This window comes from Podarcis cretensis, assembly GCF_951804945.1.
Source record: "Podarcis cretensis genome assembly, chromosome: 13".
NCBI lineage: Eukaryota > Metazoa > Chordata > Lepidosauria > Squamata > Lacertidae > Podarcis > Podarcis cretensis.
The window spans coordinates 37891300-37998463 of record NC_137182.1 but is presented as its reverse complement, the minus strand read 5'-3'; the positions used below and the strand labels follow the sequence as shown (position 1 = coordinate 37998463).

The window sequence follows — 107164 nt, the reverse complement described above, 5'->3', positions numbered from 1 at the left end:
TTTATTCCCTCCCTGGTTCCATTGCATAACTTTATCTCGCCCCTTATTAGCTCTCTATTTATAGGCTTTGGGAGGAGTAAGAGCAGGAAAACGTTCAATACGAAGCAAGGAAGATGCTTTGCTTTGGTTTCTAGCCTGGTCAATTGTCAATAATGCGCTCAGAGAGACCCACTTCCAGAACTCCCTACTGCTGCCTTGCTTCTTAGTGCCCCCTATGTAATCTGATTGCTTCCCCAAATTCTTACCCCCCCCCCGCCTCCGAGTTTGATTGAAGACATCACACAATATCATGCCTTGGGAGTCTTGATCTGGTGGATTGCCATGACACTGGGGAATCATGTGAGCATCCTATGATATTTGTAGGCCACCATGGACCAATAGGCAGAGGAAACTGGACATGGGTCAAAATGGGATATCCGATGCGACCGCTCTATGATGAGAGTAGGTCATCATGGATCAAGAGCATGAGGTTTGGAAAGCCCTAGCCAATCAGGGGAGGGGGGATCTGGACATGTTGCAGACTGGCTTTTTCTTTTCTTTTCTTTTTTGGCATGCATAGTCATGCTGTGAGGAGTGGAGGTGGCAGCAAAACCAGTCATGGTTCCTGTGGGTTTTACCTACTTTCCTGCCAATATGAAAAAAAGCTTCAGTAGTGTAGCAAGAAAGCGATCAGTACTAAGGAGCTAATCATTTCCCCCAAGAGCCATGAACATTAAGCCTAAAAGGGGAGAGTCAGGAAAGTTTTAGACAATCTGTTAAAAGCTTAACAAAACAAGTATTTCTGAGCCTCCTCATTTTGCCCATGAAGCAGTTCCGGCCAAGCCTACCTGTCTTCCCCTTGACTGTCAGGTGCAGGAGAGGTAAAGCTACAGCGCAGCCAAATTCAAAAGGAGGAATCTGGGGTGTGCTCTAACTGTGCATGCGCACTATGCCTTGAAAGCACGTCGGAAGCAGATCCCCCACTTGAGCCCACCATTATTGTTGCCTTCTTGGTGTTCCGGATAGAGCTTAGAAATAAGTTCATCAGCTTTAACTCCAGAATCTTCAGCCAGGGCTCAGAATATGCCTCGGCATATTTTTGGATATCATACGGATCAGGACCTTGACAAGACTAAAGAGAGATTTGAATTGTTTTTAAGTTGTGTTGTATGGAAACCTAAATCGAGTGGAGCAGGGGTGCCAACTTGAATAAAATATTGTGGGGGGCCCAGGTAAGTCCTGCCCTATACAATTGATCACATGATGAAGTACACACACTCAATTTGAATGGCAATGCCTATCAACCTGAGAGCCAGTGTGGTGTAGTGGTTAAGAGCGGTGGACTCATAATCTGGTGAACCGGGTTCACTTCCCCACTCCTCCACATGCAGCTGCTGGGTGACCTTGGGCCAGTCACACTTCTCTGAAGTCTCCCAGCCCCACTCACCTCACAGAGTGTTTGTTGTGGTGGAGGAAGGGAAAGGAGAATGTTAGCCGCTTTGAGACTCCTTAGGGTAGTGATAAAGCAGGATATCAAATCCAAATCCAAACTTTGTGGGAGCCCAGCCCCCACAAATATTTCATTGTGGGGGCCAAAGCCCCCACGGCCCCTAGGAGTTGGCTCCTGTGTAATGAAGCCAGTAGGTTTGCAGCTAACCTTGGCATATGAAGTGATGTGCTTCGCCAACTCTGTCTCTGTTGCACCACAACAAGAAAATCTGAAGGCAATTTAAAGCTCTTCCTCTCTGCTCATTGTATGGTATTGGGTACATATCTTTGTTACATTTTCAGTGAAATGATATCCATCTTGACATAATAATAAAAATAATTTATTATTTATACCTCGCAAATCTGGCTGGGTTTCCCCAGCCACTCTGGGCGACTCACAACAGAATATTAAAAATACAATAAAACATCAAACGTTAAAAACTTCCCTAAACAAGGCTGCCTTCAGATGTCTTCTAAAAGTCAGATAGGTGTTTATTTCCTTGACATCTGATGGGAGGGCGTTCCCATCACATCAGGGTGCCTGGAAATATGAAATAGTATAAAACACTTTGAAAAATCTAAAATGTTATTACACAAAGTAGGACGGTGCAACAGATAGTTCTGATAGAACTTAGTGAATAGAGACTATATGTCATACAGGAGTATAGATCGCCCTCTGCCGGCAACCCTTGTTCCAGCAAGTTTGCCCCTGGAGACAGCCACACATGGGATTTGATGATGACCTGCATGTAAAGTCCAATTATCTGGACAGCCTGGTGGCGCCCCAGATTCTTTCTTCTTTGGTTTTTAGACCAGGCTCCCTTCCCTCCACGATTCCAAACACATACTTTCCGAAATTCAAAATCAGGTTCAGGCTATCTGAAATAGGCTTTTGTTATTAACATTCTTTATCAGTATTACCAGACCAGCCAAAGACATTTTCGCACTTCAGGCAAACCACAAAACGGCATCTCCCCTGCCAGGGGGGAAAAGAATGATCAAAGATCTACGTTGGGAACAAAGGAGGAGTGAATATCTATTATCAGAAACAAAGTGATGGATCGAATCAACTTTATGCAGTGGTTGAAGTGGAAATCAAAATCAAGGTGGGGGGATGGCATACCCTCCAACATTTCTCTGAGGAAAACAGGGTTGTCCCATTCCACAATGATAATGTTACTATTTATACCCCACACATCTTACTGGGTTGCCCCAGCTACTCTGGGCAGTTTCCAAAATATGTAAAAACATAATAAAACATTAAACATAAAAAACGCTTCCCTATACAGGATTGCCTTCAGACGGCTCCGGGCAGGTCAGATACCCTCCAACATTTATCCAATGAAAACAGGGACATCCTAAGGAAAAGTGGGACATTCCGGGATCAAATCAGAAACTGGGACGGCTTCTCTAAATTAGGGATGTCCCTGGAAAATAGGGACACTTGGAGGGTTTGGGATGGGCTACTCTGAATCATGTCAGGGAGGTGCAGACTCCAGAAGACCCTAGAGAACGGCTCCAACTGTTTCCTCTCTAGGGATGGGAGGAAACTAGCAGCACATCCTATTTGCTGAGAGGCTGCAGTGCAGTCACCATGGGGGTCGGCTGCTGAGGAGGCTACAAATCCGGCCTCCAAGGAGAGTGCTGAAGCCGTTCCTGTCTCTGTGATGACAGCAGCAGGTGCTGATGCGTTTCTTGTAGGCTGGATCTACTGCCCCCTGTGTATCCTGCCACACAAGGTGGCCGCCTCTCCTTGCCTCATGGGTGGTTCAGCTCTGTGGGCATGTTTTGTAAGTAGGTAGATAGAAATACATCATGCTATGAATTTCCTTCACCCTTATTGTTTCATTAATACAAGTGCATAAAAGTACTTTTCGTGCAATATCTGGTTTCAGTGGATGAAATCCACCAGTTTTGTTGAATTAATTAAACTAAATAGTTTCCATTGGATTGTGATTAAATGTGCAATTAACTGCTTTTTTATAGATTTATTGTGTTGTTATCTTCCTGGGGAAACCCAGCAAGGTGGGCAGGGTAATAATAATAATAATAATAATAATAATAATAATAATATATTATTCCTTTGCGGGTTGTGCAAACTACTATTCTGAATCATCCTTTTTAAAGGACAGGGTAGGGGGGCACTGTGGATGAGTTTCTGGAACCAGGGGGTGGGTGATGGGGCAGATGTGGCCTGAAAGATTTGGGAACCATTGTTATATACTATGGCTCAGTTGCATTCAAAACAAAACTGGGGAGGAGCAACCTGCATAACCAAGTCAGCTGGGCAGCAGCTCCAGGAAAATACAAATATATTTATCAAAAGATATTTTTGCCAGGAAAGAGATGGGGGGACACACCTGCCCAGAGTGATATACATTTGGATTGAGAGTGAGTGGTGCGGAATGACAATACATCCTTTAAAAATAAATAAATGGGATAGTGGTTCTGTGCCTTTAACAACTAAGGACATGCTGCTTTTTAAGGGACCAAGTGGCAGTGAGTCGAATATAGTGAAAGCAGTTGAAGGTGGGATGCAGGAATGTCTAGAGCAGGTGTTGCCAACATTCCAACTCCCATCAGCTCTGACCAGCGTAGCCAATGGCCAAGGATGATGGGACTTGCAGTCTGAGAACATCTGGAAGCCAACATATTGGCTACCCTGTTCTGGACCTTGGGGTATCATGGTGAGGAAAGAGTTCAGATGGGGGGGGGGCAAGCTACACTTGTATTTCCCACTCTGCCTTTTCCACAGAGCCCCATCACTGTCCATCATTCTTAATACTAGAGCAAATATTTTGCAGGAAGAAATTCCAACATTCAAGCCATTGCATTCCCAGTTGAAACATATCTGGGATTAGGGCTAAAGCAAACTTTTCTCTGACCTGAAATGTTGCAGACCCACTGGCAGGCAGAGTAGATGCTCAATAAGCCCACTTACAGAGCTAAAGTTCCCAAAGTTCTTTAGTATGAAAGGAAGCCTCTTCAAAGTGCAGTTATGTCCATGGTGCCTGTGTCCATATTACTACTAAGTACTTGATGGTGGAAGGGCTTAGAATATGGTTATGTCCCAACCTCTTCACCATACTGCAAAGTGAGGTCTAAAAGAGGTGGAATCAATGTGTTTGACCAAGCTAGGTCTTTGAGCGCCCTGTCAGGAGTGCTAGTGACCACTCTCACATACATGCTTCATGGAATCAGTGCCCAGGCAAGTCCTTCCAACAGTATCTAATTTGACCTGAATCAGCAACTATTTGGTCAAGCTTCTGGCTTCTGGACTTGGGAAGAATTCTTGGGCAGCAGAGGGGAGAGGTCTGCTGGAATCCCAATCCATTCAGGCAAAAAGGCTGCCCAGGGCTTGAAGACCTTAAGGAAGGGAGAGTCTGGGAGGGTGTAGTTGGCCAAGTAGACGGTCTCCCCACCAGCCAGGTAACCCGCCCAGATGCCAAAAGTGCCAATTGTCATTATTGTGTGGTTGCAATGAGCAAGGAGAGCAAAATCCCTCCCTGGAGAGGATTCTCGCCCATCCCCAGAAAAATAAACATCCCCTCTGGAGGCATTGATGTTTTTCTTGCACCACTCCATCCCATTGCTGGTCACCACAAAGATGGGATTGGGGTACTTCTCTCTGAAATAGTTCATGGCTTTCTCCAAATAGCCTCTGTCAGCCACCACACCTTTCCAGATCTTGGGCATCACATAGACATAATCCCCTCTGCGGACATGCACTCCAACATATGTCACCTCCTGGCGCTGCCCCCGTAGCTCCTGAAGATATTGATTGGCTTCTCCCTTGATGTGGTCATGGAAGGAGAACTGCTGAAGTATCTCTTGGCGGATATGGTGATAAAAGGTGTAAGAACATGGGTAGCCCGTCAGCTGGACGTACTTGCCTTTGATGTGTTTATAATCCTCTGACATCCAATCATGCAGACCAAAGTTCCTCCAGCGGATCTTTTTAGCCACTTCAGCACGGAGCACTGGTAAAGTGATTTGGAACATTGGTGAGAGGTACTGGTGCATGGCGGGACAGATGTAGGCTTGATGTCCATTCATCTTGGCTAAGGCGTAGAGGGTGGCATATTGCCCCATCTGGTTTCCCAAACGGCCAATGGAGTTCACCGTCCATATACCACTATCCATTGTCCTAGAGGATGACCTGGAAGAAGTGGTGGTTGTGTTATAGTATAACCGAGAAGAAGTGGTGGTGGTGGTGAGGGAAGCAGGAGCTCCCATCCCTGGGAAATTAGATGAATTCTTGAAGCTGATCCTCCACTGCTGATATGGCATCTTCTCATACAGGTGCAAGATTGTAGAGAGGGACAGGAGGCCAAAGAAGTACAAAAAGAATAAGAGGGTAGGTTGGCTGAAGGAACATCTTTGGGGGAGACCCATAGCTGCACAATAGGAACACCTAAAGGAAGAGCAAAGTAAGATGAAAAGACAGGTAAGATCAACATGCAGAACACAACCACTGTTGTACATCAGAGGTGACTTAGATGGCACTGTGACCCTTTATGCCATACATGTCCATAACTTCAATGTATATTACTCCCAGGTAAATGTGTATCAAGTTCCAGATTGAATTAATAAGCCTGAAAGCCACCACACAAATGCCTAGAAGAATACTTAAAGTAAACCCACCCTTTACACTATGCAAATCCTTCTCCCATTTCCTCACATATGTAGTCTGTGTTTTTGGAAATTTGTGGGTTTTTACATCAACTTTGTCCCTAAATTGATTGTTGCTAATTTCTTGAAATTAGTCTTTCTGTCTAAATTTTTTCAATGTCTTTGCATAACCAAAGACATTATTAACTCTAAATGCCAAAAGGGGAGGTCTCCTGTCTTCTCATTTCCTTGTTCTTAAGAAAGTATTCTGCCACTTTTGACCACATTCAGGTATATAGCAACACAGTTCAATTCCCAGGAGTCACAATTTCCTAGATGTCCATCTAAGTTAAAGTCCTCTTCTTTGGTCTCTGAAGCAATGGGAGATTCATAAGGAGCCAGAAACTCTTTATGATTATCCCGGGATGTAACACTGTCATTGTTCTGTGAGCGATCATTTCCCCTGTTTCTTTTTCTTTCTCCATAATAGTCATTTCTACTTCTGTGATGTTGGCAGCTCCTGGAAATAAATGAAGAGATCCACTCTGTTTCTGTAGGAACAGCTGCCTAATCCACAAATGTTTGTTTGCTTCCTAGTACCTTGATATCTGTCCATCCAGCTCCCAGCAAAGAATCCAACTTTCCCATGTTCTGTTGCTCGTGGCGGGGAGAAGGGAGTGACCTTTGCTTCTCCATCCCCTCCACTGTTCCATCTCTCCACCACCTAGTCTTGCTTCTTGCATGTGTTTTGGTGGGCCCCCCCCCACCATGCACACACCCACACCGAGAGAGAGAGAGAGAGAGAGAGAGAGAGAGAGAGAGAGAGAGAGAGCAAAGAGATACCCCAGCATTGCTTCTCACCTGGTCTCAGGGAAGAATTGACCTGGAGCTCTAAGTTGCAACCAGTCTCCAAGGGTGTTCTGAGAAATGTGGGCAGGACTCTAGAAAAAAGTGAATCCGGTTTTATCTGCCTCCCTGCAGCGTTGCACCCCTCCTGTGGGACTTGCCCCACCTGAGTAAGAATAAGGAAAAGCCACAGGTATTAAAATGCTGACATGTTAACAAGATTTTTACAAGGAAGTTACTGCTTTTCTCCGGACCTGTCATAAAACCTGTGCAGAAACCCTTGCAGATCATAATTTAGCAATCATAAATTGCCATTTTGCACACTAGATACATGCATCCGACTTCAGAACTGCCCGAGGCCCTTTGGCCACTTGTTTTCTGCCTGCACTTGGAGCAAAAACAAGAAGTCCTCCTGTTCAAATAGTATATCTTACAATCTGAACACAGGAGTTATATAATTGCTTAGGACTGTTTGTTAAGATGTCTAGTAGCCCTCCACAAACACGTTAAATAGGCCATAGAGTGTTTAATCAGCCAAAGGGCTGCTTATAGAGAAAGTTTTTGCCTAGTGCCTAAAGATATGTAATGAAGGTGACAGGTGAGCCTCCCTGGGTAGAGCATCCCACGAATGGGGAGCCACCACAGAAAAGATCTATTCTAGGGAGAAAGGAATCTGCCACATACTGAGTCATTCCTCTGTTGTCTACCCTGGCTGGCAGTGATTTTCAGTGGTACACAGTGGTACAGTGGCAGTGGTACACAGCACTTCCTGGAGATACCAGGTACTGAAAGACCTTCTGCATGCAAAGCAGTCCTTCTTAAAGGCAGAGAGGAAAAATGAGGAGCGTAATGAGATAGAATGGAAGAAGTGGAAACTAATAGGGTTGGGTCCATACACCCAGTGTCATTACACCCAAAGCTACCCAGTCATATTATCCTGAGGAACATAGAGATGCGGAAGAAATACATGCTGCTGTACTCATAGGGGAATCCTAATCATCTCTTCCTGAGCACTCCCAGTGTAAGAATATGACCTTTCCCACCTTCCTCAGACTCAGCACAGTCAGCTTCTTCAAGGGGTGGGGTGGGGGCAATTACAGCACAGGCCTTGTCAGTCTATATCCTATCATGCATAGGAGTCAACTCCTAGGGGGCAACGATAAAATATCCTAGGGGCCTCCCAAAGTTAATGGACATTGCCACTCAAATGGTGAGCATGCACCGTGTCATGTGATCAATTATGTGGGGCAGGCTTACCTGGGTCCCCCCCCCCAATATTTTATTCAAATTGGCACCCCTGCTGAGGCATCACCTCTCTGCAAGTTAGATAGCCAGCTGAAGGGGAGCTGTCCATGGTCCTGAATTCCACAACCTCTGATGAAAGATACCTGCCGAGAAGAGATTCCTCTTGCCCGCTTCCACTTACCACATGAGCCCCAAGCTCTAGTAGAACAGGATGCCCATGTGTGGGATACCTGGTGAAGAGGTACCAAAGCAGAAGCTAGCTGGGCTAGAGCCAAGAACAAGTGCTGAATAAAGAGAGAGTGATAGGCAGACAAACAGACTGGAGGGATACTGCAGCCAGGAAAGTTGCCCAGCTGTGTGACAAAGAAAACAGTTTGGCTTGAAGGGGAGTTGAAAGAGGGGCACACGATCCAACCAGATGGGGTGCAGTTTGCCACTTCCTATAAACTTGCAGCTCTAAATAATAAGCTGAGTCTAGATGTTTGGTGCAACAGATTGGGGAAGGGCCACAGCTCAGTGGTACAGCATCTGCATTGCCTACAGGAGGTCCTAGTTTGATCCCAGGCATCTCCAGGTAGGGCTGGGAATGTTCCCTGCCATAAACCCTGGAGAGCCCTGCCAATCAATATAGGTCATGCTGAGCTGGATGGACCAATGGTTTGTCTCGGGTTAACACAGTTTCCTATGCTGCTGACACTCTTTCTATTGCAGGTGTGGGAGAGCCTGTAGCACTCCAAATATGCCAGGCTAACAACTTCTATTATCCCTGACCATCTCCCCTGCTGGCTGGGGCTGATAGGAGTTGTAGTCCACAACATCTAGTGAGCCCCATGTCCCCCAAGTTGGAATGAAACCGCGAAAGGTCATGGAATCTTTTGATGTACAGTTTATCTCCAACAAGCCCCAACTAGACACTCTTTCTTTAGATACAGACAGGCCCGGCCCGCCCATAAGCCAGAGTGAAGTAGCCCACCTTACCCGCAGCCTCCGCTGCTGGCAGCCCCATCATCGGCACTGGTTTCCAGAGCAATCTCACGGGAAATTGATGCTGGTGGTGGTGTCACTTCTCTGCTGGTGGTGGAGCCAGTGGGGTGGGTGGTGAGGCAATGGCAGGGTGGGGCAGCAAAATGGGACATGTCACCCCTCAAAATGGACCACAAAGAGCAAAGCTCAGGGTTCAATACATAAAGAATTTAAAATACACTTAGCTTCCCTGCAAATCTCAGACCCTCCAAGTGGCTCTATTTTCCAGGGACAGTCCCAGATTTACAGAAGCCATCCCGGTTTCTGATTTGATCCCGGAATGAGCCACCCTGCCTTAGGACATCCCTGTTTTCATCAGAGAAATGTTGGAGGGTATGCAATCTCTCTATGTGGCTCAGGATATTAGGGGTAGAATGCAGCAATATATAGCATTGGTAAACCTACCCAGACATGTCATGTAGTCACCTACAGTTGTTTTAATTTTTTTGTGGGTTTAATGTTTGTTTTTACTTGTGATAGTGTTAGGTTCACTTATGTACATATTGTTGTTACATGCCATTCCAATCTCCGATCAGTGAAAGACTCCACTGGTTCCAGCATTTACCCAGGGTTCAGTTTCCTTGGAATGAAGGTTGGTGGAGACTGTGGTGTCTTTAAGATGTATGGTTTCATTTACACATGTATAAATGTGTGGGTGGCACTATGGTCTAAACCACTGAGCCTCTTGGGCTTGCTGATCAGAAGGTTGATGGTTCGAATTCACAAGACGGGGTGAGCTCCTGTTGCTCTGTCCCAGCTTCTGCCAACCTAGCAGTTTGAAAGCACGCCAGTGTAAGTAAACAGTGTTTCCATGCACTCCATCACAGTGTCCCATTGTGCCAGAAGCGGTTTAGTCATGCTGGCCACATGACCCGGAAAGCTGTCTGTGGACAAATGCCGGCTCCCTCGGCCTGAAACAAGATGAGCACCACAACACCATAGTTGCCTTTGACTGGACTTAACCATCCAGGGGTCCTTTACCTTTTACCTTATAGACAACCTCAGCTTAATATGTAGGGGCTTACAGCATTAATTACAGCTTAATATGTAGGGGCTTACAGCATTAATGATGGAGAAAATAATTCCATAGAACATTATTATTATTATTATTATTATTATTATTATTATTATTATTTTATTAGCCCATGGCCTGGCTAAATTGAAAAGGGCTTTTACCTGGAACAATTTGTAGAAGGGGCACAGGAAGAGCCCATCGCTACGCCTTTGGTTTGCAGATAAAACTGTTCTATCTGCAAATCAAAGGCGTAGCGATGGGCTCTTCCTGTGCCCCTTCTATTGTGAATATTTACATGATACACTTTGAAAAAACTTTCATCCTTCATGATAACAATCCTTTCAGATCTAAAATAATCAAGTACTATCGGTTTATAGATGATTTATTCTTCGTTATACAGGATCAAGACATAGCAGTACAATTCCTCCAATGGATCAATGACCAAGATCCAAATATACGACTGTCTGGGACCATTCATGACACATCAGTTAATTTTCTGGATGTTACAGTCTTTAAAGATCACTCTCAACAACTTAAGATCCGCCCATATCACAAACCGACCGATCGAAATTCATTACTACACGCTTCATCTTTTCACGCTCCACATTTATTGAACAACTTACCGTATGGACAATATTTAAGACTAAAAAGAAATGCATCGTTCCAACATGACTATAAAATAGCGGCCTATCAACTCACACAGTCTTTATTACAACGAGGATACACATCACGGACTCTTGCTGCAGCTCAAGATAGAGCAGAAGTGAAAAACAGGAAAGACCTTCTAGCTCTAAAACCCTCGGATAAACCCAGAGAAGATCGTATCTACACATCACTGCAATTTACACCATATACTTCTAGCATTAAGAAACTTATATATAAACATTGGCATTTGTTATCCAACATCCCAGGGTGTCAAAAACCACCTATAATTGGTCTAAAAAAAACCAAATCACTGAGAAATTACTTGGTGAAATCGGACCAACTTACATACCCGGAAACATCAACTAAAGGTCACTACAAATGTGGTAGATGCGATGTATGCAAATACGCACTACAAGTAAAGGAGTTTGTCAACATACAGACCTGCTTCAACTTTCAGATTGAACATTTTAGTAACTGTAACACCAAGAATAGCGTGTACGCATGGATGTGCCCATGCCACAAGATATATATAGGCAAAAGCACCAGATCAATTAAACTACGCATAAACGAACATCGATCACGGATCCGCAACAGAGTGCTAGAAGCCCCAATGGTGGAACATTATATACAGCAAAAACATACGGAGGATGATTTTGTCTTCTTCATTATCTGGAAACCAAAAGTAGATTTATATACTAGGAGAAACATTGATAGACTATTGTTACAACAGGAAGCACGATATATTCATTTGTTTGAAACGATGTCTCCCAAGGGCTTGAATGAACATCAAGACTACAATTCTTTTCTTTAAAAAACCACTACAGATGACCTTGGACTTTATATCTCTTCTCTGTTTACACCTTTAAGAAGGGAGAGCCTATCCTCCTCCCCCACAGACACACATATAAGACAATGATCTCACTCCCTAATAGAAAACGCACAGAGAAACGCTAGAAAATTTGGATTCATTTATCTAAGGTGAGAAAACACTCATCTGATGTCCGTTTTTCATAAACAATATGACTGGAAATAATAACTCTTGCAAATTCTCATTTCTAGATGCATGTTGAAAAAGAAACACAAAAGAATTGAATAATACAGACTACCAACAGATTTATATTCCTTAAAAAACCGAGGTATGGAACCAAATATCATGATATGCGTTAATACATTTCAGAATGTATATACTTCATTATATTTATGATTTATGGCACTGGAGAACCTTGATCTATTTTGACATATTATTTGATATTACCAGCTGAAGAAGGCATTTACTCCGAAACAGGGCCCTGTCCAGGTCACCACTACTGAAGTCGTACATCTAATTCATACTCCGGATACTTCTTTTTGGCCCTATTTGATTCTTTATTCTGACTTTATATAATATGGACTCTTTTTGATTACCATTGAGACTTGTATAAAACAATTGTTGTGTACTGGTATTTTATGTACCTTTATACTATATTACTGCATATTTGGAACTACATTATTTCTGCACTTAAACGTTCTGTTTAAAACTGTTTAAAACTGTCGCACTTATACGTTGTGTTTAAATTTACTATTAGTTTAAAACTGTTATTCTTAGCAGAATATACACGTTTTTCTTTTCAACTCTCGAGTAGGAATTATTCCTTGCATTGAAACTTTTGGCCAGAGCTCTTGGTATAACTAGTAACCATAGCAGTGACTAGGAGAAAAGACTACTGGGAGGAGTGCGGAGAGAAGAAATATCATGGTGCATTTGTAACAACGCAACTGGATGCCTTCATCTGCCCCAGATGCAACAAAACATGTCTCTCCCGCGCTGGTCTCTATAGGCACAACAGGAGCTACAACCACCCAACAACTTGACCTCACCTGCAAAGGCATACTCTTCCATTGTCTCCTGAGACAGATGGATGCCAACCAACCATGAATGGTTGAGAGGAAAGAGGGCAGGAGCAGCTAGAGAGAGAAGCCAGGTGGGCAGCTAGGCTCGGAGTTTGTGGCCACAGTGCCCTACAGAAAAGGGAGTAGCAAGGGGGGTGCAGTAGGTGCGGTCCGCCCCAGGTGTCCCCACTGAGGGGGGTGACAAAATGGTGGGCGGCACTCACTGTGGGGCCTGCAGCACACCTGAGCCGCACATCTCTCCTGGGAGTGACATGGTGGCTTGAGTGCTCACAGGCTCCACACTGCCTCAAACAATCCGCCCGTTACCTCCCCCTCAGCTGTAGGGTGGCTAAGTGGGAGGAGGCAGGCAGACTCCTTGGAGGCCCTGCGGTGCCCCCACGGGCGGCTGGCCCTGCCCCCCCCCCGGGTACAGGGCATGCGTGCCGCCCTGGGCTTCCGATCAGCTTGCTCCGACGCTGCCTACAGGAGTCCATTGTGTGAGTGAAACAACACTCAAAAGCGTCCTATTCAGCAGACCCCCTCCCCCATCATCGCCCCCATAACATATGGCCTTCACTCTATCTTTTGCCCTCACTCTATCCTCCACACAATGATCACATGCACTTTTAAGACCTCTGCAAAGGGCTGCCAGCTTTTTTAAAAAACAAATCTTTATTGAAAGTTCAAAAAGTACATAATTATATGTGCACTAAACATGGTGAGACGTAAATAAGAGAGAGAGAAAGAAAAAGAGAAACAGAACCCAGGTAGAAGGGAAAATAAAGGGGGGGGGACCCAAAACTGTATACTTTACAAGGTAGTTAGTATCAGTATCAGTCTTTTTGCTGTGGTAAGAGTCCACTCGTATTGTCCTTTTGTAAGGTTCCATGCACTGGGCATATAATTCAAGAGGCTATATAGCTCTGAAAATGTAAGGTTGTTCCCTACAGTTCTGTTGATAGTTTCAGTTACTTTCTGCCAAAAATCTTTCAATAAAGGACAATGAAAAAACATGTTTTAGAGAAACATCATCCCTATTGCATTTCCAACAGTTAGATACCTTAGATAGCCCTTTTTAAAATATACGTAATGGGATCCATTATATTCTAAATATTATTTTTGGTTGTGTAGGCCTTAATTTAAGATCCAGAGACACCCTCGTTATAGCAGTTAAAACAGTTTTCCACTGTGTGGTCAAAATTGAGATCTCTAATTCTTTACAGTGGTACCTCTGGTTACGAACGGAGGTCCGTTCTTAAGCTGAAACCGTTCTTATCCTGAGGCGCACTATCACTAAGGGGGCCTCCCGCTGCGCGTACATCTCTGGCGTGCAATTTCCATTTGCATCCAGGGCCAAAGTTCGCAGCCAGGAGCACTACTTCTGGGTTAGTGGAGCTCGTAAACTGAAGCATTCGTAACCAGAAGCGTTCGTAACTAGAAGCGTTCGTAACCAGAAGCGTTCGTAACAAGCGGTACCACTGTATTCCAATCCTCCCTCAGTACCTATATATCCAATTGGTTTGCTAATAACAAAGATTTATATAAAAGGGCTGCCAGCTTGGCACTTGAAGTGACACACATGTTCAGGTATTGCTTCACTCTTGCCCCTTCTATCAGAGCTAACTAATCTGCAGTTTACCACAGTGCACATTTCCTTTCCACACTGCAAAGCAAGACAGCTACCAAAGTAAACGATAAAGCAATCACATTGACCAAGTGACTCACATTCTGACTTGGAAGGAAAGAATGAAAAGGAGGTTATGAACGCACAAACGTGGGGTTATCACCTGTGCTTTCCAAACATATGTAAGCCACTCTAAATTACCTGGAACTGTGCCTGTCTAAATAAGGAGCTGAGGTTCCAGGCTTACAAAGTTCTCTTTGGAAAGGAAAAGTCTCAGAAAGCAAAGGTGGCCTTCACAGGAATGGCTGATGGTTCAAAGGCATGTTTTCTGTTCACGTCCTCCCCACATGGGTATAATTATCAGCACACAAGCACCCTGCATCTGCAAGGGTAGGAATTAGAGGGGTACAGTTGCATATATCTGATATGATAGTGATATGATAGCCATGTTCAAATATAAAAGGGTGCTCATCAATGGTTCCTCTTCATCCTGGAGAAGAGTGACTAGTGGGGTTCCACAGGGTTCTGTCTTGGGCCCGGTCTTATTCAACATCTTTATCAACGACTTGGATGATGGACTCAAGGGCATCCTGATCAAATTTGCAGATGACACCAAACTGGGAGGGGTGGCTGGCTAACACCCCAGAGGACAGGATCACACTTCAAAACGACCTTGACAGATTAGAGAACTGGGCCAAAACAAACAAGATGAATTTTAACAGGGAGAAATGTAAAGTATTGCACTTGGGCAAAAAAAATGAGAGGTACAAATACAAGATGGGTGACACCTGGCTTGAGAGCAGTACATGTGAAAAGGATCTAGGAGTCTTGGTTGACCACAAACTTGACATGAGCCAACAGTGTGACGCAGCAGCTAAAAAAGCCAATGCAATTCTGGGCTGCATCAATAGGAGTATAGCATCTAGATCAAGGGAAGTAATAATGCCACTGTATTCTGCTCTGGTCAGACCTCACCTGGAGTACTGTGTCCAGTTCTGGGCACCACAGTTCAAGAAGGACACTGACAAACTGGTACCTGTCCAGAGGAGGGCAACCAAAATGGTCAAAGGCCTGGAAACAATGCCTTATGAGGAACGGCTAAGGGACCTGGGCATGTTCAGCCTGGAGAAGAGGAGGTTAAGGGGTGATATGATAGCCATGTTCAAATATATAAAAGGATGTCACATAGAGGAGGGAGAAAGGTTGTTTTCTGCTGCTCCAGAGAAGCGGACACGGAGCAATGGTTCCAAACTACAAGAAAAAAGATTCCACCTAAACATTAGGAAGAACTTCCTGACAGTAAGAGCTGTTCGACAGTGGAATTTGCTGCCAAGGAGTGTGGTGGAGTCTCCTTCTTTGGAGGTCTTTAAGCAGAGGCTTGACAACCATATGTCAGGAGTGCTCTGATGGTGTTTCCTGCTCGGCAGGGGGTTGGACTCGATGGCCCTTGTGGTCTCTTCCAACTCTATGATTCTATGATTCTATGATCTCCTATACCAATCTAGAGTTCGCCAGATGTTTTGGACTACAATGCATTAGCTCCTACTCTCCTTTTCCTGCGTTGGCTTGAGGAAGCTTTTGAGATCACTTGCTGATTATTGTCAAGCAGAACAACTATCAATAAATTACAGCAAATCTAAAATTATGGTGTTTTCAAAAAAAAGAAGGAAACACAAATGGAGAATTAATGGTCAACCTATTGACCAGGTAGCAACTTTCAAATACCTGGGAATAACTTTTCAGGAAAGGGTCTCGTGGCACCAACAGATGAAAAACGCCATTGCCAACGCAGGAAGGGGCAATAAAGCCCTTACAAGTTTTTTCACGGGAAAGGGGGTAAATACGTTCCGGCGGCCTTCCAGGTTTTTGCTGCAAAAATACTCCCACAACTCACTTATGGATCCCAGGTTTGCAGTTTTAAAAATTTTGCGCCTATGGAGGCATTTCAAGCAAAATTCTATCGGTGTTTATTGGGGATTCCCCCCCCCCCCCCCCGTGTATCTAATATAGCTGTCCGCTTAGAAGTTGGACAACCACCCGTTAACGCGCGGTTGTGGATCCTAAAGATACACTACTGGTTAAAACTTATTTTTTTCCTGGCCGGTTTGGCTCCCTTAACACTCTTAGACACCTTTCATTCTACCTGGAAGGCTTCCCTGTTTGAAAAGATAAGAAGCTTGGGATTCTCCCCGCAGATCTTGATAGCGGCAGGATATGAGAGAGCCAGAAGTCAAGTGCTCCAACGCATTAGGGACATAGAGCTGCAATGTCATATGGGCAAAATGGATAAATATACCACAATTAGAGACTTTGGGAGAGGGTTCTCACCTGCAAATTATCTGGCTGATTTACAAATACCTAAGTACTCCTTTACCCTGGCCAGATTTAACGTTCTGCCCTCTGCCCTGCTGTTAGGCAGATATGAGGGCAAACCATATGAGTCACGTGTTTGCCCATGTGGCTCATCGGAAGTGGAAACAAGTTTGCATGTACTGCTGCACTGTAGTTACTACGAGGATCTACACCTGACCTTTATTGTCCCAGTTCTACAAAAGCTTAAAAATGAGCCAGAACTCCAATGTATGAGAGCCTTGGTAGAAGATAAGGTTCCTGAAATTACGATCAATGTTGCTAAATTTTGTGTAGCTGCTATTAGGCGCAGGAAACAAGAGCTTTCCAATGTCAACATGCAGGCGAAGGCAAATACTTAATTTTATTCATGCTGTCTAATTTTAAATTGCTGTTATGGCCTAATCTGTATTGAAATTGTCCTTTGTTTTTTCCGATGTGATGCTTCGCTGACTAGCTGTACGAGTTAATCTGGTCTGTGACTGTTTAATAAAATGAATGAATGAACAATGCATTAGCCAGGGTTGAAGGGAGTTTCAGTCCAAACATCTGGTTGACTCCAGGTTGATGTTGACTGTCCCATACCTTTATGGAAGTCAGAAACTCATTAAACTATTTGCTTTTTAAATGACTGCTTGGGAACAGTGTCGTTACATCCAGTAGCAGCAATAAGCTTGCAGGAACAAGCTGTTTGGAGGAGGGTTTTGTTTATTAAAGGCGTGTGTCAGAGCTGCCCAAGGCTCACAAAGGACCAACGCCAGTTCTTGCTATATACAAAAGTCTTTATTAAGGTTCAGTTTCCATTTCAAAGCCGCGGCGCGCAGCTCTACGTCTCAACCCTAGACCGCTGAAGCTCCATCTGAATCTCCTCCCCCTCGACACCAGTTCAATACCCTAGCCTTGCTCCACCTCCTCCTTTGCTCCTTTCTCCTCTGGGTCCTTCTGCCCGCTGGAGTGTCGCCTTTCTGGACTCTTCTGATGCTGATTCCCCGGATTCTTCCCCCTGCTTCCAGCGTGCTTTAGGACCTGGCTCCCAATCCGACCTCCCTGCTGTCCCGCGCTCCTGTATATTTGAACTTGGCGCGCGCGCCCAGCCAGCCACCTTCCTCCGGACCATTACACTGCTCCTGTCACTGCTTCCCCCTTCGGGGGGGTTAGCTGGGTCTGACTTCCCCTCCGTTCCCTCACTCAGCGATAGAGGCGTGGTCAGCCCTGCCTCATCTTCTCTCCCCACTGGAGTGGAAGCCAGCCCTGACACATGGGACTCTTCCCCCCCGCTACGCCCTGGTGGGGAAGCTGGTCCCGATCTCCAGCTGCTGCTTTGGGAGTCGCCGCTGGCCCCTTGCTTCTGGTGCGTCCTTCCCGGGACCCCCCTTGCCCTGGCCATCGGTGCCCCCTTCTGGGAATCTTCCGAATCGCTGGAGAAGCTCATGGAATCTCTCGGCCCACTGTCATACTCCCCTACGCTGCCCTCGGATTGTTCCCCTTCGCTCTCCGCTTCCTCTCTCCCCTGTGCCTCTGCTCCTGAACCCCTGACATCCATCCCCCCCTCGAAGCCCCCCCTTCCCCCCTCCCCCTCTTCGGATGCGGGTTCCGGGTGCTCCAGTGTTGTGGGGGTGAGTGCGGGATACAGTTCTTCCCCTCTGGTGTGCAGCTGGCCGGCTGGGTCCGGCCAGTCCGGAATGGGCTCGTCGACGTCGATCTCCTCTGCTTCCATCTCTCTGCAGCTGTGCTCGAACCCAGGATCCTCCCCCAACACGTCCATGTCCGTCTCCCCCCCGGTCGCCTCGGGGGATGCTGCCTGCCAAGGCCCCTTCAGCAGTTCCCTGCTCCACCCCACCTCCGGTTGATCGTCCCACCAATAAGAGCGGTCTGTAACAGACCCCGAGAGTGATCCCTCCGGGGAGCGTGTGTCGGGTGCTGGTTCCTCATCTGATGAGAACCCCTGGAACGTGCTGGCTGAAAGTGTGGGTGTGAAAAGATATTCGTCGAAATAATCTGCCGGCATAGGTCTGTGTGGGAAGAGTGCATGGAACTTGTCTTTGAGGTAGTGCTCCTCCACCGCGTAGTACGGTACCCAGCTGTTGGCGCTGGCCGGGGTACCTTCCCTGGCGAGGAGATATTCAACCCCCTCTTCCCCCCATCTCGAGTCCAAAATCTCCGTGACCTCGTTGAGTGGCCCTGCTCCCGGTGACCCCCCCTGTTGGCGATTTGCGGGGTGGGTCTGGTGCGTTCCCTGGTGCCTGGAACCTGTGGGGTTCCTTGTAGGGTATGAGCACTGATCTATGAAAGACCGGGTGCATTCTGGAGCCCTCCGGGAGTGTCAACCGGAAGGCTACTGGATTGATTTGTGCCTCGACTTGGTAAGGCCCTAGCTGTTTGTGTCTGAGCTTCTTCTTAGCTAACGTCCTGGCCAGCACTGCCTGGGCTGCTAACCAGACCCAGTCCCCCACCTGGATGTCTTCCCCGACTCTCCTGTGCCTGTCTGCCTGCACCTTGTATGCTTGCTTTGCTAGTTCTAAATTCCTTCGGAGCTGCTCGTGGACCTCCCGCAATTCCTCTGCCCAAGCCTCTGCTCCCTGTGTGTCCCCCTCCCCCACTTTTTCTAATCCCGGGAAGGTTCTGGGATGCCGTCCATTGTTGGCGAAGAACGGTGTCACCCCCGTGGACACGTGCTTCGTGTTGTTGTAGGCAAACTCGGCCAGCGGTAGGTAGTCCACCCAGGTCGCTGGCTGTTGATTCGCGTAGCATCTCAGGTACTGCTGCATGATGGCGTTGACCCTCTCCGCTTGTCCGTTGGTCTGCGGGTGGCGAGCCGACGCTAAGTTGATCTTGACGTTCAGGATGCCCAGCAGCTTCTGCCAAAAGCTCGAGATGAATTGACGACCCCGGTCGAACAGGATGGACCGCGGTAAGCCGTGAACCTTGAAGACGTGGTCTATGAACAGCTTGGCTGTCTGTTCCGCTGTGGCCACCTTCGCGCAAGGAATGAAATGCGCCATCTTGGTGAACAGGTCTACGACCACGAGTACCGCTGTTTTGCCTCGCGAACTGGGCAGATCTGTGACAAAGTCCAGGGCCACTTTCTCCCACGGTCCGAGCGGCATCTGTAGCGGTTCCAACAGTCCCGCCGGCGGCCTGTGTACTGGTTTGGCCCTTTGGCATGTGTCACACCTAGTGACGTAATCCGCGACTTCTCCCCTCATCTTGGGCCACCAAAAGTCTCTGGCTACTAATTCCGCCGTCTTGTCCTTGCCGAAATGCCCAGCGCTGGGCGCGTCGTGTAACTGCCGCAGCATTTTCACGCGGAGGTCGTCTCCCGGCACGTAGAGGGCCCCTTTGCGGATGAGCAGTCCGTCGCGTATCTGGAACTCGTCGTCCTTCGCAGTGCCTCTTCGCACCTCCTCCATCTTGGATTGTGCGAATGAATCCACCTGCAGCGCGCGACGTACCGCGTCCAGGTCCACGATAGCTGAAGCGCACGCCCACGCCTTCGGTACGAAAATGTGCTTGGCCGCCACCGGTGCCGCTTCCTCGAGATACTGCGGCTTCCTGGATAGCGCATCCGCCATGACGTTGCTGTCTCCCGGGATGTATTCTATCCTGAAGTCGAAATCCGCAAAGAACTCCGCCCAGCGGATGTGTCTCTGGTTCAGGAACCGCGCCGTGCGCCAGTACTCCAGGTTCTTATGGTCCGTGCGGACCTGCACCGTGCGTTTGGCTCCGATGACGAAGTGCCGCCATGCTTTGAAGGCTGCATGAATGGCCAGCAACTCCCTGTCCCAGATGGTGTAGTTCTGTTCCGACTTGCTGAGTTTTCTGGAGTAGAATGCGCACGGCCTCCAGTCCCCTCGCGGATCTTGCTGCAGCAGGACCGCCCCCACTGCTCTGTCCGAGGCGTCCGTCTCAACCCTCATTGGTTTGCTGGGGTTGACGTGTAGCAGCTGTTCTTCGGACGCGAAGAGACGCTTGAGTCTCTGAAAGGACTGCTCCGCCTGGTCCGTCCAGGTGAATTTCTTCTTCTTGGAGCTGAGGGTGTCCGTGATGGCTGCCGTCTCCATTGCGAACCCCTTGATGAACTTGCGATAAAAGTTGGCGAAGCCGACGAACTTCTGGACCTCCTTCCGATTGCGCGGGCTCTTCCAGTCCAACACCGATCGGACCTTGGCGCTGTCCATGGCGAGTCCCTTGTCGGACAGCTTGTAGCCCAGGAAATCCACCTCCGTCATGTCGAACTGGCATTTCTCCAGTTTGGCGTAAAGTCTGTGCTCCCGTAGTCTCTGCAGGACTTCCTTGACGTCTCTCTCATGAGCCTCCTGCGATTCCGAGAAAATCAGGATGTCGTCTAGGAAGCAGACGCACTTCTTGTAGAGGAGTCCCACTAGCACGTGGTGCATGAAGGCTTGGAAACAATGGGAGCCATTTTGTAAACCAAATGGCATAACTCGGTATTCATAGGTGCCCAAAGGCGTAAACATGGCTGTCTTCCACTCATCGCCCTCCCGCACACGTATGAGGTTGTACGCTCCTCGAAGATCCAGCTTGGTGAAGATGCGTCCCTTCCTCACCGTCGCGAGTAGGTCGTCGATCTTGGGCATGGGGAATGCCGTGGGCTTCGTCCTCGAATTTATGACCCTGTAATCAACTACAAGCCTCTTTTGGGGCGTGTCTTTTTTCTTCACGAAAAACACGGGACTGCCCCCCACTGCTTTGGATTCTTGGATGAATCCCCGCTTCAAGTTGTGATCTATGAACTCCCTGAGTTCTTGCAGTTCGTCCTCAGACATGGAATACAGTTTCCCAGTCGGCAGCGTCGCCCCCGGCAGGAGGTCAATCTTGCAGTCGTAGGGCCTGTGGGGAGGCAGTTTGTCCGCTTCCTTTTCACAGAAGACCTCTAAAAATGCCTTATACTTGTGGGGTACCGCTTGCAGCATGCCTAAGTGTAGCTGCGGGTCTTCCTCCTGCCCCTCATCCTCCTGGCTAGTCAGGATGCAGTGTTCTGTGCAGTAGGAGGAGCAGAAGGTCAATTGACGCTGGTACCATGCTAATGCCGGGCTGTGCCTGTGCAGCCAACTCATGCCTAATGCTATGGGCGTGTCTGACAGGTGGGTGACATTGAAGCTGATGACTTCCCGGTGATTTCCAATTCGCATCACCATTGGCGGCGTTTGCTGTACCACCTGTCCTCCCAGCAATTCTCTTCCATCGACCGTGACGACTTTCAGGGGCATCGTGGCTGGCAGGAGCGCTATGCTATGTTGCTTGATGAAATCTACTCCTATAAAGTCTGCATTACTACCAGAGTCAATGGTAATGGGCACTTCCATAGTGAGTCCATTGGGTAGCTGGATCGATGCAGTGAGTTGCACCACCGGTTTGGGCGGGAGTGGGTCTGTGGGCTGTAAAATCTCTGGGGACTGCTTCACTGACTCGCCTGGCTGGGCCCCAGTGCCTCTGCCTCCAGCCAGGCTTCGTCGTTTCCCTGTAGCTGTTGCTCCTGCTGAATTGTTCCTTTTACTGTTGCTGAGGCTGCAGTGTGCTTTTGGAGCCTCTGGGGGCACTCCTTGGCCATGTGCTGTGCACTGTCGCAGATGTAACACTTCCTGCTCCCTCTAGGAGGCTTCGCCTTTACTGCTCCTGGTGTTTGGGCTCTGGTCGCTGTCTGAGCCCTGGCACCACCTATCTCCATCGGCTCTTCTCCCCCTCCCAGTGGAGGCGTGGACTGGGCGCGCGCTGTCTCTCTGGGTAGGAAAGGAGTTGATCTGGCTGGTGTGCGTCCCAAACGTCCGTCATCCTTGCTCCAAGGGCGTTCTTCCAGACGCACCCCTATCGCCAGCGCTCTTTGGACGACTTCCGTGGTGCTGGTGGGTCTCTCCCCCCTCGCAATTTCATCCTTCACAGCCCCATTCAGCCCCTCCCAGAACAGGTCTCGGACGGCAGCTGAGTCTTTCTCCCAGCCCAGCGCATTTACCAACGCAAAAAAGCGGGAGTGATATTGTCTCACAGTGGCTTTCCCCTGCTTCAACCCATGCATTTCCCTCCTGGCCACATCCACATCAACCGTTGATTTAAAACAAGCGTCCATAGCCTTGATAAAAGCTGTAGAATCTTTGAGGGCGGGGTCATCTTCGCGCCATAAATTGCGCAGCCACGATTTAGCTTCTCCATGCAGATGAGTTATTATGAACCCCACTTTCTCCTCCTCATCTCTAAAGTCTTTCCGAAGCAAATTGAGCGCGAAAACTATGTCTGCCCTGAAGTTAGGATACTGCTGCAGGTTCCCGTCGAAATGGGATACGATGCTCCCCCCCCCCCTCTTTCCGAGGCCAATCCCCTCCGGCTTGGGAGCTGGCAGCCCCTCCTTGCTCAAAAGTTCCCACCTGGTTTGCAGATCCTTGCAGAACGCTACTGCTTCCTCCTCTCTCTTTCTGGATGATGCTACTTCCATGGAAAGCCTCGTGACTGCTTCTTGCAGGGCTGTCACTTTCTCCTCTGTAGCCATCCTTGCCGATCTTCGTGAGCTCGCAAAACACCAAGTTTTGCCCCTCGCTGCGCCAACTCACGCTGCGAAGGTTTTTTAGGAGATGGAGCTTACTGTCAGAGCTGCCCAAGGTCCCAGCTCACAAAGGACCAACGCCAGTTCTTGCTATATACAAAAGTCTTTATTAAGGTTCAGTTTCCATTTCAAAGCCGCGGCGCGCAGCTCTACGTCTCAACCCTAGACCGCTGAAGCTCCATCTGAATCTCCTCCCCCTCGACACCAGTTCAAGACCCTAGCCTTGCTCCACCTCCTCCTTTGCTCCTTTCTCCTCTGGGTCCTTCTGCCCGCTGGGGTGTCGCCCTTTCTGGACTCTTCTGATACTGATTCCCCGGATTTTCCCCCTGCTTCCGGCGTGCTTTAGGACCTGGCTCCCAATCCGACCTCCCTGCTGTCCCGCGCTCCTGTACATTTGAACTTGGCGCGCGCGCCCAGCTGGCAACCTTCCTCCTGACCGTTACACTGCTCCTGTCACTGCTTCCCCCTTCGGGGGGGTTAGCTGGGTCTGACTTCCCCTCCGTTCCCTCACTCAGCGATAGGGGCGTGGTCAGCCCTGCCTCATCTTCTCTCCCCACTGGAGTGTGGAAGCCGGCCCTGACACATGGGACTCTTCCCCCCCGCTACGCCCTGGTGGGGAAGCTGGTCCCGATCTCCAGCTGCTGCTTTGGGAGTCGCCGCTGGCCCCTTGCTTCTGGTGCGTCCTTCCCGGGACCCCCCTTGCCCTGGCCATCGGTGCCCCCTTCTGGGAATCTTCCGAATCGCTGGAGAAGCTCATGGAATCTCTCAGCCCACTGTCATACTCCCCTACGCTGCCCTCGGATTGTTCCCCTTCGCTCTCCGCTTCCTCTCTCCCCTGTGCCTCTGCTCCTGAACCCCTGACAGCGTGTGATCTATTTCAAGGTTTTTGAGAACCACTGGATAGCATCCAAGATTTCCTCCAAAATTTGTCTGAAATGGTGCTCTTGCTTCGCTCCCATATCCCCCAGCTCATGGCTCCCTTGTTCTCCAATGACTTGTTGGGTCTTGACAATACACTACAATCCAACATTGCTTGCTGGGTCTGATGGGAGTTGTAGTCCAAAAACTCATCGTGTTGGCAAAGGCTTATCTTTGGGATGAATCAAGGCCAAACAACATGTTATATTCAGGGTGTGCTTTTCCCCAGCTGGAACTCACCAGAACTCAGTTCCTGCACCTCTCAGGTGGGCGCCACTGCAATGGTAAGAGAACAAGGGAGGTGCTCATGGTGAGTTACGGCACCTCTTTTTCTAGAAAAATACCACTGACTATATTATTCATGAGGGACGCGGGTGGCGCTGTGGGTTAAACCACAGAGCCTAGGACTTGCCAATCAGAAGGTCGGCGGTTCGAATCCCCACAATGGGGTGAGCTCCCGTTGCTTGGTCCCTGTTCCTGCCAACCTAGCAGTTCGAAAGCACGTCAAAGTGCAAGTAGATAAATAGGTACCGCTCCGGTGGGAAGGTAAATGGTGTTTCCGTGCGCTGCTCTGGTTCGCCAGAAGCGGCTTAGTCATGCTGGTCACATGACCCGGCAGCTGTACACCGGCTCCCTCGGCCAATAAAGCGAGATGAGTGCCGCAACCCCAGAGTCGGTCACGACTGGACCTAATGGTCAGGGGCCCGTTTACCTTTACCTATATTATTCACAGTTTTAGAGAAGTGTGCTTAAGCAGGCTACTTTTATTCAGAAGGAAAAGCAGCATGGTCATACTGCTCTTTACCCTTGACAACAAAATCATTTTTGTACCAAAAGGATACACAAAGCAATATGAGCCATAGACTTTTCAGCAGAAAATTGGTGCAAGATCCAGATCAGATGCATGTTCTAGACTGGGGCCCCTTGGCTTCTTTTTCTTTAAAATAAAAATGCCTAGTTTATGGATTTTCTTTTTAAGCATGGATAATGTAAGACACGGTCTGTCCCTCAGTCTCCTAAAGCAGATATCATGTCCTCTAATCGGGCATCTCTCTTTGGTAGCTCTCTTTCAACAAAGTTAGGGCTGTGCCCATGCACTCTGTCTTTCCAAATTCAAAGTGCCCAAGTGCCTTCCCACTGCCTTTCCATTTCATCACCAGTTTATGCTGGGCATCTCACTCCAAAGGCTATGCATCAGGGGTTGGGAGCCTCAGGCCAGCAGGGCAAACGTGGCCCTCCAAGCCTTTCAATCCTGCCCTTAAAATTCTCCCAATACCACACCCCATCCTACTTTGCCATATGTGCTTCGCACCCTCCTCAAATGTTTTGGCCTGGCTGGAATGTGTCCTTGAATTCTTCTGGTGCATTTTGCTAGCCTGGGCGGAGACAGAGAAGTATGTGTGAAGACACCAGCCACCTGTATACAAGTGAAATTGGCGATGGTTGCTCCACCACCAGCAGCATGTGGCCCCAGAAAGTTGCCCAGAAGGAAATGTGGCCCTCAAACTGAAAAAAAAGACTCCCCACCCCTGCAACAGAGAGACATTGGGGATCACTGTCTCTTTTGTTCAGCCCCTGACCATCAACACCCACCAGTCAAGCAAAATCCTAGTGCAATAGGCCCATCTACACTCATCCAGAAGAAAGCCAAGTCTCGCCACACTTTCTCAACGTGTTGATTGTTCCTCTGAGATCTCAGTCCTCCCCAGCAGCCTGCCCCCCACCCAGAGAGATTACAGACCCATACTGCCTTTTGCCTTTCCATCTCAAACCCCCAGGCTAAGTTTATCTTCCTCCTAACAGCTGGGAGGGCTCTTGTTACACCGACATTCCAGCCTGGGAACAATGGAGGGGTGGGGAACGGGGTCCGCACTTGGCTGTTTCTATTCTCTGCTTGGATGATGCTGCCAGTTCCTCTCATTCTTCTAAGGGCCTCCAAATAGAAAGCTCTCTTGGTACGCAGCAGGGCATTGTCACACAAGGACACTGCAGTGGGCAAGCTTGTTTTGCCGGTATCCATAACTAAAGGCCCCACCAGCAGGGGCAGGGGCCATATATGGAAGGTTAGGGAGAGGGCAGCATTTCTCTTCCCCCACCCCACCCGCTCTCCCACCCACACCGACGTCAGATCATATGAGATTGTTCTTCAGACATTCCTATAGCACCAGCCAGCTCCCTGCTTCTACACACTGATGTGCTCTCCAGCTATTAACCAGAGACAGTCCGTATTTTGTGGTTCCTTCTCCTAGTGACGTGGGTGGCGCTGTGGGTTAAACCACAGAGCCTAGGACTTGCCAATCAGAAGGTCGGCGGTTCGAATCCCCGCGACGGGGTGAGCTCCCGTTGCTCGGTCCCTGCTCCTGCCAACCTAGCAGTTCGAAAGCATATCAAAGTGCAATTAGATAAATAGGTACCACTGCGGCAGGAAGGTAATCGGCATTTCTGTGCGCTGCTCTGGTCCTGCTGGCCACATGACCCGGACGCTGTACACTGACTCCCTTGGCCAATAAAACGAGATGAGCGCCGCGACCCCAGAGTCGGTCACGACTGGACCTAATGGTCAGGGGTCCCTTTACCCCTTTACCTTTACTTCTGCTAGTGAATCTGTGTACAGCCGGATGCGAAAGAGGGCAGGACTCTTGCACCTTTAACAGTTGTGTTGTTGTTGTTGTTGTTAGAATTTATATAATGCCCTATACCCGGGGGTCTCAGGGCAGTTCACAGAATAAAATCAAGATAAAAAGGTAAAGGTAAAGGTACCCCTGCCCGTACGGGCCAGTCGTGTCCGCTTCTGGGGTGGCGCGCCCATCTCGCTTAAGAGGCCGGGGGCCAGCGCTGTCCGAAGACTCTTCCGGGTCACGTGGCCAGCATGACAAGCTGCATCTGGCAAGCCAGCACAGCACACGGAATACCGTTTACCTTCCCGCTAGTAAGCGGTCCCTATTTATCTACTTGCACCCGAGGGTGCTTTCGAACTGCTAGGTTGGCAGGCGCTGGGACCGAACAATGGGAGCGCACCCCGCCGCGGGGATTTGAACCGCCGACCTGACGATCGGCAAGTCCTAGGCGCTGAGGTTTTACCCACAGCGCCACCCGCGTCCCAAAAAAATCAAGATATAAAACCACAAAATACCTAATAAAAATAAGACAGCAACCCAATACCAGGGCTTTTTTCCCCCAGCTGGAACTCACCAGAACTCAGTTCCAGAACCTCTCAGGTGGGCGTCATTGCTATTATAAGAGAACAAGGGAGGTGTTCATTGTGAGTTCCAGCACCTCTTTTTCCAGAAAAATAGCACGGTATAGAACGAGGAAAATCTGCAGGTGTGGCTTGCGTGAAAAGCTACCTTTGCTAATATTCTCTTTTCCACATAACTATTAAAGGTATATGAGCCCTGTCCCGTTTTGTAACTGGGCCAATGGAGGCTGGTCCATTTGCGCAAAAGGGGCACTGCCCCAGTCATCTCCCCTCATACTTGCCTTCCTCTTTATTCTCAATGAGAGCTCTTTGGCACCCACCTTACAAGTCCCAATGGTTACCACCTACCACTTACTTGGGTGCCCTATGACTTCCAATATGTTGTTTCTAATTTGCTTTGGGGTAAGGCCTTAAAAATAGATTGGATGCTTTCCTTTTGCTGCATTAGGAAATTGACTATAAACAAGAAAAAAACTATCAGAGTCCGTTAACTTACTTAGCACAAGCTGCTTCAGAAGCTGAAAGCAAGACAAGCTACTGCAGAGGAAATCAGTACTTTCAACAACAACTTTTTACCAACTGGCAACAATAGCTGTGCCTTTCATAAATATTCAATCTTTATATGAAAATGTTCAGCTACGTTCCGGGAACGTAGCCGCAGCTATAAAGCACACAGTCTGGTTTAACAGCTGGCAACCCTATTCATGAACTCTCAGGACTTTGTAACAGCGGAAGTGTTGGTCGGCTTACAGCGGTATGGAAAGTACACAAGACTGAGCCTCTTTTCATCTGCAAAGTGTTGGAGGGATTATCTGAATGACAGTCAGACAGAAACAAGTAAATAGGCTTATTTATCTAGAATGAATTCCAAAAGATCCATGTAAAAACCTATTGTGCGTTTCTTTTGTTATTAAATGATTTTACTTTAAGGTTGCCAAGTATCCAGAAGACTACCCAGTTTAGGGCTCATCTGCACTTAACGTTTGCTCCCCATTTCTAGACACAGGTCTGGGCTTTCTGGTCTGTGTCTGTTTGTTTTTCTTTATGTCCCAGTACTTTCCCCGGGAAAACCCGTGTTTTACCACCGAATTGGAGCAAATGGCAATCAGATTTTCCATGGATTACCATTCCCTCCAATTCAGTGGTAAAACGTGAGTTTTCCTGGGGAAAATGCCAGGACAAAAAAAACTGCTGGAGCACCGAAAGACACAGGGGGAAGCTTTTCACAGCATGGCAATAAACAGAATCCCCAGTTAAAGTTTGCATATCACACTGCTGCTAAAGTCACAGCTGCACAAACTGGCTAAAGAAGTTGGCCACTTTAAATACTCATGGCTTTCCCTCAAGAATTATGGGAGCTGTAGTTTGTTTAGGGGACATGAGTGGTGCTGTGGGTTAAACCACAGAGCCTAGGGCTTGCCGATCAGAAGGTCAGCGGTTCGAATCCCCGCGATGGGGTGAGCTCCCATTGCTCAGTCCCTGCTCCTGCCAACCTAGCAGTTTAAAAGCACGTCAAAGTGCAAGAAGATAAATAGGTACCACTCTGGCAGGAAGGTAAACAGTGTTTCTGTGCACTGCTCTGGTTCGCCAGCAGTGGCTTAGTCATGCTGGCCACATGACCTGGAAGCTGTATGCCGGCTCCCTTGGCCAGTAAAGCGAGATGAGCGCCACAACCCCAGAGTTGTCCGCGACTAGACCTAACGGTCAGGGGTCCCTTTACCTTTCCCTTAGTTGTTGAAGGTGCTGGGAGTTGATAGGAGAAGCCCTATTTCCCTCCCAGGGCTACAATTCCCAGAATTCCCTGGGAAGAGGTAGTGACTGTCAAACCACTCTGGGCAGGTTACAGCATGTTATGTTTAGGGAAGTTTTTAATATTTTAATATTTAATGCTGTTTTGTTTTTAACACTCGATTGGGAGCCACCCAGAGTGGCTGGGGAAACTCAGCCAGATGGGCTGGGTATGAATAATAAATTATTATTGCAAATTATTACAGGCAGCAACAGTATAAGGTGAGTGTCTTGTCTTTTTTAGGTTGCATTTAAATGAAATATTCATTTTGAATATTTAATCATTTAAATGAATATTCAAATATTAAATCATTTAAATGAATATTCAAATATTCATTTTGTTTTGTTTTGATGTTCTCTCTTGCTCTGTGAAGTTAAGAGGCTCTCCGGCCTCTTAAGTGAGATGGACGCACAACCCTAGAGTCGGACACGACTGGCCCGTACGGGCAGGGGTACCTTTACCTTTACCTTGTTCTGTGATGGTGTGAACAATGAAGAGAAGGCAATAAATAATTTGAAATAAATAACAATAGTAAAATTGCAGGAAGCTAAGAGTGAAACATCAAAATAGCAAATAGACATTAAAACAGTCTTAGTAACATCACAGATAGGAAGTCCATTGATTCGCAGTTGGCCTCCTGGGATCCATCCACTGAAAAGGCCCAAACAGAGAGCTATGTCAACCGCTGGCACTGAAAAGTGCATAATGTCAGCAGTAGTACCATGAGGGAGGAGTGAGAAATCCAATCCAATTTGCATCTCAAGACAAACATTCATAATTCATATCGTTTCCAAAACAATACATCAACCAAAGCACAGCCATCCTCCCAAATTTGTGCTTCTCCGAATTTTGCAATGTAGTTCTCCAGCGAAGTAATGTGTGCAAAAATGGATGCCCTAGGATGAAATGTGCATAAAAATATGTGCATTAGTGAAAATAATATACAGAATTGCATTACTTTAGAGAAAATGACCCCCCCCCCAAAAAAATGTCCCCTTTTCTGGGCTTATGCTGGCTTAAGCACAACTGGGCTGGGTTCAGCCAGCAGGGTTCAGCCAGATACTCTAGCATATTTCTGGCTGAACTGAGGATGGGGAATTATGCTGGGGTAGCCCAGCTGTGCCCAGAACCTCCCAGCGCAGTGGGAGATCCTCTGGATCTCAGCCCTGTGAGGTGGGCTAAGCTGAGAGGTAACAACTGGCCCAAGGTCATTTGGTGAGCTTCATGGCCAAGTGAGGATTTGAGCTCGGAAACTCCCAGATCCTGGTCCAACACTCTGAACCACTACACCATGGGTAGGCAAAGGGCCGGATCCGGCCCAATCACCTTCTAAATCCGGCCCATGGACGATCCTGGAATCAGCATGTTTTTACATGAGTAGTATGTGTGCTTTTATTTAAAATGTATTTCTGAGTTATTTGTGGGGCACAGGAATTCTTTTCTTTTTTCCCCAAAATATAGTCCAGCCCAGTGGACCGGCCCCCTGCTGAAAAAGTTTTCAGACCCCTGCACGACACCAAACTGGCTCTCATTTGGTTAGTTCTCTACCTGAAAACTGAAAAACAGTGTGCCCAAAAAAAATCTCCCTGAGGAACATTGCTTTTCAAAAATTGTGTGTATTAGGCAAAATTGTATGCAGAATGTCTGGAGAAGCACACACACAAATGCATACACATTTCTGTGCGGACGTTTAAAATAGAATTCGTGAAATGTTGTGGAAACAGAGCCTGTTGAACTTAATATCTGAAAGATGAGAAATGGAGAGAAAGCAGAATTGACCATCCATCACCAGCTTGACTTGCCCTTTTCATGTTTTCATGTAGGGGTGAGGGACATGATCTGCCTCCAACTTCTTCATGTTCCTTAGAACAGAGGGACCTTCCAAGGACATGTGGGTGCTCCTTACGGGTGTCCTGCGGAAAGCAGGACGTTCAGCGGCAGAGTGACATTCTGCTTTGGTGACGTCCTCTGTTTCTCACACACGTTACTTTTGCCCCCACATGAATGTCTGAAAAGGGTTTCCAGCTTGCAACGAAAGAAAATGCTGCTCACACAAGACTCCTCTGCTCATTTGTGACCGTGAACGTTCTGCCCCAGGAATGCAGAGATGAACTCACACGCCAGTCTCGTTTTCCTCTCAGCAAACTGCATCCTCCAAAAGTGAGAGGTGGGGTGATGGTGTCTGGTTACCTCATTATAAGGCCACACACGCTTCGGCTCCTGCAGTAGCCAGTGCCTGTGGAGGGGAAGAGAGATCTCTGGACTCCCCATCTCCAGGTGAGGTCAGTGTGTGTGTGTGTGTGTGTGTAGCCAGCCATGTTTGCTAGGTTTGGTGCTTGATCTGTATAACCGGGGTGCAGGAAGGGCTGCTGAGATGGTCTGTATTCTTATCCGACTCCTTTGTGAGAAACTAACAAATGTGATTGTTGGTGAGGTTGTTCAGTAGCAAGTCTGTGCTTGGAAGACTCATGCGCACATGTAGAGGAACATAAGAAGCTGACCAGATGGCGCATATCAACCATCTAGTCTACTCTGACTGGTAATGGTGCTCCAGGTTCTCTGGTAGAAAAAGCCCTGCTAGCCAAGATTCCTTCCAGATACAGAATGCCTGGGACTGAACCCAGAACGTTTCCTATGCAAAACATGTGGTCTTCCACTGAGGAAATGGCCCCAAGCCCCCGCTCCTTACAATTCATATCTTAATCTGTTTCTTTCCAAACTATGTCCCTCTTTCCCCCGATAATCTAACTCTTTCCCTCAAAGCTCATTGGGAATCATTTCCCAGTCCTTTGCCCATGGGACCTGCTACCAGTGGGAAGGTCCAACCAATCATAAAAGATTAGAACACTGCTGAACATGTGCAGAGTGCCTTTTTCAGAGTGCTCCATAACCACAAAGTCCACATGCCACTAGGAGTAGGAGGCAGGGCTTCTGGTTCACAGAAAGTGGTTTCTGAGCAAAGCATGAGCCCCACACAAACCTCTTCTGTGTAATTAAATGCAGCCTAAAGGGTTAGGGACGCAGGTGGCGCTGTGGGTTAAAGCCTCAGCGCCTAGGACTTGCCGATCGAAAGGTCAGCGGTTCGAATCCCTGCGGCGGGGTGCGCTCCCGCTGCTCGGTCCCAGCGCCTGCCAACCTAGCAGTTCGAAAGCACCTCCGGGTGCAAGTAGATAAATAGGGACCGCTTACCAGCGGGAAGGTAAACGGCGTTTCCGTGTGCGGCTCTGGCTCTGGCCAGAGCAGCGATGTCACGCTGGCCACGTGACCCGGAAGTGTCTCCGGACAGCGCTGGCCCCTGGCCTCTTAAGTGAGATGCGCGCACAAACCCAGAGTCTGTCAAGACTGGCCCGTACGGGCAGGGGTACCTTTACCTTTACCTTTAAGGGGTTATTGGGTTCGTAAGCTCAGCCTCAAATACTTTCAGCCACAAACAATTGAACCTTCTTCCTCAAGCCAACAAGCAACCAGCCCATTTCATGGAAGGATAACAGAGCGCATGGAACTGCATCAATGGGAAAAGGCAACATGTTTGCTAATATTCTGCCATTATTCAGTGGGAGAGATTCAAGCAGAACCTTAGGTTTGTGCAATTAAAAAAAGAGTAAGACTTTGGTGGTTAGAAAAGTGATGGGAAATGCACTGAAAAGTATAGGTTGTAGGAATGAGTAATGGTTTGGGATGGGGAAGATATTGGATTATATGTTCATTTAAAGGTGAAGCTACCTGATTTTCATTTTCAAAAACAATACGTGAATCAAAACGCAGCCACATTGTGAAATTCGCCCTCCTCCAAATTTTGCAATGCAGTTCCCCAGCCAAGTAACATGTACGAAAATGCAAATACCAGGGTAAAGTGGGCATAAAAATGCATGTAAGTGAAAATAACAAAGAAAGACGCATTCCGATAGGGGAAATCGCTTGCGGAAAATGTATATAATTGGGCAAAATTACATACAAATGTGAATATTAGGAGAAATCCATACTAAAATGTTGGTGAATTTTTCATCACACAAAAATCACAAAATGCTGTGGTAATGTGGATAACAGAATTTAAGAGTAGAAAAATGAGAAACTAGGAGAAGTTGAAATGTAAACACCCTACAAGCAGATCAGGATGAACGGAGAGTGAGTGCTCATTGTAGTATCATCTCCCTGCAAACAAATCAAACCAAATACTTAGTAAAGACCAGGTATAATCAGCATTAAGCTTCATGCAAACAAATCAGGATGAGTGCTCAGTAAATACGTCATCTGGGGGAGCCATGGGCAAACATTTCTCCCATTCCTGATTTCATCACTTACAAGTCTTGAATTCTGAAATCCCTGTTTTAGTTTGACGCCTTGTTCAGTCGAGGAATGAGTGGAGTGCCCAATTTGAGCTCCCTGCATCTTACAGCAGGGTTAGCCAACATGGTGTCCCCAGGTGTTGTTGACTTACAGCTCCCAGCATACCTGACCCTGACTCTGGCCATGTTGGCTGGGGTGAGGGAAACTGGAGTCTAACAATATCTGGACGGCACCATGTTGGATACCCCTTGGCTCATAGTATCCTAAAGGAAAGCAGAGTTTGCTGGCTGGAACCATGAACAGGAGCACTGCGATAAGGAGGTGAAGTTACACCGCAACATTTTGCTGCAGATCACCTTTCCCCCTCTTTACTGTTCCAATTTATGCATGTAATAATAATAATATATTATTTATAGCCCGCCCATCTGGCTGGGTTTCCCCAGCCACTCTGGGCAGCTTCCAACAGAATATTAAAATACAATAACCTATTAAACATTAAAAGCTTCTCTAAACAGGCTGCCTGTTATCTAGGGGGTTGAGCTGGATACATTCTAACCGCTGCATTTTGGCAGCTCCAGTCTAGTCAGAGGCTTAGTGTCTGGTTCAGTTACCTTGTGCGTTTTGCCCACAGGGAAGCTTGCCAGAGGTGTAGTTTGATATGTTTGCCTTTAGAGATGTAAGCAAACAAATTATAAAACAATTCATATACTTTTGCACAGCAAGCATATGGTAAGTCGGATCTGCTTCCCGGATGCGGAAAGAAAGATATCATTCAAAACCATATCAGGGCTTTTAAAAAGGTGGCATGACCGTAAAGGTTTTTTTCTGGTTTGTTTGTTCTTGAAGTTTTCCATTAGGTAGATGAACTTGCTTGGCACAGCAGTGAATCCTGTGAGGGAAGGTGAGGGAAGGTGGTGACTTTGGGTTGGCAGGATACAGGGATGCCAGCCCAAGCTGGTCAAGGTTATTTAAAGATATAGTAGGAAGGGACTCAAATGGGACAGTGAGAAACAATGGAAGGAGACTTCCAAAATATCTGTGACCTTTCACAACAGCTGCTCAGGACAAATGCTCCCACTGCCATCACCTCAACTGTGTCAAACAAAGCCACAGCGGGCACAAGAAGGGCAGGGAAATTGTGCCCTAGAATACCCATCTGCGCAAGCCCAAACCCTGTAGGTTTATCACGGGACTGGCCCAAGACATTTTGCCACCTCAGGGAGAGCAGAAAACAAGACCCAACAGGTCAAGGCAGTGGCAGCTGGTGCCCATTGGGACTAGTGGGGCAAAAGGTAAGGAGGCCAACAGCAGGTGGCACCAGAGCCAATGAGAGGCAGAGCTGCCAGGTGAGGACTAGCTGAGGACAGAGTGAGGTTGGTGGGGCAGCGTCCCATTAGCCATCATGAATCAGCAGCCACCGAGTCAAGTGCTTGGTATCCAAGGCTGGCCAAGATGTTTTGGCACATTGGCCACTGTAAGAAGAGGATGTTGGATTAGTTGGGCCACTGGCCTGATACAATGAGACTGTTCTTATGTTGCTGTGTCAAACAGAGCTCCTTGGAGGTGGGGCAGAATAAAATGCCATGCTATAAACCAACCAACCAACCAACCAACCAACCAACCAACCAGAAAAGCAACTTGTTTCCATTCCAAATTGATCACCATCCTATCCTAAGTAATCCTCTCAGCACCATCTCCTGTTGACGGACATATTGGGCCCTGCCCTGCCATGTAGCTGTCTCGGGGGAGCGGGGGGAGTATGTGAGGTACTTTTGAAGGGCCACTAATTTCTAAATACTTGTGCTTTTGTATTTTTGAATGTTGTATTTTTGTTTTGTTGGTCATATGAAATTAATTCAACACATACACACGATTCAAAGCACCATGTGGATTTTTCTCCCTCAGGTGCCAAAATGTCTTGGGTTCAGGTTGTCTGTCACCCACCTGCCCCCTCAGAAGTAGTAAATAGCTTTTCAAACCTTACACGTGTTTGCTCTCACAACAACCCTGTGAAATATGTCACTGTTGACATACCTTTTACAAGTAAGGGAACTTGAGGTTGAGGTGGTAACTTGAGCCAGTTTACACAAAGGAGCTCTTGGTGTGGCCTGTAAACATGAAGTAGTTTAATTGCCATGCCTTCTGTGAAAAGAAACCCTAGAACTGAGACTTTGGGAAGGCATGGGGCATGCATACCTAAGATACCCACATGGACCAGCTATTCCTTGGCACATAAAAACACACAAATAATTTGTCTCATTGGATGATGCCAAGGCCAGTCTAATCCAGAGTTCTGCTTTCAATGGCTGCCTGCTAAGTGTCTCTGGGCACTCCCAAGCACCACACATAGGAGTTGGCATTCCTCATTTGTGCCCGGCTATCTGCTGTACAGGTGGCGCTGTGGGTTAAAGCCTCAGCGCCTAGGACTTGCCGATCGAAAGGTCGGCGGTTCGAATCCCTGCGGCGGGGTGCGCTCCCGCTGCTCGGTCCCAGCGCCTGCCAACCTAGCAGTTCGAAAGCACCTCCGGGTGCAAGTAGATAAATAGGGACCGCTTACCAGCGGGAAGGTAAACGGCGTTTCCGTGTGCGGCTCTGGCTCTGGCTCTGGCTCTGGCTCTGGCTCTGGCTCTGGCTCTGGCCAGAGCAGCGATGTCACGCTGGCCACGTGACCCGGAAGTGTCTTCGGACAGCGCTGGCCCCTGGCCTCTTAAGTGAGATGGGCGCACAACCCCAAAGTCTGTCAAGACTGGCCCGTACGGGCAGGGGTACCTTTACCTTTACCTTATCTGCTGTACAGGCTGACACCGCCTCTTTACATGGAGCTTCCGTTTGGGATGAACCATGAACCCAATCCTCTTTTTTCTTTTTAAGACACCTGAACTAATGGCTATTCCTGCATCTTGTGAATTAAATAAATAAATTGTCTGCTGTACACCCCCCCCCCAAAAAAAGGATTTTCTTTTGTCTGAAGCTAACTGCAAATATACCTCAATGGTGAGTTCATATTCTAGTAAGCAGGGTAGGGGAACCTGTGGCCCTTCAGATCAACTCCAGTTCCCATCATCGCTGACCATTGAGGCTTGCTTCTGAGTAATCCTGCTTAGGATTGGTTTGTGCACCTGCCTTTTTCACTAGCTAAAGGCACACTGGTGAGTTTGTGGCCTCTGCCATGACCCAGCCATCTCTTTCCTAGAAGGCCGAGGTGAATGCAGACCTAATCAGCATCTATATTTCTTAGATGCCCTGCTCTAGTCATTATCCAGATCAGGGTCAGCGACCTTTTTCAGCTGTGAGCCGGTCCACCGTCCCTCAGACCTTGTGGAGGCTGGACTATATTTGGGGGGGGGGGAATGAACAAATTCCTATGCCCCACAAATAACCCAGAGATGCATTTTAAATAAAAGGGCACATTCTACTCATGTAAAAACACACTGATTCCTGGACCGTCCACAAGCCAGATTGAGAAGGCGATTGGGCCGCATCCAGCTCCCAGGCCTTAGATTGCCTACCCCTGATCCAGATGGTTTAAGAGTGATCCAAGGCTATATTGCCTTCCTCAGCCTCCCCAACTTCCAGCAACTGCAGCCAGCATGGTCAGTGTTCGGGGATGATGGGAGTTGTAGTCTAAGAAGAACACTGCACAGAATCACAGAGGGTTGTAATGCTCTGCTGGGTGATTGGCACATTCATTTTGTGTGGCAAAAACCAGGGAGACAGGCAAGGCACTACTGATCTTAAACATACAGCAGGGGAATTAGCATCCACTGCACAAACCCAACAAGAAGAGGATCCTCTTTGTACAAGGTGTTTTCTGTTTCACTTGCTGGTTTCCCATGACAGTCGTAGGGGAATCCAAAGTCTAGAAGCCTCATTAACAGTCAGCCGAAGGATGGCAATTCTTCACCAGCCATTATACGTTTGGAACCAGGCCAAGGGTGGAGAGCTGTTGGCCTTCCAGATATTGTTGTCCTCCAGTGCCCATCAGCCTCTGCTAGCATGGCCAGTGGTTTGGGATAATGGGAAGAGCAGTTCAGCAGCATCTGTAGGACCACAAAATTCCCCCATCCCTGAACTATGTAGTTGCTTGAGCTTCAGACACCTCAGGCCAGCCTGGTTTTGAAAATGTCAGTAATATCAAAGGCAACACGATGACCAGGTACAACAATGCGATATCAATATACACTCTTTATATAAACTGTACGGAACATTGAACAATATGAAATATACACTCTCTGCAAATCATATGCATATCTCATATTGTTCAATGTTCCGTACAGTTTATATAAAGAGTGTATACTGATATCACACTGTTGTACTTGGTCATCGTGTTGCCTTTGATATTACTGATAATTGTTTGCAACACAGGGGTTTAACTGTTTGGTTTTGAATATGTGGCACGAAAGTCCCTTATCACACCAACGGGTTTACTTTGGAGTGAAGCCATTGGGGTTAAACAGTTACGTACCTTTAGGCATGGATGTGTGCGGTGATATCTTTGCATCAGATCACTTCCTGCTGGTACAATGTTTCCCCATTGGCTAGAAAGCGAGATTATAGCACTGTACTCACATCAATGCTTGTGGTGGCTTTGCAGCTGGAAAGGCGCTAACTAGGCTTTGGGAAAGAGGGAGGAGGATATCACGTCAGGGCCTCACGTCTCCTTCCCAAGACCCAGCACCTTGCCTACCGGGCTCTAAGACGGAGCCCCCTCAGCTCAGAACCCACTTGCACAGCCCTAAATCTACCCCCACCAGGATCCCTGATGGGAGCCACTGCTTCCTACAAGGGGAATACCTTCTGTTCCCTTCCACACTGAGCCGTGCAATGACAATGGTTATAAATAGATAGTGATGGAAGGCTTGGAACTATTCTCGCCCCTAACCTTGCCCCCGCATACCCCGCCTGCTCCAGCCTTTGATCACAATCCTTCTTTGTCTCTCCACTGCCCCTGCCTGCAGTTCGTACCATAAAAGGGAAAGGGATTCCAGATGGAATTAGGATGGGTTCTCAGGAGAACTGCCGGGGAAGGGGCTGGAATGAATGGCGATGACCTTTGCTCTGTGCCATCATCTCCTGTTTAATTTTTGCCCTGATTGGGTACCCCTGAAGATAAGCCAGTGTGTTGAGAAGGGGGACGGAACCTCCAGCTGACCCAATCAAAGATAGCCACATTTAGCTCTTTATTCACAAGGCCCCCTGCTGTCATTGCTGAAGAGTTTCTGAATTTTAACTCCACAATGCATCCCCCGCCCTGGCCAAACCTTGAGATTCTTTCTTCTCTTCCAGGTGAAACCCAATAACCACCACCATGTCTGATGAGGAAGCCGAGTATGAGGAGTAAGTAATATCCAGACTGTGATTACCCATGTGTAATTAAGAATGCACACAAGTTGGGGTTAGGGGTGGGTAAGAATTTCATTTGGACTTCATTGTTAATTCATTGACGGTTTGGAAACTTCAGCTAGTGCAGAATTCAGCAGCCAGGTTGCTCATCGGAGCAAGACTGGGCTGACTGCACTGGCTACCAATTAGTTTCCAGACCCAATTCAAAGTGCTGATTTTGATTTATAAAGCCTTTAATGGCCCAGGACCGCAATACCTCAAGGACACCTCTTTCCATATGAACCTACCCAGACCCTGAGATAATCTTCTGAGGCCCTCCTTCGTGTGCCTCCTCCCCAAGACGTTAGTCTGAATAACATCCAAAAGTACATTTCAAAATTGTTTCAAGACTATTTAACTGTATGGTGTTGAGATGTGCCCACAGTTCAACATCAAGGACACATTAATATATATCTCCATTGCTTTTTCTCCTTCTCTTTCCCTGCCACCCCGTTTCCACACACCAGGGAGCAGCAAGAAGGTAAGAGATTCCTAAGTCATCCATTAATACTCATGATCAGTTGTGATCTTTTCCACAATCTTTTCTGGCTGTGGATGTTTTGTTTTTGTGTTTTTTTAAAAAAGGCACTACATGTTTTTTATATACTGGCATCTGCTTATCAACAGATTTGTTTGTCTTTCCTGATGGCATTCCTAGGGTGCATCCAGGCAGGCAGGTCTTAATGCTAACCATTCAGTCTTCTTCCCTTGTAAGCCACACATGGCATTCCACAGCTATGTGGGTGGGGACGGCGAGGGTATAATTCATCTGGGTAGCATCTCCCCCCACCCCCGCTTTTCCCAATTCATTCTTTTTTTAAAAAAAATAAACAAACGACAAAGTTTTATCTCAACTCCTCCAGGTTCCTCTCTGCCTGCCTCTGCCATGACCAGCAACCAAAATTGAAACCCACACCAGCTGAGGTGCAATGTCATCTAAGCTTCCCACACAAAAAAAATCAGAATGAATGAAACAGTCAACTTCATCTAATCTCCCTCCAAACAAATTATGATGAATGCTGGGTAAACAGGTTGTCTGGAAGTGCCCTTAGACTGATATTTTTTTCTTGCAGAGCAAGAAGTGAACACCTCATTCTTTCCAGTCCTGAACTTGTGTGTGTGTGTGTGTGTGTGTGTGTGTGTGTGTATTTGCTTGTTTGTAAGAACTTTTTCCTCCAGCAGAATGTCTTACAGGGCAGGCCATTCTCCCACTCAGACCTTGTTCCCAAAGCATTCCCCTAACTTGTGGTAATCAGCAACCAATATCCCATATCTGTTGACACCACCCTTGCCAAACTGATAACCTCCCTCTGTCTCATTCTCTTTTTCTTTGGTATCTCTCTCCCTCTCCCTCTCTCTCTCTTTCTCTCTCTCTTTTTCTTGAAGAAGAGGAACAAGCTGAAGAAGAAGGTGAGGTGATATCACACGTCTATTCCCTCCCTACTCTTCCTGCTGAGCATCCTTTGTTTTGTTTTGTTTCAGGCCTAAGGCACTCTCACAGAGTTACTTAGTGGAGAACCAAGAATGCTTGGGGAGAACCCCACGGTGGCTCCAAATCTTCCTAAGATTCAGAAAAGTTGGGGTCAGGGCTCCATTTCTCTGAGAGGAGAATGGGATTGTTTCAATTGGGAAAGGGGGCCTGTGTGAACACAGGATGTCTGGTTTCTCCCCCCCCCCCATGCCTGAAAGGTTTGCCTGCTGTCATTCACAAATTTTCTCCCTTCTGCTTTTCAGCCTGGGATGACTCAGCCTCCCTTTATTGTTATGAAATTCACAAGCCTCTTTTTTGAGCATCACATATTGTCAGGAAGCTGTCAGCAGCTCCCGGCTGGTTGCCCAGGAAAGTATAAAGACAAGGAAAAGTTTCTTCCAGCCCTTTTTTATTTCAAGCTTTACAGAGAGAGGCTATAGAACCCAGCCTCTTGGATAATGGCATTGTCACGATTGAATCTGCACCCCCCCTTCTCTCCCACTTCCTTATTTGTCACCAGGTGCCGCTAAGTGCCCTCTGTCTTTGAGCTCTTTGCTCTCCTACTTTTAAGGCTCGCCGGGTTCTGGGAGGTGGTGGGTCTGGAATGCTTTCTAGTGACAACGTGTCAGCCAGCTGCTGCTCTGGCTCTGCCTCCTCCTCCTCTGCCATTATTTCCCAACTTTTCTCCTCATCTGCCTCTGAGCTGTGACCTCCCGCAAACCCCTGTTGTAAATCTAGACTGTCTTCCTCTTCCTCCTTCTACCTGGAAGGGTCTGGATGGGGAGGCAGTCTCCACCATTCTCCCTCCTCCTCCTCTGCCCCTGACATCTGTGCAATAACTCTGTCTCATAACTGGGTCCAAAGCTCTTTTCTTTTACAACCTGCATTCCACCTCCTAGATGCTTGAAGCCGGTCCCTTTATTTACGCTCATAACTTCTTTCTTTCCTTTTCAGCCCGTTTGCTTAACCAGGCAACAATGCTTGATGACGGCGGCTACTTTTGCCTTCCAGTTATAACCAAGCGTTATTTTTCCCCTTCAAATTTTTGTCCTCTGGTACCAATCACTGGGCCCCTGGAAACAGTTCTGAGGACTGTGTATTATTCTAAATGGAAGCTGAGCCATGAAGTGTAAATGGTTCAATATTTTTGTGCCTCCTGGGAAATGGCTCCTATTCTTCTTCTTGCCGTTTTTTGTTATTAGAAGGCATCCATTGCGGGGAAGAAACAGAGAAAGAATGATGGCATCACTGTACCAATCAGGGATCACATAAAGTGCAAAATGTGAAGGTGGCACCGTGTCGCCGTTCAGATTTTGCTACATGGAGACATCGCTAAGGCCAAATAAACAATATTGCTCTCAATTTGAATGGAGAGAAGTGGCCTACATATCTCCGCTTTCCCCCTTGGCGAATGTCTTTTTTATTTTAATGACATTTCCCTCTCATTTTTATCCACAACCTGTAGATCAGGGGTTGGGAACCTTTGGCCTGGCAGAAATTGATGGACTTCAAAGCCTATCAGCCATAGTCAGCATGGCCAAGGATGATGGGAACTGGAGTCCAACAATGTCTGGAAGACTAGAGCTTCCTCACCTCTGCTGTAGATGGATTGATCTGCCTTTTCATTTCTCTCATTAATTGGGTCTCTACCCTACAACTTCCCTCTCTCTCCTTGCTCCACCTCATCCTTGCTCCATCTGTGTTCCCCGTCCTCCTGACCCCTGTGATATATGTTGTTTGCAGTGGCTGACGAACCTGAGCAGGCTGCTGAGCAAGGTATCTTTCTTCTTCACTCCATTCTTCCTTTTTGGGGTGGGGGTGGGGACACATAACCAGGAGGGGGCAAGTCAAAACGTTACTTCCCCTCCTCTCCAGCAAAATCTGGCATGTCACAGCCTGGTGATGGGCAGAGCTAGGCCACACAACCTCAGGCAAATGGCTGGAAAGAGATCATAAACACACGGTCACTGATGATGCCCTGCTCTACACATGATGAGGTGATAGAACAGACTATATCTTAGAGACTAGGAAACCTGTGACTCTCCTGATGATGTTGGAGTACAACTCCCATCATCCCTGGCTATTGACTGATTGGCTGGCTGGGGCTGATGGATGTTGTAGTCCAACGACATAGATTCCTCATTCCTGATGTGGGTGAAGGGTTGCTTTTGAGTGCTCCCCTACAGAAACACTTATCTGCCATTATGCATCTAAGACACCAGGCCTGAAGAGGTCCAGTTGCACTAGCTGTTAGTTAGTTAGTTAGTTAGTTAGTTAGTTAGTTAGTCGGTCATTCTGTCTGTCTATCTGTCTTACATGTAAAGAGTTGTTAATGTAGGGGAGCATTCATAAATGAGATTTGCTCTCTGCCATATGACACCCACAGAGGCAGCTATTGGGGTTTTTTTACCCAAGAATATCTGAGGACATTATTCTCATGGGTGTTCTGGTCCAGGAAACACTGTCAGGAGAATGTGGAGAGCTCTGGTGCTTTTACAAGTTGCCACAAGGTTTTACAAAAGAGAATGGAAAAGACCTTGGCCGCTATGTCTAAATTAAGGCTAGCCAACCTTCTGCCCTCAGTCTTTGAGGGGGTTTTCTTTTTGCCCTTCTCGCATGAAATACTAGGCCAAAAGCTCTGCCTCATTCTGATGCATAGTGGGCTTGGCTTGAGTGTGGTGCCGAGTGCACCACCTTTCTGAATTAAATTTAACGGCTTACTTTATTTACATACGCACACACCTCGGGCAGCTCCCGTGAGGTATTTCTGACTTCCAAGAAGTTATCTCCCCAGCCATCCACACCCCTCAAAGCAGGAGGATGTGCACAGGTTCCTAACAGAATATGCCTTGTTGATATATTTTGTGGAAATATATCTACAGGCCTCTGGTGTTGTCCGTGTGCCACACATGTTCTGGATACATGCAAGTCATGTGTTTTCTCTATGTATCTGTGTTGAGAACATGTGCACCCCCATCATGTCTATAAGGGAAGCAACATATCTAAGCCCAGATGTGGGTAAAAGATATTTTCCAGTACCTATGGACATGCCTGTGACCATGATCATGAAAACCGTCTTCTGTCTGGTGTCTGTCTGGACTCACCTGTCAACAGCCCTGAAATTTTGGTTGGATTCCTCTAGGCCGACCCTGGAATATTTACCTGCTGTACGGCCAAGCGTTCTGCTTTCAGCTAGGGTTGAGCCAAAATATCTCAAAAGACAAAGTTTGTGGCAGTTGACTTTCTTTTTTTAGCACCTCCCAAAAAGAGAGCATCCTGAATAAATGAATAGATTCAATAATGAATAAATGAATAGATAAATAAATAATCACCCCCTGGATGAGAATAGTCCCCAGTTTTGGGTTGTATGAAAAATTTCACCATTCCTGAATTTTGGGTGCAACTTTGGATCTAGTTTAGGGTTGCCATATTTCAAAAAGTGAAAATCCGGACACAAAAGTTGTTGAGAATTTTTATTATTATTATTATTATTATTAGCCAGATGTGTATGCCAACATGGGTTGCCTACATGTCTGGATTTTCCTGCTTCCGACTGCAGTATTCTGGGTATGTCCAGATGTACGGCAACCCTAATCTAGTTTTATTATGGTTTGATATCATTTTAATATCTTTGAAGAAAGCGATGGACTTCACACTCTTAGCCCCTTGCTCCCTCCACCCAACCATATGGACTAACAGCAGAGTTTCATTCAAAATTAAATGAGACGGACGTGTCTCAGAAGAGAGTTTTCTGAGAACTGTTGGAGAATTTCACCTTACTCCTCCCTCCCCAAAAAAACCCCACAACCATTGCCCCCACCTCCATTTCACCCCCACCAAACATCATGAATAATTTGAGGAGGCTGTTTTAGACCAGTCTCATGCTGGGTGAGGCTGATGAGAGTCCTAGTGCAAAATGTTGGGAGGGCACCAGGATGGGGAAAGTTGACATGAGCCTCTGTGGACTATAGTCCACCAGCTACATCAAGTGTCCTCCTCAGAGTTGCAGATGGATCGATAGGCAGAGAGACCCAGTAACCTCACTGCCATGCATCAACTCCTTCATCACAACACAATTTCGGTATTAGATTCTTCATTTCCTCCAGTTCAACAATCTATAACTTTCAAATTGACCTGCAGTCAGATACCGGTATACCGTATTTTTTCGTGTATAACACGCCCCTATGTTTTTTTGGGGGGGACTCCAAATTAAGAAAATGGGGGGAGATTGCCCAGACATCTTGAACTTTTTGGGGGTAGTGGCCCAAAGTTGTTCAGCTTTTTTTAGGGGGGATTGGCGAAAATCGCTCACCCACCACTCACACACGTCACAAAATCCACCTATCGTCTGTCCCCTCGCTGGCAGAAGCCGCCAATCACCCGCCCAATTGCCTCAGCGACAGCCAATCAACACCAGCCCTTGCCGCGGCCACCAATAACACGCCCATTAGCCACTGACAATCTCCGGCTTGCAGCAGCAACCAATACCACGTCCCCCCATGCACTATTCGTGTGTAAGACAGCCCCTGATTTTTTACACAATTTTAAAATTAAAAATAAACCTTGTCTTATACGCGGAAAAGTACGGTATATCTCTGTGAGAATGCAACAGTTTGTGCTTCAAGAATGGTAGGTGAAACCCCACTTCCGCAGCTAGCTCTGGAGGGCAGCAAAGAGAGCCATTTCCTAATCCTGGCCAAGAGCCCACGAGCCCTGCAGGGGAGCTGTTCTCACTTTGCAGAGGGGGAACGCAGGACAGCTGGAGGCAGAACGAAAGAATTCTCAATGTGGGCATCTAATTCTTGGAAGCTGGGAAGGCCCCAGAGACAGTGCCTTGCTGACAGCCACAGGGATGTAAGAAGCTCCCTTATACCAAGTCAGCCTATTGGTCTCTCTAGCTCTGTACTGTGTACACTTGTTGACAGGCAGCATCTCTGCAGGGTCTCATGCAGAAGCCTTTCTCAGCTCTACCTACGGACACCAGCTCCCCAACCCTCCTCCTGCCCTCCAGAGTTTTTGGAGCTGGCTATCTTTGTACAGCCAGTTGATGATGGTTTGTTCTGCGTCTATTAATGACCATTCTTTGCCTTCTGTTTCTCACAGAAGAAGAACGCCCCAGGCCCAGGTAAGCAACAGGTATAAGGTGCTTCTTCCACAGAAGTTCATTGACCACAGGAGGATTGGATGCTGACTTTCTCGCTGGAGGGTGGAAGAAGCAGTGTTGCTGCCATCCCCCCCTCCCCATCAAAATCTCCTGTGTCTTTGTAAGTGACCTGACAGGCTGAAAGTCACCAGGGTTTTCTGCCCAGGATGTTATCATCACAGTGAGGGAAGGCAGTAATTACTGAAGCACTGCCTAGAATGTCTAGTTTTCAAAAGGCCCCGAAACCTTTTGAGTGTTTCCCACCACCACCACCCCCTATAATTTTTATTAAATTTTCTGTTTTACATTTTAGAATATTCATTCAAACAACCCAATGACATCCCTTCTTCTCTTTCCATGGTTCATTTTGCTTAACATAAATCCCTGCATATTTTATATAAACTAAACCATTGAGTACTCCATTATTACATCCATCAAATCTTATTTCCGCTGCTGAATTTATCTTAATGCTGCCCACGTTTTCAAATGTACACAATTTCCCCCCATATATTCAATAAACATTTTCCAATCTTCTTTAAACATATATTCTTCTTGTTCTCTTATTCTATATGTTAGGTCCACAAGCTGCGCATATTCCATCAGTTAAAGTTGCCATTCTTCTTTAGCTGAGACCTCGCTAGTTCCACCACACGGGCCGCAGTAGTGGCATATATAAATAACCTTTTTTGACACCTGGGAATTTCTGCAAAACCTTTTGAGTGTTGATGGGCTTTGATTTTTATTTTTTAACTGTTGATTCTGTGGAGGCATGATTAGATTGGCTGATTAATCTCATAGTGATCATGTTATGTAGTTGGGAGGAGGTGGTTTTTACAAAAAATAAAGATGTTACGACTTTCTGTGTGATCGCTAGAGCAACTTGTTGTGACTGCGCTGATATTTTTACAATTAAATTTTAAATTTTATATGCAGTTGTTTGTCTATTTGATATGCATTTTTTTTTTTACTGTACGGTGCAAAGAGAGAGTTAAGGTGATGAATAAGTTCAATAAGTATTGATCCTTCTATAAGAAAAAAAGGACACCCCAACACAAAATTGGCACTTGGAGATTCCGCTTTTTGATACGCAAGTTTAAAAATTCTCTCTCCCCCTCCCCCAAAACAAAACACACTCACAGCAATTCATTTTAGCTCTGACATGTCTAATTCAAGGGAAGTGGTAGCAGAGATTTGTATTAATTTTTGGCAGGGATTTGTTTTTTTTTGGGGGGGGGGAGAAGGTGAGTAGCATTTTCAGATATTAACTATATTTTTATTTCCTTGTCTGTATTTGCACACAAAGGCCGGTGGTTCCACAGTTGGCTCCTCCAAAAATCCCTGAGGGGGAGAGAGTAGATTTCGATGTGAGTATTCTGTTTTATTAAACTGTCCTAATCCCCGTTTTTCCCCCCCTTTTCTTTTTTGCATCACTTCCCAGACAGCCCCGAGCCTTTCAAACAAACAGCCTCTGCCAAAAGACCAGACATTTAGCCAACTAGCACAGATGCCCTCCTCAGTCAACCTTAGTAATTAAATTGGTTCTCACAAGACAAATTGGGGACCTGGTTCCTGGGGTTGCCTGATCCTCTGCCAGCAACTATAAACACGTGGCGGCAACAGCAGCTACATCTACAGACACTAGCTGGTGATAATACACATCTTTTTTCCCCCTCATGGGTGAAAAACAAGGTGGTTCTTAAGTGGAAAAATAGCTGGAAATGAAAATTTAACCATTAAACAGTCCTTTCTTCCATTTATATTTGCTTTTAATTTTTAAAGACAATGCCCGCAGTGTGTATAACATGTACTTTGGCCTTAACTTATTAGAGATAGTGGGCAAGCAGGCACTAGGAGACTTGTGGTCTGCCTCTCTGCTTCGCGTTGCTTTCGCTGAAGCCTGGAGAGCGAGAGGGGTTGGTGCGCACCGACCCCTCTTGCTCTCCAGGCCTCGGGGATAGCCGCCTGAAGCCTTCGGAGCGCAGCGCAAGTTCCCGCTGCGCTCCGGAGGCTTCAGGTTCCTTTCGCTGAAGCCAGGAGAGTCTTTTTTTTAAAAAAAAAAAATAATATTTATTAAGTTTTTACAAAAAGAAGTTTACAAAACAAAAAACACACAAACAGACAAAGAAAACAAAAACAAAAACAAAAATTTAAAAGGAAAAGTTTAAAAATCACTCTTTCAAATATCGTACCCTTCATTGACTTATTTTCATGACTTCCTCACATCTCCCTTTTTTGTATTCCATTTAGAAATTTGTTCAGCAAATTCATACCCTCTTATTTTGCCCTTAATTTGAAGCCAGGAGAGTCTTGCTTCAGCAGAGAGGGAGAGCTGCACAGCGCCCCTTCAGCCAAGCGGGAGGAGAAATGGAAGGGCCTCCATTTCTCCTGCCGCTTCGCTGAAGGGGCGCTGAGCGGAGAGGGGGAAAATTTTTTTTTCTTGTTCTCCCCCTCTAAAACAAGGTGCGTCTTATGGTCCGGTGAGTCCTATAGAGCGAAAAATACGGTAGTACCTTTCAAGGGTCCGCCCTAGGCCAGCCCACAGAGACATGCACATGACCATCTGGGTGACTACATCTCCTTCAAGCTAACCTCTCCCTCTGCCTGATAAACAGGACATCCACCGCAAGCGTATGGAGAAGGACCTCTTGGAGCTGCAGACCCTCATCGACGTGCACTTTGAGCAGAGGAAGAAAGAAGAGGAGGAGCTCGTTGGTCTCATGTCAAGGATTGTGAGTTCTTTCTCTTTTTTGTATGTAATTTTTATTAGGTTTCTTTTCTAACAACAAATATCAAAACCATTTCCAAACATACATTCTGCATTTCCACACACCCCTTCCCACTGACTTCCTTCAACTTCCCCTCTGGTTTGTTATATTAAATGATACAATCTGCTATTCCTTATCTGTCAAAATGCTATTAATGGATTGTGAGTTCTGGGCAGCAAAGGATTGTGGGTAGCTGGGAACAGAGGGGCGTCTGGTCAGTGTGGGGACATACACACACACTTGTGTATTGTGTGTAGACTGGCCCCCATTCATTTCACAAGGCTGTCCACACCTGAATAAATCTCCCTCCAGTTTCATCTCTAGTCTTCCCCAATCTGATACCCTCCATATGTTTTTGGACCGCATCTCCCATTATCCCTGACTGTTGGCCATGCTGTTGCGACTGATGGGCGTTGGGAGTCCCAGAACATCTGGAGGGCCACAGGTGTCCCTATCCCTGCATTGGGTGGCTCATTTGAAATTGGTCAGTGGTCCAGCAGTTTACCTGCTCACACCACCTACTTCTAAGGGCATTGTGGCAACCACCTAGGGGTTTTTCCTTTGTAGACATGGGAGGCAATGTCCACTTGGCATACATTTAAGGCACTCTTCCACCCCTTTGACAGTCATGGCTTCCCCCACTTGAATCCTGGACCCTGTTGTTTGTTTAAGGATGCTGGGAATTGTAGCTCTATGAAGGGTAAATAAATTTCCCCAGGATTCTTTGGGGAAGACATGACTGTTAAGTGGCACAGATGGGCTTTGAATGTATAACTTAGTTGTGACTTGGGAATGTAGCCCATGAGAGCTTTAATTCTCTCTCTCTCTCTCTCTCTCTCTCTCTCTCTCTCTCTCTCACACACACACACACACACACACACACACACACCCCTGAAATGAAACCAGCACCACCCATCTTGCACTTAGGAAAAACAATTCCACTGATGTTCTTTAACCCTTTCTCCGTGTTACTTTTCCTGTCCCACCACCCACTGCTGTTTGTTCCATTTGAGAAAACATATCGGTACAGATAGCTGCTTTTTTTCAGAAATTTAAAGAGGCTGGCAGTTCAGGGATCTTCATTGTTATGCCCAGTTTGGCCTAAAAGACAAATACTGGGTTGGCAAGGGGTATTGGGGGGGGGTAATGATAAGAAATGCTGGCGGCTAAGAAGCTGCCCAGAGGGAAAAGAAGTTTTTTAGGGTTACACAGAAAGGCAAATTTTTATACGAGAGAGAGGAGACGCAACCTGTTCTTCAAGATTACATCGAAGGGTCTGATCTGCTTGACGCTTTTACATGCAACTTGACTTGCAAGCGTATGTTGATTCCCCTGGCAGTGGTGTAGATAAGGATCTGAGAGGTATTTTTAAGAGACATTTCAAAATGTGGGTAAAATGTATTCATCCAGTTCCAGAGACATATGGGAAATGGCCTTTCAAAATATAAATTGGCACACTTTCCCCAGCAATATTTGAATCTTGTAGCTGCATCCTGTGTTGCAAATCACGTAGCGAGCTGGATGTTGAGCAAAATAACCTCCAAGGTTCGCTTGCAAGCCTATGATTCTAGGGGTCTGTTTCAACGTTTCCGAGCACAATTCAAAGTGTTGTGCTAACCTTCAAAGCCCTAAACGGCCTCGGTCCTGCATACCTGAAGGAGCGTCTCCACCCCATCATTCTGCCCGGACACTGAGGTCCAGCTCCGAGGGCCTTCTGGCGGTTCCCTCACTGCAAGACATGAAGCACAGGGAACGAGGCAGAGGGCCTTCTCAGTAGTCGCACCCACCCGGTGGAACACCCTCCCATCAGGTGTCAAGGAAATAAGTAACTACCGTACTTTTAAAAGACATCTGAAGGCAGTCCTGTTTAGGGAAGTTTTTAATGTTGAATGCTGTATTGTGTTTTTAATATTCAGTTGGGAGCCGCCCAGAGTGGCTGGGGAAACCCAGGCAGATGGGTGGGGTAGAAATAAGTTGTTGTTGTTGTTGTTGTTGTTGTTGTTGTTGTTGTTGTTAACCAAACCCATTGGGTTGGCTTAGAAGAGCCATTCTGGCTGCCAAAAAGCAGGAAGTACAAAACCATACATAGAGTGCCAGACTGTCAGGGACTGTACAGAGAAGGAATGGTGGAAACCACCTCTCCCCCCCCCCCAACCTTCCAGAGAAGAGGAAGACAGTATAGATTTAAAAAGTGGTTTGAGGAAGGTCACGGCTCAGAGGCAGATGAAGAGCAGAGTTGGGCAATAATGGGAGAGGAGGAGGAGGAGGAGCGGGAAGCAGAGCTGAAGCAGCTGGCTGACACATTATCACTAGAAAGCATTCCGGACCCCCCTTCTCCCAGAACCCAGCGAGCATTGAAAGTAGGAGAGCAAAGGGCTCAGAGACAAATGGCCCTAAGCAGCCACCGTAAGGTGGGTGGTACTGTTGACGATTGAGGAGAGAAGGGGAATAGAGTTTACTAAGCATTTCTAAGCCTCTCTCTGTGATTATTGAATAAAAGACTTTGGTAAGAACTCTCCTTGTTTGTCTATTCCTGGTAGCCTACTGTGGGGGTGGGATCAGATTCCCTAAAGCCTGACATAGATGCAGTCAAGAAAGTCACAGCATGGAAGAATCAAGGTCTGGGTCTAATGGACGGGTGGGGGAGCTGGTGCCCCCCCCCAATGCTCTCCTCCAACTCCCACCACAACAGGGAGCGAGGCCAACGCTTAGGGGTGATGAGAGCTGCAGTCCGGTGACATCCGGGTGCAGCGGCGTACCTAGGGGTCGGTACCCCCACCAAGGTCCCAAGCACAGGGGGACACGAAAATCACGCCTCTCCGCTCTGGCTTGGAATGACTAGGAGCCTGTCTGCCCATCTGCACGCTGCCCAGGCCACTCCACTGCTCTGGGGAGCCAGGCAAGGTTTGCAGGCTCCTCTTCCAAGTGCGCAAGGGATACATTGGTGGGCACCGATACATCTCCCTGCCAAGGGTACAAGGGAGCTTAGGTGCACCTCTATTGGGGGAGCCCCTGTTTCCCCATCCTGCTCTCAAGATATGCAGGGCAATAGTGTGAATGAATGAATGAATGAATGAGTTTATTACGGTCATAGACCAGAGAAACATGGAACAACAATAGTTTACAAAGGGAGCAATGGTGTCAATCTAAAAAAAAAAAAAAAAAAAAAAAAAAAAAAAAAAATTGTAAAATTATACATAAAAAGCAACACACATGCACACACACACACACACACACACACATACACACATTTATGCACTGCAATATATGTATAGGCTTAAAAGATAAGGGGGCTTATCCAGGGGTCAAGTCTTTTACTTTTTTACAGCTAATGCCCTCCGCTTGATCGCAGCCGCAGAAAATTTGGCCACTTTCAGTGTTACTTCTGGGTTTTTATCTCCTAGTAGGATTTTCAGCCGCTGAAGTTCAGATCGACCTGGAAATTTCTGAACGATGGGGGAGATAAACAGTGACCTAATATCCCCGTAAAGGTCGCAGTGTAGCAACACATGTGAAGCCGTTTCCACCTCTTTCAGACCACATGGGCAAACTCGTTCAGCATAGGGTTTGCCCTCGTATCTGCCCTTTAGTAAGGCAGATGGCAGTACATCAAATCTGGTAAGGGTAAACGCCCGCCTGTATTTTGCGATTTGTAGATCCAGCAAATATGGTGTTAGATTAAACCCTTTTCCATAATCTTGGATAGCTGGATATTTATCTATCTTGCTCATATGATCCTGAAGCTCTGCATCTCCTATTCGCTGGCTCACCATCCTTTTAGCCTTTTCAAAACCTGAGGCTATAAGTTCTTGTGAGGAAAGCCCCAGGCCCTTCAATTTTTCATAAAGCGACACTCTCCATTTAGACTGAAACGGGTCTAATAGAGTCAATGGAGCCACTCCCACTGGAAAAAATATAAGTTTTAGCCAGAGGTGAATCTTCAAGATCCATATCCTGGCATTAATAGAGAGTTGACCTACCTCCAGCCTAATGGCTGCGTTGGAAACGCAGGTAGGTAACCCTAGTAGGGAGCGGTAAAATTTAGTTTGTACAGATTCCAGGGACTTAAGTTTTTGACAATTAAATATCTGGGTGCCATACATCAGTTGTGGAAGTATTTTTGCGACAAAGACCTGGGAGGCAGCAGGAACATATTGACCTCCTTTTCTGTAGAAGAATCTTATGATAGCTCTAGAAGATCTTTGCGCATTTACAATGGAATTCTTAATCTGATGGCACCAAGATCCCTTCTCATCAAAGATTATTCCAAGGTATCTAAAAGATGTTACTTGCTCAATAGGTTGGTTATTAATTTTCCATTTATGTCGGAGTTTTCTCTTGGAGAACACCATAATTTTTGATTTAGTGTAATTTATTATTAGGTCTTCAGCTTCGCAATACTCTGTAAGAGCTCGTAAAAGTTTTCTTAGGCCCACACAAGAGAAGGAAATAAGTGCCGCATCATCTGCGTACAAAAGGACTGGAATTGGTATATTATTTAGGTTTGGGGGGTGAGTACTTGCTTCCTCCATCTTTCCGACTAAAGAGTTTATATAGAAATTAAATAGAATAGGGGCAAGAACACAGCCTTGCTTGACACCATGGAAACTTTGGATTTCCTTTGATAGGTTCCCATAACGGTCGCATCTAACACGGATCCGAGTATTTTCATGTAATCTACGGATGAGAAGCAAAAGACGTCTGTCGATGTTTGTGGCATTTAATTTTTCCCAAAGTCTGTGCCGGGGTATCAAATCGAAAGCTGATTTGAAGTCTATAAAGGCTACATAGAGGGAGCCTCCTTTCTTTGAGGTGTATTTCTCCACTAGATGTTGCAATACCAGTCCTTGGTCTAGAGTTGATCTATGTGCCCTGAAACCAGCCTGGGCTTCCTTAAGGATGTGCTCCCGTTCCAGCCAGTCCGCAAACTTTTCACGTAAGTGAGTTGCATAGAGTTTGCTGATGATGCTTAAGAGACTGATTGGTCTGTAATTGGCTGGATCAAGTTTACAGCCTTTCTTGAATATGGGAACGATGATTGCCAATCCCCAGTCCTCTGGTATTATTGCTGTTTGATCTATGCTGGTGAATAGGCTGGCAAGGACTGGTGCCCACCAATCAATATTGGCTTTAAGAAGCTCAGGAGAGATATTATCTGCTCCCGGGGCTTTTCTGTGTTTGAGTGCCTGAATAAGCCTCCTGACCTCCGCAACCGACACCGGAGGCCACTCGTCACCTGCCTCACACTGTGTTAGTGGCTGTGTCAAAGGCAGAGCTGAATATGAAGATTGGAAAAATGCCTCCCATGTCCCTGCAGGTATAGTATACTCCACTTCTGAGGAGGTAGATCGCACTCCATTTGCTACCATTCTCCAGAAGGTGGCCGAGTCTCTCTCTCTGGATGCATCTATTAGGCATTTCCATTCTCTTTTCTGTGCCAGGAGTTTTTTGTTTTTGATCAGGATTTTATAATTTCGTTTATCTTCAAACCAGACCGTGGGGAGTTGGGGTAAGTTGGCAGATCTATAATTTTTGTATTTTTTCAGTAAGTTTAGCTTCATGTCCTGACATTCTTGATCAAACCAGGGTTTGGAGTTTTTATATACTGAGGATTGCCTACTTGACCTGTTCCTTTTTTCCTTCAGGGAATCTTGAAGGAGTGAAATTAACTCCTGAAATAAATTTATTTTTAATTCATGGCTTGAGGAAGTTATAAGGTTATCTCTCTTGATGAGGAATTCCTTTGAACACAGCCTACTTGAAATTTCCTTATGCAGTTCATCTGTCCATCTGATACGAGAATATCTGAGCTCCAAAGCTGTAGGGCTCGAATGTTCGATTTTCTCAGCGCAGGATAAATCCTTTCCCGCAACTACGAGTGCACTTAATGGCAGATGGTCACTGTCTAAGCGCTCCTCCACTTTGCATTCCAAAACTTTGTTTTGAAGATCATACGACACGATTATATAATCAATTGTGGAGGCGCCATTATTAGATATAAATGTAAATTCTCCGACCTTCTCCCCCTCAGTACGGCCATTCAGTATAACCAAGTCCAACTTGTTGACCAAGTGTAATAGGCATAAGCCGGCATAATTGCAGCCTTTATCCTTGGAGGTTCTAGCTGGTATTAAGTAGGCTTCCTCTATAATGGGGGCTGTTTCATGGAAATGGGCATACAAGGCCTCATCAGATTGTCCAGTTCTGGCATTTAGGTCGCCTGCCACCACTACAGAGGCATCAGGAAATTGATTTGATAGTTTGTCAAGATACTGTTCTAACTGAGCCCAGGTATTTCTTATCAATCTTTTCTCTCTTTGTGGGGGTAGGTATACGTTAATCAGCAGCAAGCTGTGGGTTCTCCACTGTACTTGCACAGCTGTGGCCAGATGGTCTAGTGGGTCTAGTTTTTTAAATATGGCCCTTAGCCTTGTTGAGATTAAAGTAACTAACCCACCTTTAACTCGCCCCCCTCTAGTACTTAAGAGACCTGGGAGGGAGAACGCAGAAAAGCCATTTAACTCCACTTCACTTGTGCTCCAGGTCTCCTGGAGAAACACAATGTCATGTCTCTGAATATATTTAACAAAGGATTGGTCAGAAGTCCTCTTTTGCCAACCTGCAATATTCCAAGTTAGCAGGGCAAGGTTGCACGTTGTCTTGCCAAAAGTTGATCTTAGTCAATTTGCCTTTAAAAGGTTTTTAGGGCCTATCTTTTTATTTATTGGTTGAATTTTGTTCATTTTGGCAATGTCCATAGATGTATTATCACCCAGATACTCAATGGAATCGATTGAAGGGTGCAGCGTGCTAACATTAGTGATCAGTACTCCTTTTTTTGGCGAATCTACCTTAGGGTGTTCTATTTGTCTGATACCAAGTTCATCCTCATCCAGGTATCTCATGCTAGTCCAAGAGCGCGTTGTAGTTGTCATAGGGATGGTTTCCTTCTTAGATGGTAGTTTGTTGCTGTCCCTTACACACTGTGTTAGATCTGTTGCTGTCAGATTTATCTCTGCAGCTGCAGAGATATTGTAAGGGTAGTCTTTCATGGTTGCCATAGGGATGGTTTCCTTCTTAGATGGTAGTTTGTTGTTGTCCCTTGCGCTCTGTGTTAGATCTATTGTTAACAGGTTTATCTCTGCAGTTACAGAGGTATTATAGGAGTAATCTTTCATGGGGTCTGTCTTGGCTTTTTCAGGGAGGTTCTCTTTCTTTAATTGGTCCGTTGCCGGATCTTTCTCTCTCACTTTTTCCTGAACATTCATCTCTGTTAGCTTATTTCTAAGGGTCTCCAATCTTCCCAAGATCTCAGATTGGGCAAGGAAAGGCAACAATCCAAACTGATTTATTAATGCCTTTTCTTCTGGATAGAAGTTATCAGTCCCCTCATTAGGCAGTCTCATCTCCTGTCTTAGTTTCAGGGACCCTTGCTCAGTATGTTCCAGTTTGTCTTTTGAGTGTCCTCTCTCCTCCTTTGCTTTACAAGTAAATCTTATCTCAGCTGTCGTAAGATCATCAGAAAACAAATTCAAACATGTGCTGTTTTCAAAATATCTTGTTACCGTTATCCTTTTCTTTAACAGCAAATGTCTTGATCTATATATATATTTAGCCAAGTTTTGATCTTTGAAGGAGGCAATCACTCGCAGAGAGTATCCATTGTAGAATATGAAATCTACTGAGATAATGTCATTTAATTTTATTTTCCCTGGCAGCATATCATCTAAAGTATTCACAAAATGCACCAAGCGTTCTTTCTGTGTGAGGAAGCCCTTTGGCTTCGGGTAGTTTAGAAAAGCCAACTTCCTATCTGCCAGTATCAGTTTCCATCCTTTATCCTGGGACAGATCTTGCCCTGCTACTGGCTCATCTTGAGATCTGCCATAATCAATGGTATGGGGTGAGTCTTCTTTAATATTTATGGGTCCTTGAGGTTTCAGCATAGAGCACCCGGGTAGTGATTCCGTTACCTCATTTATTTTGTTGGGCAGCAATGGTGTTTCTTTCAAGGACTTCAGCTGGATCTTTTTTCCTGGATCCACACTGTTGTTCTCTCTGCTGCCGTGTGTAGCAGATTTGTTAGAGTTTATTTTTGATTTTGTTGGAATCAGCTTATATAGTCTTTTCCAGCATACTTTACATGCACGTCGGTTTATGACAGATTTCCTTGTAGTTTTTATGTTCTTACTTTTCTTTTTAGTTTCAGCTTTCTTCTTATGAGATCTCTTACTGATACCTCGCTTCTTTTGATTTACTTGGGTAGGAGATTCAGTTTTAGGGACAGAGACATACAACCCTATGTCCTTTCCTTGGTATAAATGATTTTCCACTGATGATCCTTGTGTGCACTTGCTGGTTGCTAGTTGCTTTGTATATTCTGACTCTTGAGGGATGGTTGGTGGGTCAACACCATGAGATTCTGAGCCTTTAGCTTGGAGGGAATAATTTTCCACTAGTGTCAGGAGCAGCCCATTTGTTATTGTTAAATATTTTTTCATAGCTGCCAGATCCAGATTTATAGAGAGCAGCCAGTCCTGAGGATAGCAGTCATTGTTTTCCGTCTGGGAGCCCATAGATGAAGTCTGGGTTTTCTGGGAGTTTCGGGTTTCTTCCTGTAACTCTGAGGATAATATCTCAGCCAAGACTATTTCATGGGCCAGGCTCATTGTATTTCTATTTTGGTTGTTATTCTCCGAGTCCTGTATTCCTCTAGAGAAGGTTGAGTGATCTTGAGCAGCAGAGGAAAAAAGAAGGGCCTCATCCTGCTTCGACTCAATCATCTCAGCCATCTTTTGCTCGTTTCCATTTCCATTCTCGTTGTCCCTTGTATGTGAAAAGTATTGCGTGATTTTACTCTGTTTCTCATAACACTCCTGGAACAATGGACTTGTCGCTATCCCCAGGTCCTTACGTTTCTTTCTAGTAAGTACCATTTGTAAATCTTTGTTACCAATCAGGGGTTATTCTTCCTGTTTCAGAAACTATGTCTCTTAGGAAGTCAAAAACTCCACCCAGCTGTAGACTAAAGTCCAAATTGAGGCAAGATTTGGGGTGGCTGTTTGTAATTTGATAGCTTATAGTTCAGAGCATAACACGGAGTTGGCAATAAATTAGCTGTCACCCGTTTTCCTTATTATCGGACAGACTTGAGGAGAGTGGCGGCGTGGGGAGTAAACCCTCCGGACATTAAGATAACAAGAAGGGCTTTGCTGGGGCTGGATAGGGAAGGAAGGGAGGAAAGCTTGAGAGTTCTTCCGTCGGCTCCCAGTGTCCTTTTACTGATAGAAGCTGATAGAAGCTGATAGAAGCTGGGGGTTTTTTCAAGCTGCGCCTCTTATCAGCCTAATTTGCTGAAGACGCTCTTACTCATTCCGACAGGACTCGAACGGGGACTTGTTTCAACCCCATTTTACGGTGTTTCCGATCACCCACCTTGAGTTTTTCCTTTCTCAGTGACGGGGTCCCTTCACGGCAGGGGAGTCAGGCCAGACCTCTTTTCCTTCCCCTCTCACTCGTTTCAAGAGACTACCCAGCTCCACAGCACCAAAGCACGGCGGGGGGTGCGGCAAGGCAGCAAGGCTAAAGCTCGAGTCCGGTGATAAAACAATAAAACAATAAAACGCTAATGCTAAGAAAAGCGAAGGCAGTGTTGAGGAGATGACGCAGCCACTAACTCATTACAATTAAAAGATAAGATAAAAGATAAACCCCCAAAGGGTTTAAAAAAACTACTTAAACTACTTAAAACTATATCTAAAAGCAGACGAGGTTAACTAGGCTGCTACCTTCGTCGCCATCTTGTCTCCCTACCCGGCAATAGTGTGCAGATCTGTGCAGTATGAAAAGCCTCTCTCTTAAACCACTACCTTCTTTCCTGTTTTGCTTTCACTCCTTTCATTACCTTTTTGACGTCCCCCCCCCCCACCCTTTATTTTATTTTCCCCTCTTCCAGGCTTAGGTGTTTGGCCACCTCTTTGTTGGGTTCATGGAAATATGAACAGTGCTCAGATCTGCAAAAGGCTCGTTTAAAAAAATATATCTATAGGTTCAATCTTTTACAAACAGGTGGAGTCTGAGACAGATGTTGGCAGCTGGAAAGAAGGAGAAGGAGGGGGAGAGAGAAGAAAAATGAAGTCTATGTTTGGGGTGAATGCACTTTGGAGATCTAGGATCTATCTCTCTTTCTCTAGGGCAGCTTTGCTCAACTTTGCACTCTCCAGATGTTTTTGGACTACAGCTCCCATGAGCCTTAGCCAGCACGGCATGTGCAAAAACACAAAGACAGACCGTGATGCAGGGAATGGTTGTTCTTTGCTCCCACCTAGTGGTTGGTTAGCTGTGTAGGCATAAGATCTTAAATGCTGAATCCGAAACAGCAATGGGGTTGCTCTCTTGCAGAATCTACTGAAGAACATTCAGATGTCGCAGGTTGTGTGACAAAAAAGAGTGCTGGTCCACCAGCACTGGAAAAAGAGAAATAGTCATATACATGGTTATCCCAAGTGACAAGGGTGTTCCACAGGACCATTCAGGGTATGGAGGGAAGAAAGACTTCATGGGTACCATGGCATTCACGCTCTCTGGTTTGGCAGCCCTTGGACTGCAACATCCCAGATAGGTTCCGTGTCTGGCCTCCATCCAGCGAAGGAACGCTTCCCATTTCCCAAGTTCTGTTGTTGAACACCTCTTACTTTTCAGAAGCTTCTCCTGCCTAGTAGTCGGTGTTGTTTACAAAGTCACTTTCACGTTTCTCCTTGAGGACCGCAAAGGTCTGAGCCTTTCTCGTGTCCTTCGGCAGGAACATCGGCGGGCGGAACGTGCTGAGCAGCAGCGAGTCCGCACTGAGAAGGAACGGGAGAGGCAGAACAAACTGGCCGTGAGTATTGCCATCACCTGGCAGCTTCCCATTCCAGCTCACGGGTTGGGGACCTCAGGCTAGGAGCCGAATACGGCCCTCCAGGGTTCTTGGTCTGGCCCTGGGGACTCTCCCCAAGCCACGCTTCACTTCATATGCTGTGTGCCTCTTTTTGCCTGGCTGGAACGTATATACACCTGAGCTCTGGAAGTGCCTCTTGGTTTCCTGGACAGGGCAGACAGGGGTGTGTAAGGCCTGGGCATAGAAATTACATACCGGTGTTGTTTTTCTAGGGGGTACTCAATGGTACACCCCCCTCCCCATCCCCCGCCGCAAATGTTGAAAGCATTGCACTTACTGTAACAACTTCATGGCACCTTTTTCTATTTAAAACAAAAAACATTGGACATACCCATTAACTTAAGGTTACCAGATGTCCCCGTTTCCCGGGGACAGTCCCCGGATTTACAAATCAGTCCCCATACAAAATCCATTGAAGTTCAAAAGTGTCCCCAGATTCATTGAAAAAAAATCTGGTAACCTTCCATTAACTGTCCCACTTTAAGTGGGACATCCTAGATTTACTAGCTCCCCTTTTGGCTCCCACGAGAGCAGGGCCCCAAAAGATGCCTGTTTTTTGGGGGGGGTCATGATCTTGTGCAAGTCATGTGGCTCCCACGGGAGTGCAGCCCTGAAAAATGCACATGCTGATTTGACTTGGCAACATGTTGGAGAGTATGAAATGAGCCCACTCTAGAAAAAGCGAGATTTACATTGGTTGCTTCGCCCACATTCCCCCCCCACACACACACACACTCCACTGTCATGTGATAGCTGGGTGGCGGCCCAGTTGGGGATGTGACCCTCAATCTGAAAAAAAGGTTCCCTGCCCCTGTTCTGTCATTGGATAATGGATTCCACACGGTCACCCTGTGCAGGAAGAGAAGATGAGGAAGGAGGAGGAGGAGGCCAAGAAACGGGCAGAAGATGATGCCAAGAAGAAGAAAGTGCTGTCCAATATGGGGGCTCATTTTGGCGGGTACCTGGTAAAGGTAAGTTGCTGGGTAACAGTAAGGAGGGATTTACTCTTTTGGATAATCACAGTCTTTGCTTTGCTTTGCTTCCTAATATTTCAACCACTTGCCTGCCATCCAATTGGACCTGTTCTAGAGGTGTACAGTGCTAGCTAATTCCTCACTGCAAAACCATAGCTTCATAGTAGAGGATGTGCTTTGCATGGGGCGGGGAGTTTTGCTATAGGATATTTGATGCTTATTTTTTTCTCTTTTTTGATTTTTCCCCTTTTTTTGAAACAATTTTTATTTGATTTTACAACTGTAGAATTATAACAGTAGAAAATACATATCCACACTTAGAGATTTCTCCGAATCTCTGGACTTCCCACCTTCCCCTCCGTGGGTCCAATTGTCAACCTTTTCAACTGCATATTATTCCATAATCCATATTTTATGTCACTCCATTTTGTCCATAGTATCTGCTACATTACAAGTGTTATTGCAATCCTGCTAATTTCATCTGCTTACAGTGGTCTCCCAGATAAATTATATTCCCCCCCCCCCCATTCTTTATTAAAGTTTGGGGGATATTTGGTGTTTCTAACAGGGAAAGGGAGATGTGGGCTGAACAGTCTGGAGACACCAAATTCACCCTAACCCCAAGTAAAACCTGATGTCCACCTTATCTAATCAGGTTCATCCTCTGCAACTATTCTCAAGCCTTTGAGAATCTGCTTCCCACCTGATCTTCTGGAAGGGACTGCATATATAATAGCACCGTGATGCCATCAGGTGGCTCTTTTCACAATTGCAGCCACCATCCCTTTCCTGCGATTCAGTCTGTCGAGGGTAGAGAGAAACCTGTAGCCAATCCAGATGTTTCTGGACTCCCAACTAGGGCTGGAAGAATCTGTGCATCTTGCTTCTCTCCTTTTCCCCATTTCCCCAATCTTCATTTTGGTTCTTCACACTGCAGCAATTTGCAAATTCTTTTTATATATTTAGGGGGGGGGAGGGAAATCCCAGTGAAAATTCTCCAGCATTTTACTGCAAATTTCTCCTAATGAATTTTGTGTTATTTTCACCAATATATTCATCGATGTGCACAGTTTCCAAATACATGCATTTTTGTAAACATTGTTTGGCTGGAGAACTGCAAAATTCAGATGAGTGCCAATTTTTGAAGGGTAGCTGTGTTTTGGTTCACATATTGTTCTGGAAAGTTTGTAAGAAGCTTGCAAACACAGTAAAAATACAAAAATACAAAAAAAAACCACAGTTACAGTAAACACAATCAATAAAAACCTTTTAAAAAAAGCATTTTATGCACATAAAAGACACCTCTCACAGATCCTTCCCCCAGCAAAAGAGGCTGCAAATACTTTAAAAGCCTTCAAATTAAGAGTCAAAATCCTGGTTTAAAAAGTTTTCCCTTGGTGACTCCCTTTTGTACACACTTCCCACCTGGGTTCTCTCTCTTAGGCCGAGCAGAAACGTGGCAAGAGGCAGACAGGCCGTGAAATGAAGATCCGGATCTTATCGGAGCGAAGGAAGCCACTCAATGTAGAGAACTTAAGCGAACAACAGCTGAGGTTGGTACCAGTGCAGCTGCATGGCAAGACTGGCGCCAAGGATCCCCTGCAGGGGTCGCCCATAGAAAAGCCCCCTTGACCCTGCCCTTCCTCACCATTGCAGCTGGCTTATTCATGTGCCTCACACTTTGGCCCTGGCTCTGTCTGGCAGCCAAGTTGAGGCAGAGGAGCACCATCAGTTGACAGCAATGGCAGTGAAGAGGGAGGGGACCAGGGAAGGTGGCTTGGCCAAAGCCCCCAGCATGGCCACCAGCAGTCCTTGGCACTGTTGAGTGTCTGGCCAGGGAGGGGCATGAGGGATGTTTGGGCAGGGAGGGAGGGATTTTTAAAAATCAGATAAGTCCCCCAAACCCCAATACAATTTGCCTCTCTCTGTCCAGGGACACAGCCAAGGAGCTGCATGACTGGATCCATCAACTAGAATCAGAGAAATTTGACCTGATGGAAAAATACAAATGTCAGAAGTATGAGGTAAGGAGGGAGAAAAAGAAATATACTTTTGGATACGGAACTTTCCCTGGTGCCAAAATGATATTAACATCAATTTCCCTCTCTCTGTGTTGCGTGTTTTCCCTTCCTTTCCAGATCAATGTTCTTTACAACCGCATCAGCCACGCCCAGAAATTGTGAGTGACCTTGTGGTTCCGGCAGCAACACACACATACACAAATTACTCTGGCCTCAAATCCCATTACCCACCCACCGCATGTTTTATGGCCACAAAACTTGTGCATTTTCACAACTGGAATCCACAGTGTGGAAACTGCTTGAGGAACAGGTTCTAGTATTCATGTGGAACTGTGCATGAATTCATAAAGTCCACAACTGCCAGGTTTATAAAATGTATTTTAAAAATCCTCTTTTTGGCACTTGCTAAGGACATTTTAATTTTTGTATGTTTTAAAGTACAGCTGTAATTTTTTTCTTGGTTTTCTTGTTATATCTTTATGTAAACTGCTTTGAGGGTTGTTGTTGTTTTTACAATCTAGCGGTATATAAATTTTCTGAAATAAATAGATAAAATACTATTTTGGAGAGCTGGAGTGCAGGTCAACAAAATCTGAAGATCTGCACCACATGGAGCTGAAATTCAGCTGTAGCATTCTCTCAAACTTTAACATTTCATATTTGGAAATTTGCTGTGTCATATTTTGGTCTTGTGACTGCCTAGCTCGAGTTTCCCTCACAAAATATATTTCAGACACATACTGTATATATGCAAGGAGTACACAGAGCTGGGTGTGAGTATTCTTGGATAGATAGATGATAGATAGATAGATAGATAGATAGATAGATAGATAGATGATAGAGAATGTGGATATTTTACAACTTGTACATTTCTTCCTTGCAGCAAGAAAGGTGCTGGAAAAGCCAGACTTGGTGGCCGCTGGAAGTAAAAAAGAAGACACCCACCCGCCTACAATTCATAGGGAGATCTGGGAGCCACTATTGATTGCAGCATCCCATTGCTTCCCCTGCCCTGTTTTATGTTGAAAGTTGACCAGCCTGCCTTTGTCCATTCTTCTTCACCCCTGTCATGTGTGCCTGTAACAAGCTCTTTGTCACAAGCCAGACCCAATAAACCAAACTCTCCCCTCTGTGGTACCTCCCCCGTGAGTACAGCCTCCCTGTGTTTTATTAGTGGAAAGAATGTAGAATCTCTCTTTCTATCTTTCTCCTCGCTTTCCAGAGAAGCTGCCTTATACCGAGTCACACATCTGGTCCATCAAGCTCATTATTGTCTACACTGACTGGCAGCACAATGAAGATTGCTCCAAGCACGTTAAAACTTGGTTAGATTTGCATTTGCCCTCATCCAACTTTAAGCAAATGTTCCCCACAAAAATGCTTAGGCTACAATAAATTGCAGACCCTTAGCTTTGCAAATACAGTGGTACCTCGGGTTACATACGCTTCAGGTTATATACGCTTCAGGTTACAGACTCCGATAACCCAGAAATAGTACCTTGGGTTAAAAACTTTGCTTCAGGATGAGAACAGAAATTGTGCTCCGACGGCGCGGCAGCAGCAGGAGGCCCCATTAGCTAAAGTGGTGCTTCAGGTTAAGAACAGTTTCAGGTTAAGAACAGACCTTCGGAACGAATTAAGTACTTAACCCGAGGTACCACTTTAAGTGAATAGTTTCCAGACCTTACAGCAAACAAATCTCCATCCACTGGAAATATAATGAAGAAAAAACGGGTTCCAAGCAACTTGAAAAGAAAAGTACTTGGCTTCCATACAAAGTGAATCAGGCAATCTTTGTGTTAGCTATAATAAGCAAGCTATAAAGTCTCCCTTTTGGAGAGGTTCTTTTCATTTGCAGGGAGCCATAGATAGCCACATGGCTTCTTGCTTGTTCCAGGAAGCGTGAAGAGAGGAAAGACTGAGAAGGGGGTGCTGAGAAGGACTAAGAAGGGCGCTGAGAGCCTACTAAGTCATACCCACACTGGTAACTTGAACTCAGGGTGCAGGTTAACATTTTCATGTACGCCAGTGTGAGTCAGTAACTGTATATTACAACATGTTTTGTGGCAGCCCCTAAATTGTGACCCTTCCTCCCCAGAGAGGTGTGTCTGGCACCTTCATTATACAGCTTCCACACCTCTTTTGACACTTGAGGTCTATATTTTTGAGGACCTACCTTGTAATGTTGCTTTAAACTGTTTTTAATGTTGTCTTTTAATGCCGTAACTCACACTGGGACATTAGAGTGAAAGGCAGTTAAATAATAATAATAATCAGTGCTTTTTTCTGGGGGTATTCAAGGCCATGCGGTACTGGCAACAAAGCTGTAAGAGGTCAACTGGATGCCTTTAAATTTATAACTTCCCTTGATTATTTTTAAAGAAGGTAAAAATACTCTAAAATAAAGATAGGAACTGTTACGAAACAAAAAAACATTGAAAGCAAAACAAGGCAGTTGCTAGGCTTGATCACATGGTTGCTATACTACTTTGGAGTGATGGGAGTTCTCAGAGTTTAAAAAAAGCAGCAAGGGATGAAGACCAAAGAAACCACAACCTGGGAGACTGGTACGTGGCGATACTCTCCCTTTAAGACTAGCTGTACCACTCCAACAGAGGGCCTACTTATTGCAGATAAGGAGGGAGCGCTGGAGCTCAGGGAGGAGAGAGCTTCCAGTGGGAGCCATTTTGTGTGTGTGTGTTGAACATAGGCCTGCAACTCCACGAGAGAGCCACCCGCATCCCATTTCAGAAGAGGCTTCTTTGGGATACTAGAATTGAGGAGCAGGAGTGCACTGAAAGCAAAGCAGCACGTAAGAGGTAGCTCAGTCTGGGCCCTTTTCATAGACGTTGCTGGGGAAAAGCCTGATAGCAGCAGGCCTGTTGCACTTCTATGCTTTGCAATCCTGCGCAAGCCATACCGCTTGGCAACATTGCAAAGCTGCAGGGCTGCCGGCGGCGGGTGGAGGGGAGGTATGGGGCAACTGGGGCAAATAGCCCCAGGCCTACACAAAACCAGGGATTCCCTGCCTCGGTTCCTCTGGGTGCCGTTGGCCACCAATGGTTGCTTGAGGGATGCCTAAGATTTCCAGGCAAATGCTCCACTGAAAAGTAATTTTCTGTGGCAGTCAATACAGCAAAACAAGGCATTAGTAGTGTGAGACCAGGCCTTAGCAGAGAAATCTTTCCTGAGTGTTGGAGAAGGCCAGCAGCAGACCACAACCGGAAGACCAATGAGACTGAGCCCCAAGAAGCAGAAAGAGTCTGGAATTTGGAGGAGGTGCTTGGGGAAAGGCATGACTACAGGTCTTTGCCAGCCCTACCAGGAGGTGCCGGGTGTCGAATCAGGGTCTTTTTGCATAAAGTTAGAAAAAGACCAGAGTGGCTCACACGTTCTGTATATACCATACATTTAAATCAGATTGTTTCTCCAAAGAATCCTGGGATTGCCTCTCACAGAGGTGCAATTCCCAGTGCCCTTAACAAACTACAGTTCCCAGGATTCTTTGGGGGAAGTCATATGCGTGTATGGCGTATATACAGCCCCACAGGTAAAAATTAAAACTGGCATTGGCTGTGATTCTCTAGAGATGTGGCAGTGCTGTATCTGGCGACATTTCTGTTATTATTTTTATCTGTCTTGGGGAAGTTGAAAGCCAGCTCAAGCTTAAATACTGATTAGGGCTGATATAGTGTGACCCCATTCTTTTCATATTTCTATGGGCACTTGCTGAGTCTTTCCTCTTCCTTGTTGTTGTTGTTTAGTCATTTAGTCGTGTCCGACTCTTCATGACCCCATGGACCAGAGCACACCCACTTCCTTAAAAGGTAAAGGTACCCCTGCCCGTACGGGCCAGTCGTGACCAACTCTGGGCCAGCGCTGTCCGGAGACTTCCAGGTCACGTGGCCAGCGTGACGAAGCTGCTCTGGCGAGCCTGCACCAGCACAGCACACAGAAACGCCGTTTACCTTCCCGCTATAAAGCGGTACCTATTTATCTACTTGCATTTTGATGTGCTTTCGAACTGCTAGGTGGGCAGGAGCTGGGACCGAAGGACGGGAGCTCACCCCGCCGCGGGGATTCAAACCGCCGACCATACGATCGGCAAGTCCTAGGCGCTGAGGTTTTACCCACAGCGCCACCCGCGTCCCTTAGGCCCTCTTCCTTAGGGTTCCATAAAGTCTATAAAGAAGAGGGCTCAGAGACAGGAAATAGGTAGAGAAATACACACACAGCCCACCAGTTCCTGTCAGCATTTGAAAGTGAATCTGTTTTCCACTCTCATTTCCAAGGCAACACATGTAGGGCTTTCACTATGGAGATGTGAGCTAAACAGTACTCCACATCTTCATATATATTATGCTACATATTACATTACAAGGATGAGAAACCTGTGAGCCTTCAGATGTTGTTTGATTGCTGCTCCCATCCTCCCTGACTTTTGGTCCCACCTGCTAAACATTGGACAAGTGTAGTCTCTGCTGCCTTTTCAGCGCCTACTGAAGACCTTCTTCTTCCAGCAAGCCTTTTGAGTAGTGATCTTCCCCAGTCTGGATCTGTATAGGAATTCTTTTTAGATGCTTCTAGATGCTTACTTGTTTATTGCTTGTATGCTGCCCTGGGAGGGGTAGAATGTAAAATAAAATAAACAATAATAGTAATAGTAGCTGGAGTCCAGCAACACCCTTGACAGGAGACCTGCAGTCAGGGTTTTTTATTGTATTCTAATTACTATATTTCTATGGTAATCCCACACAAATCTGCTTCTTCTTTTAAACTGCATCTCCCAGGAGAACTTGTGGGGGGTGGGGACTTCAGGCTCATCTCCTACCATGCCACACACATCTGGTTCGTTTCCCCCAAAGAGATGGAAAGTTTGAGAGTTGCGCGCTATTACATCCGTAATTGGCAACGTAGGGCTAATGATTTGTACTGCAACCTCCGAGACAAAGCAGCCAGGGCTTTTCGCCGCATAGTTGCTGCTCTCCGCCTGCAATCACGACCAGGGTCTGTTTTCTTCTCCTCGTGGTTTTAATGGCATAAACAAGTGCCCCCGCTTTCCATCCCCACCCGCACTTCTTAGGTTGTGCTTTTCGCATTTCCCCCTAGGGATTTGGAGTGTGTGTGGCAATGACCTCCCAGTCGTTGAAACTACAACTCCCACAATTCCGTGCCGTTGGCCGTGCCGTGCGGGGCTGATGGGAATTGCAGAATGTCTGGAAGCCCCCGACGTCTGGAGGACTGCACTTCCCGTCATGCCGCGCGGCAGCCGTTCCCTTTCCCACATCCTCCGCCCTGCTGCTGCTGCCGCCGCCGCCGCCCCCTCCCCTCTTGCTTCCGATACGGAAGCCGAGAGGCGTCGGCGTCGACGCCGCCGCCGCCGCTGCTGCTGCTTTTCAGCCCAGAGCTAGAGCTGGGCCGGGAGGGCCGCCCAGCCGGGCTGGCGGCGGCAGCAGCGGCAGGAGGGGGAAAATGGCGGCGCCGCTGCTGTCCCTCTCCGAGGGGGAAGGAGCCCGGGCGCGGCGGCGGGAGCAGCTCCGAGCCTGGGCGGAGGCCGAGGCAGCGGCGGCGGCGGCGGCAGCAGCAGCGGCTGCTTCTCTGTGCCCGGCCCCGCCTCCTCCGGGGCTGCCGGTGGCGGCCGAGAGCGAGGCTGTGCCCGCGGCGGGGATGGGCTCCGGGTCCGGCGGCGGCAGAGGGCTCCGGCCCCGCGCCGTCCGCTTCGAGGCGGCCGCCGAGTTCCTGGCCTGCTGCGCCGGGGCCGAGCTGGAAGCGGCGCGGGAGATGCTCAGCGCCGACCCGGGCGCCGTGAACGGGACCAACGCGGACGGCATCAGCGCCCTCCACCAGGTACGCGGCGCCCCGGTGGCAGCTCCCTGCCTCCATCTCACTGCTTTTGCCGCCTTCCCATTAAGCTTTTTCCTCTCCTTTTCCCTGGCCGAAATAAGCGACAGGATTTCAAATCTGGAAACGTAGCCCCTCAGCGGAAAAGGGTGCCTCTGAACGTGCGCAGAACGTCCCCCCCCCCCGGTTGAGACGTGTGAAGCAGCCTTCCCCAACTTGGTGCACATCAGGCGTCTTAGACTGCAGCGAGCATCAGTCCTGCCTGGCATGGTTAATGGGAACTGGAGTCCAACAACTGTAGGGCCAAAGTTTGGAGGAGGCTGGTGTAGAAAGTCATCTGCCTGCAACCCCGGCTTTGGTATAACTAATGTCAAGGCTTGGCTTAGGGTTATATGATGAGAGTACTTCTGAGCATCTAAAAAATGCTCCCCAGGGCTTATTTTACTGTTGCCAAGGCCTGGCTGTGAAGTGTATAGGGATAGCCTCTGAGCATCTGCAGAGTATGTATTCTCTGCCACTAAGCAGCTGCAACCAGCTCCACCCTATCTCTCTCTACGCATACACACAGGCTCATGTGAAATTAGAAGGATCTGTTCCCTTTTATCAGCTAATGGTTGGGTTGGTTTGAACCCCAACAGCTCTCTGTAAGATGAATGCTGCTCCAGGTCCATGCGCAAAAATTGCATTATATGAGGCTAGCAGTTGTGAAATTAAAATGAAGGTTTGATGATTCCCCCAGTTTGGCATGTGATTACAGCTAAAGAACGCTTTGTATGATAAATGTTAATGTAGCAGCTACCCAGTAAATGGAACTTGCACTGCCAGCGGAAACATCCTCAAGGAGGTTTGTAAAGCACATCTCAATCACTTCTAGCCTGAGATTGCTCTCGGTCACTGGATTAATTGATTAATTATATGGTGCGCACATACATTCTGCTTTTATGCCAAGTCGCACCAGTGACCATTCACTCTGTCACGATAGTGCCTGTCTTGGCTGGCAGCCATTCTCCCAGGGTTCTCGGGTCCAGTTTATTAAGCTCTATTTTCACAGCAGATGTCAAAAATTCTGTGCCAAATTCCATGTATCAGTAGGATTGTGCTGATGATACAGGTGCTGTAGTGCTTTCCCTGAAAAACATCCCTGGTTCAAACTTCAGCGATTTCAGGTGGAATTGAGAAAGACTGCTGTTTGAAACCTTGAAGAGCAGCTTCCAGTTTAGATATTACTGAGCAGGATGGACCAATTGTCTGAATAGATATTAGGCAGCTTCCTATGTTCCTTCTTAATATAATTCCACCTTTCACCTAGTGATGTAAGTCACTTCCACTGTACAAAGTTAAGCTGCTAGTTCCATCGCCATCATATAGAGATCAAATGCCACCATCTCTTATTCTTTTACTGGATAAATGATAACACAGCTCAGAAACCTTTCTATGTTTGTAAGCATAAATAGAAAGGGTGGAAAAAACCTATTTTCTACCACACTTTAACATCTACCAGTCTGCTTGTAGGGCTTTGGAACCACCCAACTGCAGGCTGTTGTTTTGAGAACAGTATATCCTGTGTGAATAGATAGTATATGGGTAAAAATTGTAGGAGAGGGAAGCAACAGTGAGCTTACTGTAATTGTGTGCTATAAACCTCCAAGCCAGACTGAAGACTTGGATGATGCCTTCCTACAGCAGATTACCAAACATTCAAAAAGGGGAGATATAGTAGTTATAGGAGACTTCAGCTACCCCAATATTGGAACTCAAACTGCCAATAATGTAAGGTCCAACAAATTCCTCTGTTGCCTCATTGACAATTTCATTTCCCAGTAGGTAGGAGAAGCAACAAGGGGGGTCATCTATTTTGGACCCTGTCCTCACCAACAGTGGGGAACTGATCAATGAAGTGGAAGTACAGGAAGCCTAGGGAGGAAGAGATTGTGGCCTCTTGAGTTTCATGATACAGAGGCAAGGGAAAACTGAGTGTAGTCGGACATGCATTTGGGGCTTCAGTAATCTGATTTCAGAAAGTTTAAGGAACTGCTGGGTGCCATACCATGATCAGAAGTTCTTGAAAAGAAGTGAGTCCAAGGTGGATGGGGGTGAAATATTGAATGCACATGTGGAGACAATTCCAGCAAGAAAGAAACTAAAGAAATGGATGTGACTGCATAAGGAGTTTACTGATGAGCTGAGATTTAAGAAGGGCATGTACAGTATAAGAAATGGAAGGAAGGAGAAGTCACAGTGGAGGAGTATACACAAGTAGCCAACAGTTGTAGGGTGAATGTCAGGTGGGCCCAAGCTCAGAATCAGCTCCAACTTTCATGAGAGATTGAAAATAATAATAAAAATGTTTCTTCAGCTGTGTTCAAAACAAGAGGAAGAACAAGCAAGTGTCCTTTGCATGAGAACTGCTGTTGAGTGGCAAAGAGAAGATGGAACTGCTCAACACCTACTTTGCTTCTGTCTTCACCCAAAAATAAAGTAGTGCCCAACCTGGTAATGGCAGAATAAATAGTTACAGGTATCCAGGGGGACGACTGCATGCAAGCCTGTCTCCTGTGTTTGACAGCGTAAATCAGCCCTTGCCAAATGTTGTGCCCAATATATGTTTTTGGAAGGCACCAGGTTATGCCTCTGAATACCAATTGCTGGGAATTGCAGCTGGACTGAGTGCTGCTGTGCTTCATGTCCAGCTTGCAGGCTTCCCATGGAGGCATATGGTTGGCCACTGTGAGAACAGGATGCTGGACTAAGACCATTGGCCTGATTCACCAGGCTCATACTATGTTGAGGTTAGCAGAATATCCTGTATGAACGCTTCGTGGTTTATGAATGGTTTGGTCACACCCAAACCATGGTGTGGCCATCCAGATGTTGCTTTGGTGTCATCCTTACCCTCCTTCCCCTTGTAGTTCTCTCCATCGCTACTTGGTCCAGCGGAAATGTATTTGCCGTTTTCAGATGAAATGGCAAGCCATGCTGTGCCTGAACCAGGAAGTGAGGGAGGGAATTTTAACTGCGGGGAGACAGTGCGAGTCCAAGGCACAGTTCCAGTGTGTTAACTGAGCCTTGTATATGCTCAGAAGTAAATCCCACTGTGCTCATTGGGACTTACTCCCTAGTAAGCGTGTTTCAAGATTGCAGCCTTAGTCTTGATGTTATTCTGTTGGCTGCGTGGATGCATTATGCCCCCCTTCTTTTCAGTTCCCACTGGATTTATCATCCACAAAGTGTGCACAGTATAGCTATGTGTGGAAGATCAGTTATGCCTGAAACACATTTCCCTTTCCTGGGTTTCTCATTAGGAGGCTCTGGGACTGCTGTCCCCTTCCATGCTCTTCTCCCGCCCCACATATACACTCCTGGATAATTTTCCATTACTTCATTCTCTTGATGCTGCTTGGCTCTTTGCCCTGGTCCCCATCCTCCCGCCATCTCCAAACACCAGTCTGTCAAACTCTGGCAGAGTGAGTGGTGGTGAAAGGAATGAGTCCTGATCTAGGGAGAAGATGCAGCTTCTGCCCATGTGATGGGTTCTACCTTAGGATTTAGAACTAATCAGGGGGCGGGGAGGTAAAGGTAAAGGACCTCTGACAGTTAAGTCCAGTTGCAGACGACTCTGGGGTTGCGGTGCTCATCTCACTTTACAGGCTGAGGGAGCCGGCGTTTGTCCGCAGACAGTTTTTCTGGGTGTTGTGGCCAGCATGACTAAGCCGCTTCTGGTGAAACCAGAGCAGCACACGGAAACACCGTTTACCTTCCCACCGAAGCGGTACCTATTTATCTACAGTGGTACCTCGGGTTACAGCTCTTCAGGTTACAGACTCCGCTAACCCAGAAATAGTACCTCAGGTTAAGAACTTTGCTTCAGAATGAGAACAGAAATCGGGCGGCGGCGACAGCAAGAGGCCCCATTAGCTAACGTGGTACCTCAGGTTAAGAACAGACCTCCAGAACAAATTAAGTTCTTAACCCGAGGTACCACCGTACTTGCGCTTTGACGTGCTTTTGAACTGCTAGGTTGGCAGGAGCTGGGACCGAGCAACGGGAGCTCACCCTGTTGTGGGGATTTGAACTTCTGACCTTCCAATCAGCAAGTCCTAGGCTCAGTGGTTTAGACCACAGCACCACCCAGGTCCCTAATGGGGGAAGCCGTCAGCAAATGGTTTTGATTTGGAGCAGATCTCCAAGCCACAGAGCATGATGGGGGCACTTAACATACTAAGATTTCCGCAGGTGGCTTTGCAGAGATTGGCCTCACTTAATCCTGCTTCAAAATAGAAATATGGAGATGTGATAGAAGTGAGTTGAGATGTGAGGGTACTGAAGCACTTTGAAGACTGAAAGTTTGTGCATCCCACAGTTATGGAATTGCGGGGGCTGGAACTGGCTTCCTTTAAAAACACACACACAAATGAAGCTTTTTAACATTGTGAAATTTCAGAAACCAGTGGGAAGGTTCAGGAGACTTTCCTGTGGTGTTGGAGTAGTTCTTCAGTATTCTTTTTTTATAGCTCTTCGCTTCTCCCTGTGACCAGCTTGAAGCAAGATAAGTGATGTACTACGTTCAAACCTGTTTATTTTCCGCCAATTTCATTTATACAGTTTGAGGAATCCACATTTTCCTAGGAGCAGGACTCGATTTAACTTTGCATTGAAACTTTTTCTTAAAAGCAAACTCTTGAGTAATCACTGTGTGGAATCTTTTATATAAAAAAGAGCCTGTGTATTGTAGCCTAGTGGTTAGAGTGTCTGACTGGGACCTGGAAGCTCTGAGTTCAAATCCCCACTTTGTCATGAAGCTCACTGGGTGACCTTGGGCCGGTCATTCTCTCCCTGTGCTAAAGGATGAAGGGGCGGGGAGAACAACATTCATCTTATACTTAAGGGTGCTCTCTTCATTAACCATTCACTTCCCAGGTATCTTTAGTGCAAGGCTGGGGAATGTGCAGTCCCTCCAGTGCCGTTGGACTCCAACTCCCATCAGTCTCAGCTAGTGTGGACACTGGTCGGGCATGATGGGAACTGGAGTCCAAGAACATCTGGAGGGCCACAGTTTCCCCATCCTTCTTCTAACAGCTACATATGTCCATCCATATTTATGGTCAGCTGACATCCGGTTGGCCCCCACAACAGGAAACATTTGCATGAAAGCAAAACACATTTTTTATTTGTCCAGGCGTTGGGGTCATAGGTGGCAGTGATTTTAGTAAGGTGGCAGTGGTTTCCATATGATGGCATTACGGATAATTGTCAATGCTAAGCTTAGTCAAAGTTGCTGCGATTCTTTGGTTTTTAATTAATGGCTTTAACATTGTATTCTTACTTGTGTGTGAACCAATGTAGCTGTGCATAAACTGAACAGGTTTAGGTTGTTGGCCGGAGGTGGAGCATAAAACCAACCATCAAATAAACAAATAAAAGACATAGGTAGGGTTTATCTATTTGTTTCATAATGCCTGGAAGACATAGGTAGGGTTTATCTATTTGTTTCATAATGCGTGGCTGGAGAATGGGGCACCCATGGCCCCACTGAACCAAGAGTCTTGTCTTGATTTCTAGCTGCCTCCCACTTGGCTTTGAGTCCTCTTGTTTCTTTGCAAACCTGTGAGTCCTCCACTCGCCTTATGTTCCCAGAGTTATCTTTGTGCCTGTCCTCACTGCCGGGTTGTGCCTCTGATGCTCCTCTGGCTTCTGGCCAGGGCAGAATTTGGAACGGCCCAAACTTACTCTACCATGTTCTCAGAACGGCAGGGAGCGTGGTGGATTTTGAAGCCTGTTTCTGCAACGTGTTTTCCCTGGATTTTGGAAAGGAAAAAATAAGCCTGGGAGTTGGATGCGGGACCAGTTTCCAAGGTGTAGCCATAAATAGGCAGCACGATGGGCAGGCATGGGATTCTTAAGTTTTTTGTTTTGTTTATTTATCTTATGTTCTGCTCAGAAGAGGGAATGGGAAAGGAGAAGAGAACAAGGGCAGGAGACTCTCCTTCATTGCAGACCTGCCGTGGGTTTGATAACTGGCTTTCACTCAGGCTAGTAGATGTCAAGGAATAAATCTCAAAATGGGTCGCAGGAACTCCAAAAAAATTGATATAAAGGGTGGTTCATGACTAAACACAACAAATCTACATGTAAAATGGATATAGATAGATGTGCACACATGAATGATGGCCACTGTCGCATAACAATGACAACAATTTCTCCAAACACCTCATGTGGTTAGACAATATCTCCTGGGTTGCATCCTGTTTCATACTTCGCCAGAACAAAAATGGAGAATTTTTCACAGATGGCTGTTGTAGAACCCCTTATGGCCTCTTGTTTGATTTTTTTCAAAATTATGTAAATCTTGCTCATTTGGTATAGCTCTGCCACAAGTGCTTAATTGTCTTCTAAGTACTTAGAAATGAGAGAGTATCAAATTAGCTTTTCCTAATGTGTTAAAAGAATCCTCAGTGCAAAGGCAGAGAGGCTAATGCATTCAGATATACCAACACTATCATCAAAATTCAGAAGACCCTATACATCTTATGCCATAGAGGGCTTTTCATCAGGGGACTATTTGTATATTTAGATTCTAAATATGAATATTTCCCTGACGAAGGGCTTTTAGAAGGTACAGTTTTTGGAACAAACAAGTTTAAATAAAAGTCAGCTCCCCTCTGAATTCCAAAGAATGTACCTTCTAAATATACACGCTTCCCTTGACTTTTCTCAGGTGGGGGCTGCTGCTGAGAGGAGAAACTTGGGGTGTGGCAGAGACTTGGCCACTGTTTACCTCCATGTTGCCTCTCATGGTTCCAGTGGGGTTAAAGTGGAGATGCAGAGCTTGAGAAGGAGGATTCCTGAACTCATTGCGAAGAAGCAGGGCCTAACAAGGAGAAATGTAGCTCTTTCGCAGCACAGCCAGTCAGGGAATGTTTCCGAAGAGCTTCAGCCAACACCAGCCGGTCTCTCTTGTTTGTGGAAAATGAAATCTTTGCATTCCAGGCAGTGGCTATTAATATCAGTGCTCGGCTGGTTGGGTGAAACAGCCGGCATCTTTCTCCATGCCTAGTAACTCCTTCCCTAGTTGCACCCAGGCTGCGGGCAAGGATGACGCCATGGGGTCTCCTTTGTCCCAAAGCCCATGCAATGGAGGGTGGGAGCAGGGAGAAATTCCAGTGCGTCCCTTTCTCTGCAGGGGGATCCAGTCATAAGTCCAGAGTGGGTGCAGTTTGAACCAGGGTTCACTGCAATCCAGCCTTGGAGCCCAATTTGAACACAATGATTAAACACAGTGATTATCCTGGATAAATGGTTTGAGAATTTTAAAAGCAACAGGCTAGGTCAAGGGTAAGGTGTGAAGGTAAAGGCCCCCTGACAGTTAAGTCCAGTCGCAGGCGACTCTGGGGTTGCGGCGCTCATCTCGCTTTACAGGCCGAGGGAGCCAGCATTTGTCCGTGGACAGTTTTTCCAGGTCATGTGGCCAGCATGACTAAGCCGCTTCTGGCAAAACCAGAGCAGCGCACGGAAACGCCGTTTACCTTCCCGCCAGACCAGTACCTATTTATCTACTTGCACTTTTTTGGTGTGCTTTCGAACTGCTAGGTTGGCAGGAGCTGGGACCGAGCAATGGGAGCTCACCCCGTTGCAGGGATTCGAATTGCCGACCTTCTGATCGGCAAGCCCAAGAGGCTCAGTGGTTTAGACTACAATGCCACCCGTGTCCCAGATCAAGGGTAGTCAACCTGATATCTGCCCAATGTTGCTGGACTACAGCTTAAAATCATCCCTGACCATTGACCATCCTGGCTGGGACTGATGGGAGTTGGAGTCCAACAACTTCTGGAGAGCCCTACGTTAGTTGACTTTAAGCTAGATTGTGTGATTTGTCTCTTATGTGTCTTTTCTTTCTCACACTAGCAAATGCAGACTGTCAGGGAGGGATCATTTCTCTTTTCTTTTCTTTTTTTAACTGCTTTATTGGTTTTAAAACTGTATAACACAAGTGGTCAATAGATGTTAAAGACAAAGTAAAAATAAACAAACATTCATTCCATAGTTGATACTTGTTGTGTACATTGATTTGCGATTAGATTCGGCATGACCTCCTATCTCCCCATTGTGTTCCCAAATTACATTCTTTATCTTCTCTACGTTATTCTAATTACTTTAAATTTATAAAGTTGTCCTATTGCACGCAGAAACTCAGTCAAGACCTGCCAACGGATTGATATTTTGGCAGTGTTCTTTTAGGTAGACTCTATATTTATCCCATTCTCTGGTAAAATTTTCATCTGTAATGTCTCGTAGCCTTGCTGATAGTCTTGCTAGTTCAGCATACTCTCTCAATTTATTTTGCCAGTCTAATTTGGATGGGATAACTTCTCCCTTCCAGCCTTTTGCGATTAGAATTCTGGCAGCTGCTGTGGCGTACATGAAAACTCTCCTGAACTTCTTTGAGATTTTGTTACCCATAATTCCTAGCAGGAAGGCTTTGTGCTTTTTAGGGAAAGAGCATTTAAACATTTTCTTAAGTTCGTTATAGATCAGGCATGTCCAAAGTCTGTTTTGGGGGCTTAATCCGGCCCCTGTGGCAGTTTATTTTCTGGGGTAAAATCCCCCCCAACAGCTCAACACGCATGGCAGCCCTCATGCATGTTCACTTCATCAAATCTGGCCCTCTTTGAAAAAAGTTTGGGCACCCCGTATCATTTCCTAACACTCTCTGATCTTTTTACAGTTCCACCACATGTGGAACAATGTGCCTTCCGCCTCAGGGAGGGTCCATTTCTCATTGGGTAGAGCACATGTGTTACCTGCATATCCGGTCTTCAGTTAAGGGATCAGATGGCAGGAGAAGCCTTACTCTGCCTAGAATCCTAGAGAGCTGCTGTTAATCAGGGTAGTTGTTGTGGGTTAAGATGGTTAAATCAACTCTCTCCAAAGAACCTAGGAGTCTTTTCTAGCTAATACTTTTCTGAGAGGATTCTGGTGTCTGATCTCCCAGTTCTCCATGCTTTCATTCACTTGGTGTTTCTCTTTTTTGAAAATAACTCAAGATGACCCAAATTCTTACTTCAAGGCTGCTCGATACGATACACCCACATAACTGTCACTTGTTGCCTGAACCAGTTTTATTCTGCGTGGTCTCTTGACTGCAAATCCAAAGCCTGTTATTAAAGGCAGATGAAATCTAGCAGAAGCTGCTGCCTTCAGTTCTGACGTCTTTTGTGTTGGAAGCAGAAAAGTAGCACAGCTGCATATTCCTGGCACTCGAAAAGACATCAAAGGCTCTTTGGTCCAAATTCTCTTCCTTTAACAACGCCTCGACCCCCCCCCCCCCCAAAAAAAAAAATATACTTAAACTACTGCTCAAAAGAGGCTGCAGGTCTCTGTGACACTTTTTTTGAGCATGTGGAATCCTGCAACACATCTGCTGTTCAGCATAGAATGTAGATCCGTGAGAATCTGAATTTAATCTTTTTGTTGTTGTTAAAAAAACAAAAACTGGTTACCCCTTTGCATTTTTAGGTGGATGTAATGTGGCTCTCCTTTGCACATAATGCCACCAAATTATGGTTGACGCTACACAAAAGAACATTGTTTGTGTGCTCCCTAATGTATTGTTTCATCTCTAATGTAATTATTTCATCTTTGGCCCAAGCCACAGTTGGCATTTCACTCCAGTTCCCCGGTTAGAGTGCAGCCCAGTTGATGTTGTATCTGATCCAAGACAAACTGTGGTTCACTGTTGCATCCAAACCAGCAAACTGTGGCTTTCAATTGCAATTTAGAGGGCATGTACAAACCACAGTTTGCTGGTTGTGGTGTAACAGCAAAACATGGTTTGGCTTCTGGATCGAGCACACAGCCGTTATGGACTGTGCTGTGAGTGGGGAAGCTATGGTCCTTCTTTGGTTTTATCCATCTGCTCATATGATATATCTCATTTCACTTTGCCCTGCCTGCACCAGGGGAGTTGTGCCGCCTAATGAGTGGAGCAGAGACACATTTTTCAAGAACTGGCAGCTCCTAACTTGTGCTAAACTGAAAGTCAAACGACCAACCACTCCCTTGTGCAACTTGTATAAAATACATCAAAACATTCTAAGCGGAGCTTATGTTGCATAGAGACCAAGAGACTTAAGCTATGAATCAGGAACTGCCTGGTTTGAATCCTGCATCTTGCAGTGAACTTACTGGGTGGCCCCCCTCTCTCTCTCAGCCTCAGTTCATCCATCTGTAACATGGGGCATTGTAATAAACTTACCTTGTCATAGGCAATGCACACGAACGGCTTTGAACTCTTGAAAGTGCTATGCCCGTGTTTCCTGTTGTTTTTATTGCGTGGCTGGGAAAAGCCACATCTCAGCTGGGCTGAGATGAAGTTGCCTTCAAATGAGCAACCAAGTGACAAACAGCATCTGCTGCTTATCCACTGCCGCCCTAGCACTGCAATACATTTCCCAAGCCAGGGAAATGTAATGCCAGAGTTTTGGTGCCTCCTGCAGCTTTCTCTCCCAACCCCTTAAGATTAGAAGGCACAGAGAGAGCAGTAAATAGCAGCCACACTTTTTGTGCATTTGAGAAAGGGAAGGGGATGCTTGCTGTGTCAGTACTGTCCCAAGTGACGTTTGGGAATGGGCTGCCTTGGCCTTTTCAGACCTGGGATGTGCCATTTAGCCAAACATGCGTTTTGGGGACCCTCTTCAGAATTTCTTACCAAGTCTTGCTGGTGGCTCTGCTATAGTTCCCCTTATCTGACTGCATCCCATTAGGAGACCTGGCCCACAGATTGAAGCCCGGTGATGTCTGCACCCAGGTTGTAAGTCCAGTTGAACTTACAACCAAGTATTTAAAGGTTATTTTACCCGTGTATGACCATCCTCCTGGAATATTGGAAAGACCTGCTTCCTGCCTCTTTAATTCAGGGGGTGGGGATCCTGGGACCCTCCAGATGTTGCCCAGCTATGGCTCTTATCATCTCCGAAGAGTAATTTCAGCAGGGTGTACAGCTTGTCATGCAGAGATGAAAGAGGCAACATCTGTTAAATTCCCCCTTCTGCAAGGCAGTTGTTGGTACAGAAGGTCTGCCCTCCTTTGCATCTGGTCACCATCCCTCTATCTGTCCTCTTGGGGAAAAAGAAAAAGGGCAAACAGAAGCACTCTTCCTTCCTTTTTAGAGAGATGGTGATAACGCCGCCATGTGACTTGCTTATGGATCGCGGCAACGGGTGGGAGTGGGGCCTGGACACCAAAGGATATTCTACTCTCTTCCCCGAATGTTCAGCTTACAAGCTGCGGCCACCCATTTTTCTCTTGAAAGTTTTTTTGGGTGTATTCACCTGTGGATAAGGAAAAGCATTAAGGCAGGATTCTCCCTCCTTGCTCAAGAAGTACCGTATTTTTCGCTCTATAAGACGCACCAGACCATAAGACGCACCTAGTTTCTGGGGGAGGAAAACAAGAAAAAAAATATTCTGAATCTCAGAAGCCAGAGCAAGAGGAATCGCTGCACAGTGAAAGCAGCAATCCCTCTTGCTGTTCTGGCTTCTGGGATAACTGCACAGCCTGCATTCACTCCATAAGACGCACACACATTTCCCCTTATTTTTTAGGAGGGAAAAAGTGAGCCTTATAGAGCAAAAAATAAGGTAGCTGGATTCTCCTGCCTACCATTTGTGGTGGGGATGTTTGCAAAAGAATGCACAGGGTTAACTGGTCAGCATTGGGCCCTACATTATAAAATTAAATCATATTGTACCCCTAACACAACTTAACTATTAACACATGAGGCTACCTGTATTTGTGCAAATACCAGCGACTTTGTGGGCCATCCTGTCAGGCCTCCTGCCCAATGACAGCATTGTCTTTCCAGCCTCTCCTTGAAACCCTACATGGCCAGGAATTCATTGTGTGGCCTTCCTGAGCAGCTTGTTCCTGAGCTGCAATCCTCTTAGCATTAGGAAGCTTTTCTTGATGTTTACCTAAAACCTGCCTCCCTATCAGGAATTCTCCCCACCACCAATTGGCATCGCATTTTGGAGCACTGAGCTGGTTTGGAGACTGTGCAGGCTCCCAGAATGGAGCTCCCAGCTGCTTTGCTCTCGCCTTGTCTTTTTCGCTGCAGTGCCAAGGCTTAGTTTAGCGTGCCGTCCGAACTGGGACTACCGGTTAAGCCCTCTCTTCATGGTTTGTCCTTGGCTACAGCTTACGGTTAGCGAGGAGAGAGCTTAACCGCGAATTCCAGCTCAGGCGACACGCTAAGACGAACCTTGGCTCGGCTTAGCTCAGCTCTTGAAAAGACCAGGAAGGGGGAAAGCGGCTGCAAGCTTCTTTCCTGGAGCCCGTGCAAAGTTGCTAAGCCAGGGTTTGGTGGAGCGTGTTGTGCGAATCAGGCTGCCAATAGAGGTGGGGATTTTCCTGGGTGGGGGGAGGAATGAACTGGGAAGATTTTCTTATGCAAATTAGGATGGTTTGCATAGTATTTGTGTGTGTGTGTGGTTTGCATCAGATTTTTTTCTGATGCCGAGATTAGATTTAGCATGCTTATCTTACTTCTATCTGGTAAACAAAGCTTTAGAAAAAGTATCCACATGTCACTTTTTTTCCTAATACACCACAAACATTTAACCTGGAGTATCTGAGGAGAAATTAAACCACACATACTTCTTGTGGTTTGAATGTGGTATCATGTAGCAATTTGTATTGCAATACAGTACTTGTAAAAAAAAATGCAATGGCAATCGGGTGTGCTTTCCTATACATTGTTTGTTTAAATCTAAGAGGAAAACAAAAGTGCTGAAAACTAATAAATGTTGGCAGCTGAAAGAACTTTGCCGGATATGCTCATTATCATACTCACTAGGTATAATCACCTGGAAAACATTAAAAGAAGCTTTGAAGCTGACAAGCTTGCCTCGTATTTGTAGTTGTCATCCATTTACTGTTACTAATGAGTCTATGAAAAGGAAGGATTTTTATTGGCAGAAAAGTAAAGTGGGAGGAATTTCGAAAAAAGAAATCTGCCCAAACCAATGACTATAAAATTCCCAGGCGGCTGGGGTGTTATTTGGCCTACCATGTGGCAAATAAAAAGCTCTGAAGGGGTTTGTGGCATTCACTGCCCTTCTCCTCAGGGGCTGCCTTGCATGTCTAGGGGACAGTGGTGCAATGGGACACTTCCTTGTTGCATCAGGAAAGGAGGGCAAGGTGCTGCGTGGGGCAAAGGAGAACGATGAGGAAGTGCTCCTTTTTGCTCAGGGGAGCGAAGGTTCCTTAGGAACATGAGAAGCTGTGTTCCACCCACATCAAACCATTGGTCCATCTAGCCCTGCATTGTCCACACTCTATGGTTTCAGACAGACAGGAGACTTTCCCAACATGAAGATGCCGGGTATTGAATCTGGGACCTTCTGTGTGCAGAGAACACGCTCTGCCACTGAGCTTTGGCCCTGTTATGGAGGAGAGGAGAGAGAAACGGGGAGCTGGGAGCTTCCTTGCGACAAGTCGTCTGTCTTTTCCAGGCCTGCATTGATGAGAACATGGAGGTGGTGGAATTTCTGGTGGCAAACGGAGCCGACGTGAACCAGGCTGACAATGAGGGCTGGACTCCGCTGCACGTCGCTGCTTCCTGCGGCTACATTGAGATTGCACAGTGAGTTTGGGGCTGCAGGGGTGACGGCCTTCCAAAACCATGCCAGCTCACGGATAACTTCATTGGCCTTGCGGTAGATAAAACGCCTTTTGCCTGAAGTTATTACAGTAATAAATCCGCAGGCCGGTCTTTCAGTGCTTTTCACCTGGGGCTGAACGGCGGTCACAAAACCTACGCCCTTCCCAACACAGGGTAGCCAGATGCAGAAGGGGACAGGGCTCCTGTCCAGATTAGCAGGTGCCAGTCATCATGCACACAGCTATCTAAGGCGCAGGGGGAGGTTGTGGAAGCCAAGGGCAACCTGCATTAGGCTTCATTTCTGAATTGGTGGTCTTTTCACCCCATCTGCATTTGAAAGGGAGGGAGGCTTATTGTCTGCAATCACGAGGCAAGGGCGCAAAGGATTCCGGCGCTTGGCAACTGTCTCCCCATGAGACGGGCTTTTTTTGTGTGGCCTAATCCGGGATTGCAGGGGTGGGGGGCTAAATGGGCCTATGGATCTGACCCTGGGCATCACTGTCTGGCCCAGATACCTCTTGGACCACGGTGCCAACATCGCTGCAGTGAACAGTGACGGGGATGTGCCATTGGACATTGCGGAGGCTGACAACATGGAGGCCTTACTGCGTTCGGAGATTGGGAAGAGAGGTAAGGAGAGAGCAGGCTGCCATGCATGGTGTAGCTCTGCTTCCTCTAATGCTCTGTCCCTCTGTAGACCCTTTCGGGGCTTCACCAGGCTTCTCCAACCAGCCCTCCAGGTCCTGGGTTTTTCCCCTTCCTTAGGGGTTGGTGCTGCAGAAAGATTATAGAATCAGCTTTGCAGGTTTTCACACACACACACCCCCACACACCCAAATGGATTAATTAAATGGTTCCTGGTTTACACCACAGGGTTGTAATATACGGCCCATCAAAATATTTTCAACTTGGATTAGTTACTGCAGACAGAGCGAAACGACGACTTCCAAAACCTGGTAAATTCTCTGGCTCTGGAACAGTTTAAAAATACAGTGTCTACCAAGATTATATTTGCACATACAGTGGTGCCTCGCAAGACGAAAATAATCCGTTCCGCGAGTCTCTTCCGCGGCTTAGAAAAAGGGGGGGAGGGAAAAGACTCGCAAGACGTTTTCGTCTTGTGAAGCAAGCCCATAGGGAAATTCGTCTTGCGAAGCGCCTCGAAAGACGGAAAACCCTTTCGTCTAGTGGGTTTTTCGTCTTGCGAGGCATTCGTCTTGCAGGGCACCACTGTATTTGCTTACTGTACATAATTTATTCTGCATCCAAACCCAGTGAAGATTAAGAATGGGGAATCTGGGACTCCCCAGATGTTGCCAGACTACAACTCCCATCACACCTGGCCGTTGACCCATACTGCCTGGGGTTGATGGGAGTTGCAGTCCAGCCTCATCAGGAGGGCCACAGGTTCCCCATCCCTGAGCCATATGTGTATGATGTAATTGTGCCCTCCACCCATAATTACATCATACACAAATTCCTTAAAACAATGATGACTACGTGTTTTTTTGGAAGAGGAAGGACTTTAAAAGTATCCAGTTGCTAGGATTCCTCGGCATCGTTAGGAGAAGACATATTTCTTCGCAGCTCTCTGGTGCGGCCGCAGCTGTTCAGATTCATAGTCGTCGCCCTCTTGGCTCTCCCGTGACGCCTCCTTCTCCTTTTCAGGGATAGATGTAGAAGTAGCCAAGCGAGAGGAGGAGGAGGTGATGCTTCGTGATGCACGCCAGTGGATGAACGGTGGGAAAATCTCTGACGAGCCGCACCCCAAAACAGGGGCCACGGCCCTCCACGTGGCAGCTGCCAAAGGCTACATTGAGGTCATGAGGTGAGAGCCTGGTCTTCGATTCCCCCAGCCCCAAGGGACATCCATTCTGAGCACATGAAACCCTTTGATAAATCCCCTTTTGGAGCAGGAAATGGGATCCCATGTCTCCCTCTCACAGTTTTAAGCTAGATGTCGAACGTCATAGAAGCACGTGGGTTTACAAAATGGCTGCCAACGTCACACCTCAGGTTCCTATTTGCCTCAACAGGTTTGGGCACTTGCCATACCCACTCTCCCAGCCCAGGTGGTTAGTTGCACCACTTCTTCTGATTCCCCCCCCCCTCCTCCGTGCCTTGCCAAACATCCCCTGAGCAAAGGCGGGGCCTAGGGAAAAGCGTAGGCCAAGTCAGTGTCAGTCCCCACCCCAGCCTCCTGATGGTGACTCGGAGCTGATAAGAATCCAGGATATTGGCATCCTGCTCCCAGCCATCTTGCTTTGAGCATTTGGACCCCTCCCCTCAAAAAAGAAGGAAAGAAAAAGAGAGATGACCCCAGCAGGTTTCCAGCAAGTTCCATCCACGCTGCTTCTCTAACTCACTCGCTCTTCCAAAAGTCCCAGTCTCCTGTCCCCCCTGTTCTCCCTGCCACGAGAACCTCAAATTCCTGGCCCTTAGATATGTACCTCACAGAAGAATTCAGGAGAATTCTTGTCCCTGGATAATTTGGGACTCTTGAGTTCTGTATCTCCCTTGGACCACTGTCCCACCCACCCACCCAGCCCTCACAGAAGACCCTGCAGCTCTTGTATCCAGCACCGTCTTTGCTCTGTCCCATCTAGTCTGCCTTTCCCCTCTTTTGTCTATTAATATCTAGTTTTCCCATAAGGCACCATGCCTCAGTCCAGGAAACCCCTGACGGCTGCTTTCTCTTGCCCTGTTGCAGGCTGCTCTTGCAGGCTGGATATGACCCCAATGTGCAGGACAAAGACGGCTGGGCTCCCTTGCATGCGGCAGCCCACTGGGGAGTGGAAGAGGCTTGTCGCCTCCTGGCAGAGCACTTCTGCGACATGGAGGCACTCAACAACGTGGTGAGAGCAAAGGAGGTGGCTGGTGTGTGTGTGTGTGTGTGTGTGTGTGTGTGTGTGTGTGTGTTTGTGTGTTGCAGAACCCAGGCTTCTTGTGGCTCCAGTTAGAAGAGCCCACACAGCAGGGCTGGAGAGGACTTGGTGTTACCCAAGGCATTGGAAAGGCCCAGCCAGTCCGAGTACGTTGGCTGAGCTAAGTGGCCCAGCACTCCAGCCTGGTCTCAGGCAACTTCATATGTTTGCAGCTGTTCTTGGTGCAGAGGGGTTTCTAGGACAGCAAAATGAGGACCGTCACCAGATTTTAAGGAAATTTTAATGGACTAGTGTCAAAGCATTCTGATGGGTCAGTTAATTGACTACATCTGTATACATTTTCTTTTGAATAAAAATATGGTTCTGAAGGAGGGGGAAACATCAGGTTGTTTTTAGATGGTGCGTTGTTTTAGATGGTGTCTCAGCCGATACCGTTGTGGACGAGGCTTGCTCTTGTTCACGAGGTGAAGGGAAAATACCTTTTCTGAAATGCCATCTGCATTTTTTTTATAATTGTGTCCTAAGCAGGTTGTTTAAAATAAAATAAAATGTTGTTTCTTAAGGTTACAGAGTTTTTTGTTTTATTTTTTAAAAAAAGAAATAGATTATTATTCTGCGTTGTTCAGTTAAAGGTTTACAAAACCAAAACCCAAAGGGGGAAGGAGATGTGGGAGGCTGGAATTCTAAATCTGCTGACTGCAGCCACAAATAGAAGCTTGTGGATCCTGCAAAATGCTGGAGGAAGGACAGAGACCTGGAAAGGCTTGACTTGGTTGTGGAGTACGACAGAGGAGAACGTTTTGAAATGGCTGGGGATGTTTCTCCCATCTTCGAGGGTTTTTTCCCCCCTTAGGCTGTGAGAGGGTAGCCCCTTATTTCTCATTCCCCTCCCTTCTAGATTATTTTCTGAAAGGGCTACCCCCTTGCTTAGAACCAGAAGCTCTCCAATTGTACCTACCAAGGTGGGTTTATTTCCTCCCCTCATTGAAAACAGCAGCCAGTAATTCTAAGCAAGTGAGGAATCGAGTGTAACTCGTAGAAGCCCTGGATGTTGCTTTCTTCAGTGGGTGGATGGGCTTGGAGGAGGGAGGGAGGCAGGACAGCTGGTGAGTTGAAGGAAGACGCATCTACACCAAAGGGAAGCTGCTTCACCCACCATGTTTCCCAGTTTTATTCTGATGGCAAACCGTGACGAAAGGAGCCCTTCTCAGCCCCAGCTGTTTCCTCCCCATCCTAGGGCCAGCGTCCCTGCGACCTTGCGGATGAGGATACTTTGGCTCTGCTCGAGGATCTCCAACGCAAGCAAATCGACGTGAGTGACTTTTCTTCTTACCCTTCTCTCCCCCCCCCCCGCCCCCGTGTGTGGCAGATACAACAGAATCGGGACCGCTGCCTAGGGTCTGTGCAGAAAGCGTGTGGCGCGTGGAGCCCTCGCTCTTGTGTGGAGCTAGACAGCATTTGAACGCCTTGTTTCTGGAATAGGAGGGAAACCTTGCAGATGCCAATTTGAGGAGTTGGGCTGAGAGAGGAGCTGCTTTGGGGGAAGCTTGCAAGACCCCTAGTCCCAAATAGAAGCTGCTTGTGCCCCGTCAATCCCATTCAGAGGCGGTTGTATGGGTGGCATTGTGCTGTGTGCCTGCTTCACAAATGTCTCGTGCTAAAATCACAGAAAGGTGTCCCTGAACCAAAAAAAACCCCAGCCTCTTGACCCTTTTCACAGGCGGGTCCTTGTGGCTCCCACCATCGGCAGTTAGTCAGGCAGCGACGGAGGAAGAAGCCATTTGCTTCTTCCTCCGTCAGCTCCCTTAGGGCTGCTCACCTGGCACCTCACCTGATGAGTTTTAGGTGCCAGCTGAAGACATTTCATTTGCCCAGGTGCTTAATGAATAGTTGCAATTTATCTAGGACTCCCATCTTAACAGCTGTTGTTGTGTGTGTGTATATATATGTGTGTGTGTTTACATAGAAGCATGTACACACAAACAATATTTTAAGAGGTTGTGTGCTAATTCAGTAAACTTCAGGGGTAATTTTTCTTCTGCCGCCCCCCCCCATCACCCTTTATTGGGTGCATTAGGACAGACAAAAGTTTCTTGCAGTGGCTGACTAGACTCATCCAGACCTGTGTAACCTTTGCAATTTTAAAAAGACCGTAATTCAGCACCAAGTGGAGCTGATTTCTGTTGTTGGCTATGTATATGGCATGCAGATGAAGCAGCAGCCTATATTTCCTTTGTGTAACTGTTCCCTCTCATCATGGGGGCATGGGTTACATTTTTGTTCCCTTCCCAGAATTTTTTTCCAATTGACTTTTTAAAAAGTAAATAAAAATGCTTGAGGGATGCAGGGGAGGCTCAGTCTTGGTTAATGTTATTATACACGGCCTTCCTACCTTTGCAGCATCAGCCACAAGAGCAGAAAGTAGAGAGGAACGGCAACGACCCCACAGGGCAGGAGGTCAGGGAGCGAGGCCAATCCTGCCTGTCAGCTTAATTTGAGTTTCACCAGCCCAGGGCAGTGTTTCTGAAACTGCAGGGTGGGCCTCCTCAGAGCGGCGGCTGCTGGTGAAGCCCACACGCCTCCCTTTTCCAGCCCTCCCAGCAAAAACCTTCCGCGGCGAGAGAGGCTTGTTCCCCAGGGGATGGAAAGCGGTATGGGCTTCTCCCACCCGCCTGTCAGCTGCATGCTCTTTTTCCACCAGTGGACTGAAACCAGATCAGCCTCCGGGCCCTTTGGAAACCTTTTAAGGGCTTTCCTCCTTCCCTCTGGGAGTTTTCCTGTGAGAACCAGTCTTGAGAGAGCCAGGTTGTAAGCCATAAAGAGGGAAAGAAGCCTTGGCACACAGGACACATGAAGAAGCAAGGGGCTGGAGCAGCTTCCCAACAGGGAAAGGCCTGGAGCAGCCCTCACCCACCTGGCCCCTTCTGGGTGTTGTTGGAGGGCGCTGGCTTGGGATGATGGGAGTTGTAGTCCAACAGCACTTGGAAGGCACCAGATTGGCAAAGCCTGTTCTTAAAGTGTTTGGGGCGTTTTGATTTAGGGAGACATGGTGGAGGTTTCCAGAATCACGTGTGGCAAAGGCGAGAAGCCTGTGGTGCCCTCCTGGGTTTGTTGGGATTCCCAGCTCTTATCAGCTCCAGGCAGCGTACCAGATTTGAGTCCAGGTTGATTCACGAGCTGCTTTGAGAGCCTTTAGCGGCTGTAGAGCAGAAGATAAGTATTGTGTCACTGGTTTCATGTCATGACGGCTGTCTACGCTGCCTCCACTTCCAGAGAACATAATGTAATACTGAATACTTGTGGCTGTGGGGGGAGAAGGTTGGTGTTGTTTCCTCTTCGTAGGCATCCCTGGAGCATCTGTCTGGTTGCTGCGGGAACATGAACAGAGCCCTGCTTGATCAGACCAAAGGAGCACCAGTGTCCACACTTCTGATCCAGCAAGGCTCTTCCTGTATCCATGACCATCCCTGTGGCGGACCTTTCTTAGCTCCTAAGCCATGCAAGAACTCTGTTCCTCGGCTGCACTCAATGCAAATGCCAACTGTGGGCACATCTGCGCTTTATTTTCCCAAACACATCGCCCTCCCCCTTAAATTCAGCAGCAGCGTTTCAGCGTGATTCCCACAGCCTGTTCAGTACAGATCTCAGCCACTACTGCTCTTCTCCATTTGGTGGATCCTTTGAAGAAAGCAGAAGCTTTGGGGCAGCGCTCTTGCCCCAGGTATGTCTGCCCAGAAGGGCAGGTGCCATTGCCCTCTGCTACCCTGGCAAAATTTGTTCATCATTACAAAGGTCACATAGCCAAAGAGAATGAGAGCTTGACCCTCACCCCCCATCTCTCTCCCTAACCTTCAGCTACGCAGCAAGAAGGAAGCTCACCTGAAGCAGGCAGTGATTGACACCAGCTTGGAGCAGCCCCCATCGTACACGAGCAAGCACCGGAGGTGAGGTGTGGGCGTGGGGGCATTTGTCTCTTAGGTTCCCAACCTTTTAATGCTGCCTTTCTGGTTCTAAAGTCCACAGCTTCCGCCCTTGTACCCAGCCGTCATTTCCCATGAGTTGGTAAAGGCCCTGGCTTGCAGCTGTGTCGGCTATCGGTTCTTTAATCTAGGATGCAGCTTATTATGGCTCAGCAGTATGGGAACAGGCGCATGCGAACCCCACGCCAAGTGCACGTTGCAAAGCAGGTTTAGAGAGAAGTCTTTATTTGGCGCACAGCAAGTTTGGCAGCCCGGTTTGCTGCAGAAGTGTTTACTGTTGCCAGCTGCAGACGTCAGGTTGGGCTATCCAACTGTTTTGTGGTTACAGACGTCGAGCCTGTACAAATTGCAAGTGTCTCCTGTCGTCCCACAAACATTAGCAGGGAAGCAAAGCCTCTCCTGTTAGCAGGAAGCATCGGCTCGCTTGCCTCAAACTTGCGTTGGTTGGGCATTTCGTTACGAGACGTCACCAAGGCAACCTCGGTGGTTGTTTTCTAAAAGCAAGCCATGCGCTAGCTCACGCATGTTCAGACATAGAGGCCAAGTGCCAGCTCAGACACCTCTCCCCTGTGTGAAGTTACAAAGCGTGTGAAGTGCAAGGTTTGGGAGCGCAGCCTCCACGTTGCCCGTTGAGTTGTAGATACTCTTGTTGTTGCTCAGTCACATTGCAGGCCTGAGGATCAGAACAATCTTGATTTCCGCTGATCTGTCTGTCAGCTGCTCCGAGAGCCTTTTTGGCTGAAGAGCAGGAAAAGATTTAATACGGAAATACAGGTGTACAGCACTTCCAGGATTGGCACATAGGAGCAAGCCCTTAGGCTTAGGCTGGTTGGCAGCATCTTGCATGGTATGAAAGCCAAATTTCAGGAGAAATGGCATGTCATGTGCCTGAGTTGTCTGAGTTCTAGAGCAGCTGTTCATGCAAGAAACCAGTGTTCACCTGCAGGGCAGCTGCCATGAGGCAACGCCTGGCCTAAACCAGTTCACCAGAGTATTACAGCCCAGCCCAGGTAACCTCTTTCATCTCGAGATCTCCGCTTGAACCTGATCATAAATATAGGGAAATGAGGGCTGTTGGAACGAAGCAGTTTCAAGTGTGGCTGAAGTTTGCAACCTTCCGATGGCTCCCATTGGCTCTGTCTGGGCAAACGCGCCATTGATGTAATTTAACTGTGGTGGGCTGAGCAACTTCGCTTCTTTTAAAACCATCCACTTTCCTTTAACACCCTTAATTCCCCGCATCTCCTCTCTGCTTCTTAGGAGCTCTGTGTGCCGCATGAGCAGCAAGGAGAAGATCTCCGTCCAGGACCAGTCAAAGGAGCGCAAGACCCTGGGGACCATTGCCGTTGGCGAGGAGGAGACCAGCTCTGCCTCGGAGGGGGAGGAGACGCCACACTCTAATGGTAGGCGGAGCTACATGGTGGGCAGTGGCCTTCATTGGCCCAGATCTCGGAAGGGTCTGGCACAGCCAATTAGATGCTAACTGCTTTCTCTCCTTTGGCAGAGGTGAAGGCCGCTCCCCCGACGGACAACAGTGCAGTGAATGGCGTCTCCGTGACCCCTGTCAGCCCTGTGTCCCCCAGTCCCATGGGGCAGAAGGTGAGGTTTTGCTCACCTGCACGAACCCTTAGCTTCTCCCTTAGGTGAAAGGGGGGGGGTTGGCACATCTCCATGCCTCACCCCCCGCATCACCTTTCACAGTGTAGGCCTGGGAGCTGCTGGACTCCTGCCGAAAACCAGCTCTTGAGATTTGAGAGGTGACGAGCAGCAGGGCCTGTTAAAGAGACGTTTCCAGTCACTTTTGCATTCATGGTCTTGGACTTGAGGCTGCAGGCCTCAGCTTACCCATCCTGAGTAGTCACTTCACTAAGGGGTTCTTTTGGGAGGAGGGAGAATGAAGAGTGAAGGTAGTTAGGGCTTCTGTGTCCTGGGAACCAGGACTCATAGTTTCTATGGAATTGGGATTTGGACACGGGGGAGCAGACAGCCACAAGACCTCGGTCCTGTATGGGGTGCTACTTGCCTGTTAAGGACTAGCTTCTTTTCTTTCCCCTCTCAGTTGGCTTTTCATGGGTCCTTGCATGAATGCTCCCCTCCCCTCTGGCACGTAACACTTGCTGAGTCCCCATTTATAACTTCTCCTGTCTTAACACACCAACACCTTCATCTTGCATGCATCTTGCATCATCTTGCATGTTAACCAGTCACCTCTCTTGCACCTACCCTGGGATGAGGCCAGAATAACCGTCATCCTGTTTGGGACGCCAGCACAGGCGAGTCTGGCGATCTGATCGGCAGGTGACTCTCCAAGAAGAAGCCTCCTAAATAAGTTGCCTGAGATGGTTGGGCCTTGGACACACGGACATTCTGATGCCTGGTCGGCCGTCCTCTCCACCGCATGCCATTTTTGCCTGCACTGTGTGAAATACGTCGGACTTTTGTGTTTTCTTTTTCTGCCTTTGTTTTCCTTTTCACATTTCCTCGTACGCCTTCCATCCGCTTCTGGCTTGCACCTCGTCCCGCTTCTTTCTTCCTTCCTTCCGCCTGCCCACTCCAGCCACAGTTTGCCTTCATCACCCCTGTTCTCCCCATCCCCAGCCCTCTGGGGCCTTCCATGTGGCGGCAAAGCTTGCGCAAAACAGGGATCATTCTGGTGCCCCAGAAGGAGCAAAAAGCTGCAGTGAGTGTCCCATGCAGATGCAAGGAGGGTGTGTGGAGAGAATGTGCCATTGTGGGTGTCGTTTTCCCCATTAATGGTCTGGCACAATTGCCTCTTAAGCTGGTACCTTCCAGATGTTGGGCCACAATTCCCATCATTCCTGTTGGCCATGCTGGCTGAGGCTCATGGGAGCTGGAAACCTAACATCTGGACGGCACCAGCTTGGAGAAGACTGGCATCGTGAGACCAAGGCCTTAAAAGAAGCTGAGCATTCTCTTGCCTGGTGAGTCACCACTGGCTGTGTGTTTTGAGAGCTGCATTAATCAGATTATTGTGGCGGACCAGGCCCCACTCCTGGTTGGGAGGCTTTTGCAGGGGCTTTCAGTACCTCCAGTCCAAGCCACTGCCACATACAGCAAACACGTTCTCAGAGCACCAACCTGTGTACAGTGGTGCACAGCAAGACGAATGCCTCGCTAGACGAAAAACGTGCAAGACGAAAGGGTTTTTCGTTTCTTGAGTTGCTTCGCAAGACGAATTTCCCTATGGGCTTGCTTCGCAAGATGAAAACGTCTTGCGGGTTTGCTTCCTTTTTCTTAAAGCCGTTAATACCTGGGGAATCTGCGCTCCGCAAGACGAAAAAATCGCAAGACGAAGCAACTCGCGGAACGAATTAATTTCGTCTTGCGAGGCACCACTGTACATACAAGAGAGAGGTATTGGGAGACTGGAGGGAAACCTCAAGAAATTATTGGGATGCGGGGGAACTGTGGCGGGGCGGGTTCTAAAAGTGTCCCAACAGTGGGCATGAAATGATGACTGACAGTGGGGGGATGGGGTGGCATAGTTGGGGGAAAGAACTGGGGTATCCTTGAAAGGGGCCTGACAGGCTGGCTGGAACCCTGGAACAGGAGGGTTCCAACCATGCAACGTTTTCTCGCAGGACCCTCTTGTATTTCCTAAGGCAGATCCATTTGCTAGAAATGGGAGTACTTGGCATGACCAGAGACTTTTAAAAATATGCCAGCGAAAAACCTGAAAGTGTCTTTTTGGCCACTGAGTGGAACTGGGCTAGGTGGGTGTTCAGTCTGATGTGTGCAGCAGGGGCAGCTGGTGCTTTGTGGTTTCCCGCGAGTGCAGGTGTGGGATTTTATTTTTATCGACGGAGAAGGGGGTTCCCCCTGCAGATATAAGATTGCTGATATTTGGGAAGAGAGAGAAAGAGGTAGAGGTTAAAAGTGAGCTGCTTGTGGCCTGTGGGATGGTGTGCTTGAGGACCAGGAGTCCAGTGGGCTACTCAGGGGGCAATACTAGGTTGGGGCAGAGGCTGCTGGGAACCTGGACACAGATAGCAGCACGGCTCGGCCTGAGCCTGCCTGAGTGGGAAGGGGAAGCCTGGCCACCAAGCCAAAGGCTTCCTGCAAAGGGAGGCGATGCGGAATGTGTTACTGAAAGGGCTGGGGTCCAAGCCTTCCACAGCAGGGAAGCCGATGCAAACTTCTCAAAGCTCAGCAACTTCCTGACCAGCTTTCAATGCTCCATTCTGCCAAGGCAGCTTTCCAGGCCTGCTCACCTGCCATGAACTCTGCTCTGAAAGCTTTCCAAGATTCCCCAGGGCGGATGCATTATGATGTGGCTCTTGACAGTCCTCCTCATTAAAAGCGTTGGCTGCTCTGCTTTGGAATGTCCAGTCAGCAAGAGGTGCCAGTGGGGGGGGGAGGAGAGAGGGGGAGCTCAGGGCAGCCTCATTTTGAGAGAGGCCCACCCCCAAGTGCATGGAGGTGGGAGGTGGCCCCTGGCATGGCATTTGTTGCAGCCCTGACACTTGCACCATTTCCCCAGTTCTGGGCAGATCTCTCTTGTGAGTGCGGTGGGGAAGCTACAGAGCTGCATCCACCCAGCGGAGCCAAAATCCAGTCCTTTAACCTACTTCCGTGCCAAGACTTTGGCCTGGAACATGCAAAGCAATAACGAAACGTCTCTTGAGCATGTGCAGGGTGGCTTTCTCCCAGCAGTCTTGGCAGCATGCAAACCTTTTTGAGTTGAGGATTCCAGGGAGTTGGCGGTTTTGACCTTCCCTGTAGTTCCTCTTGTTTGGGGAAATCAATGCTGGGCACTTGCTTTTAAATCTTTCTTCCTGTAGAGACAATCCCAGGAGGCCTGGCTCTCCCCCTAGTTGGCTGCACAGCCCCCCAAACTCTGGCCATGCCTCTGTTGCATAGGTGTTGCTTCCTTCCCAAGGGAAATCAGGAGGTCTCCCAGCTCTCGTCTGCACCAAGCTGAGCCCTCTTTCCTTGATTTGGGACTCATAACATCCTTCATCTCCCCCCCTAGTCCTTCTCTTAAATCAGAGTTTCCCAAACTTTGGTCTTCAGCTTTTGGGGGGGCTACAACTGCATCATCCCTAGCTAGCAGGACCAGTGGTCAGGGATGATGGGAATTGGGGGTGTAGGAAGGAGGCTGTGTCATCCTTGAGGAGGGGTGACAAAATGGCACACTGTGAGGGGCAGCACTTACCACAGGGCCTGGCCTGCAGCAGGCCTGAGCCACGCGTCTCTCCTGGGAGTGGCTTGGGGCCCCACGCTGCCCAAAACAGCAGCGTGGGGCTTTCATCCACCAGGCAGACTCCGTGGTCAACTCCCCACACTGCCCCCCTGGGCGGCTCGCCCTGCCCCCACCGCTCTAGGTACCGGAGCAGCTAGCTACGCCCTGATGGGAATTGTATTCCAAATACAACTGGAGACCCAAGTTTGGGAAACCCTGTTCTAGATAATTGAGAGCCCCGTTCTCTAGCAGTGCTTGCTTGTTGTCCAAGGAGCTGTCAGGTTCTGTGCGAAGGACTGAGCATCCCCACATATAGCCCTGCCTGGTTATTCCCTGCTTGTCCACTCCTAACTCCATTGTCCCGAGTTTCTCAAGTTCCCTCCATCCATCCTGACTCCCCTTCCTTCCTCTTCTCCCCACTTCCTCTGTCTCTTTTCTCCTCCCCTCCCACTCCCACCCCAACAGTTCTCTGGAGGCTCTAGCCGCACCATGGAGCCAGAGGACACGGCAGCTCCTGCCATCTGGAAGCAGAGCCTACGGAAGACCAGCAGCTTTGGGGTGCTGCAGGATGCAAAGCTGGAGGAGGAGGCGGCTGCCAAGGAGGGCAGTGGCATCAAGCGGTCGGCATCCAGCCCCAGGCTTGATACGGAGGAAAAGGTAAGCTGTGCCGTTACAATACCTGAGTGAGTAACTTTGGGGGGGGGGGCAGCATTTCAATTCAGCTTGGCAGCGTTGGATTGGAGCAGAAGCAAGGATCTTTCCATTTGCTATGATGGGACAGTGAGAAGAGGGTTGCACTTTAAGGCTCTGCTAGGTGCAATTAAGATTCATTCTGTTTCTTTCCACCAGTTGGCCTCCTAAGCAGTTTATGGTTTGGGTTGTTTTTCTTTTAAGGGTGAGATTAGATTTAAACCAGTGTCAAGTAAGATAAGAAGGAAACCAGCAACAGACAAAACAGTGCAGCAGACAGCAACTGAAAATTACCAAGCAGTCTCGGATTGTATCTCATCTGGCAGATTGGGAAAGCACGACAAGACTTACGGGTGCCTAAAAATGGCAGAATATAGATGTTTGGGGAGCACATTTCATCATCAGGACAGGGGTGGGGGCACCCAGAGCAGGGCACCTGCCAGCAACCTCAGTGCACACACAGGTGCATACAGGAGAATTTCTATTTGTACATTGTGTATCCCTAGCAACATCTTGTGAAACAGGCAGGCTTGTGTGCATTCCATTTGCTTTCTCTCACTTGGAATTTAGCTTTTGGTGTTCATTTTCTTAATGTTTAAAAATAGTAAGCTGCTAGCCCTTAGGGCTGCACAGGTATTCTTGGAGGCATTTTGGAGAAACCACAGCTGGAGGAGGGCAGGTGGGTCTTTCAGGGATCCGAAGGCGGAGTCTTCTGCATAGGATACCCTGCCACTCCCCACCGCTAACAGAAGCAGTATTAAGTTACAGGAAGCAAGCAAATAAGTAGAAACCATAACCCAGTGGTAGAGCATATGCGTTTGCATGTGGAGACTTCACTCTCTTAGCATTTCTGCTTGGATAAATGGATCTTGGGAAGCAGAGCTTGGAAAGTCCTTTGTCTTGAGGCCTTGGAAAGTCTCTGCTAATGAGAGGAGAAGATACAGACTAGAAGGACCAATGACCTGGCTCATTGTAAAGCAGCCTCATTGGCTCACCTTTATGCAGGACCCCTCATTCCAGCTGGGTGGCTTCTCAAAAGGGGATTTCAAGGTGTGTGGGGTTCTGCCATGAGTGTAGCCTCTTCTTTGCCCTCTTTCTTTCTTTCTTTCTCTCTCCCTTCCTCCTCCCCTCTCCTCCCGACCCCAACCCATCACTGCCTGTTACACCTGCAGCAAGACATCCGGGAGCTCTTACGGAAGTGGAACAAGAACCCCATTGGCCCAGGGTTAGCCAATAGGAGCACAGCTTCTGAGCCAGCGGGTGATGCGGTAGGAGCCTCTGCCCATTAGAGGGTGTGGCTGATTACCTTGCTTGCTTGCTAGACAGCTTGTTGCATTTGTGGGGGGGGGGGGTTAGGCCTGTGGGGCTTAGCTTGAGAGCCATGGGTTTGTGCGGGAGGGAATTCCCTTGGGCAGGGAACCCCCCTACCAGGGTCACTGGGGGACAAGAAAAATCTTATCCAGAGTGTCCTTTTCCGTTCCGCCCTTTGGTGTGGTTTTCCTCTTAACTCTTCCCTCTGCCCTCGCTCCCTTGTTTCTTTGACCTTTCTCTTGTCTCGGCCAAGCTACTCATAAGCGTCACTGCTGTGTTAGGCATCGGGCTCAGCACTGCTCTCTGGTAGAGCAGTGCCTCTGGTATCTGTCAAGAGAGTCACGAAGCATCGCTTAAGACAGCCAGAGCTTGTGGTATCTGGCCAAAAGCACAGTCAAAGCTTCCCAGGTCTCCAGCTGGCCTCTGAGATGCTCCCCCTCCTGGGCAGAACGTGAATTCACAGTGTTAACAGTAACAGCACATGGGATTCCCCATTTCCCCCCTTTTTACAGAGCAAAGAGCCACGCCTGGCCCGCGTAACTCCGACCCCAACTCGGCGGATATTTGCCCTCCCAGACACGGAGCCCCATCGGGATCCCAGGCGAGCGTGAGTAATTGACCGGCGGCGAGCCAACGTGTAGCACTTGGGATTCCAGATCGTTTTCAGGGAGACACTCCGGTGTGAAGCTTGCTGCATGATGGGATGGATCTTCCCTTCTGTTTCAACCTCACATGGTATCCTGAGCATTAGAAAGAAATGTGATGAAAAGGAACCAGCTGAGTTGGTAGTGAGGCATTCTGCCCTTGACTCTGGAGGAGTGCAAGAGGAATACAGGCCACATTCCTTTTTGTATTCATCTCTGCGCTCGAGACCGGAGCAATGTGTAATCCCTTCCTGAACTGGGTCGCCTTTGGACGTCATGGGGCTTCCTGCTCCCATCAGCCCCAGCCAGCGTGGCGAGCAGCTGGGGATGATGGGAGTTGTAGTGCAGCGACCTCTGATGGGCTCTAGGTTGGGAAACATAAGATTAAACCATGGAAGCCTCATTGCCGGGTTAGCTGGGATGAGCCTGGAGTTGGGTTCACCTGAGAGAGAAGTGTGATATGAAGCAAGGCTCACTTTAGAATCAAGACAGATAGGAGGGGGAGCCTGGGAGCCTCCAGAAATTGCTGCTGCCTGGCCTTCCTGCAAGCTCCACTCACCTTACTGGTGGTTAAGCGCATGGGCCACGTTCCTTGGGTACTCAGCTTCTCAGGCGGATGTGAACTCTGTTGTCTGTCTTCAGCACGTTTCTTATCTTGCCTTTTCTGTATCTTGTTTTCATTCCCCTTTCACCATCTGTAATTTGGGGCTGCTGACAGTAGTGTCCAAAGTGACAATAGGTCTGAAGTAGATTTTAAGGGCGGTTGGGTTATTTAATTATTTCATAGAACACTCTTCCTAAAGTTTATCACTGAGCACAAATCGTTGGCAGGGAGGGGGCAGCATAGATTTTGAAGGAGGAGTTCTGAGACGGAGTCTCTTTAAATAGAAGTTGGGTTGCTTTGGGAATGTAGCTATGTCTTCCCTTGTCCATAAGACAGGATTAATTAAAGATTTGCTTTGCTGCACTGGTGGCGAATAAAATACTAACATTAAAAATAATTTGTGCATCAGGCATGCTGTATATAGCAATTTCAAAGGAGGACCAGCCAGTGAGGAAAAGCCTCTGTGGTCAATTCTAGGTGGTTTGTGGCTCATACAAGCAAGAGCCTGTGACAAGGGTGGGGGTTTAACTCACAAGTTTGGGAGACCCCTGGGTCAAAGCAGGAGTTCTAGGTAACCCTGGGGTTGTTGGGAGTGCAAGTGAAAGGCCTTTTCAGGGACCTCCTCTGAACACACACTCTTCCACGTGCTGTCTCTCTTTCTCCCTCTCTTCTTTCTCTCCTCCCTCCCTCCCCGCAGAAACTTAGAAGGTGGCCTTCAGATGAAGATAGACACAGCCCTTGCCCCACACCAACCCCCTTCTTCCACTGCCATCAGCTCTGGCATGGATCCCCGGGACCGCCGAAGGTGAGGGTTGGTGGGGCCTGGGGCAGGCAGACTACAGAAAGCAATTAGGGTCACGATAGACGGGCTCGTCTCTGTATCCAAGGAGCGGGGTTTCCTTGTTGATGTGGCATCTGCCGGTTCTCTGCTGCTTCTCTTGTTTCTATATAATCTTTCCTTTTCTGTTGACTCTTCATCACTGTTACGATGGCAGCCACATATTGGTGCCGGGGGGGGGGGGGGTAGGGGGGAGCAGTGCTTGCTCACCAGCTGCTTTTGCTGCTTCGGTTGTCGTAGAGTTGGAAGGGGGCTGAGGGTCATCTAGTCCAACCCCCTACAGTACAGGAATCTCAACACATGCCCCCCCCATCCAATTTGAAACCATACCAGTCCCTGATTCTTGCAATCGTGCTAGCAGTGCATGGGGTGTTAGGGGAGGGGTGGACACGTTATGCTCCTTCGGGGGTAGTTCGTCCCCCTTTCGTCCCCACCCTGCACTCAGCTTTCTCTGTGTGGCTCTTAGAAGCTAGGAGTGAGCTTATCTACGAGGCATCTGACCTGTCTCAGAGCATTCTGTGCCCAGTTAGGCAGGCTGAAGAGAGCATCAGAGGGAGGGCAGGCTTGTATTTTCCCACTCCGCAGTCAAGAAAGTTGGGAGCAAACTACTAGGGTAGGCAAAGGGACATGCCTAGCATTGCAGTCGTACCTTGGAAGTCAAACAGAATCCGTTCAACTTCCAAAATGTTCGGAAACCAAAGCACAGCATCTGATTGTCTGCAGGAAGCGCCTGCAGCCAATCGGAAGCCGCGGGACCCGTTTCGGACGTTCGCGTTCCAAAGAACTTCACAAACCGGAACACTCACTTCCAGGTTTGCAGCATTCGAGAGCCAAAATGTCTGAGTACCAAGGCGTTTGGGATCCAAAGTACGACTGTAGTAGTAGTAGTAATAATAATAATAATAATATCATTTGCACCCCACCCATCTGACTGGGTTGCCCCAGCCATTCTGGGTGGCTTCCAACATATAAAAAAACATAGCAAAACATTAAACCTTAAACAGCTTCCCTGTAAAGGGCTGCCTTCAGAGGTTTCCTAAATGTTATATAATTTACCCATCTCCTTAACATCTGATGAGAGGGTGTTCCCCAGGGTGGGTGCCACTACCGAGAAGACCCTCTGCCTGGTTGCATAGTGCTTCCTTCCCATTACTGGGAAGCAACCAGCCAGGGCACAGGCTCTGAGGTGGTTGGCAAGTAAGAAAGGGGAGCCCCCTGGAGCAATGGAAGGGGCACAAAGAGAAAGCCTTGTAAATGGTGCCCAAACCCTCCTTTCCTCTGCCAGGTCGTACCAAACGCCCGTGCGGGACGAAGAGTCGGAGTCCCAGAGGAAGGCCCGTTCGAGGCTCATGAGGCAGTCCAGGCGTTCCACGCAGGTAGGTGTTGGTGCAGGTCATGGTGGTTCAAGCGGGGAGGTACCACTAAGCAGACCGGAAGAGGGGAGTGTCAGGCATAAGGGAATGCGCTTGTCTGGCCTAGCTCAGAGACTTAGCAAGGAACTCTTGCTGTGTTGTGCCAGCATCAACCTCTAGGTGGCAAGGTGGTTCTCTGTTTGGCGCATCGCTTTCATGTGCCTTTCCTTCTCTTCTCACTTCAAGGGTGTCACTCTCACGGACCTGAAGGAGGCTGAGAAGACCATGGGCCGGGCTGGGGACTCCAGAGCAGCCCCGGAGCAGCGAAATAAGGAGGACGAGAAGCATGACAAAGATGGAGAGCAGCAGTCCCAGGAGACTATGGTAGAGATGGCAGGAGGCACAGGGGCTCTGGTGGGGTGGAGGACGTGGCAGCCAAGCCAGTGGAGGAACTTCTGGCTTGCTCAGAGAGAACCATGATAGGTGGATCTATTCCGAGGCTATTGCTCTGATCTAGGGTGATTAGAATTGTTACCTGCCTTTTCAGGATGCAGATTTTACAGGTAAAATCAAGCTAGCTCATGGCAGACTGTGTGCAGTATCCGCTTCCAACCTTCGTGACAGGTGCTGGGTTATTTGTATCCATCAGACTGCACAGTGTGGGTTCCTTGTCTGCACTAGGTTGGGTGAGAGCCTGCTGTGTTTTTGCACATCTCATGGTGCAGTGGCGCCCATCACCCAGTCTGTTCCACTCATTCCTTGCTTTCGTTTGGCCCTCCGCAAATTGCTGCCCTGTTCCTTTGAGCCAGCGTGCAGCCTATGTATAATCTATCTCCCTTCTTGCTTTTCCCCTGATCCTAACCCTGCTGCCTCATGCAGGACTCTTCCAGGAGATTCCGGCTTTCGAGTTCAGAAGGTTCTTCGGTTTATACTGTGAATCCGTTAGTGGTGAATTCGCAGCCCAGAAAAGGTAACAACTTTTGCGCCCTCTTTTCCTTTCTGTTTTTCAACTCCCTCATTTGGCATGTTTAGCTTTGGGCCTGTAGGAACTTCTGTACTACTGCAACTTTCTTTTAAACCTTCCACAATCTCTCCTGAGCTCCACTGCTGATATTGTGACATATTCAGTCTATTGGCATGCAAGGACCTGAGCTCAGCTGCATGTCTTTTTCTGTCCGCGCTGCAGTCTCAGAAGCCGAGGATACCAGCTCAGAGGCAGATTCGGATCTACGGAACAGACTCGCCATCAGGGACCGCAGGAAAGGCCGACGGCTCGTCTCCGGACTGGGAGGGAACTCAGAGGTGAATGCGGAAGCGGACTCAGTCGGGGCTCTTGCACTGAACGGAGGGCAGAGTTTCAGGACCATCTGTATGAGGCTCTGTGCCATTCTGTCATCGAGAACGCGGCAGCTGCCTTGTACAAGCACCCAAGTTGTCTGCACAGGCAATTTAGGGGAGACCTTAAACCCCCCAACTTCTCTCCCCCCCCCCCATTTAGGGTGAAGATGATGAAGACAGCAAGCAAGTCAACAATGAAGATCCATCAGGACATAGCAGGTAGATTCCTCTTTGGGATCCAGCACTTCTAGCTGGGTTGTGGAGAAGGGGCTTAGGGGTAGGTTGACTCACAAATTCTGCCTGCTGATGCTCCTTAGTACTCATGCCATTCATATTGTAAGGTAAAGGTAAAGGGACCCCTGACCATTAGGTCCAGTCGTGGCCGACTCTGGGGTTGCAGCGCTCATCTCGCTTTATTGTCCGAGGGAGCCGGCGTACAGCTTCCGGGTCATGTGGCCAACATGACTAAGCCGCTTCTGGCGAACCAGAGCAGCGCACGGAAACGCCGTTTACCTTTCCGCTGGAGCAGTACCTATTTATCTACTTGACTTTGCCGTGCTTTTGAACTGCTAGGTTGGTAGGAGCAGGGACCAAGCAACAGGAGCTCACCCTGTTGCGGGGATTCAAACCACCGACCTTCTGATCGGCAAGTCCTAGGCTCTGTGGTTTAACCCACAGCGCCACCTGCGTCCCAATTCATATTGTAGAAAGACATTAATGCTGGCCTCAAGAGGATGGTGGGGTTTTTTTAATGGTGAACCCAAAATAGTGCAGGATCCAATAGTCTTAATATGCAAAACTTGACACGTGGTTTTGCTGATGTGCCCAATCCTCGTGCCTTAACTTTCTGATCATTATTAAAATTATATACTGCCCACCTGGATTGCACAGTGTGAGGAGCCACCCGAGGGGTGACCTCCCATAATATTGGTCCCCCTTTTCTTTTACAGCGAACACCTAAACAGCGTCCTGTCAAACCGGACAGCTCCCTACAGCTGCCAGAGACAGAACAGCAATTTGGGCTGCAAAGAGGAACCTGATCACTATTACAAGAAAGTTAGTTGTTTTGTTTATGTTTTCATTTCAGGCTTTTATATCCCACCCTCTAGCCTAAAAGGGTCTTGGAGCAACTTACAGAAATCAGTACTAAGATTTCTTAAAACGTCATGACACACAAGGAAAAAGGAATGGGAGGGAGGAGGGAGCACAAAGTTCTATATCAAAACACATGATTGGAAGTTGGGGCTCCTGGATTTGAAGGGATATGGGTGGGAAAGGGATTCATAGGGATCTCAGTACCTTATTCGGTTTATTTTACCATCTCTGTGTGTGTGTGTGTGTGTGTGTGTGTGTGTGTGTGTGACCGACCCTAAGCTGTATGAAGATCTCGTGATCGAGAATGAAAAACTGAAGGAGCAGCTACAAGAAGCACAGCTACAGCTGACGCAGATCAAGCTGGAGCTGGAAAGAGTGACCCAGGTAAGGAACAGGGCAGAGCAGAAGCTTCTCAGTTGGGTGGCAGCTGGGACACGGTGGGGACATGAAGAGCAACAGGCAGCTCTGCGATGGATGTGGTGTGTTTTATATATACCTGGTTTCCATGCGTACCTATTGAGATACAGCGTTATTGGGATAAGGGGCGTGTTGAATTTTCCAGCTTTCAAATCCCAACAGTGAGGGGTGCTGAAAAGTTGTAACATGACCTGGGAATTCAAAAGACATTTTAGTTAAATTAATATAATTTAGTTTAGCTTGGTAAGTAAAATGTGTGTAAAATTCCATATGAATCATTAAAAATGATTGCCAAGTACTTGGAAGTTGTTGTTATTATCATTACTATTAATGTAGCATTGCCTGACATTTTCAGAAGGTAAAATTTAAATGCTTTGGTTTCCTGAAAGCAGTTTATGTGCTCCTTCATCCCGTGCCGCTCCCCGCCCCCATTTTTAGCACAGTCTTTGAAGGGGGTAGAATTTTCGTTTAATACAGGCATCCCCAAACTCGGCCCTCTAGATGTTTTGAGACTACAACTCCCATCATCCCTAGCTAACAGGACCAGTGGTCAGGGATGATGGGAACTGTAGTCCCAAAACATCTGGAGGGCCAAGTTTGGGGATGCCTCATTTAATAGATAAACAAACCCCCTCTCCCCCTCAAAGGTTGGGAGCTTCATTGTGTTAGGTACCTTACGTTGTGTGTTTTGTTTCGTTGTTCACCCACAGAGGCAAGAGCGTTTTGCCGAGCGACCAGCTCTCCTAGAGCTGGAGAGATTTGTAAGTACCTATATTGGTCCCTCTTTTTCTTCCCTTGCTAAGTTAAGGATTCTGTGGCTTCAAATGAACTGAATTGCAAGACTTGTTTGATGCCTCCTGCTAGAGAAGCCTGGGAACGAGCCCAGCTCTTTGTTAGTCATAGGAAGGGAAACTATACTAGAGTGAATCCCTCTGCTGCCCCCTGTGGGCCTGGAGGAGTTATCCTTTCATTCTTTAGCGGGGTTGGAGGGGTAGATGCAGGTGTATCCCAGGGGTTTCTGAAATTCTTACAAAGTATGCTTTGGCGTGTCGACCTTGGGCTTACCCAGCCAGATGCTGCTTATGATCTTAAGCAAGAGTGTGTGTTCAGGATCACTTAAGAGTAGGCTAGTTACTGCTAACCTGTAAAGAGCTTCGTAAAGCTAACACACACACACACACAATACAGATGGTACCTGACCCCGGTCAGGCTGGCAAAAATGTATAAAAACTAGTGATGTCTGATGGAGATGCAACAATGGGGCAGGAACCTTTCTACATATGTGGTGAGAGTGCAAAGAGATAGTGGGATTCTGGAGAAATATCTATAATGAACTGAAAAAGATGTTTTGATTTTCATTTGGAAAAAAACCAGAATCCTTTCTCCTAGGTATCATGTCAGAGGAAATAAAAAGAACGGTCAGACCAATATTTATGTATGCAACTACGACGGCAGGGTTATTGATTGCCAAAAATTGGAAAAGTAGCAGCGTCCCAACTAAAACAGACTGGCTATCTAAAATGATTGAATACTTCCATATTGCTGAACTAAGAGGGAGGATAAGATGAGATATGGTACAAAAAGTGAATAAGGAGTGGGCTATCTTTAAGGAATACATCAAAATTTATGTGGAAAAAGCAGAATTTCTAACAGATATTGAGTGAATCCAGAAAATGATTAGAGCGAAAGGAGAGTAAAGTCAATATAGAAGAAGAGATTAAAGAAATAATGAAATGTGTTTAAGCTAGTTGGAAAAAATAAAGTAGCATAACAAAAACAGCTGGAAGTCAAGTCACTTGGTGCGTGTCCATGTGGGGTAGGTCTGTAGGTATGTTGATATGTACAGTAAAAGTAGGTATTATATAGAGTAATGTAGGTATGTTTTATGTTATGAAAATAAGGTAGTGTGTTGTGTATTGTGTAAATGTATATGTTTTATATGTTAATAAATTTTATATTAAAAAATAAAAAACCACGCACACATAGGTGGCATTTTAGGACACACAAGACCGAAATCAGCCCACTTCTGCCCTGAAGGGACTGGCTTTCCCTAAATACATTCTTGGAGCTCCCCTGCCCCTTTCCCATTATCCTCACCTTTCCCTCTTCTCCCTCCAGGAACGCCGAGCTTTGGAGAGGAAAGCAGCAGAGCTAGAGGAAGAATTGAAGGTAATTCCCACCAGGTTGGATCAGCCTTCAGGTCTCATCCTGGAGTTTGACGGAGAGAAGCTGAGGCCGGGGAGGATGGGGGTGAAGGATTTTACCAGGTGGCGCAGGTTTTGTCTTACTCGTCTTCTCTCTTGCAGGCTCTTTCGGATTTGAAGGCAGACAACCAGCGTCTCAAAGACGAAAACGCCGCTCTAATCCGTGTGATCAGCAAACTCTCCAAGTGACCGCCGCTGCCACCGCCCCCGACTCCTCCCCCCCCCCCCGGGGGGGAGATGCAGGGGCCTTATTCCGCACCCCACCTCCTTGTGTACCAGATCCTCAATCGGAACAGGAGACATAACACAAGGATAGGGGTGGCCAACTCCCTCTTCACCACTCAAAACACTCCAAACGTGGGGGATTCTGAGCCTCAGGCAATCAGACACCCATCATCCATTGTTTTACACAGAGGGGCCAAGTTTTTCTCACCAGATGTGATGTCTCCAGCCCAATGTCCTCCCCATCCCCTCTCCCCCCCCCCTCCTCCTCTCCAGAGACAGTATTTATTTTGTGGCTTCCTTTTAAAAGTGATGCTATTTGCTTGTTGCTTTTCCTTTAACGAACAAAGGGAGAGGGAATGACGGGAGCCAGTCTTACTGGGGGCTCAAAAGGAGCAAGGAGGCCTTAATGTCATTCTCCTGACAGCAGGCAAATAAGAGTTTGCTTTACAGGTTGGGAAGTTTTTTGAGGCTGTGGGCAAAGTCGAGTTAACAGGGGTCCCCTATTAACTGGCAGGATATCTTGGGTCATCGGTGTTGCTCGCAGCTTTGGCCCCATAGCTCTGCAGCTCAGGAGGACCGCTATCTCAAGGCTGCGTAAGGGAAAGGGTGGCAGGACTCAGTCCAAGCACCCACTCACATCCTGCCGAAACAAACCGGTGCATTTGACAATTGGGTTAGTACTCCCAAGAGGACAGAGTTGAAGGTGGCAGCCAGGTTTTAGAGCCGAGGCTGGCAGCTGGCCTGGAAGTCGGAGAACTTGAGCAGACGGGTTTAAAAATGGGATGTGGTAGCCCTGGGTGTGTGGGTGTGTGTATGTGCATGTACGAGAGCGAGAGAAGCGCCTTAGCACTGTTTAATCAGCGGGGAATTGTGGGTAACGGTTGGGGGGTTTTTTAATGGTTTTTTGGGGTTGGCTGCCACGAGGCTCTCTGGAGCCAGACGGACAGGAGAGTTCTGCGGCGGCATTAATTTAGGAGACAAGATAGTATTGCCTGTGAAGATGAGGCTATTAAGTGCCATAGCTTGGGGTTGGGGGAAATAGCTGCAGGGGTGGGGCTACATGGGGAGGGTTTTGATCTCTGCTCCTGTTGTTCGCTTCCCTCAGCATCTCGATTTTTCAGGTGCGAGTGTGGCTTGGTCCCTTCTCAGAAACTCCAGCGTCCTATAGTGTCCAGCCTGGCTCTGAAGGATGCTTCTAGTGTTCCCTTGCCTGAACCTGAGGCCGAATCCCAGGGAAACGGTCTCATTCCCCTTCCCGCTGTCTGGACAGTGCCCCCCTCCCCACAGCCTTCTGCCAACGCCCAGTCCCGCTGTGAGGATCTCCTGGACGTCTGTAACCCTGGGCTGTGCAATGGACAGCATTGGCCGTACAAGTCCACATTTGTCATTGTCCCATTTGCCAGCTCCTCCACTCCTCCTCCTCTTCCAGGACCTGTGCCTCCTTGACCTCTCGTATTCCGGTTTGTTGGATTCTGCCGCCGCTGCTTTCCTAGAGGATGCATTGGGGTGGGGGGGTGTCCATTTACACGGCTCTCCTCCATCCCTCTTCCTGCACGCACACAATCAAATATTTTCAATGTTAAAACTGAGGGCTAGAAGTACTTCCAAGTGAAACTGAGGGCTAGAAGTAATTCCAAGAGAAACGGGTCCAAAGTACTACCCTGAAAATCCTGTCTGTGCGTGTGTGTGTTGTTTTTTTCCTGCGCTATCATGAGCCAAGATTTCCTCTGCCAAAATAAATAAGTCCCTTCTTTTCTACCATGTCACCCCTTTCTCTTTTCTTTGCCCACCCCTTTTTATTTTTATTTTCTCTCTCTCTCTCTCTCTCTCTCTCCACCTGCCCTGATCTGTGAACTCCCCCTCCCCAAACATATCTGTACATAACAGAAGTATTTTCTATATGGTTGCATCGCCAAGAAAAAAAAACAAGAAGAAAAAAATGCAGAAAAACTTAAATGTGCAATATCGCATGAGTATTTTTTTTCCAAAGAAGTCTCTATATTGTACTTGTTTATTCAGCAGCTCAGCTGCATATGTTTTAAAGAACAGGGAATTGAAATTACCGTGTTGAATATAATTAAAAATAAAAAAGATTGCTCCTTAGATGTGTTCGTTTCTTTTAACATGTCAGTGTACGTGGCTTTGGTTGGTATAGTGCGGCCTTCCTCAACCTGCTGCTTTTCAAATGTTTGGATTACAATTCCATCCGCCCCAACCAGCACAATGGGAATTGTAGTCCAGAATTTCTGGAAGGCTGTTTTAGTGGATAATGCGTGTTGGATTTGGTTCTAATTCTTCCTTAAGTCCTAACCCTTCAACCCTATCCACACATAGCCCACCCGGTAGAAAAGGGCTTGTTCAATCTGTTTTTAATGGATCATTAACTTTACAGGGATTGTGGGTTCAACAAACCCAAATAGATGTGTCAATGACTCTTCACTGTGTTGCCTAAATAGAGCCAGCTCTATTCAAAAGACTGGATGTTGCTGGATCCCAGTTGCTGTGGAGCAACAGTAATAGTAATAATAATAATTTATTATTTGTACCCTGACTAGTAGCGGAGGGCTGTTTCTTGTGCCCTGCCTCGGCTTTCCAGAGTCATCTGATTGGCTGCTGTGCAAAACGGGATGCCGGACTAGATAGACCTTAGGTCTGATCCCTCTGTTTTTTTATTGATAAATGCATGGCTATACAAGGGGCTCCACATCAGAAGGCATAAATACAGGACCTTATTGCAGTTAT

At 47.4% G+C, this 107164-nt stretch overlaps 2 protein-coding genes, 1 long non-coding RNA gene and 1 pseudogene across 8 annotated transcripts; 3 read left to right on the top strand and 1 right to left on the bottom strand.

The window, feature by feature from the left end:
• Window positions 1-2793: 2793 nt before the first annotated feature.
• LOC307201334 lies at window positions 2794-38781 on the top strand. Its single transcript, XR_013832675.1, has 4 exons — window positions 2794-3257; window positions 5770-5914; window positions 30980-31433; window positions 38730-38781. It is a non-coding gene; the product is annotated as an uncharacterized lncRNA (long non-coding RNA).
• On the bottom strand, window positions 4726-5757 carry LOC307200450 (galactoside alpha-(1,2)-fucosyltransferase 2 pseudogene; annotated as a pseudogene). The gene has a single exon. The product of its transcript is annotated as a galactoside alpha-(1,2)-fucosyltransferase 2 pseudogene (transcript).
• A 1417-nt stretch (window positions 38782-40198) lies between the features above and the next one.
• TNNT1 (troponin T1, slow skeletal type) lies at window positions 40199-63287 on the top strand. 2 transcript variants are annotated; one of them, XM_079950436.1, is made up of 10 exons: window positions 40199-40235; window positions 45400-45421; window positions 46743-46803; window positions 48052-48168; window positions 59006-59083; window positions 60001-60114; window positions 61561-61670; window positions 62051-62141; window positions 62256-62296; window positions 63022-63287. In XM_079950436.1, the coding sequence occupies exons 4-10, from the start codon at window positions 48070-48072 to the stop codon at window positions 63065-63067; spliced, it is 579 nt and encodes a 192-aa protein (XP_079806562.1). In that variant the 5' UTR covers window positions 40199-40235; window positions 45400-45421; window positions 46743-46803; window positions 48052-48069; the 3' UTR covers window positions 63068-63287. The 2 variants fall into 2 exon arrangements, with proteins under 2 accessions (XP_079806562.1, XP_079806563.1); XM_079950437.1 differs by lacking the exon at window positions 40199-40235 and adding an exon at window positions 42044-42072.
• A 4200-nt stretch (window positions 63288-67487) lies between these two features.
• Window positions 67488-106525, top strand: PPP1R12C (protein phosphatase 1 regulatory subunit 12C). Of its 4 annotated transcripts, XM_079950369.1 has the most exons (23): window positions 67488-67985; window positions 81488-81618; window positions 82148-82266; window positions 83305-83464; window positions 84347-84491; window positions 85759-85833; window positions 88377-88465; window positions 89762-89904; window positions 90006-90100; window positions 94170-94361; window positions 95567-95662; window positions 96218-96312; window positions 97651-97758; window positions 99077-99167; window positions 99390-99527; window positions 100023-100113; window positions 100330-100445; window positions 100642-100700; window positions 101432-101537; window positions 101856-101960; window positions 102704-102754; window positions 104112-104162; window positions 104300-106525. In XM_079950369.1, exons 1-23 carry the CDS (start codon window positions 67611-67613, stop codon window positions 104384-104386), a joined length of 2718 nt encoding a protein of 905 aa, XP_079806495.1. In that variant the 5' UTR covers window positions 67488-67610; the 3' UTR covers window positions 104387-106525. The 4 variants fall into 4 exon arrangements, with proteins under 4 accessions (XP_079806495.1, XP_079806497.1, XP_079806496.1 ...); XM_079950371.1 differs by lacking the exon at window positions 97651-97758 and having other exon boundaries at window positions 67489-67985; XM_079950370.1 differs by lacking the exon at window positions 95567-95662 and having other exon boundaries at window positions 67490-67985.
• Window positions 106526-107164: the final 639 nt, after the last annotated feature.

What these genes read in the sequence shown, in the direction of transcription:
- TNNT1 (XM_079950436.1), top strand. Translation starts at nt 48,070, where the DNA reads ATGGAGAAGGACCTCTTGGAGCTGCAGACCCTCATCGACGTGCACTTT. An exon ending in TTGGTCTCATGTCAAGGATT is followed by an intron (nt 48,169 to 59,005) that starts GTGAGTTCTTTC and finishes GTCCTTCGGCAG; the next exon opens with GAACATCGGCGGGCGGAACG. An exon ending in TTAAGCGAACAACAGCTGAG is followed by an intron (nt 61,671 to 62,050) that starts GTTGGTACCAGT and finishes CTCTCTGTCCAG; the next exon opens with GGACACAGCCAAGGAGCTGC.
- PPP1R12C (XM_079950369.1), top strand. Translation starts at nt 67,611, where the DNA reads ATGGCGGCGCCGCTGCTGTCCCTCTCCGAGGGGGAAGGAGCCCGGGCG. An exon ending in TCCAACGCAAGCAAATCGAC is followed by an intron (nt 85,834 to 88,376) that starts GTGAGTGACTTT and finishes CCTAACCTTCAG; the next exon opens with CTACGCAGCAAGAAGGAAGC. An exon ending in GGCTTGATACGGAGGAAAAG is followed by an intron (nt 94,362 to 95,566) that starts GTAAGCTGTGCC and finishes TTACACCTGCAG; the next exon opens with CAAGACATCCGGGAGCTCTT.